The 144,179-nt window shown below is 38.6% G+C and overlaps 3 protein-coding genes across 4 annotated transcripts in view; 1 reads left to right on the forward strand and 2 right to left on the reverse strand.

Moving 5' to 3' along the window:
- Positions 1–292: 292 nt before the first annotated feature.
- On the reverse strand, positions 293–88,680 carry RPS6KA5 (ribosomal protein S6 kinase A5). 2 transcript variants are annotated; one of them, XM_075711945.1, is made up of 17 exons: positions 88,599–88,680; positions 75,010–75,081; positions 63,149–63,367; positions 58,638–58,753; positions 57,786–57,893; positions 34,275–34,358; positions 30,961–31,064; positions 17,444–17,594; positions 15,890–16,051; positions 14,584–14,709; positions 13,720–13,853; positions 10,444–10,537; positions 7,906–8,076; positions 4,240–4,431; positions 3,474–3,633; positions 2,331–2,494; positions 293–1,375 (listed from the first exon to the last, which is right to left on the reverse strand). In XM_075711945.1, the coding sequence occupies exons 1-17, from the start codon at positions 88,669–88,671 to the stop codon at positions 1,136–1,138; spliced, it is 2,370 nt and encodes a 789-aa protein (XP_075568060.1). In that variant the 5' UTR covers positions 88,672–88,680; the 3' UTR covers positions 293–1,135. The 2 variants fall into 2 exon arrangements, with proteins under 2 accessions (XP_075568060.1, XP_075568061.1); XM_075711946.1 differs by lacking the exons at positions 30,961–31,064; positions 57,786–57,893; positions 58,638–58,753; ... (1 more) ...; positions 75,010–75,081; positions 88,599–88,680 and having other exon boundaries at positions 34,275–34,312.
- Positions 88,681–111,513: 22,833 nt separating this feature from the next.
- On the forward strand, positions 111,514–139,278 carry DGLUCY (D-glutamate cyclase). Its single transcript, XM_009479778.2, has 13 exons — positions 111,514–111,558; positions 112,465–112,576; positions 116,254–116,407; positions 117,085–117,283; positions 118,970–119,120; positions 120,630–120,752; positions 123,026–123,223; positions 125,336–125,596; positions 126,063–126,162; positions 127,921–128,069; positions 132,909–133,028; positions 134,697–134,848; positions 139,135–139,278. The coding sequence occupies exons 1-13, from the start codon at positions 111,514–111,516 to the stop codon at positions 139,276–139,278; spliced, it is 1,908 nt and encodes a 635-aa protein (XP_009478053.2).
- Positions 139,279–143,642: 4,364 nt separating this feature from the next.
- GPR68 (G protein-coupled receptor 68) overlaps positions 143,643–144,179 on the reverse strand; it is a 1,101-nt gene continuing 564 nt past the window's right edge. Inside the window, 1 exon segment of the mRNA XM_009479779.2 lies at positions 143,643–144,179. This exon segment is cut by the window's right edge and continues 564 nt beyond it. Within this exon segment, the coding sequence (XP_009478054.2) occupies positions 143,643–144,179 (537 nt within the window).

A 144,179-nucleotide genomic window follows, 5' to 3' on the forward strand; every position in this document is an offset into this window, starting at 1 on the left:
AGGGAGATCTGAGTGCACTTTATTATAAAACATCTCCTTTTGATGTTATAAAGTGCAAAAAAAGAAAAACATATATTCTAGTATTTTACAGTCACTATTAAACTGCCATATTTGCACAATGCAAAATTCAAATAACTTGGTATACATTTTGTATGGACCCTATAATAACAAATGTTGAAATGGAGTTTTTGCATCTTTAAAAAAATCTTAGGATTTTAAAGTTATTGTGTAAATAAAAAAAGAAAATATAAATTATAATTAATTCTTGAAATATATTTTAACATGTGACCATCTTCCAAAGCATTCCATATGAAATTTCACTTTCTCTTATAGCATTGCATTTTAGAACCTGTAAAACATTTTTAAAGTTAGTAACTTCAAAAAGTAGAAACAAAAATTACTGTATCACAGTACTAGACACCTCACCTTATCAGACATCTTTTATTCTAGATGTTTTTTTTAAAAATTAAATATATTTAAAAAAAAAAACCAACGCAACCTAAGACTTATATTGCCAGTTGTTTAGAACAAGATATATGGAGCTACTTTCAAAAAGTGTTCCATAACACTTCATTTTGCTCTTAAAATTCAAATAAATGGGATAGAATGTAACCACAAATTTAAAAGGCCTTAAAGTACTAAACTGCTTTGGTGCCTTGTACCAATAATTCCTTACATGCATGAAGAATCAAATTCTATGGCATTCTTCACAGATCTGGGTAAAAGCAGAAGATCCAAGAGTTCAATACGTCTTACAGAGCTTTCCTTTCTTTGAACAGTGGGGAAGAAACTGGGAGGAAGATTCTGACACTGAGAAATAGTCTTCCTCCAAGCTGTACCATGAGCAGCACAGCTCCTTACCTTGAGCTTGACTGCACAATAGTAATTTAGCCCTAAGAGAATACAATGTTGGTTGTATAATAGTATTATACCATATCCAGTGATACCAAACTTAATGCTAAAAAGAAATGTATTGAAATACAAAGCTAAAAAGGTATGACTGAAATACATTTTTAAAGCGACAGACATATTCCTGTAGCCTGTAAGCCACAGGGAGGAAGGGTGGGAGAAGACAGTATAGGTATTACCAAGTTTATAACCACTTAAATCTTCAAGACAGGATATTCTCTGCTTTTCAGTCAGAGAACTGGAAGATGGTTTCTGGGTTATTGCTGTCTGTAGGGTTTGTTGGCTGCAGTGTCTTTGTCGGTGTCGTTTTACCATGAGAATGAGAGGAAGAAGAATGTGAACTTTCACTGGAGCTGCTACGTGTCTCTGTGCTTGTACTTGTTTTTTTCATTTTCCTTCTCTTTGCAAGAGGTGCCTTGTCAACATTCTGGAGACAAAAACCTTCCCTTTTGTACTTGTTAAAGGCCTGTTTAAAAAGAAAAGGTAATTCTAAGCTTTTCAAGAGGTTTAAGACATTTTATGGCTTGTGGCTTATTATGAATGTTCTATGGTAAGTCGTAAGATAAACTGTAATCTCTTGACAGATCCCTACTGATTCTTATTGTAGCTGTAATAATAACTTTACTAGCCCTTACATTTATTTAAGAGCCAATACATAACATTATTAATTGGCATCTTCCCCTCCTTGTTCTTTTTAATTTAGAAGTATTTTTATTAAGCCTGAAACCTATTTAAGACTATATTTTCAGAAACTACAGTTAGTCAAATTACAGTTTTTCTTTCAGCCCAAATTATGTTGCGTCATCAGGGCCTCTCCAAGTAATAACTCCTTTCTTTTTCTCTTCTTGGTAATAAGCATCTCAATTTCCATTTATTCTCTGTAGAAGGCATCATGAGAATCAACACTATGTTTGTATAATACAGTTGCAGTTCAAATATTTTTATTAAATATGCAATGGTAGACAAGCAAGTCCATTAAAAAAAGTATCCATGATATTAAAAACATGAACTAGATATGTTCCAGGAATTTCACCTCAATTTTATAACCATAAGAACAAAAAGTCAAACAGTTACTTAAGTTAAATAGAAAGTTTCTCCAGTTTTTTTAATAAAAGTTTTAAGATCTTTTAATAGATTTCGCTAAGAAACAGAATATATATAATAGCTATTCATGAACAGCTGTCTCTCAGTCCCCAAAATGCCATTAGTATAAATGTCATCAGTGAAAATATGAATGATGAGGCAAGAATAAATTTCTTGCACTCAATCATACATGCTAGGTATGGAGGAAGAAATTGCAGCTATAAGCAATCGCTGAATTATAAGGACAAAAACATACTTTTAATAAGAGAAAACATACAAATATCTAGATTAACACATTACAAAATTTAGCACATGGCATAAGATTTCTCAGAACTTACATGAAAAGTGGCTTTGACATATGTATGCACCGCCGCTCCTGAAGAGCCTAAGTTATCAGGAGTCATTAGAGGGTTGGACGACAGCTGGCTGCCATCCTGAAGCCATTCGTTGTACCTTAGGCTGGACATTTTAATTCTTTTGTTTGGATCCACTGTTAGAAGTCCTAATAGAAATATATTACATTCTCTTAAGTTGTGAGCTATTTATCCTCTTTTAATAGAAAATGCAATTATTTTTTAAAAATCCTCATGCATTGCTTTCATAAGTAACACCAATATTTATCCTAGGTATACCAGTATTTATCCTAGATAAATACTCATCTCCAGAAGAATCATCAAATGCAAGACACTGCTAGTTAACTGTTTGATAACTCACATCTCTCTTCACATGAACTCAGAACTACCAAATTATTTCTTCACTTAAAACCTGTCTAGGATGAACTTCAAGAGAGTAAGCCTCAGATTCTCTGCATGATCCACTGAAGTCTGAATCTGGACATGCCTACGTTTTTGGCAGAAAAATTCCTTACAAGCCTGCTTCTACAGAAATTCAGAACTCCATCTTAGTAGAATTAAGATTGGTGTCTATCTCATGCTGCAAACATCATTAGATGCTCAAAAGCTTAAGGGGAATCTAAGCATGGCAAATGTGAACAAAGCAGCTCACACATACTCAGTAGTCTTGGTACATGCATACAAAAACAGCCCAAGGGAAAAATTATGGTAATACATTCATTTTCTGCAAAAGCTCACCTTTTAAAACATTTATCTCATAACCTGGTGTTTTTACAAAAGCAAACATAACATAAAAGAAAAACTCTGCTTTTAAATATGTTTTAAAAGAATGACTTCATTTTTTCTGAAGGTCTTCAGTTACTTCTAACCCCGCTAACCTTCTATCAGCATCTCACTACATTAGAAAGCTCTCTGCTAGGTGTACAAGCAATTTGTAATGCCAGTCTGATGTGTCCACCTTTACCCGTAACTTGTATTAGGCATCAATAAGTAGCTCAACCTGTGGATACTACTCTGTCAGGTTAGGCACTCTGATGCTGATCACAGCATCCAGATATTGTATAGTTCTCTAAATTTTATCTTTCAAGATAAAAATATAAGGTACATGAAATATTCATGAATACATACCTTGAATTAACTCTTTAGCCTCTGCAGAAACATTTTTCCAAGCTTCTCCTTCAAAGGAAAATTCTCCCTTTTTAATTTTCTTCATAATTTCCAATGCACTGGTACATGTTAAACTTTTGTCTTGAGACTGAAATGGTACCTGTCCTGACAGCATTGTATACTGTCATGAGAACAAAAGTAGTATTAACACACACAGTACATTTACTGACAACCTTATTACTAAATATGGAGTGCTGTTGTTTGCATCACCACTATACAATAAAGCTGACTAGCATAACTTCAGGGCTATAGAAAATTTAAAATATGCACGACCTTCTTTAGAGTCCTTGTTAGAAAAAACATTCAGATGTTTCAGGAAACTATAAACAAAACACAATGATATTTCTACCCAGTTTCTATCTATTGAAATTAATTTTCTGTAAATCAGAATGCAGGCCAATTAATTCTCTGAACTGAAACTGTAGGAAGATTACATGGATGCCTGTAAAATCTCCCTAACAAGAATATCTCTCTAAGAACCAGACTGTATCAAGTATTTTTTCAATTCCCAGAAATGTTGAATTTAATTTACTGCTTAGGAAAAAAAAAATCTCCACCCCTGGAAAACACCTGTCTTTGGAACCTATTATTTGTGCAGCAGTATTTTCACCTCACTTTGAATTCAGCATCTCCCCAATTCAAGTCTGAAATTGTGTCAAATCCTTTGCATTTTAACAAAACATAAATACATGCAATAAAGTTACAATTAAAAACCTGTATCACTCACCAAAATGACCCCCAAACTCCACAGATCACAAGATTCGTCATAACCATTGTGATTCAAGAGCTCTGGGGCAGCATAATGAAGAGTAAAGCATGGAGTCTTAAGAGGCTGATTATCAGGTGGTTTTAAACGAGCAAAGCCAAAATCAATTATTTTTATTTCTGAATTATCAGTTTCATCTGTAAACAATAAATTCTGAAAAGCAAAGACAAAATCAATACCAGCACTGGTTAGAAAATTGGTTAGAATACTTAGGGGTGGGTTGGTTTTTTTTTTTTTTCCCTACATTTATTACTACAGAAAACTCCCCATTACCTAGAGAAAAGGGGAACTGGGAGACACTGGGGAAAAAAATGGAAAGGTAGAAATAACAGTACTCTGGGATGTAAGAAGATGTGATGTGTTTATATGCCTCCTGTATATCTGCAAGTCAGGATAGTTCTGTCTGAGATTATTAATGAAAATGGGTATTTAGCAGAGAACAGTGGGGGAAATAACTTGGGGAACGCTGACAAGAAAAAAAGCAGAGACATCAACATAAATGAAGAATTGTCTTCTTCCTCAAACAAAAGTAAATTTTCTTAAGCTTCTAGTTCCTTCTGGCATGTTGCAAATGACAGCTTTGTTGCGTGGAACTCCTGTTGCATGCAAACACTGAACAGTCTTTGGTCCTCAAGTGGTAACATGTTGAAGCCACATTGCCATGAGCAGCGTAATGCAAAAGAATAATTTGAAAGTGAAGGATGGCAGACTAGAAAGTGCACCAATAGCTCAGTAGTTGTTCTGACTGCTGTCTGGCATGGATCTCAAAGTCAGCATAGACATGCTTTCTGGAAGAGACCTGGGACCAACCACATTCAAGCACTGAAGGTCACACAGCAGTCCAACCTCGAACCAATGGCCTACTCTAACACCAAGGTAAAGAAACTTTGATACAGTAGTCCCTGAGAATTCCAGCTTTGCAGACTGGAATGTGGCATCTCAGACTTGAAGACAGACAAGTTGTTACCAGTTCCAAAGATTTCAGATAATCTGTTCTTCTTTTCCCTCAGTATTGACATTTGTCAAGAAAGATACAAGAGTGAAGCTAAGTCTTAGGAGAATTGGTTAAGGTCAAGATGAATTATAAATTATTTCTACTCCCCCCCTTGAACTTCTGAGAGAAGAGAGGAGATCAAAATTTTGCTGTTGCCTTTGCTGTTTAATCTATGCAATGCTAGAAAAAGTCTCAATATTAGAAATCCTATAGCCCTATGTAATTTTGTAATACAAAAGGTGAATGACCCACACAAAGTAATTAATTGCAAACTCATTAAGAAGGGGAAAAATGATTGCTAGACTGCAAGCAGATCAATAAGGAGAATCTGAGAGCATTCATTATGGATAAAAGAGAATAGCTGCTACAAAACAGTATTTTTTGCATTCTGTACTGCTGTTACAGCTTAATGCACAATCAGAAAAGTCAGTTTTCCATATTAAAATGTTGTGCAGAATGAATCTGAAGGAAGTCCAATTTCAGCAAAAATATTAATACAATGAAGATAGGTGATTAATACAATCATCTTTTTGCCATGGTGATGTTATACAGCCAACAAGTAAATAAAAAACTGCAGCAACATTGGTTTAAAAAGACCTCCTTTCCTAAGGCAGAAATGAAATTGCTTATGTACAGAAAGGTACAGTCCAAATGTCCTAAGTTGGGTTCAGACTACTTTGTTGATTAGGTAAACAAAGCGTATGTCACAAAACCCCACACTTAAAGCTATATTCCACATAGATTTGAAGGCTATATAAACAGCATTATCTTTGCCTTGGTATGTTTTTTCTATGATCTTTAGAACTCACTTTACAGATTAATGATCACTTCACAGAAACAGTCTTCAAATCCTTTACTGAGAGGCTCCAAATTTTCACATATGCTACACGAATTCTTTATTTCTGTGAATTCTCTATTTCCTATCCAGTACTGTTCCTCTATTTTGCAGAGCAATATATGTGATCTAATTACCATTGCTTAAACAGAAGAGTCTTTGTGTCCATGCAATTAAAAAAAGCCTCATCCTTAGTGACATGTAACCAGCCATATTCTTTAAAATAGACTTATCAGTATCACATTAGATGTCAAAGTTGAACAACAAACAAATCTGACTGGAATTGTCAGAAAAGCAACAGAATCTCCTATATGTCTTTTTACAGAAAGGTACACTAACTGTATCTATATTGGGAAGCCTGCATATCCCATACTAAGTTCATGTCTGAACCTAAAATAGTAACTTTCAAAACAACAAGCAGGAAGGAGACAGGCTGGTTAAGTCCAACTTTGTGGAGGCAATGCATTCTGCAAGCTGTTTGCTAACCCTTCATTACTTGGACTTCCCAGACTTCTGTTCTTGAACATCATGTAGAATTGAAGACTGCCTAATTTACCATGCAGCTGAAGCTCTGCTTTACAGATTCTGGCCTTTATATTCAAGATGGCAGTAAGCCTAAAATGATGAGAATAGGAAGAGAGAAAGGATTTCTGGGTTTTGTCCTTTTAATAATGACTTGTTTCAAAAGCTTTTTTCTTTCCTTGATGACGTCAACAGAGAAATTTTTTCCAAGAGTCACATTTTCAACTGACATTAGAATTTCACAATAGCCCCTCTTTATTTCACTGTTTATTTAGTACAGAGACTCCAGTACAGAGACGTTTTCAAACACATATATTTTGGACTGATTTTCAAAAACAGTTTAATACCAACACCTAGCAGACTTCTTTACCTGTTGAATTGGAATTACTATAAACAAAGTAAGTTTGTAATGTACAGAAGGTATGTTACAAAAGGATGAAACATCAGTAGGAATGGTGGATCATTTTAAACTCCAGATACAAAAGAAGTAGCTATTTCCTGAGGTATGATGACTGTAATCACCAATACAATATAACATCCTTATCTGATGAATTAACATCATATTCTTGGGCTAGTTTTCTTTAAAACTAAAACATATCCAAGCCCACTGTTGGCAAAGTAAAAGGAGCAAAATATTCAGTCCAGGAAGCAGAACAAAGCCATTGGTCATCCTTACCATAGTAAACTGAATTGTCCAGAAGGCAAGATGTTGCCACACAATAAAAATACCAGAACAAGTAATTCTTGAAAAATATATATTAAATAATTGTTTCTTTTGGGAAACTACTAAACTCACTGAACTCAAATCACACATCTTTATTAGTTGGCTGTGTTAGTTTGTGGTTCATTTTGTGTTTAACTGGGACAGAAGACAGTGCAAGGGTGTCACAGCTACCTCCAAAAGAAGCCCTACCGAGGGAATTAAGATCTAACAAAAGGTGGAAACGTACAGGCATAATACCCAACTCTGCTTGTGAACTGTTTCCATATGATAAATATATACTTACCACTAGTAAAAACTGTCCCCAAATAGGCAAAGAATGTTTTTGAACAAGTTAGAGTGTAAATTGCTTACAAAATTAAAAATGTTTCCTAACAGTTACTTTGACCTATGAACAGAAAAACATCTACAGGATTTGCTAAGTAAAAGTGGTAACATTTTATCAAAAATAAGTAAAAGTAGAATAAAGTAGAAAAAGCTGGAGGAACAGAAACATGTCACATTCCAGATATTTAATTACTTAATGTCTAAACATATATAAGCAAGTCACTATACCTCAGGTTTCAGATCTCTATGGACTACTCCTACGTCATGCATATGGCTCACCGCTGAAACAAGTCTGCGCATAATATGACTGGCTTCAGTCTCACTGAAATGTTTCTTTTTCTGAATACGTTCAAGCAACTCTCCTCCCTTCAGCAATTCCATTACTAGAAATGTGTGAAGCTGAAACAATAAAGAAAAATATGGGATGTTAGAAATTTAACTTTACAAACCAACATTCATTCAGGAGCTAGGTGCTATTCCGATAGGTTCTCAAAATTTGAAGAAAAAAACCTGCTGCTCAGAGCAATTCAGAAGGCCAACAAGCACCACCAAATTGCATCTCAAGATGACATTTTTCCTCATCAATCTCACTGAGATTGAAGAATGTTGATGTCTTCCCCATGTCCACCCATATTTATTTACCAAAATGCAACGCCGCCATGTAAACAGATAAATTTGTAGGGAGATGAAATGCCTTTCTTTAGGCTAACAAATAAAGTTGGAAAAAACTAGACTTTTGCTGTTTAAGCTTGTTCTGATGTACAGATACATTTCTATTAATATGCATAAGGAGTTACCCATTTAATGTTACCAAATCCTTTACAAAGCACCCTGAAACTTTACTGTGAAGTCAAAGATTATCTAGAACTTCCTCTGATTCCATTCCCTACAGAGTAGTAGCCAAAGCTACTCTATCATTAGAATCACAATAGACATCTTCCCAAACATTAGAGAGTATTTTTAAAATTAAAATTAATGGTTCTTTAGATGGTGGATTTCAAGACAATCAGTAAGCAGTGACTCCTTGATTATAAGACAACATTAACACACAATCAACTGCAATTGAAATGTCTTGCCATTAAACAAGCAGCAGACTTCTCAGGACAGGAAAGTGAAGTTAGCACTCTCAAAAGGCAATGGATGTAGGTATGCGATGGCTTCTAGCATTTCCTTCCCCTGAATGACAGCAACAAAAGTAATATTCACAAGCAAAGAAAAAGAAACGTTCTGGGAAGAGGTCAAAAGATGAAATTCAAAGAAACAGTCAGGAACAGAAGGTGCACAGTATTTAGATATCAAGGAACAGAAGCAGAGCTATGCAGACAGAAAGCAGTATCACTTCTTAGAACAAACAAGGTGTCTACTAGTCACATTGCTAGTAGTGCTTCTAAGATACCCTCTCCGCAAATTTTCTTTATGTCTTGGGAATAGCTGACAGGAAAGTCAGAAAGGATAAAGAGACTTTTCTCTGGTAGAAAACTTCTTGGGGCTCACCAAAAGAAACTGCAACCCAATGCTCTACAGTTGGATTACTAACGTAGAATTTGATCAGACTAATACTCGAGTAAGTTAAAAATTGGAACTTTTTTTTTTTAAGACAAGCCACAGAAATATCAAAACTACAAAATTTTTATCAGGTCTGGTCTTCAGGATGTTACGCCTAAGTAATCTGGAAGATAATGCCTGGGAGCTACCATGAGCAACTGAGAATACAATGGTTTGGCCGGTTGAGAGGAGCCTATTCAGTTGTAGAGCAATCTGAAGAACTTTTTTTTTAGATATTCCTGAGCATAGGAAGGTGAAAAAAGTGTCCTGTTCTACACACATGTACTTATACTGTACATAAATGCAAGAAAAAGGCTTCCTTATCATTAAAGATTACAGTACAGATTTTTCATCCTCTCAGCTCATTTTAGAAGTGCTCCACATGAGCACTCTGCTGGTCCTCGTATAAACAGCATGCTGGGGATAGACTAAGATATGTGGGGAGGCAGAAAGTCCATGTTCTGTAACAAAGTATAAACAGCATGCTGGGGATAGACTAAGATATGTGGGGAGGCAGAAAGTCCATGTTCTGTAACAAAATCATAGACTGAAATCACAGAGTAGTTTAGGTTGGAAGGGATCTCTGCAGGACATCTGGTCCAAACCCATAGCTCAAACCAGGGCCAACCTCCAAGTTAGATCAAATTATGGCTTATTACATGCTGTGGAGCTTGCATTACACTAAGGAAAATGACAACTAAGGTCTCTAAATAAACCCTAAACTAATCTCAATATATTTTCAAATAGAGGCTGTACTTTCACATTTAGTAATTTGGCAAGCTATTTGGTTATCTCTATTAAGTTACTAATATGTAAGAAAAAAATGCTAGATATGTCATCTTCATATGCAAGACTTCCAAATTATTTCACAAATATTATTTTAAGATTCATGACAACCCAAGAGAAGGTGATTAGGCACCTCAGTATCATAGATATGGAAACTGGGCCATGAATATATTGTATGATGATTAACAAAGTAGAGCAAGGACAGAACCAGAAACAGAATCCAGGACTAATTCTTCCAAATACTTTCTTGATTTGCTAGAGTAACTGCAAGTTCCCTTGAATGCAGAACTTCTGCTTCATCTTCTATACTGACTAGACAAAAGCCCTAGGAAAAAAGTTACCTCCACAATAACAGTACACTTAACTCCTAAAAGGTCTTGGGAAAACACATGGCAATGTGTTTGGCAAGTGCTGATTATAGTTTCTTCAAAATACCTGGTCATGATAAACTTCATGTAACTTCACTACATTCGGGTGTCCTTCGCAGAGTTTCAGAGCTGTTATTTCTCTCTGGGTGTTGGCTTCCATTCTGCAAAAATTGAGCAGTCATTTTGTACCAATTTTACGGAGCAAACTGCAAATTCTAAGTGTTACACCTATTTTTTTAATCACTTGCAATCCTGATTTTTTAATATTACAACCGCTTGAACACAATTAAAAGCATATTCAGAGTAAGAGCAAAACTGTCCACATAACCTTGCAAGTTAGGACATTAAAAAAACTACACCCAAATCAAACAATATTTTTGATGCAACTGCACCTTGCTACAGCGAAAGCTGAAATGATACTATTAGAATAGTTTTTATCTAAAACAAACCTTTCCCTCAGTCCAGGGCAATTTGACTTCACCTCTGTTCCTACAAATATTTGTTAGTTCAGCTTTATCTCGAAGACTCAAATTATTGGCCCAATCCTTTTCCATTCTTATAGGAGGTAAGTACTTCCAAAGCTGTATGGAAACTATGAGATCCTACTAGAAAAAAGAGTAACATCATCTATACATGAACTGTTTTATACAAATGAACCCCTAAACAGGCCATTGTGAAAATCTGAAATGGAAAAGAAGAGACTAGCTCCAGAGCAAAAATAATCGCACAAATTCTCTTTCAAGTACTGAAATATATAGCCAAAAAAAGTGAACGTGGTGAACATTATAAAAACTACATGAATGGGGACAGAGCAGAACATTTTGTTTTCCACTAAATACATACATTGATTTATTTTGGGCAAATAATGCCTGAAAATTTTTGCCAAAACTCTCTCCAAGAAAGGCTAATCCTGTACTGACCAAATGGCCTTATGGATAACACAGATAGAATCTCTTCTCACAACAGGTGTCCTTAATTTTTGGCTGCATTTTTTTTTTTTCCTAATTAGGACCAGAACCATGGTAAGAATTCTGTGCAAGAGAATTCTGGTTTTCTGCAGGCTTCATACAATCAACAAGTTAACTAAGCTGTTCCACCTGCATCTCTGCTGCTGCTGCTGTTTAAACTGAAAGTGATACAGGTCCTTAAGAAATTAAAAAAACTGACTCAGATAGTCTTTCCCCCCTAAACTTCTATCAGGAGAAGGCAGACCTAGGAAACAGATGAAAAACATTCAGTATGATGAACACAAACCTTTGGAACGTGTGCGTGGACTTTTCTGAGTATTTCCCCTCTATAAATAGTTACCACCTCAGATTTTAAAGAGACGATATCATGAAAAACAAATGGGAAGCTCTACAACAGTAACTCAAGCAGGTTTACAGGACTCCACTGTTTCATTGGCCTTCAGACACACAGATAAACCTCAAATTGTTGGATTGAGGCAGGTCCAGCACTACTAACAAAGCAACACCACAGAGGAACTCTTGGTCTGAGCTTTCACCTCACATATCATGAAAAGGTTTGCCTAGGTGTAGGATTCACTTTTTTGGCACCTTTGATGGGTAGGAGTGAAAGACTGTCTGATTTCGAGGCAAAGAAGTTACTAGAAACCTATTATACTTTTCCTTTCAGCAAGAGTTATTAGTGTGGTCCTCAGAGCAATATTATTTACAGTTTAACAATTTCTTACTCAGGGCTGGTTTGTGTCCAGCCATTCAGAGTGTGGGTTTACTGCTACCTCTAAATACTACACAAACATGGTCTGAGGCTGCTCACAGCCTGCAATCCTAAAAAAATCTCTGTATACAGAGCACTTCTTACCTTCATTTAGCCTGGTCCACCAAGATGAAGGAGAAAGAGCAAAAGAACCTGTGAGTAATATTATTTAAGGACATAATTCCTGTAAGTCTAGTTCTACTGGAAAAGTCAATACTAGTTTGCTCACCATTATCCAGAAACAAAAAATCCATTAGCTTAAGATGAGATGGGAGTACTGATCTGCAGCTCTGCATGCACCACAGAAAAAAAAATTTTTTGAATGTAGACACAAGTCAGAGATTTCCAAATTAAAATACCCAGTGTAGGTGTTTACTGCATACTACTTGTCTAAGGTCTCACTACAACAAGTGAAATTCCAGTTAATGGATCTTACAGGGTGAACTAGTTCACCGTAAAATACATACCTAGAGTAGGATTCAGTGGCCTAAGCATAGGAGAGCCTGGAAGACATCAGCCATGAAGACATCTACATAAAGGTAGGAGTCACAAGATTGATGGGAACTGGAGGACAGAGAGGACACCAACAGATGCTAAAATGGCACTACATAGATGCCTATGTTTAAGTTACTGAATCCGACTGCTAGTGCCTGGTCATTCGAGTCCCTCTGTAGACTTCACTAATAGTTTTGAGTAGGCCTCAATTAATCGTAGCAGACCTTAGAAAACTGACTCAGACACCTATATTTAGGTGTCTTATTCTTGAACTTATCCTATCCAAAAAGGATGTGATGAAACACTTAAGTCTGGTTGACAGTTACTTCTGGAGTCTGGAAAAACAGAGGTACAGCCAAATGTCTTGGAGAAGAGATCGCTGTGAGCTAGCATTCTGATAGCAGAACATTTACACTTTCCCTTTCCTGCCAACATTCTACAACACAGCAGGGACACATTCACTAATGTACACTGCAAAATGAAGCTAAAAATCCACCTCCCCCTTAAAGAATCCCTTTTCTTAATTTCTTTCTGGGCAGAAACTGCCAGAGGTATCTGTTCTGGAAGAGGACCAGATGGTCCCCACAAACAAAGCAAGTCAACTGCCTCCATTGTGGTGTTCTTTCCAGAACATCCAGGAAACAAGTGCAACTTACAACTCCATAGTCTAATTGCATTTTACACGCACACAAATAATTAGATCTGAGGCAACCCGCACTACAATTCCTTCTTAAAAGCAATGTCCTAGGAAACCAATTGGGCTGCTTAGGAAAGGGAGCTAGCATAAGCCTACATTCAGTTCACTTAAGTGTAAAGATAGGAGGGCCTTATACCTTACTCTAGTTAGGAGGAAAATCAGGGGAAATTAGGGTAGAATACAACTAGGAACCAGAAAAGTACTCTTTACATTTCTTCTTGTGTCCTCCCCAACAAGAATAACATTTTGTTTCAAAAGACTCTCAGAATCTTTTAAAGGTCATAAAGTTACTATAAGTTTCTGTAGATTCTTCAAATAGGAAATTATTTTAAAGTTATCTTTCCACTTCCAAAAATGTAGCCAACATTATTCTAATCCATGGGTCACAGTAAGCAAAGAAAATATTTTTATTGTCTTATAGAATATTTATACCTTTTGCTAATTATTTTTACTGCATACTCTTGGCTAGTTTTCTTGTGTAAGCACTTTCGACAAATGGAAAAACTTCCTTCTCCCAATGGTTTCTCTTTCAGATCCAGTTCATAATGATGATAAAATGGAGAGTCCTGTTAGGAAACTGTCTGTATTTAGTTCTGCAGAATACTTTTAGTATACACAGTCAAAGACAAAGAGTAAAGTTTCGTGAGAATTTTTCATCTACATTTAAAATTGTAAAAGAGTTCTCTTTTTGATAAAACATAATCTTAACTTCTATTTAATAATATGCATAAACTTTATTCTAACAATCAAAAGTAAATGTTATGTTACGTTAAACAAACATAATCACTAAATAAATCATTACTACTACAATAGCTTAAGATACAAAATATTCAGACAAACAGGATCAAAGATGGCTGTACATACATTTATCCACAAAACTATGCACTCGTTTGAAGACATCACAATAGCATGTGTTCTTATAAGGCTTCACACAACTATACATACTTTTGGGCAAATACATCATAGAATGACTTCTGTTATAACTAAAGTAGCTTCAAAAATATCAACAATGGTTGGCTGAATACAAACCATCAGGAGTCAAATTACTATTACTACTATACTTCAGTGTTCTGAAAAACTAGACAATCATCTCATTTTTCTGATTAAACTTCAATCACTTCTTAACTGTACCACATGCAAATTATATGCTTGGATCATCTGAGGAGCCATTACAGAGAACAGATAAATGAATACAGATCACAAAATAGTCATTAGCCTAGCTTGTGATTGCTGCTTTGAAAGTTATATGCAGTTCCAAGTTAACCGAATTAATTCAGCTCTTTATATTATTATTACCTTCATCATAGCACTTCTGGCAATAGTTGTAGTTCCAGGCCGCTCATCCCCCATATAAAACTGAAGAGGATCTACTGTAGCTGCATTGCGTTTAAACAAAATAGAAGGTGCAACGAAAGAATATCCCTATGAAATTAAGACATCAGAGAAGGGCATGGCTTGAATTGTTGCATGCAAACTATCATACTACATACAAAACATTAGAAGTTTCAGAAGAATTTTTCAAAGAAATCAGAATTTTCGTAACATAATACAGAAACTGTAACTGGCTCATTGGTAGGTAGCTATTACTCTGTTCAATGTGAACAGGTAACTTCCTGGAATTAGTTACACGATTCTCCACAGTTATAGATAAAACAATAATACAAAAGTGCTGGTAAATAATGCTAAAAATCTGGCTCAGCTTCAATTGTTTTGCAATAGTGATAAAGGCTTATACTTCAAACTAGCTAGCTTCCCAGAACATCTTTAAGTTAAGGCATGAAATAGTTTTTCTGTTGTGATATAAGCATCAAACCATTTTATATGGCAAAACAAAATAAGCTTCACATTAATGATGTGCCCAGTTTGGGTATCGTAACAAGAACAGCTGTGACTACCACTGCAGGATGAATCAGATTGTATTATGACACACATAAATTGCTTGCTACAGTCACTACAAATCTAAAATTCCAAAATATGATGCTATATTCCTGTACACTAAGCTGCTCAAAAACAGCCAATAAAAAATGACAAGGCACAAGGAGGTGGAGGAGAGGAAGCAATCTGAACTGCTGTTCACCTCTGCAGCTTTGGTACCAAGTTCAAGGCTGCTCATGAGCTGTTTCTGCCCATTTGACAACCAGACTGGGCAGTCCAAGAAGGGATCATTCTTTAATAGCATGGAGGAGATGGTAAGGAAAGCTTTGTTACTGATCTGTATATAGTAGTCTAGTAATTAGAGCACTCCTAAAGGACATGGAAGACCTACTTCAACCCTGCAGTTAGCTCCCACTTCCCAAAGGAATACCTCAACTAGAGCATAGTGTGGACATGGGCAAACTACTTTGCTGTTGTCGAAGCTGGTAGCCCAGGCTGATGGAGTCAAGATGACAAGACTCGTAAGGTATGAAGAATCAATAAAGGACAGACTGACTTTAGTCCAGCACGTAGGATATTCAGCTGGGAATGGAGAGACATGGAATTTTATGTTTGCAGTAGGACTATTTCCACCTTTCTCATTTTGCACTTGCTGAACAAACTAGCTATACATGTGGAATTCTTCAATAAATGATTTTTTTAAAATTAATGTGAATTCTTAAAATACCTGAAATATTCTTTCTGAAGTCTGAGGAGTTGCTGCAGGAGAATATGTCGGATCCATTTCTGTAAACTCTTCTGCAAAATTACTGACATCCAATTCATCTCTGATTACCGGTTTAAATGGAGCTGATACTTTTTTGGCAGCTAAATCATCCCAATTCATATTCTAAACCAAACCAGGAAAATAAGTTTGAATCAAACGAAAATTTAACAGAAACAGGTATTGGAAAGAGAGACTTGTTCAGAAACAAACAGTCCTAACTCCATTTGCTATTTTCCACAGGCAGATGAAAAGCATTCAAATTATGCCCTACTAATTTGCTTAGGCAAAGGCAAGAAGTATCATACTTCTTTGTAAGTAGACAGAATCCAGTTTAACAAAAAAAAAAATCAACACAAAGAAATTTAACAGTGGAGATAAGCCAAACAATTAGCATGACAGCCCTTAAATTTCTTCCTCTATTTTAGAAGAAACAACATTTATATTTTGTAAGCCATAGTGCATGCACGCAGTATCAACTTTTCATTGCTGGTTTCTGTGCTTAATTATTAATCTCAGCTTCCAGAGAGCTGAGAGCATAATGCCTCTGGATTCTTACTTAAATGCATGGATGCATGGCTAGAAGTAGAAAGTATGGATATGGTAGTTATGAGAAAATGGCCCTATTACTATAAAGGAGTGAAACTGAAGTCAAGATTAGAAAGTGTTGTATGAGGAAAAAAAACATATCTTCCAAATCAAACAGTGAATAAAGGAAGTTTAACTCTACTTTGTCACACTCTCTTATAAGATCAAGGAAATACAGAAGGGACGAACAGAAATTCAGAAGTTAAAATGACAAGATATTGCCCATGCTGAATGTTATGATAATTACATTGAAAGTATTTATTTGAAAGGTTTAATTTATACTACCAACTTTAAATACTCCAAAATTTATACTAATGAAAAATATATTTAACTTCAGAAGCACCAGAAATACATACTCAGTTTTTTCAAAGAAAGCACATAAACAATTTTAACCACAATGGATGGAACAGTACAAATGTTGTATGCAAATCCAATCTTCGTCATTGTTTGAAACCAAATGTTAACATGCTGAAATCTGAACAGAATTAAAATCTACTAAACAAAACCAAAGATTTAATTAGGCAAAGGAAAATACAGAAGAGGCATTTATCACTAATGGTGAATTTTCTCAATATTCAAAATTTACTAATTATGTTAGTGGCAAACTTTCTTTTAAAAAACAACACACAACATACAATTTAAGTGTCTTCCATTAAACCTTCTGGTTTGAGTAGTCTGTCTTTTGGCTGCTTCAAGTAACTTAGGAACACACAGAATGTATTAAAAATCTATCATGCCCGTCTTGTAGCATGCACAAAATCCATATACATAAGCCCATGGATATTCTTATTAAATTCAATGCAATTATTCATGCAATTAACACACCTCTAAGCTGTTCTGTTAACAACCAACAGAATTTCTTTAGACTTGGATTTCAAAGGCACTAATGTAGAGTAAGTGCTATCTGGGGAGTTCTGTTGTTTCTTTTACCTGGAAAAAGGGATGCTGTTTGATTTCATCAGCATCAGTGGGACCACAACCTAGCCTCTTCTTGGGGTCTTTCATCAAAAGACGCTGAATTATATCTTTAGACAGTGCACTCATTTCTTGTGGATAAGGTGGCTCACTTTTTAATATTCTCCTGTAAAACAAACAAAATAACAATTATTTGGTAATTACTTAACATGCTGAGTGTTAAAGAGTTACCGTATTAATGGTAGAATTTAACATTTCACTTAAACTTTGACTGGACCCAAAGACAGGAGGATGACAAATGTGAAACTAACTTTTTTTTTTTTTTTAAATTAGGAAAGGTTTGAGGAAATGTAGACATGAAGCACGACATCTGTAGGAGATAAATTATGTAACTTAATCCACAAAAGAAAAACAATTCTTGTTTCATACACAGTGAACTTACTATAACTATTCAAAAGAAATCTCATACCTACAACAGATAGCCCCCCACAAACATCAACTTGGTGCCCAACAGCAGTCAAAAAACCAAAAACAATTCCAATGTTAAAAATTATTAGAAAACAAAGAGAAAAAACCCACACTTGGGCCATTTGAGGTTTGCCTGCACCTTGTATATTGTGTGCAGTGCTCATGCCCTACTCTCAAAAGGAGGCACTATAACTGGAAAAGTTTTAGGGAAGAGTAACAAGATTAATCAGAAATACAGGACGTGTTTCATCTGAACATCTACAAAAGAGGCTAAGGCTATCCACCTTAGTGAAAAGGGGACTTGAGGGGACTGGGCATAGTGTTCCGTCAAAACAACGAACAGTAGAGAGAAAGTGGATAGGGACCTCACTGTGTCTTTCAGTACAAGAACTAGGAGACATCAAATAAAGCTAGTGGAAGTTCAAAATCTTGGAAGCCTAAGTAGAATCACATTTCAATACCCGTCTTTTATATGTATAGCTCCCACGGTTTTCTATAAAAAGGAAGGCAAGTTTTCCTTCAGTTACTCCAAATGTAGATATTGAAGATAAGGAGTCTGAAGGAAAATTGAGAATGTACACACAGACAACATATACCAAACAGGTTTAAAAAGATACACACACAAACCCCTTTAGAATACAGAATCACAGAATGGTTGAGGTTGAAAGGGACCCCTGGAGGTCATTTTGTCCAACCCCCCTGCTCAAACATAGTCACCGAGAGCCAGTTACACACAACCCTTCTGAATGTCTCCAAGGAGGGAAACTCCACCACCTCAGGTGGGCAGCCTGTGCCAGTGCTCAGTCACCCTCACAGTAAAAAAGTGTTTCCTGATGTTCAGAGGGAACCTCCTGTGTTTCCATCTGTGCCTGCTGCCTCTGGTCCTGTCACTGGGCACCACTGAAAAGAGCCTGGCTCCCCCTGCTTTGCACCCTCCCTTCAGGTATTTGCACACCTTGATAAGGTTCCCCTGAGCCTTCCCTTCCCTAGGTGGAACAGTCCCAGCTCTCTTAGTCTTTCCTCATCTGTTCCAGTCCCTTAATCATCTTTGTGGCCCTTTGCTGGGCTCTCTCCAGTATGTCCATGTCTCTCTTGTACTGGGGAGCCCAGAACTGGACACAGTGTTTCAGGTGTGGCCTCACCATTGTCAAGTATAGAGGAAGGATCACCTCCCTCAACCTGCTGATACTTTGTCTAACACAGCCCAGAATACCATTTGCTGCCTTTGCCACAAGGGCACATTGCTGGCTCGTGTTCAACCTGGTATCTATATATCTATATGGATACTCTCACTGTGGTGGACTTCAGGAAGCATGATACATAGAAGGAGGACTGAGAGTGCCTCCACTAAACACAGACTGAAAGATTTTGAAGCTATGAGAGACTGTAAGGCTGAAATTATATGAGGTTGTGGCAGCACTAAAATCTCAATTGTTATATATCTGATATGTCTGATAGAGCTTAAGTTGATCACTGCAGAACATTACTAAATTTTGTTTAAAGTCACTGCATGACATATCCTTAGAGTCAGCTATCCCATGGGAAATTTTTTATTTTGAGATAGTTAACTTCTTGGATTACTCCAAAAATAGATGCCAACAGATTGTTTCCTAAATAATCTTGTCCTGCCAGTGCGGAATGACAAAAACAAGTTCAATACGCACATATCCCAGGGATTGTTTCTACTGACGTAGTATCCAATTTCAAGCAAACAAAACCACAAAGCAAGCTAACCTCTTGGTTTAAGTAACACTGAAATGAGGTAGGAAAATACAGTCTGAGTTTTAAGATGGATTGTATCTTTAAATGATGTAAGGATGATCTGCCAATAAGGGTCTAAATCACAGCCACTCTGCTAGCAAAAGTAACAGCAACCATAAGCCTCGTCTTCAACTTCTGGACTTTACAAAAAAGGAGAAGAAAGCACAATACTGCCAAATATTTCTTAATTAGGGATGTTAATACCAAATTTAAACATCACTAAACAAGAAGATTCTTACACTGTAGGACTGGTGGAGAAGTAAAGAGTCAGCTTCTTCAGAAATCATCCAGTTTCAGAAAGGGGAAGTAGGTAAGGAAGTAAGACAGGAGACAGGACACCTTGATAACAAAATTACTTGATTTACAGGAGGGCCAACAAAATCTACAATGTCTTCTTAGCTTGAAAATCACTTCAGTTCGAGGAGTCCCAAGAAATGTATTTATTAACCCTTCAGATGAGAGAACCAGAAAGGCATATAACAAAGATCCTGGAAAGAGGCAAGTTCTCTTTGGGGTCTGAGAAGGGGGAAAAACAACTCCCTAAGTCAGTATCTTTTTAAATTCAGTTCTAAAGCAATGGGATCGAGACTCTGGGATGTCCTTCGAATCCAAAAGAGAAATTCTAGAGTATTCTCCTGTCTGAAGTGTTAGAGATTACAGATGGCCAAGTCAGATAAAAATCTGAAAATATCTCTGAAAAAAGATGCTGAATTGGGATGACTGGTAACATGGGTAACAAAGAGAACAAATGAGTACAATTTCTTTGTGCAGCCTCAGAAGACCAGTCACTGTAGTAGTGATGCTGATAAGCGCTAGCAATAAGATTCTTGCCCATGTCTCAGGATTCTGATGCAAATGCAAACATTCACATAAGAGAGTGAAACAAACATAAGCAGTGGAAAGTCTTTTATAGAACCCTGCACTGCAAAGTTACCAGAAAATTCTTAGCCAAAAGAAGTACTTCCGCAGTAACACCACTAGTAAGTCTCATCCTTCTAACTGCAAATTTCCAGTGACATATTGCATGTCTTTGGTCAGCCTGAGAATTGCAATCGGTTGTACCATTGATGTGGCAACTGAGCAGAGAGTCCCAGCTGAAGCTGAGACAGGTTTATAAAGTAACTTTTCGTATTACTTGACATTCTGCTCTTTGGCTAGAAACCACTCCTGAAATTCTTGGGGGAAGGAATCCCCTATACCTGTCAAAACAATTAACATACATATTTTGCCAATAATCGTGTTGTATAACATTGTATTTTACCTATGGAAAAATTTTGTGACAACAGCATCAGTAATTCCTGCCTTTTGCCAAGATTACTGTTTTAAATTATTTCTTTTTATAGGCAGAACTAACAATGAAGCAGTATTTAGCTATGTGAAAAGCAAGCTGATTCTATTGAGTGATATCATCCATCTGTTGACCCTCTTAGAGCCCACTGCAAAGAAAGCATTGAGGCAAGCAGCTCCAGGGGCAGCATGATAGGCAACAGAGCGGCTCTAGCACAGAGCGGCACTAGCACGGTGCACAGGGAGGTTTCCCAAACCAGGGGGGCCTCAGGGGGAGCAGAGAGAACCAGGAGCCAGCAGCTCCTGCCACAGCAGCTGACAAGACCTGGGCAGGGCCAGGATCAACAGTGGCCAAGGGCCACCCCCCTGTCCTGTGTCCCGTGCCGTGTCCCCTGTCCCCGTCCCCGCAAAGAACCCTTGGGGAGTGCTAGCGACCAGGAGTGCCACCAACAGGGCAGGCAAACAGAGTGTGGCGCAGCAGCTGGCACTGCAGTTTGTGCAGAAGGGCGTCCAGGAAGGGCGCTGAAGCTCTGCCAGTTTGACCAGGGAGCAATGGTATCCACCCGGCAGAAAGCCATGGCCTCTCTAAGCTCTGCACCCACCATGACAGACACACCTTCCCAGACAGAGCTCCAGCAGGATCATGCTGCCAGCCAAGCGTCAGGCTGCGGGGCGTGCCCTGCTCTTACGCCAGTACCGGACGCCAGCCGTGAGCACACCTGTGGGAGCTGCGCCCAGGGAGAGGAACTGCTCCGCTTAGTGACAGAGCTCCCGGAGGAGGTGAGTAGGTTGAGGAGCATCAGGGAGAGCGAGAGAGAGAGAGACCACTGGAGCTGCACCCTACCTTCCCTGAGACAGGCCCGAGAGGACGCACGATACAGAGGACTCCCTATCCTCTCTCCACCTGGCTGAACACAGTGACTTAAGGGATAGGGGGAAATGGCAACAAGTTCCTGCCCGGGGCAGCAGGCACGTCTCCTCTGGGACTGCCCCACCTTCCCAGGTGCCCTTGCCTAAGGTATGAGGCTCTGCAAGTGGAACCAAACAATAACAAGGACAATGGTTCATCTAGCTTGGAGGTGTCGCCGAGGTTAAGTCGGCCTACGCCCTGCGTCAAAACTGCTTCCATAAAGAAGGCTCTGAGCCTGGTGTCACTGGCAGAATTTTGGGTTTTTTGATCATGGGTCAGTCTCCACAATACCAGGCCTGCTGGTGACAGACGAGGTACACCTGTCTCGAAGGGGGAAAAGGACCTTTGCACAGGAGGTAGCAGGGCTCATTGAAAGAGCTTTACACTAGATTTGAAGGGGGAAAGCGATGAAACCAGGCTCGCTAGAGATAAGCCTGGGGGCAGCACACCAATGTTTGAGGGATGGTGTGCTAGCGAGGTCCTTTGATCTGCCATCTCAGTGGAGGTAGGACGTAGAGATCCATGCGGCAGCAGACACACAAGGGTTATGGATGTGTTAGAAACCATGGAAGTGCCCGAGAGTGGTCACGTAGGAGTTAGGGCTTCTCCACACCCCAAAAAGGTGGTGGCATCAGTAGCCCAACTGAAGTGCATCTACATCAATGCACGCAGCATGGGCAACAAACAGGAGGAGCTGGAAGCCACTGTGCAGCAGGAAAACTATGATATAGTTGCCATCACAGAAACATGGTGGGATGACTCGCACAACTGGAGTGCTGCAATGGATGGCTATAAACTCTCCAGAAGGGATAGGCAAGGAAGGAGAGGTGGTGGGGTAGCCTTGTGTGTGAGGGAGTGTTTTGATTGTCTAGAGCTTAATGATAGTGATGGTAGGGTTGAGTGGTTATAGGTAATAATCAGGGGGAAGGCCAACAAGGCAGGTATCATGGTGGGAGCCTGTTACAGACCACCCAACCAGGATGAAGAGACAGGTGAAATATTCTGTAAGCAGCTGGGAGAAGCCTCACAATCGCTAGCCCTTGTTCTCATGGGGGACTTCAACTTACCAGATGTCTGCTGGAAATAGAACACAGCAGAGAGGAACCAGTCTAGGAGGTTCCTGGAGTGTGTGGAAGATAACTTCCTGACACAGCTGGTGAGGGAGCCAACTAGGGAAGGTGCCCGAAGGACCTGTTGTTTGTGAACAGAGAAGGACTTGCAGGTGATGTGATGGTTGGAGGCTACCTTGGGCATAGCGATCACAAAATGATGGAGTTTTCAATTCTTGGAGAAGTAAGGAGGGGGGTCAGCAGAACTGCTACCTTGGACTTCTGGAGGGCAGACTTTGGCCTGTTTAGGAGCCTGGTTGACAGAGTCCCTTGGGAGGCAGTCCTAAAGGGCAAAGGAGTCCATGAAGGCTGGACATTCTTCAAGAAGGAAATCTTAAAGGCACAGGAGCAGGCCATCCCCATGTGCCGAAAGATGAGCTGGCAGGGAAGAAGACTGGCCTCGCTAAACAGAGAGCTTTGGCTGGAACTCAGGAAAAAAACAAAAGGGAGAGTTTATGACCTTTGGAAGAAAGGACAGGCAACTCAGAGGGACTACAAGGATGTCATGAGGTTATGCAGGGAGAAAATTAGAAGGGCCAAAGCCCAACTAGAACTTAATCTGGCTACTGCCACAAAAGACAATAAAAAAATGTTTCTGTAAATACATTAGCAACAAAAGGAGGGCTAAGGACAATCTCCATCCTTTATTAGATGCAGTGGAAAACAGTGACAAAGGATGAGGAAAAGGCTGAAGTACTTAATCCCTTCTTTGCCTCAGTCTTTAATAGTCAGACCAGTTGTCCTCTGGGTACTCAGCCCCCTGAGCTCAAGACAGGGATGGGGAATGGAATGAAGCCCCCATAATCCAAGGAGAAATGGTTAGCAACCTGCTACAGCACTTAGACACACACAAGTCTATGGGGCCAGATGGGATCCACCCAAGGGTACTGAGGGAGCTGGTGAAAATGCTCACCAAGCCACTTTCAATCCTTTATCAGCAGTCCTGGCTAAGTGGGGAGGTCCCAGTTGACTGGAGGTTAGCAAACGTGACCCCCATCTACAAGAAGGGGCGGAAAGAAGATCCAGGGAACTACAGGCCTGTCAGTCTGACCTCAGTGCAGGGGAAGGTTATGGACCAGACCACCTTGATTGCCATCACGCACCACGTACAGGACAACCAGGCGATCAGGGCCAGGCAGCATGGGTTTATGAAAGGCAGGTCCTGCTTGACCAACCTGATCTCCTTCTATGACAAGGTGACGCACTTACTGGATGAGAGAAAGGCTGTGGATATTGTTTACCTGGACTTCAGTAAAGCCTTTGACACCGTTTCCCACAGCATTCTCCTGGAGAAACTGGCTGCTCATGGCTTGGACAGGTGTACTCTTCGCTGGGTAAAAAACTGGCTGGATGGCTGGGCCCAAAGAGTGGTGGTGAACAGAGTTTAATCCAACTGGCAGCTGGTCACAAGTGGTGTTCCCCAGGGCTCAGTATTGGGGCCAGGTCTGTTTAATACCTTTTACCAATGACCTGGACAAGGGGATGGAGTGCACCCTCAGTAAGTTTGCAGATGACACCAAGCTAGGTGGGAGTGTTGATCTGCTTGAGGGTAGGAAGGCCCTGCCAGAGGGATCTGCCCAGGCTGGATTGATGGGCCAAAGCCAATTGTATGAGGTTCAACAAGGCCAAGTGCTGGGTCCTGCACTTGCATCACAACAACCCCATGCAACGCTACAGGCTTGGGAGAGGAGTCACTGGAAAGTTGCCTGGCAGAAAAGGCATGCAGATGTGGCGCTTAGGGACATGGTTTAGTGGTGGACTTGGCAGTGCTAGGTTAATGGTTGGACTTGATGATCTTAAAGGTCTTTTCCAACCTAAACGATTCTATGATTTTGCCATGCTGTACAAGCAGACTCCATGTAAGCTGCATTTATACATGCCAGTTACATTCATTCAGAAATACTTTTGAGGTTGACTGATACTATAAAATATTCACGATTCTCTAGACTGGTTCACAGAACCACACTACAGAAGTACTGAAGAACGAAGATAATTTCTTTAGATGTTCCAGGAACTACTTACAATTATCATGGAACTGAAGTATGTGAAGCTGTATACACATTAATTAGGATGGAAAGCAAGCTGCCAGAAAAGAAAGACCATATGGGATCAACATGTGAGAGAGCAGAAATCGGTGAAGACTAATCAAGTAGCTTGATCAAGTAAAGAGAGTCTGGTTTCACTAGCACAACACTAGTGAAGTGTTGTGCTGAAGGGTAAGTCACTCAAGGCTGTGACAGTAGCCCATAAAGTATTCAGATGAAGGAAGCTGAATGTGTCAAAGTCCTTCCCAGGATGTCTGTGCTTCTGAAAAGAAGCTGTGGCCTTTAACATCAACCTTCCTTTCCTTTTCTGAATCACCTCCATCCTCTTGTACATTTCATGTTGATGTGGTCCAATAATAGTGACAGAAGTAAGCAGGAAGAATTAAGTATCCCAAGTGGCAACTGTGGTCAAAGCTGCTGAAGGACTACTCTGCTGTATTTTCTGCTTCTCCTAGCCTAGTACAATGCCTCTGAGCTGGGATGAGCTGAGATTACCCCTGCTGATGAGCAGTCTGGCTGTACTGAAAACACTTTGAGAGAAACCATCCCTTGCATAGGTGATGGAGGTTATCACTTTGAAGTCCTGAATCATTTCCATCTTATCCTTCTCCATGGCAGTCTAGGCAGAGCTAGGAGCTAACCCCATTGGTATTGTTTTTCAGGAACTTGAGCTTTGATGAGTTTCTCCCATAGGTACTACAGACCAAGAGCACACATGATAATGCAAAGGACATGCTAATGAATGATAAGGAGGAGAAGGAGATGCTTAATCTTTAGTGAGTGGAGGATACAGTAGGGAAATGACACCTTGACCTTTAGCTGCTCTTCCTCTTTATCAATATCTTCAGAGCCACTCCTGTGTAACAGGTGCGGGCTGCTGAGCCTGACAAATTAGCCAAGGAACTCACCGACTTTGATATAAAAAATTCATAGAGTTGCCACCACTGATCTATGCTAGCTTGTAGTTTAAAAATTACATAGACTGACCACAGGTTTCTTGTCTGTTCTTCACCAAAGCAGTAGAGATGGGATAGGTGTTCGCTAGCTGAATAAAACATCCTTCTACAGAATGCGTAGTATTTAAAACCAACTAGAAATGCAAAACCCATGTGCCAAAGGCTTATACTACGATGTCAGCCTAAAGAGAATTTGAAGAGGATTCTGACCTTGTTCATTCCAGGGTGATAATCTTAAGGGCTTAAGCAGGAATGCCCTTGCAATGCTCAATAAAGGCCTTATAAAGACAAAAAGCGTCATTGGGAGTTTTCCAATACTGACAGCAGATTGCTCCCAGTGGTTAAGATAAAATGAAAGGAGAAAATATGCTGTTAGCCAGAAGCTGGAAGATATTTTCTTAATTTTTCATTTTAATTAACTCTGTAAACAGATAAATTAGTCAAAATTCTGATACACTGCATAGCTGAGAAAATCCAATTTATGTCAAAGAATATGAAAACACCTATTGACAACAGCACCAATTTGGCAATTTGACTTATTGACCAATTTATCTTTTAGCATGAGACTGACCAATCTATAAACTATATTGTAAAAATTACTATTAAATATATCCACTGAGTGATCATTTTGAGAAGTAAAGCATAAGCTATGGAAAACTAACTGAAGATGGGGTGCTTGAACAAACTAATGCCAATTCATTATTGGAAACCATAACCGTGCAACTTGTTTAAAATAGTAACAGTAAGGAACAAAACTAATCAGCAGGAAGGAGGACAAAAAAATTTAGGAAGTGGTAATCATTAGGTGCCAACCAAAGAAAGATTTTATAGATGGAGAAATAAACAAAACCCAACTATTTCGGTCAAGATACAGATACAAAATATGTGATACTGAGATGGAAGCCACTCTTCACCCTCCACTGTGATTAGCCTGAAAGCAGATGCCTGAACCTGAACTATGGAAGAGATGATAACAAAACATCAACAGTGCAGAACCTGAAGCTTTTTTTGCTTCCACCAGGTAAAAGACACGAGATAATGAAAAACTGAAAGGATCAGCATAGCTGACCAACAGAAACATTAGGTTTATGCTAGAACTGTCGCTATAGTCTATCACCAGCGCCCTCAGAAATGTATTACAAGCATCACCAAAAAAAATACATATCCATCCTGATGTTCAGAGAATAATAGAAAGCAATCCCAAGCTATAACCCTGTTAAAGGGCAGAGGGACAAGCTTCCAAAGCAGAGTTTTCACCTTCACATTTGAGAACGACTCTACTGAATACCCTGTCATCTCAGAATTACTAATGCCAGGTTCTTTTGTTCCTGCTTTGAGCAGTCAGATCTATGTGTGCATCCCCAGTTCTAGGCAAGTTGAAGATTTTGATGCAATACTTACGACTTTCTTAAAACCATCTGCTTTACTGAAAGGTTGAAATGATCTGTAGGCAGAGTCACTGATGTGACTCACACTAAGTCTACCATCAAATGGTTTCCTTCACGTGGCAGAGATTTCCTAACTCATTGCTATCTGTTAGAAAACTATCATTACATTATTGTTTATCAGTTCTTGGACTCTGGACTCCCACCTAGGCATATAAATGCTGTACATTCTAGGTAGACAGCTATGAGCTCTAGGACAAAATTCCAGAAGACACCATGCAAATTACGAGTTGGATTTAATGACTGCTCTGTCCTTTAGAAGATCTAGCAATCACTGGAGTCTTCACAGGCAAAGAATAAAGAAGGGAATCCCAGTATACACCTGCTATGCACCTTCCCAACAGTTTTATCAAGAACAGGTTTCCTGCAGAATCATGGTCAAAATATCTTGATAGCATCTAACGGATGGTCAAATTTTTCCTTACACTCAGAAAAATCAAAGGCCATGGAAACTATTTTTTCAGGGCTTGTGACCAAGTAAGAGAAAACTGAACTCTAAGTCTGCTGCAATTGGCAAGTTAAAGCATATTTAGGTTAGGGGATAGAATTTCTGTGTAGAAGAACTTTGCCATCAAGAAAGAAGTTTCTACCAACTCATATCTCTGTGCCAGTGCTAGTAATTTCATTACCACTGGCAACTGTAAATATCTGATGAAGTTATCTGCAACTCAGTTCTTCATCAGTTTAGAGAGGAAATGAAACTAGAAAGATCAAAGACGGTCACAGAGAATTTGGAACCTATTTATACATGTAAAATTATCTAGAGTCTGCATCCCAATTCAACAGAAGACTTTATAGAAAAGGCTCCAGACCTAACTGAAAGAATTAACAATAAAAAAAGGACATTAATTGTAAATTGTGAATGTAATCCTCAGTGACAAAATTATCAAAGAAAAAAGGAAAAGATCATCGCTTCTAGGCCAGACAGGCTTAGGATAAAGACAGGTACTGAAAATTCAGCTGTTATTTCTTGAAAGAGCTCAGTGTACTCATGCTAGAGATAAATACAAGGAGGGTATTTCTGAAAAGCCATGAATATGGTAACAAGAATTCCTAAATTTAACAGGCTAGCATGTCGGGAAGGGCAGATCATTTCTTTCAGGCCTGCTCTCAAGCAAGTAGCTCAACAGCTTCCCAAGTTGCAGCAAAACTCTACACAGTCCCCTTCAATCCTTAGGAAAAGGTTTTCTTTCCATCTTCTCCAAGATGTACTTCTGCTCCCTACTCTTCTCACCCTCTGCCTGTGCTGCAGGAGCACCACAGCCTGCTGGTATCTCACATCCATTCCACCTGCTCTACACTACCCTCAGGGAAAGCCCCAAACACACTCCCCAAGGCACGCAGCAACCACCATTCCCCAGAAGGTTCCACATGACTCAGTGCAGCAGCCAGGACAGAGAAAACAGCAATATTCTCATATGCTCAGCCACACTCTTAAAAGGAACATAACATTCATTACATAATAAACTGCAAACACACAAAACAGATGTCATCCAGCACCGAAATTGCTATTAATGGAAAGGATTCTGAAACCGTGAGTCTTACAAGTACTGAAGTAACAGAAGACAGATGAAATCAAGTCTGAAATGCAGTCACTTTGTTGGGACTATTGAGATTTCAGCTATAAACCAGGGGCTTATTAGTTGGAAGTGATAAAAAAGAAGGAGGAATTAGACCTATCAGTCCACTATTGGCATCAACAAGACGAACGCAAGAAAAAAGGAAGAAGTATCTTTTTGTTCAGATGGTGAATTATTACTTCCCTTAAACAAGATCCTCTTGAAACATCAACAGGAATAATTTTTCCTTATGTAAGAAAGAGTAACACAAGCTGAGTTAAGAAAAAGCTTTTTCAGGAAACAGGAAGACTGGGGAACAACTTTAAATAAAGAAAACTGTAAGAATTTACCTTCTAAATTTATCAAAATAAAAGCTGAAAGACTACAGGATTGCTGTCTATAAATGTGTAGCATAAACACCAACCAGAACAAAAGCATACTGAGCAACAACTCAGTAAACTTACCACAACTAAATTTAGATCAGAAATTAGGTTATTAGCCATCAGAGGATGATGTTAGCAACCTTGCAGTTTCTCAGCTTTGAATTTAATCTTAAAGTATCAGAAAGATTATGATATTAAAGAGCACATAAGGACCTACCAGAAGACAGCCATATCCTGTAGAATACATATCTAAAAAGTTTTTGGGAAAATCTGTATCTGTAAAATTCAGGTCAAGGTCCCCTCTAAAAAAATTTGTGACTCCTTCAGAGTTCCATTTAGTAAATCTTGGGAGTCAAAATTACCAATTCGGACATGACATAAGCAAGTAATCAACAAAATTTCTAACCTTAAAACTTAACTCTTTCTGACCTATTTAATTCCATCATAGTGACCAAGAGGGTGAAGTCTGGAATTTTGTTTTGTTAATGGATTTCACGCACATCCCCCCCCCCCCTTTTTTTTTTTCTAGTGGCCCTCTAAGTTTCCTGTTCTGGTAGAGACCTAGAAACCAATAAATAGGTTTCAAGCTTCCAAGAAATTGCCTGAATTTGTAACAGAAGTACAATAAATTGTCTAAATAATTGATGCATGTTCTGTTGCCCAATATAACCTTAAATATCAAGTGACTTCAGGTGAGGGTCAGAACGATAGTAATACATACCAATAGGAGCAAGACTATTCTTAGTTCGGAGACTCGACTTACAAACTGATCTTGACAGCAATCACTAATTTGTGCAATTTAAGTCCTCAGCTCCCCGCTCCAAGAGAAATCCAGTAATAGGAAATGCTAATTTTGGGGGGAGATTTCAGTAATGTGGTTTGGGCAAGCTTATCGCTTTGCCTTTTTAAAATGCTCCAATGCTTTTACATGGGTACTGAAAACAAACCTTTAAAGTGTTGAGATTACTCAACGTAACACAGCTGATAGTCAGGAAAAGTTTACATGTAAAATATAAGAATGGTATAGGTTATTTCACTTCCGTAAGTATCATATTAATTTCTTCTCAGATATGCAAGTATGGCTAGAAAAGACCACATTCTTTGTTTCACTTTATACACTAATAAAATAAGTATTACCTGTGGCAAAAAGCTAGGAGTAGGGTACATCCCGACACTTTAAACCTGTAGTCTGATGGAGTGATCTAGCAAGAGCTGACAAAAATCTCTCTAGCTAAATACATGTTTCACTACGTATCAAGATTTTGAATGTGATAATTCTATTTACATATAATTTCACATTTCATTTGACTTCCTTTTCAACAGTAAACATGCAACAGGGCTGAATATCTACAAAGCTGTGGTTCCACTGCAGTTTAAACAAAACAGGTCTTTTGTAAAGGTCAGTTCTATTATTTCAATAACCTGCTGAGGTTAATAAAACCTATCTGCATCCAGATGTCATTCTGTTAAACAGAACTGGAGCACCTAAAATGTTACCCTGGTAGCACTTGCTTCCTAAATTTTAGATTAGAACTCTCATGAAACATATATTATGGCATAAGCATCATTTTGTGAACAAGCTTGTATACTTCACTGTTTTGAATCTCACCTAGAAATCTCTGCTTGGGAATTCTTCTCTCCATCAACTGTAAATGGTGATGCTCCAGTTAATAATTCATACATAAGAACACCAACACTCCACCAATCAACAGCCTATAGAACAACAATAATTATATATGTTACGATACACTGAAGTAAAACAGTTAACAAAAGAAGGAACAAAACAATGCACCCAAAAAGCAACTAGCAAAGGAAAAGCCCACCTATCAATACAAAGGCAAACTGGGATACAATAAAGCATAAACAACTGCAGTACTGATAGGAGGTATTTCCTGTGATAAATTAATTTTATTTTGAAATCTCTCCACTTACCTTCTTCAACTAATTTCTCAAGCTGAACTCTTTCCATTAAAGTTCCTTCTCCCCCTCCGTCCCAAATTGATTTTTACTTTTACTATTGTGAAGTGATAAGAATTCTAAAACGTACTCGAAATAACAGAGAAACCTAAGCCTTGCTAAGAAGTAGTGGAACCTTGAACTTTCAGGAGCTTGAGAATGAAACTAAGGAACTTTTAAAAAGCACAATTTAAGAGTACAGGTCACCTGAAAATGCTATCGAACTTTATCTTATATTCGCTAGTAACGCATGTGATCTTTGGCTTCCCATACACTAATCATATTATTCATATGCCTGATGCCTCATAACTTACAAAATATTTCTCTCTTTCAAAAGAAAAGATGCTACTATGAATAATAAAATGGAACAGTCTAGTCATTTCAGCAAAATTTATTTAGCTATAGGTGTTTGAACTTCTCAGTTTTACTTCCATGAATTTTGCAAATCAATGAAAATGAAGTCCTGCTTTAGTTATGTTGACAACATTAATACAATACAGGAAGACAATTAGTGAAATGATGACAATTTGGCCTAATATTTTAGGTTTTTTGCTTCAAGATATACAAAATCTGATGTTTCATATATTCAGCCAAAAGTGCCTAGAAGAACTAGCTAGAGAAGTCTCTGTACTGTTAGTAATTAACTTTGCAAATACACAAGGAACAGAGAAAATCCCAGAAGAACTTTTCCTTGGCATGTGTCTTTCCAAAAGAAAAGGAGGATCTGCAGAATCAGAAATCAAACTTTAAAAAAATAAATACTGAAATACTAGAGCAAATCTTTTAGACAAACAATACAGCCATCTAGAAGATATTACAAATCAAAAACACTGATTAATGAGACCATAGCATACCAAAGCAATCTCATTTCCTTTTGTTTAAAATAAGATCTTTGAGTTGCTAGATATATAGTAAACATGAAATACACTAAAAACCTTCTAACACTGCATCACATGAGATTGCCAATGGTGAGGCAAAGAGTGTGTGGTATAAATAATTACCATCATATAGGTAACTGAGAAAACACCCTTATTTATCAGCTAACATTTGGCATCAAACTGTGAAGCTATTTCTTAGAGAATACTGTATGGCTCTGCACTACATTTAATGAAAGTATCAGAACCAAAGGTAACAGAGATTCCTCTTTAAATCAGCAACGATATTGAATTTGCAAGCACTTGAGAAGACAGAATCACAATTCAAAGTGACTGACACATTGCAGAGATGCTCTGGAACTGGCAAGACTAAACTAAGAAACAGACTGCAGGGAAGAGCTTCAATTCATAAGTTTGCAAAATTCCATTTTTAATAATGACTAGGCAAGCAGTACGGTAAAAAAAGATGCAGAGGTTATAGTGGAATACAAAGTAGGTGTGAGACAATGACTAAGTGAAAAGACAAAGCACATTCTATTTTATGTTTAATAGAAGAATCAGGGAGGTAGTCATTCTGCTGTACTTCAAACTGCTAACTCTTAGCTGAAACACTGCGCCCACTACAGTGCTTCCTGCCTGAAGAAATATACAGGCAAACTCAGACCAAAAGAGAAGCAGAATGCATAGAGAAGGAGAAGAAAGAACCTTCTCAGGCAAAGTCAGATTGAGTCCAGAAAAAGGAGATGGAGGGTGACATAACATTTTCCAGTACTTAAAAAGGCTGCTATAGGAGGAACTGTGATAACTACATTGTGACCCCCAACAGAAAGACAAGTCAACTCAGTCTACAGCAAAAAAACTCAGAGATTAAATATTCTCCAAAACTTCTCAGTATAGTGAGCAACTGGAAAAATTTATCTAGGAATATTGTAGAATTCTTTTGGGGATGTCGTGGTTTAGCCCCAGCCAGCAACTAAGCACCATGCAGCTGCTCGCTCACTCCCCCTACCCCGGTGGGATGGGGGAGAGAATCGGAAGAGTAAGAGTGAGAAACACTCCTGGGTTGAGACAAGAACAGTTTAATAATTGAAATAAAGTAAAATAGTAATGATAATAATAATAATAATGATAATAGCAATAATAATATACAAAGCAAGTGATGCACAATGCAATTGCTCACCACCCGACGACCGATACCCAGACAGTTCCCAAGCAAAGATCGCTGCTCCCCAGCCAACCCTCCACAGTTTATATACTGAGCGTGACGTCATATGGTATGGAATAGCCCTTTGGTCAGTTTGGATCAACTATTCTGGCTGTGCCCCCTCCCAGTTTCTTGTGTACCTGGCAGAGCATGGGAAGCTGAAAAGCCCTTGACTGGCATAAGCAGCACTTAGCAACAATTAAAAACATCAGTGTGTTATCAACATTCTTCTCATCCTAAATCCAAAACACAGCACTATGCCTGCTACTAGGAAGAAAATTAACTCTATCCCAGCTGAAACCAGGACAGGGAGTGTGTGTGTGGGGTGGTTTGTTTCAAATATCATCTGTGAATTACAGTTATCTTGATCTTTCCCATCAATTACTGACACTTTAATTCATAATAAAACTCAAGCCTCAAGCTAAACAGAATTTTTAAAATCTGAGAACATTTATAACTTTAACAACATTAATAACCTACTCCATACTTCAAGAAAGGTAACAGATTTCCCTGATGTACAATTTAAAAAAATGTATCAGAATTAGCCACAAAACAGTCATTTTTCCACTCTGAGCTAAACAGGTTTTTCTGTTTAAAAGGAAGTGTCAGCTAAGTTTTTTTGTCCCACTGCATGTTTAGAACAAATTTTGTATAGAACACAAATAAGCCTCAACACCTTTATAAATGTGCCTTTTACTTAAGATTAAAAACTGAAAATACATCATATTGGTGGTTTTTAAATATAGGTAATAATCTATTTTAGGACAACCTGAAATAAGGCATGTTTAAATAAGACACTATCACATTTTAGAAAAACCTCTCAAGCTGAACAACAGGGTTGCCTAAAGAATGAATTCCTTTTCAGTAATAAACTTAAACAGAACGTACCTTATCATGTCCTGTATCTCCTCCTCTTACAATATCTGGAGCCATGTATTCTATTGTTCCACAAAAGGAATATGCTCTCTCATTCTAGCAAAAAAAGAAAATAAAATTCATGTCAAACAACTGTATTATACACATCATATGGGACAGATATGGCTAACAGTTCCAAGATGCTGGCAGCAATTCTTCTCCAAATAGCTCAGAACTGCTAGCTAAATCATATTCCATTATACGTAGAGATGCATCACATAACGCCACAGAATATTTAGTCTTCTATGAAAAAATAAAATGTCATAGGTTTGTGTGGCAAAGATAAGCACACAAAAATTAACATATTGATACTTAAAAAACTTTCCCATAAGTCTAAATGATCTATACCTTTCAGAACTACACAAGATTCCCCAAGGTAATACAGATACGCATTCTGAAGGCTGCAATATCAATACTCTAATCAGCAAATGAAACCTTTCCATTAAAAAGACTATTTCATTCTAAGATGTACAATTTGACTATATTGGATACAAGATCCTTTGGGTTCCCCATATTTAGGAATTTATTATGACCTCTAGAAAAGTAATTTTCTTTCAAAACACACACATAGATAAAAAACACAACATTCTCTCAAGAAGAGACTTGGAGAGAGACAAGAGAGAGAAAGAGAAAGGCAGACAGACAGACAGAGTTGTAAATTTAATTTTATTCTACACACTGAAGTTACTGTCTTGATTATGTTCAAAACTAAGCTGCTTTCACAGGCATTTATAATTGTTCCCTGTTAGCGATTTACCTTTGAGGTCAACATGAGGTCATGCTGTACCTTGCTAATGACGAAAGCACATGTGTTTGGGCCATGCAACATTGTTCCTCCCTTATCCTTCAAGCTTCTAGCATTTGGGGGACAGATCCTGATAGGTCCTTTAAAGAAGAGTGTTCAAAAAAGCAAATATTTCAAAAGTCAGGTTTTACATTTGTAGATTCAGATTTGGAGTTTAAAACAGGTGCTATATAAGAGAATGTACTACACTAATGAGAGGAAGCTTCTAAAAGTAGAAATAGTGCTCAGTGGTACCCTGAGGCATAAAAATGAAACAGTCCAACAGCATATTATTAAACTGTACTTATTAAAATACATATACTGTGACTGTTTTGGGGAGGTAAAATTCTGAGTTCAAAATAGTTATAGGCCTCATTTTGTTCAAATATTAACTTGAAATATTAACTTGTGAGACGAAACCATAAAATAATAAACTTTTCATGATTCCACTTTCTTTTGACACAACTCTTGTTTCTCTTTGAGTATCTTTTCCAGTACCTGTTATCTAGAAGAAGAATAGTGTGATAAAAAGCAAAAAAAAAAAGTTTCAGAAATTCCTAGCCCTCCATCCTGTCATCAGCCAATCTGAAGCTATTATATATCTCTCTGTTCATTTTTCCTTCAGCTGGGAGGGAGGGAAGGGGGAAGAAGGGGAAGAAGGAAAAGGAAGGGGAGTGAAAAATACAAAATGAAACTGTTCTTCGCTTGCTACCTCTCCAAAGAGTAAAGATAATGCAGCCAAGCTGAGATTTATGAGAACAATTTATAATGCTAATGTATCAAAATAAATGGATTAAAATTATAATTATGTCTTTTTTGTCTCCATGTTGTGTAATAAAGCTAGGCTACAAGATACTGCAGTGACAAGAAACAGACTGGGGAGTTGTACATGAACATATACAGTGGTACAGCAGAACCCTTATGATCTCAGGTGCCTTTTGCTGCTGAGAAGGCTCACTGAAGATGTTTCAAAACACACAGAATTATTAGTAGTAGCTTTTTTGAGGAACAATTACAATCCTTACTATACATAATTGGTGGTTCTGATTTTCAATTATATTTATTTTTTACCTTTTACAATCATTTCAGCTTTTAATATGAAAGAGAATTTCTGAAACAATATTTGAAAATTAGTTTTCTTTCTTAAATTCATGTTTAAGGTTTTTTTTTTTTTTTGTCCCTTGCAAAATTCAATGTTTAAAACCCCCAAACTAATTTTGGAGGTTTAAAGAATTGGTATTGTATCATTTAAAATAATTTCTTGTAATTTAATTTCGATATGAAAAACTCATACTGGAAGTCACAAACAGACATTTATAAATTGAAAACACTCTGGGATATGTTTGTAATGAGGTTTATAAAAACCCCAACTTCTAATCCACATAGGTTAAGTACTTATATCCTTTAGCTCTTGCTTCCTTTTCAGTTTAGAAGTGGTCTACTGCTCAAATTCAAGGCTGAACAGAGCCAAGAAGAAGAAATCGGATGATTATAACAAGTGGAGTTCTTAGCAAGAAATTAAGTAGTAAATTGGAACTCAACATTAGGTAGGAGAGAAAAAAAAAATGGACCGACTAAGCATCTTCTTCATAATCAACACTGATTTTCCTTACATATACTAGCGTCGTATTCCAGAAGCCCTGTTAGAACCAGCTTATGACTGTTTCAGGGTGACCATTAAGAAAAAACACTCTGATACAATCTATTTATAGTTTCTTATTTAACCACACAAAAAAGCTCAGAGAAGTACAGCACTCCCTGGAACATTAATAAAGCCAACTGTCGGAAAGTAAAGCATTCTGACTCACTACAAATTGACACAGATTTGCCTTCACAAGATACTGTATAAAGTCCTGACTTCAGACAGTTGAAGTCACAAAATCTGTATACTTCTTTGTTAGAGACCTCCATTTATGCTCTGTTTTATTAAATTACAAGCCCCACCAACTACATCTAGCTGTTACTTACAGAACACAGTTTTTATAGTATGAAGTTTCACTAGGAGCACTTATGTAACTTAGTCATTGTTAAATATGCCTTTTATAGGGAGTCACTAATAGTCTTTACTATTATGCATTACATCTGGGTTTAAAACCATTTTCAAAGAATGTTACGTCCAATAACAGTTTCCTTTATTGGCCCGTCCTGGGCTCCCCAGTACAAGAGAGACATGGACATACTGGAGAGAGCCCAGCAAAGGGCCACAAAGATGATTAAGGGACTGGAACAGATGAGGAAAGACTAAGAGAGCTGGGACTGTTCCACCTAGGGAAGGGAAGGCTCAGGGGAACCTTATCAAGGTGTGCAAATACCTGAAGGGAGGGTGCAAAGCAGGGGGAGCCAGGCTCTTTTCAGTGGTGCCCAGTGACAGGACCAGAGGCAGCAGGCACAGATGGAAACACAGGAGGTTCCCTCTGAACATCAGGAAACACTTTTTTACTGTGAGGGTGACTGAGCACTGGCACAGGCTGCCCACCTGAGGTGGTGGAGTTTCCCTCCTTGGAGACATTCAGAAGGGTTGTGTGTAACTGGCTCTCGGTGACTATGTTTGAGCAGGGGGGTTGGACAAAATGACCTCCAGGGGTCCCTTTCAACCTCAACCATTCTGTGATTCTGTGACAAAAAGTCACTGTAAGTTGCATTTCACCATTTGTTTGTGAAATCACATTTCACTCACAAATCAAGTATGCAGCCCCCCCCAAAAAATTTCAAAAACCCCATTTTGTATTTTGCCCCCCTCAATTTACATTTCATTCAACTTTATAACATGAAGTTAACTTCCAGAATCTACATTATTAATACTTTCATGTTCTGATATGTAAGAGAAGAAAGGAAGTTATTAAAAGACTACTGAACTTGGGTTATGTACAGGTGAATTCGCACTGAACACGCATATCTTGCAAATACTCAAGCTTCAGAATTTTTTGCATAACACAGAATGCTCACTTTCTTCCCTCACACAGCATGCATGCCTTAAACATTGCAGTTCCCTCTTCTGAGTGGCAGAACGGCAAGCAATCAGACACTAACGGAAGGCAAGAGTAGTGTGGCTAACCTATCTCTAGTAACTCAGTATGATGATATTGACCTTGTCTTTCACGGAGTGTCATTATGTTTGTTCCCAATCAGCAGTGCTTCCATATTTACAGATAATCTGGAGATAGTCTTCAGGTCTTCAGTCTTTTAGCACACAACAGCTGGTTTTGATTTCTGTTTTTTCTTTATCAAGTTCAGCATCATTCCTGAATGTTTATGCAATAGCGTAGTTTTTAGTACAGGTATACAAAGTGGCTACTTCAACCTGGTTAGCTGCTTAAGAGTACAACTTTTCATGAAGCCACTGATACAAAGAGAATTTTGTTAGAATTGTTGATCAGTGAACATAGATAGGTTTACCTGGACAGCCAGGCAGTCCACTTTGTTAAATCATCCCTCTGTTAAATTAGAAAAACAAGTTATATTCCCTTAACACTTACTCTTTGAGGTGAGCTACACACTGACACCGTGGATGTGCCTATATGTATTACCAGACTGTTTCTAACAAATACTCTAGTACTATACATGGGGTAGACCTCTAACTTTCCCCACTCCACTTATGGCAATATAAAAAGAGAGAGTGCACTGCCCTCTTTCCAAGTTCCTTGCAATCGTTCTGACTGATCTGAGCATCCTAGTGAAGTATATCTGCTTTAACATGCTAGGGCGCTTTCAATACCATGTCTATATGACCCCTGCAGCCTTTTCTCCAGATTATCTATTTTAGTATCCCATTTTCCTTTTCCTTCATCAAAAAAGAAAGGGCATAATTTCTCTTCAAACCAGGAAATGTTGACAGCACATAGCCACCGAGCAGCTTTAGGACAGAGAATTAGAATTCTGTGAGTGTCCAAGATGGAAAGGCGTAATGTGGCTTAGCATTTGTCCTAGAAGACAGTCACTTCACTGAAGAAAAAGCAACTCAGGGGAGTGTCTTCTTTGCTAAGACTATGTACGCTGACCTTGGCAGGTTGACCACAATTACACTATTTACAGAAATCAAAAAACCTAGCTCCAGAATTCAATCAAAAGTGCTGACAGAAGGATGGAGGTCTTGCACCATCATGCTCTTGATGATCTTGCGGTATCATCATTTGGCCCTGCTTTATAACCAAGGAATGCTAGGCAGGCATTTGAAACTACCTTTAGTTGTAGAAAGCATATGTGTAAACTTCCCTCCTCAAAGACAGAGAGGACTTCAGAGTTCTCTAATGAGCTCCCTCATCAAGTAAAAAAAGCATGGTAACAGTGGCAAAAAAAGCAAGAGGAAGAAACTCCATTTCTCTGCAGAGACTAATCAAACTCACCACACCTATAGGAAAAGCCTGACTGACAGAGAAACAGTCACTACTATAATACAAGGATGTGTCCTTGAGAGTACACATCCTAGTCTACAGCAATTCAAATTCAGTTTAGCAACATTATGCAATGGTAGCTCAGAGGGTTATTAAGTCTTGTAACTGTTCAACAGGTCATAACAGGGTATGTGGGACAAGAACTGTAATTCCGAAGTGAGCAACAGGAATTAGATGAGACTTCAGGAGACCAAGGAATCACACATGCACAACATACTCCTAAAAGGCTCATCTCTACTGGGCCAAACTGCCTTTTGGCAGCCAACTATTTGGACAAAGGGCTACTCCATTATGTCTGATTTAAGAATTTACTGTGCTGGAAGGGTGGTGTTAGTTCCCAGTGCCACAAAAAACTCACACAGCCCAGATGCACTGAAAATGTCTGATCCAATGTCCTAACACATCCAAAAGGGCATGGGAATTGGGCCAAGAAATAGAGACAAAAGATTCAGGATGGGTGTTTCCCAACACCTAGGGAGTAAAGGCCTGCATTATTTTATCACATGCACCCCAAGGATCTGCATCTGAGAAACAAACTGTGTTTTAATACTTGGCTGAAGACATCTTCAGCTAGAAGGACACAGGTAGAAACTGTCTGAATGTCAGGGCCAAACTAGTATTCGTAAAGGCAAAAGAAGTCTTCTTAGAGCAGAGGACAAGATCCCAGTGGACTGTTACATGGTATGTTAACTCCTTCAGTAAGTAGAGAACTTCACTAGTTCAGGGACTCAAAAAAAAAAAAAAAAACCCACATCAAGTTAACCATACCCTCTAGAAACAGTGTCTGCATAATTAGGAAGTGCATCTTGTGATTGTCATGTTTACTCATAGCATGGCAAACAGGGCATCCAAGTCAGCTTGAAGGAAAGTAAAGAGAACAGCTTTTGGAGCTCCAAAGCAGCCCCAGAGCAAAAGATGACGACCCACATTGAAAGGTTCAAGACTCAAGCAGGCAAGGGCTGATGTGTTGGGTACCTCCTGAGTCAATGGTGTCATCACTATGTCGGTGCTGAGTACCAGAGAAAATAGATTTCTGTTTAGACTTCTGCAGGTAACTATAAGTTACATCAAGAGAAACATGCAATCTATACAAACATTAAGCACAAAATGAATCCATCTGTTGCCAAATTTGCTGTTTGTACAAGAGACAGATTGAGCAAACTGGAGCACGCCATTTGACCATTGGAAAAATGGGAGCAAAAACAAAGAAAAAGATCAAAAGAAGTCTTAACCCACAAAATTTTGTTTCAGACGCCTCAGGAACAAAACAAGCACACAAAGCAAAACACCCAAACAAAAACATGAAAGAAAACTACGGAGGTGTGAGTGCTGGAAAGGGTGAGTTGAGATAAAGCTAGCTAACAGAATACTAACATAGGTAAAACAAAACAATAAAGTCACACCTGCAAAGAATAACCAGATGCTCTATGTAGAGTATCTGGCTCAGAATACTGATGCATATTCCAAATACACTGTTCTGTATGTGTGCACCAAGCCTAAGGAGAGCATCTATTTGCCATACAAATACTGCTTTGGGAAAATGCTTCAGAGCTTGAGCATTTGTGATTTTATCTCCAAAGCGTGAATGCAGATGTGGAAAGCGCTCAAGCATCTTAAGACAGTCATTCTGCCATTTAAGACATATTATTTAACATTTAAATATAGGGCCTTTAAAGTACTTCTTCAACTTGACAAATTGCATTGAAACAACACGTGCCACTGCTCCAACAGACTCTTGGGTCCTGCAATCCTACGGCTTATTTTATTCACAACAGTCTTTGTGCAAACATATTTTAGCCAGAGGATTAGCCAAGTATTCACTGAAGCCATTCTTTTCAGCATTCACAATTAGGACCCACTTCTCCAACTACATGAAAGGTCACCTTTGAAACAGAACAGACTGCTTCTGTTCTCCAACTACTTAATGCACAAATACTTTGTTCTTAACTGAGCCAGACTGCTACCCTGAACATCAGATATGACACATTCTGAAATGATACTACTATCATGTTCCTTTGAACCATGAAACTTGACTCCTTAAATGAATTTCGCAACTTAAAAATAAATAAATAAATAAATAAATAAATAAAGCAAGCTACTCTAAGTGTTCTTTAACAGTGTTATGTGTTCTCTAATAGGAATTCCTTGCTAATACAAGCGATGGTAGGATATGGTCAAAAGGCTTGGCTAAACCCTAGGGTACATAATTTCTAGTGTAAGAATTTCAAGAAATGGAAACTACACAATATTAGGGGAAGGGTACTTCTCAGCTATTAAATTGGCTTAGATTTTAATTTCCTTGCATTCTGTATCCATATAAAATATTCTAGGAACCTAATAAAATAGTTTAAGAACTACTCCTTTAGTGTATTCAATATTAAAAAATGACAACAAAACCAAAACCTAGAAACATTAAGTGCCATTGGGCCAAAGAACACAAAGACAACCTCTAGAGTTGGAAAGTCAGAGTTGCAGTCTCTGATGGCATGTATTTCATCTGTCAGCAACAACTCTGCGACTGAGTAGCACCTAGCCACACAGAGCAAGAGGGTGCAATGGAACACAAAGGAACCAGGTAGTCAGACAAGCTCACTGAAGGCATTCAGGACTGCTCTCAGGACTAACTCTCCACAAGTCCACTGAAAAATTCTCCAGTCCAGACAAGAATTACTTACTGGTTCTTGTCACATTTTTGTTATGGAGAAATAATAGAATTACTATGCATGTTTTGGCTGGGTTCCTCCACAGACTTCAGCAACATTCTTATGAGATTCCTATGCTTGTCCATACTTGTTAGGTGGCAAATTAAATTGCTTCATTCACTTACTCTGACCTCATCATTATGAAGGTTTCAAAATGTTGTTACGACCTAGCAAGACAAGAGGAATGCTTAACTGTTGTTGGAGGTACTCTGAAATCACATAGCAAGTTTAAACAAGGTTTTTAATCTAATACAGATATGGTCTTTCTGCTTAAAGTCAAGGACAATTCCTCCTTATTGCATCGGTAGTAAAATTCTCCACACCAACTTTCAGATCAGGTATATAGATTGGGGGGGGGGGGGGGAGGGGGGGAATCAAACTGATGAAAATCGTAGTTTAGTTAACACTCTGCATATCTTGGGTCTTCTCTTTAAGCAATCATGTGACAAGTTATACTTCATGGGAATGTGTACACCACGTAAATCACATGAGCTACGATGTTTCCAACTTCTATAAAATACTCAGGGCTGCAAGTAAAATCCACCACTCTTCTGTGAAAATACCTCTCACCTACAATAAATTAGAAGCAGTCTGCATGTAATATACATGACAAAAAGTCAGCCAGTCTCCAGAAGATTTAAATTTTCGAACCAAACTTTTGGAACTGTTAAAGTTATGATCAACATGAAGACCTTGCTCTGAATTCTATTCAGTGAATAAAAATTCTAGCACATGAAAATCTGTAATCTTGTTTGTTATTCGCAAATATTTACAACCCAAGTTTCCTTCTCTGATAGAGGGTAAGTCTTCTTATATTACCGGGTGCATGGCATGTGGTAATTTCTTGGGCAATAAAGATGCCAAATAAAGATGTCTTTGCACAGGGATAAGACTCACAGTTGGGGAAGGGATTACATGGAATACAAAATAAATAGCAGGTGTTAAAACTTCTTTAACACCACAGTATTGTAATTCTTGCACAAGATGGTGCATTTCCAACTAGAACTATGTTCTAGAGTAAATAAAATCTGCAGGGATGCTGTGCTTTTGGCTCTCAGGAAGTTCAGCCGACATGACTGCTTGCTGGATACCACAAACTACAAGGAGGAGAAACACACAGAGAGAACCTTCATCCTTGAAGTCATTAATGTTTCCTAGGCACATCAACCAATCTCTAATGAAAGAAACCAGAGACACTTGATGTCTCCCTGCAATGAGGGGTCAATGTAGAGATTGGGGGACAAGAGGCTGGAGTACAGCCCTACAGAAAGAGATCTGGGGGTTTCGGTTGATGGTAAAATGGTTGGGGAAGAGTGGCTAGAAAGCTGCCTGGCTGAAAAGGACCTGGGGGTGTTGGTAGACAGCCGGCTGAACATGAGCCAGCAGTGTGCCCAGGTGGCCCAGAAGGCCAACAGCATCCTGGCTTGGATCAGGAATAGTGTGGCCAGCAGGAGCAGGGAGATGACTGTCCCCCTGTACTCGGCGCTGGTGAGGCCGCACCTGGAATACTGTGTCCAGTTTTGGGCCCCTCACTACAAGAAAGACATTGAGGTGCTGGAGCGTGTTCAGAGAAGGGCAACGAAGCTGGTGAAGGCTCTGGAGCACAGGCCTTATGAGGAGCGGCTGAGGGAACTGGGACTGTTCAGTCTGGAGAAGAGGAGGCTGAGGGGAGACCTTATCGCTCTCTACAACTACCTGAAAGGAGGGTGTAGTGAGGTGGGCGTTGGTCTCTTCTCCCAAGTAGTTAGCGATAGGACGAGAGGAAATGGGCTTAAGCTGCACCAGGGGAGGTTTAGGTTGGAAATTAGGAAAAATTTCTTCACAGAAAGGGTAGTCAAGCATTGGAACAGGCTGCCCAGAGAGGCGGTAGAGTCACCATCCCTGGAAGTGTTCAAAAAACAGGTAGATGTGGCACTTCAGGACATGGTTTAGTCTAGTCTACCCTTGATCGGTTTAGTGTGGATTTGGTAGTGTAGGTTAATGGTTGGACTGGATGATCTTAAAGGTCTTTTCCAACCTAAACGATTCTATGATTCTAAGCTTGGTATGAGTCAGTGTGCTGAGGCGGAAAAAAGGGACCAACCATATCCTGGGTGCATTATAGTTAACAAGCCCAAAAAAAAAAAAAAACCCAAACCAAACCAGATTGTCCCACTATACACATCATTGGTGCAGCCTCAGCTTGAGTACTGTCTGCAGTTTTAGGCTCCACTATATAAGAAGGATATAAAAATATCTGAATGTGTCCAAAGCAAGGCAACAAAAATGGTGAAAGGGGTAGAGGGCATGACTTTTGAGGAGTGGATGAGGATACTAGTTTTTTTCAGCTAAGAGCAGAGGAGATGGAGGGGTAACCTTATTGCTGTCTACATGATAGGGAATGGAGAGGGAGGTGCTGATCTCTCCACTGTCCAGTGACAGGAAGCAAGAGAATGGCTTAAAGCTGCATGAGGTGAAGTTCAAATTGGATAATAGGAAAAAAATTCTTCACTGAGAGGGTGGTCAAGCACTGGAACAAGCTCCTCAGGGAAGCTGTCATGGCCCCAGGCCTGTCAGTGTTCAAGAAAGTGTTTGGAAAATGGTCTTAGATATCTGGTTTAACTTCCAGGTGGCCCTGTGTGGAATCAGGAGTTGGACTCTATGATCCTTGTGGGCCCCTTCCAACAATATTCTAAATTCTAGCATAGCATAGCATGTTTCAACTGTGCCAGGAAGCACTTCCCTGATGTACAAAAATCTTTAGGTATACAGAATGCTTCACAAGTCTTTACAAAACTAAGAAAGGGGACTTAATACAGTGGATTATTCAAGAATCTTCAAGATTCTTCAAGATCTGGTCTTGCCAGCTATTTCTGGTCTCTGCAAAAAGACTGCTGTGAATTGTGCTGGATGCTGTCACAGACTGCAAGGTTATATTGGATAAATCTAGAACTGCTTGTAAAGTTCCCCAAATGACTGTTTCCTTTTGTGATATGATTATCAATACACTAACTGTACCCAAGAAAAGTTTTATTTCTTAAGTAGCCCTTCATACAAATTCTGAACAGGAAACCCACAGAACAATTTCTATGACTTCTCATATGGTTCTTCTCACATGGTTTTAACTCTGTGTGGTGAAGCCTGCTCTTTCTTTTGCATCAGCTACAAGAGTCTAGCAGAAGAAAAGTCAGTCTGCTCAAACAAAAGACATACAATAGATTGTATCATTCTGTTTTGAAGGTTCAGTGATAGCAACTAACATCCCTAATATGTTCTCATGAAGGCTTTACCAAAAAAATTGCTTGGGAGAGCAACGCTGTCCTAAAAGATACTGAATATCTAGCTTTGTATTAAGAGTATTTAACAGCTCCTGGCACTAATTCAAATTGAACCTTCAGAAGTCCCAATACTCTTTGCAGAAATACTTGTGACTGATACCTGGCTAGGACTGTGACACTTCACCCAGTGATGAACAAGTCATCCCAAATGAAACCTACATGTTACACTTACACTGAAGGTCTCACTCAAGAGGGTAAGGCAGAAAAACAGACTCCAATTCAGAACTAGAAATGGCAGCAAGAGGTAATAGTACTGGAAACCTGCTAAACAGGCAGGTGAATTCTCTTGAAGAGTAATGCTAATGTGTTTTTGTGAGGTTCCTGAAGTCTCTTAGTGTGCATATTTATCAGTATCAATATAATAGGAATAGCTTCAGCCACAATAGTATGGCAAATGACCCTTCTATTTTGTGGTTTTACCAATTTCTTAGTTAAAAAAGAAGAATATTTTAAATAATACACATTAAACTGTCCCTTCTAATCATTCTAATTTATTCAGTGCATGTTTGGAAATTGACAGAAGCATCATTCATTCTACTATTGTTATGGGATTGTTGAAGAAAAAAGTAATTAGTTAAGAAATAAGCAAATTCAGACAGTAAAGGCTAGAAAGGATATATTATGCTACTGCATTCAGGAGTAGGACTCAGACTTAACTAGGGGTATGGGCTGACCCTAAAGAGTTTCACAGGTTATCAAATGAAATAATTTTCTTGTCCTTTCAACAGCAATGTATTATCCATTTCTTAATCTCAAATGCCTAAAGCAGTAGATCATTTCTAGGTACGAACAGATGTCAGTATTTGTACTGTGCTGGAAGTCTCACTGTTGCTTTTCATTTGACTAACCCAGGGAAATATGCTGGACTAAAACTACTTTCCTTAACTGCTTATACCGCTAAACAAATCTTTCAAGTCCAAAGTTGTCTTTCTTCCTTTTTTAAAGGAACTTTAAAGTCAAAGTTAACTTCCAGGTTGCATTAATCAGACCATCTCTGGCCCCTATCAGTATCTGTAGTATCAGCAGTGTAGCAAATAATATTGATCAGAAATAAAAAAAAGCATAACAGACTTTCTAGAACATAAGGGACAGTATTGTTATTGTTGCTATTTTATACATCTGTGAGCAGATGCAATTAGAGTTCTGAAAGCCATACCTTGGGTTTTGGCTACAAGCATAAATAGTGAAAACGTTCCTAGGATAACCATGTCAGGGCTCTGAGCTTACCAACAGGCTCTGCAACCCCTTTCCCCAATCCTAGGGGTTAAGGCATCTGTGCTCAAGACGAACTCTTACACAATGCGGCTGAGTAACCTGTGTGGAAGCTTTTCAGGGGCTACCCCCACCTTCAGCTGGCAGCTAAAGTTCAAGCTCCCATTCTTGATCCTTGTGTCAGCTGTGTTGCAGGTATGCCTGTAATTGGCTGTGTACCTCACTGATACTGATCCATCAACTTTAAATCCTGGCTTGACCTCAAGCCTCCCTCTTCACGACAAGCTTGTCTAATAACCACTGGACTGTTGTCTGGGCCCATCTTAGTGCCACTAGACTTGCTGTGATCATCTTGTTTAGCAACTGTGGGATTGCACCACCGGTCAGTGAGCATACTGATCCATGCCTGCCTTGCTGTCACCCTTAGCTCCCCTAGCTCCCACTAATGTGTCGAGCAGTCTCCCTGTCCTGCTGCTCCCTGACAAACTAGTCAAGAACCACAGTTCCTCTAGAAACAGATTATAAGACTGAAGAACTTAAGCAGTTGAAGAGTTCAGCAGTAGCACAGAGAGTACCTCATACATCAGCTATCAGCAAACTGTCTATAAGCTACTGATTAAGTGAGCCATTAGAGTTCCCTTGGCAAGTATGAGAAAACCAGGACCATAGGATAAATCAAAAGAATACCGTCAAATGGAAATTTACTTGCAGTGCTGCAGAGGCCACACAGCAGAGGTGCTACTAACAAGCTGACTTGCTTTTTGTGATTTCATAAAAATCACAAGTAAAGAATGAAAAGCCTAAATGCCTAAATTCCATGCAGAAACAGGCCTTGTACCTTCCTTAAACCTTAGAGGTCATCCTACTGAAAGTGATTTTATTGATATTTACCTCAAAAATAAGAATGCACCAAGAAAAAAAACCTGTTTCCATAGAAATCAGATCTGTTACATTCTTCACCATCATTTTAGTTGTCCAGAATAACAATAATTACAGTCTCAATCTAGGAAGGCACATGAAACTTGACAGAAAAGCCCTCTCATAGTTCAAAGACGTGATGTAGATTTAAAATGAAAACCAAAAATCATGTTCCAACAAAGTGCAGGCCATGACCAGTTTCTTCTTTTTTCTCACTTTTTTTTTTTTTAAGTTTTAATTCTTTTGGGAGCCTTTTTGGTCATAATACCCAGACATAGCACTGTGTAATTAAGCTGTCCGTATCAGAAAGAGTACAGCTTCACCCAAAAGATCTATCAGCTGTAGACTGTTGCTTCTGTAGCTGTAACTTCTATTCAGGACCAAAACTATGATCTCTGTAGGAGACAGAGGAAGAAGAACAAAGACAGGAAAAATGTTTAGTGGCACACTATTTAGACTGTTCTGCTGCATTTGACAAAATCATAATGAAGACTGTAGTACGAAAGTAAAGGTTTAGACTAGAAAAGATGGTTGCAATATGGCAGACCAAAGGTCCACTAGTATTAAATGTCATCTCAAGAATAATTAATAAAAAAATAAATTTATAAGGTCATCTGAAATTAATTAAAAATCCTATCCTGGTGGCTGCCCCTACTTGAAGAAGCCAGTTAAGTCAAAATACCATGTTGGTTACTATACCTCACGCCAGAGCTAGACACACTAATGTTTTGCTTCCAGAACAGACATGCAATCAGGCTACTGAATTTTTCAGGCAAGAATGAGATTTGCCTGCCAGCAGCTGCCATCAGAACAGACACTTAAAAGGGAGAGCAAGAACAGCTAAACCTGGTACTGCATGCCAGCCAAGAAACATGCAACCTCTACAGCTGTGGCCCCAAAATATAACTCAATGCAAGCCTAAGCCCTCATCTAATGTTGAGTAGAGGTTCAAGAAACCCCTTTCACAGATTTATACAACAGCTATATTTGCTTTCACAGTGCAATGCAATTGCAATTCTACAAGGAATTCTTTAAACCGGTTCCTGATAATGGATTTGTAAAGCAAATAACTAAGAGAAAAGAAAACAGAAGTCTCAGTTCTGCAGGCAAAAAAATTCAGAAACAGCACATTATTGTGTGGGAGGAATGCAAGTATGTACCACTGTCATCCCAGATGAACGTTTTGTTCTTCTCAAAATTCCAATTTTTGGAAGACTTGTTTTCTAAAACATCGTCTTTTGAGAAGAGAGAGGTAACAGTACCAAAAGAGAAGAATGGTATACAAAGCAAACCTGGAAAAATCCTCTTTCTTCAAATAGAGGCAAAATTACAAGGTATAAAAGGGTACTGATTCTGGGAAGAATTCTACTAGCTGCCACTGCAAGCTTTCAAAAATTTATTTTTAAAAAAGAGAATGTAAAGAAAAAATGCATAGGAGATGCCAAATAAAGATTTATAGTATCAGAGCACACCAGATGTAATAGGTAGAGGAGTAGGAGCAGACAATTTTGCTCAAATGCAATCCATCTGGTTCTAAATTCATTTTCATATGGACATGAATCTCTGGTCATGTAAGTTTTTCACACGTGGTTGCCCAAGTTTCATTGAAGTTAGGTATCTGCAGTAATTCAAGACGTAAAAAAATCTATGAGAAAAAAAAGATTAATGAGGATGGCAGCATTTGCCCTCAAAAAGTTACTTTTTTTCCCTTGGAAAACAGAAACAGAGTTTTCCCGAGCTGACTAGCAACAATATTTTTCGAAGATCCGATAGAAGATACCAGGCTATTTAACACACAGATCAGTATTTCTCCCGAAAATGTGATTTTTTTTTTTTTTTAAAGTGGTATATTACAATAAGAAAACAGTATCCTTAGAGCAGTCACTGTAAGAAACCATGATCTGTCTTGCAAAAATTCTTAATGGCACTTTGAGATTTTGGCATCACAATGTGAACAGAATGTTTTTTGTGCTCCCTTCTTCTGCATTACTGCTCCATGCTGGGAAAGCACAATCATCTTTGTGATAAGCACTGAAAAAGGGTACCTCTCGGGCTAAGGCACGAAGAGTCATCTGATCAATGATGATCTGGTTTTGCAATTAACTGAGTCCAGTTTGGTTATGTGCCTTTAGAGTGTTTGGTATGTTCTCAATGTTCAATTTCAGGACACTTAAAACACCAACAGAAGTACACCAGTTAAAGCAAACAGTTTTTGCCATTGTTTCATTTCCTTTTCCAAAATAATGGAAATAATGACCAATTGTCCAGACAGATCTATAACCAATGTTAACTTCTGTGGACTAACTTCACTACTCAGTTTATTCTTTCTTACTTTTTCCTCTTTGCAGAAAAGTAAATCTACTTAGAACTGTGCTATGTCTACATCACTGAACCACTGTTTAACTAAAACACAAGCAGATATAGTAACTGTCATCCACAGTATGGATTATTCTAACTCATCTTTGCAAGAGAATGCTTAATGCTCAGAGGATGCACTATCAAATATCAATGATCAGACATTATCATTTTAATTGGATAATTATAAAGGGTCTTTTAAAGTTAAATGCACAGCTAATCTACCAGGTCACTCAAGTGAGATGACAGTTCATAGAGCACTAAACAAGAGTCAAGTTCTAGTCACTTCGCTCTGTTCTGGACTACCTTGAAACTGCACTAAGGATGCATATGAACTCTTCCCACTTCATCTTCCAAAATCCATAGGCTTCTAACCACCTTTTAATCATTTTTCCTTTAATGACAATTCCTTTAAAATCTTTTAAAATTACATATTAATTTTCTTTTCAGAACAAAATGTTCATTCAACCAGCTAATAAACGAAAACAAACAACAATTCAACAGTTATAACTGTCAGATGGTTTTCACTAAGTTTGCAACTCTGATCAAGAGATTTTCAGATGGGAAAACAATAATGTATCTGAACTATTCATTCTACACATCAGACAGAAGTACACAGATATCCATCCAGCTGACTTAGATTACAATTCAATCGTCCCTCTTACAGAATATCTACTCTTATTTATTAGTAAGGCATTTGTATGCTCTCAGATATATCATTTTAAGATTGACAATGTTCACTATTTACTACATAATTTTTTAAAACTTCTTTAAGCAAACACAAAAACTTCAAAACAAAGTTTAGCTAATGCAGAAGGTGTGTACCAATACAGAAGAATTAAGCATTTCACTATACTCTGGAAGAAAGTGTACTTTATAAGATTTAATTAACAAGAAAAATGTTAATTGTCATGCATGGTCCAGTAGAATAGATTAGAATCATAGAATGCTTCGGGTTGGAAGGGACCTTTAGAGGTCATCTCGCCCAACCCCCCTGCAGGGAGCAGGGACAGCTTTAACCAGATCAGGTTGCTCAGAGCCCCATCCAACCTGACCTTGAATGTTGCCAGGGATGGGGCCTCCACTACCTCTCTGGGCAACCTGTTCCAGTGCTCGACCACCCTCATTGTAAAAAACTTCTTTCTAATGTCTAGTCTAAATCTATTCTTCTTTAGTTTAAATCCATTATTCCTTGTCCTGTCACAACAGACCTTGCTAAAAAGATTCTCCCCATCTTTCCTGTAGGCCCCCTTTAAGTACTGAAAGGTCACAATAAGGTCTCCTTGCAGCCTTCTCTTCTCCAGGCTGAACAATCCCAACTCTCTCAGCCTGGCCTCGTAGGAGAGGTGTTCCAGCCCTCGGATCATTTTGGTGGCCCTCTTCTGGACCCGCTCCAGCAGGTCCATGTCCTTCTTGTGCTGAGGGCCCCAGAGCTGGACACAGTACTCCAGGTGAGGTCTTACCAGAGCAGAGTAGAGGGGCAGAAGCACCTCCCTTGACCTGCTGGCCACGCTTCTTTTGATGCGGCCCAGGATACAGTTGGCTTTCTGGGCTGCATGCGCACATTGCCAGCTCATGTCCAGCTTTTCATCTACCAGTACCCCCAAGTCCTTCTCCGCAGGGCTGCTCTCAATGTCTTCATCCCCCAACCTGTACTGATACTGGGGGTTGCCCCATCCCAGGTGCAGGACCTTGCATTTGGCCTTGTTGAACCTCATGAGGTTCACACAGGCCCACCTCTCCAGCTTGTCTAGGTCCCTCTGGATAACTTCTCATCCTCCTGGTGTGTCAACGGCACCACTCAGCTTGGTGTCATCTGCAAACTTGCTGAGGGTGCACTTGATTCCACTGTCTATGTCATTGATGAAGATGTTAAATAGCACCGGTCCCAGTACGGACCCCTGAGGGACCCCACATGTCACCGGTCTCCATGTGAACATCGAGCCATTGACCACGACCCTCTGGATGCGACCATCCAGCCAATTCCTTATCCATCGAACAGTCCACCCATCAAACCCATATCTCTCCAATTTAGAGAGAAGGATGTTGTGGGGACTGTGTCGAACGCTTTACAGAAATCCAAGTAGATGACATCCATTGCTTTTCCCTTGTCCACTGATGCAGTTAATCCTTCATAGAAAGCCACTAGGTTGGTCAGGCAGGACTTGCCCTTGGTGAATCTGTGGTGGCTGTCTCGAATCACCTCTGTCCTCCATGTGCTTGAGCATATCTTCTAGGAGGATCTGCTCCATGATCTTCCCAGGCACAGAGGTGAGGCTGACAGGTCAATAGTTCCCAGGGTCCTCCTTTCTTCCCTTTTTAAAAATGGGCACAACATTCCCCTTTTTCCAGTCAGCAGGGACTTCACCTGACTGCCATGACTTTTCAAATATCATGGAGTGGCTTGGCAACTACATCAGCCAATTCCCTCAGGACTCTGGGATGCATCTCATCTGGTCCCATAGACTTGTGTACATTGACGTTCTTCAGGTGGTCTCAAACCTGATCTTCCCTTGCAGTGGGAGGGGCTTTACCCCCCTGCTCCCCATCTTTTGGTCCATCAATTCGGGAGGGGTGAGGAGAGAGGTTGCCGGTGAAGACCGAGGCAACAAAGTTGTTGAGTACCTCAGCCTTCTCCCCATCCGTTGATACAAGTTCGCCTTTCTTGTTCATCGGGGGGGTACGCTTTCTTTAACCTTCCTTTTCTGGTTGATATACCTGTAGAAGCCCTTCTGTTATTCTTTACATCCCTTGCCAAATTCAGCTCCATCCTCACCTTGGCATTCCTGACCTCCTCCCTACACAACCAGGCCATTTCCCTGTATTCCCCCCAGGACAGCTGTCCCTGCTTCCACTGCAAGTGCAGTTCCCTCTTACTCTTTAGTTTGACCAGCAGGTCTTGACTCAGCCATGCTGGTCTCTTCCCTTCCTTGCCTGATTTTTTACACTTGGGGACTGATAGCTCTTGTGCTCTATGGAAGGTGTCCTTAAAGATCTGCCAACTCTGTTCCATTCCCCTGTCCCTGAGGACCGTCTCCCAGGGGGTCCTTCTGACTAACTCCTTGAAGAGCTGGAAGTTTGCTTTCCTAAAATGTAGGGTCCTGACTGCACTCCTTGCTTTTCCCATGTCCCTCAGGAGTGTGAACTCCACCAATGCGTGATCACTGCAGCCCAAGCTGCCTCCAGTCTTGACACCACCAATGAGCTCACTTGCATTGGTGACCATCAGATCCAATATCACGTCCCCTCAGGTAGGGGTGTCTATTACCTGGCTTAGGAAGTTGTCATCTATGCATTCCAGGAATCTCCTGCATTGCCTACAGCTCGCCGTGTTGCTTTTCCAGCAAATGTCAGGGTGGTTGAAGTCCCGCAGCAGGACAAGAGTCTGCAAGCACGAAGCCTCCCGGAGCTGGAGGAAAAAAGCTTCATCAGCAGGCTCCCCTTGATCAGGCAGCCTGTAGTAGACACCAACCACAAGGTTCCCTTTGGTGCCTCTGTCTCTGACTCTTACCCATAAGCTTTCGACCTGCTCATGGCTATTCTTCAGGGACAGCTCTTCACACTGTATTGATTTCTTTACGTAGAGGGCAACGCCTCCGCCCTCCTTCCTCGCCTGTCCCTTCTGAAAAGCCTGTAGCCATCAATAGCCACATTCCAGTCGTGGGATTCGTCCCACCAGGTTTCGGTTATGGCAATCAGGTCATAGCTGTCTAGTAGCACAGCAGCTTCCAGCTCCTCCTGTTTGTTCCCCATGCTGCGTGTGTTCGTGCAGAGGCATTTCATCTGGGCTGTTGGCCGTGTCGCTTTTTCAGTGGAACATCCCTTGTTTCCCTCAGGGTGTTTCACAAAGGTTTCCTTGTGAGCTCTATCTCAGGAGCCCCCGGCTCATCTCTGAAAGACTTCAACTGTGCTGCAGCATCCTCATCATGCCTCTAGGCAACAGGTGGAGGGCTCACAGTAGCACCCCGTCCCTCTAACCATTGCGTACCATCCCACAGCTTGTCACAGGCAAGCCTGATGTGTTCCCCCTCCCCCTTCACATCTAGTTTAAAGCCCTGTCAATGAGCCCCGCAAGCTCCTGTGCAAAGACCCTCTTTCCCCTTTGAGAAAGGTGGCTCCCATTTGTTGCCAGCAAGCCTGGTGCCATGTAGGCCATCCCATTGTTGAAGAACCCAATTACTACTAGAATTATTCAATTAATATGTTCAGATTGTTTTTTTCTAAGACAAAGATCTCCATATATACTAAAGTACAATTTTTAATGTAGTTACAGAACTAAAGGAAATGAGAGGGGGGAAAAAAGATCAAAAAAACCCCCGAAGTAGCACTTTAACAATTAATATTAAAATGAAAACCAGACCTGATGACTAGGTTACATCAAAACAGTTCCAGCATACAAGTAGAGCTATTAATGAGACAAAAAGATGAAAACATGACTAAGCCACAAATCCAGAAGATAAAGATACTACACAAGAAATAAGATGGGGAAAAAACCCCACAAACTCAGGGGTTTTGTTTGTTTTTAGAAAGGTAAATGAAATGCAAGAATCTTGAAAAAAAAAAAAAAACACTGAAGTGATTGCACTTATGCAATGAACAAAACAGTATTGTAGAAGTTTCAACACAAAGTCTGTCAGTCCCACCAATTCCCTGCGCCCCCAATAATAATTTCTATTAATGTCATGTGCAAATATATTCTACATCCCAGTTAGACAGGAACTCAACTGAGATGCATGAAAGCATAAGGCTAAAAAGTGTCTTTTTTACCCTGATTTTCTTTGCAATTCAGTTGAGAATTAAAAGTCAGAAAGACTAGCCTTAAATTCATCATGGAGCTAAGAATGCAAATGCCATAAAACTTAATACTAAAAAGGTACTATTAATTTCAATCTCAGTCTCTTATCTAATCCCATTCTATGGTTAGGCTAGTCAAACTGTAGGTCTTCATGAGATACTAAATAAAATTTGAATATCAGAAGTTATTTCATACCTAAATACCTTGTGATACTGACCTATCCTACATGAAAATTCATTTTTATTCAACTACTTTATTCCAGTCAGGTTATTTCTTCTTTCTGCATGCATATACAAGCATACAGACTTGATTTTAAAGATAAAACAAACCCAGATTGCCACTTCACTTGTACAAGACAAATTTCAGGTTTTAACGAAACACTACTACAGAACACTCTAGAGCTCTTAAAACCACACTGCTTTCGGCTTGGATTTGTAATTCTTGCATGTTATACGCACTTTCACATAATAATTGTAAAACAAAGAGGATTCTTGACAATGCACTCTTCACACTCATGCTTCAGTAGCTGCATGTCAGAAATCAATAGGTTTCTTGTTTTCTTAGAAGTCACATGCATTTGCTTCCTTTCACTCAAACAGTGCTTAGGAAAAGCAGCTTCCTTTCTCTTCATTGTTGAATAGTCAATTAATCTGCTATAGTTATTATAGTCAAGAAACAGTATACTCTTATTATAAAACAAATTCTGTTAGATTCTATACTTGCTCAGGTACCTGGAAATATTTAACAACCATCAGATTAAAGCAGGGATAATAAAAACATTGAACTATGATGTTTCCTAGCAAGTATCCCTAACTAGAAAACCATCCAAAATTCATAAATATGTGGTAAAGAATTCTCTCTGATAAAATTCTAAACATAGTACATGCTTGTAATTCCTGATAATTTTTACACATTCTTAATAACCTAAATATATCTTGTTTCTGAAAAATACAATCCAATGAGGGGGGTTACTAGAATAAATTCCACTTGCATAAGTATACTTTTTTTTAATGGCAAGAAGCAGGGTGGGCCAGGGAAGAAGTGTGAAGAAAGGGGGAGAAAGGAAAGCATACTGCTCTGATTAAATTGCAAATGCTGCACTCTGACATGCAGTTGTGTAATTGCATTTAAAAGTGCTACCCAATGAACGTGAAAATGGATATAAAGCTATATACAGACAAATTTTACCTCTTGTAGGTACATTGGTTCAGAAGTGTAAGTTAAAATTCATGTTACAAAAGATACTTAAGTGTACTAGTAGTAGCTGAATTGTCTACAGGGAATACAATGTGAAATGTCCATTTCTATGTGTAAATGAGTCATTCTAATCATGTTTAGGTTCAGTAGCTAAATTACAGTAGCACACATGAAAACTGTAGTCAAGTGCAGACAATTTTGTAGATTTTGAAAGAAAACAATACAATCGCAAATACTTTTAACCTTGAAAGAAACACTAGAAATGTTGAGCTTTTCTGACAGGGAAGACAAATATGAAATGTGGAGGAGAATGAGACAAAAATATGGTTAAATGAAGAGATTTCTGAGGTGTATACTGAAAACAGAATGGATTTTAGTCAGATGAACCAACATTAAATGACCAAGGAGCAAGACTGCTTTATTTAATGACTGGAGAAGAGGAATCCAATTCAGAGTATAGGAAAAGCAGACAGGCATCTCTAATGCTTATCCAAGTCCTCCCCTTCCCTTGCACTGCTTCTAAATGACATCCCAAAGGTGAGCACAGATGAGAAATAAGCATATTTCCTAAAACCATCTGTTTTGAGACTTAAAGAAGGTCCTGATTCATTATGACATTCTTATCACAGGGAAGATTTCGGCTTCATTCAACTTTGGCTCAAAGGCTGGAGGACTGCTCCTTTTCTCTCCCATTGGCGCAGTAATACCATTCCATGCACTTTACTTTGTCTCTTGTGCCCAGCACAGCTTCTCTCACAACTCTAAGCAGGTCCTACTCTCCCTAGCCACACCTTTTATTGTTATTCTTTCCTGCTGAAAACTGCATCTCTCTATACTTCCTCTTGCACTGGTCTGGCAGTCTGCTGCTAATCCCTCGTCATGCCAAATGAACCTCCTCTTGGTTTCACATTATAGTTTAAAAGGAATATACTGACATTATCTGTACTATTTCCCCGCTTCAGAAAGTAACATTTCATATCTCTTAAAATGGTACCTCCCAAATCCTACCAGACTCCATTTGAAATGCAAATATTCTAGAGGAAACTACCAGTTATCTATTTTTAGAAAACCCCTCTGCTGCTTCTAACAAAGACTTTTAGATCTGCAGTCCTAGATTTCAATAACTCTGATACCCAAAGTGAAAGCCCCCAAAAATAGCCATTTTTAAATTCTCTCAGAAGTAAAATCCTGCACAATTTTGACTCTGATATCTAAAAAGCATATTTGGAGATAAAACTGTACCTCACAAATAATTAACAACTAATGTCAACAGTCAGGGATCACTATGTTAGGTACTACGCACATATTTAATAAGAGATAAGCTTTTATCCTAAAAGCTTGCAATTAAGCATATCAAAAGTGACACAAAGACATGAGAAAGAGACAAGGTAATAATACATTAATTATTATTAGCATAAAGAAGAGTCATAGCATACCATTTGCCTAGTCACTGCAAAGTATTAGCACAGTCAAGCATTTTTAAAAAGGCATCTGAAAACGATAATGTAAGTGGCTTGTCAGACTTATGTAGATCTCTCCTTTTTCATATAAAGGGCAGCAGCAGGGAGCATGAAGGCATTTCAGGGAAAACTAGAACAGACAAAAATGTCTGACAACACTGGCAGGCCAAAGACAACGAACTGAAAGCTCAAAACCCAGTAAAACAGACTACTAGATTTTGTTCTAGGAAGTAAGAGTCTAGAAGGCATTTTTTTCTTCCCTGTCAAATGTGTTTATGATTTCAATGAGACAGAATCTGGTTTTGTGATCTTGCTGGATTCTGCCCACACTTACTGGCGATTCAAATACTCACCTCATCGGTAAGAAACTCCTTACTCAAACCGAAGTCTGTCAGCACCACATGGCCATCAGAATCGAGGAGAATATTCTCGAGTTTTATATCCCGATATATAATCCCCAACTGCAAACAGAATATAAGAAAAAGTATTTCCAAATCAGCGTAACCACATCAAGGAGACATTGTTGAATGCATTTAAATACAAAGCTAGCAAAATTCCCATTATTAGGGTAATCCGACACCTGAAAGTTGCAACTCAAAAAAGAAAATTTTAAAATGCCTTTGAAAAAATAACTTTGAGTGACTTAAATTCTCAGAAATTACACTGTGCATTAATGCCTTAAAATTTAAAGGGCATACTATATCCTCTGCATCTAAAAGCGACTTAATAAATGCTGTTGAGTGCAAAACTCAGTTCAGCTTTCATTAAGAATGAAAACAGATGTTTCTGTAATACATTCTAGACCATGCATGCATGCTTTGTAATAGTCTACAAATCTACTTACTACCTGTGAAAGCTATAACTCTTATTGTCTACAGTTGTGCCAAAATTTCAGAACTCTGCTGTTTAATTGTATCAAAATGACAACTGAACAACAGTGCAACCCAAACACTGTTTGTGTTGCTACAAATTAGTTTTACTGACAAACACCATTTCATAAGGATTACAAAAAATAAACAATCATTTGTCATTAACAACACTCTTCATGCTGCAGAATTATGCAACTAATGTCCCATTGCCAGATAAAGTTACCTTGAATTTAAAACAATCTAAGAAAAAAATACTTCTCCTTACTAACTTTATATGATGTGAAAAGAATACAGCTGTAGTTCCACAAAATCAGCACTAGGATAAAGTCACTTTACCTTGTGGAGATGTTCAAGTGCCAAAACAATTTCCCCAATGTAAATTTGCACCTCATTTTCTGAGAATCTCTCTCTGTGTGAAAGGTGAGTAAACAACTCTCCTCCATTTATGTAGTCTAAAAAGCAAAACAAAGAACCTTGTAATTTCACTTTCTGACAATTTAATTTTCTTATTGGAATATTAATAGGTACTTTGTAAGCTATTTAATAAGATGTTCTGGGATCAGATGCTTTTACTTTATTGTAATTCAGTAATATTTCATCGCGTTGTACAACAGTCAATTTTGGTCTTAGAGGACAGACAGAAGAACACGATCAGCTTTTAAATAAGAAGCAAAACCATAAAATAAGCCTCAAATATCCATAAATTATAAAGATTAATACTTTTTTGAAAAAAAAAATCAGTCTTTTAGTTACTTAGGAATATGAAAAGAAAGGAATACAAATGGTATCTACAAACAGAATGCTTGTACACTTATGAAATACTTAAGAGCAACAAGGCAGACTGACATAAAGAAAGGCAATTCAGAAAAGAGGTATTAGGTAAAATAATCAGCTATGGGCAATTACAAGTTTTACCCTTTGGAAGGGGAACTTTGATAGCAAAACTCACTGGAGGAGATTATTTCCACATACATTCCCTCATGGAAACCACACTTTCATTCTTTGCAGGCTATGACACAAGGGGTTTTCCACAGTCAGGGAGGGTGAGGAAAAAGTAATTATTACAAGAGAGCTCCACTGCAACACAAACATTTTAGAGGTAGAGCTGTTTATGCTAGCAGTGTACATTGAAGCCATTAATGTGCAGTCCCACAGCCCCCATATTGTATTTGGGGTTTATATATACAGAGCAGGGAACATGCCTCAACATCTTTCTCAAGATTTTCTTGAATATGGTTTCTACAGATTCATTGGTATAATGCATAAATCCATGAAAAAGGTCCAATTCTATTATAACTAAGTTAATACTTTGAAGGAAAAAGCATATATACAAGTTAGAGACATTCTGATCTCTCTCCTCTTGTTCAGTTCTCCAGTTCTCTGGTTGGGAAGGAATATTAGTGGAGTCAAACAATGTGAGGAAGATTATTTAGCTAGATCAGGAAGCATATGAAAAAGTTATAATAAAGTATAAGTAACCTACATTTTAAAATTGCTTCCTTCTTCCAAAAAACCAAACCTTCAGCATTTTAATCATGGAGAAAATAAAGATAACAGTAACAAATTTTTAAAATACTTCTAATCAGAACTGCTAACTTAGTACAAGTTAAGAACTGAATTCTCAAACCAAAGCTGCCACAGGAGTGGCAAAACAAGCCTAATTCTATTCAGGTTATAACACTAACCACAGCCCAATGAAAAAACCAGCCTTCAAATTCTTGGTGCTAGATCAAATGTGCCACTGACACAACGGGAAAAAAAAATATCAATACTTCAACAGACACTCCATCTGACAGTTCAGATTTTTTTAAATTATTAGTAGTTAACCTCATGTGACAGGCTTTGTATAGAGCTGGTACTCACATGGATACAATACTTTGTTCTTTCAATCATAGCTTAAAGTCAACTTAAAAATTGTAATCAACTCCAAACTCTTTATTCTGGAAATTTGGCAGAAATGCAGCTGCATGTCTGCACTTGATCCAGACTAAATTTATATGGGTACGTAATCTGATGGCATGAAGAACTGTATTAAATATTGCATTGAGGCTCCAATTCTAAAAACTCTTGAAAACGGAAAAAAAGGACCTTTCTGGACCCACCTGATATTCTGAGAATGGAATCCTGTAGACTTTGTGGGAAAGCAAAAAAAAAAAAAAGAAAACCACCACCAAAAATCCTTAATTATACATCAGTTTTTTATTTCTTGCTTTAAGCATGACCTTAACATCATGTTATGGTGGGCACGTGCCCAGTCTGCACTATCTGCTATGTTATGTTCTTCAGAACTACGGGACTCCCTCCTCTTTGACTCTTAGGAGAATATAATGTCAAGCTTTTAATTTTCTCTTCATATAAGAGGTTTTTCTGGCCTTCTAATTATCCTTGTCACCTAAATTTCTCCATTACTATGCATTTATTTTTCGGTAACTACATCCATCTCGGATGTGCGGGTTTTTTTCATTTTGGTTTGCCTTTTTTAAAAAAAAAATATTTCTATTGGGATCTAAACAGCATTCTAGCCAAAAATATCTGGATTTAAAGAATGGTACTATAATATTTCTAATGCATGTTCACATTTTGTCTCATTTAATCTTTCAAATTTTTCTCAAATTATTAATCAATAACTTAAATACCGAAAAAATAACATGAAACATTAAAGGTTAACATCAAGAAATCACAAACCTATCGATGTATTTCTAACTTTGTCTCTTTAGCATTTTCCAACCTGCGACAATATTTTACATACTTCTTTAATGTCCTAGTCAGAGGAATTTGTAGGAATCCTTATTACAATTTTCAACTCTCATTTTCAAAAGGAATCTAGCAAATACTCCATTTAAGCTTGAGCTCCTCATATACCCGTATTATCTCACTGTAGTATATGAAACTAAGGTATGCACATAGAATACATTCCTAAGAATTGACAGCCAGTGGTATAGATTCATATAACATTAATAAAATTTTATTAATTTAATGTCTAAATCAGCCTGTTAATAAAGGTTCAATAAATGGAAGTTATGAGCTAAAAGGAATTGCAAAGCTTGTACTTCAATTAAAGGACTATTTACTACTTCAAATAATTCACTACAAAAATGTATTCTGCATCCAAGCATTAACTTGATCATTCATTTTCCAGTTCTTTTAAAATACTGTAAGCAAGCAGTCTTTAAGAATTGCTTGTAATTTTCTTACAAATACATCTTGCATACCAAACACAAAATTTGCTGCTGATCTGAAAGGTAGAAATATTTCTAATTTTAGAGTGGTACCAAGCCTTACAAACAAGCTCTTCTTTCAGCACAGAAATACATGATCTTGGATTGCCTCTTAACACCCAAAAATTGAAATATGCAAGTATCTCAATACTCAAAGATCAAGTGGCTTCATAACAAAAAGTTTTGGCAGCAAATACTTCTGAAGGACTAAGGTTTAGAGTTGATTTTAATACTCTTTTCCAGCTCCTGAAGTAAGTGTTCCTTATTATCAGGAAAAATCCTTCATCTTCCTGAGAAAGACAGGACTCTTCAAAGGCAATGAAATTGGGAAATAAAGCAAAAGGAATATAACTCCTTAATCTCAGCATCTTTCATCAAAACATTACTGTCCTGAAAAAGGACAGGGGTAGAGAGTAGAGACAGGCACATCTGGAAATATCTGAGTTGAAAACCCTAAGAAAGTTCCTGATCAGTCTTCTGCCAACCTTGCAAATTCTATAGAGATAGATGTGGTTCTTCACATCAAAATAGAAAGCAAAATGGCAAGGACAGAAGTGGAATGAAGAATGTTCTCATAAAGCTTGCTATACAATAGTTCATTTTCAAGCATCTCTCAAAAATGGCAATTTACAAAAGTTACTGGTAGAACTTACCAAAATGACGTATCACAATGCGTAAACCAAGAAACTGATACACAATACAAGTATTTTCACCAGCATTTTACAGCAGGAAACTGTACCGACAGCTTGCAGATTCCAGTGTTGTAAGGAATTCGACCAGAAATAAATGAAAGCAAAATCATCTTTAACTGGCATCGCTCACATTATGAGCTCATTTGTTCAGAAAAAGAGACCTGCCTGATATGATCTTTCAGGTCGCAGCATTTCAGTGCTAAAACAGCATACTAACTGGTCAGCATAGTGACAGGCAGCCCTGTCCTCTCAGACAGGTGACAACATTTCAAAAACACTGATCACACTGAAGACAATATACAACATGTTCTTAAGAGTGAGATGTGCAGTATGTTTGAACTAGAAGGCTTTCTGCTACTTAAATATTTCCTTACTTTTTTCTTCTTTCCTTCCAACTAATCCCAGTAACAAAGTCATGTTTGATCAACCCACCTTACCAACAACCTCTGTGCCACATAAGCAAAGGCAGCATGCAGAGAAAATAAACTGAATCCTTTAATGTCCATATTCATACAGATCACGAACCTTTTCATTCATGGTAGCAGTGTGTTTGAAATTCTGTAGAAAACTAATGCACTACACAATAATGGTTAAAAAAGTGCAAATCAAAATGTCATCTTCTAGGTAAGTTCAAGAAAATATTTCTCTGGTTTAGGTACTTATGGTCATATACTTTTTTTGCTGCATGTAAGTCACTGACAATACTTCTCCCCGCCCCAATTCAGAGTAGCACACTGAAGTTCAAACAGGAAAACCACAAACACAGACTGTTGAAGATGAACAGTATTTTACTTCCTATGGTCTCTCATGCAATCTCCAAACACACAGTACTTTAAGACCACATTAAAAAAAACCTACAAAACATTAAGGAGATAAAAGGGCAGATTTTTTTTTTTTTTTTCATTAACATAAGACTTGAATCCTGAAAACTACTCACCTAAAATGAGATGAAGCTTTGTATCTGTCTGGAAGGCATAATGTAACGTGACCAAAAATGGTGATTGCCTAATGTGCTCCAACACTTGTCGTTCTGTCCTGGTGTGCTCAGTTGTTTTGGCTTTTTGAACTATTGTTGCTTTCTTCAGTACTTTCATGGCATACAGCTTTCCAGCATCATGGCCGCTTACTTTCCTTACTAGGAACACTTTTCCATAGGCTTAAAAAAGAAAAAGTGGGGAGGAAAAAAAAAAAAACAACCAAGTCACCTACTCATACTACAGGTCTGGCTGATATCATTACAATTTTCAATTACTCATTGTTATGGCAAACAGTAACCATTCAGGCTAAAATCTTCCAGAACATTTTTGTTTGTTTGTTTCAGACTGACCTTTTCTGAGCAAAATTTTGACCAAATGAGCTTAGTGACTGAACACAGCAAGAGTGGGAAAAACAATCAGTGTTTCAGTATTTTAAAACAATTTTAAAAGCTGATGATTTCTTCCTTTGTAATAACCTAAAACTCCCATACCTAGAATTTAGCAAGAGTTTGGAGTAAGAGATGCTATTTTTTTTGTGCCCAAAATAGTCTGCCCATATTTGCACAACTGAAATGCTTTCATTATTGGCTTTCTAGCACTGAAGTTCCAAAAACCCATAGAAAAGCTAATGAATTCTTCCCATCGGTATTTAGTACACAGGAACTTTCTGAGGCTCCCATACTGGACTTAAATGAGAGTAAGGTAGAGGAATTATCTCAAAAAGAAATTTTCTGAACACAAACACTAAAAGAAATAATCGCCAGGACCAAAAGATAGTCTTCCCGGAGTTTTAAATCATTGAATCTAGGTGTTCTGTTTACATATTTGGTAAAAAAGACACTCCATACTGGAGTAATAAGTGTCAAATGTGGAGTTGTTTGGGGTTGTTTTTTTTTTTAATAAAAAGGGCTCCTGAGAACTGTACACAAGTAAATTTGATACCTCTACTAGGCAAACCTGTAGAAACAGTAAAGGTTACAATTAGTAGATACACAAACAGGATACTAAGTGAAAGAATGAGTGTTACTTTTGTAGATGGTAATAATTATTTCTATTAATAATCACTCAAAGGAATCAGGATGAAGGAACAATGATACGGTTGACTTATTTAGATTTCCAAAGTACTTAACAAGTTCCCTTGCAAAAGGGTCTTAAAAACACTAAACAATCATGGGTGCAAAGAGGGGGGATCCTCTTATGAATGAAGAGCTGTATTAGCAGACAAAAAACCAAAAGGTTAAAAATAATATTCAGCTTTTTCAGTGAAAGGAGGTCACCACAAGAATTCATCCTGCCTGATTCAGTCATATATGAACAGTGAGAAAGCTGGTTTTCTTGGTTCAGTAAATTATCCACTGCAATGGAAATTGAAGCTGACTGCTGAAAACTGTACCACAGTATCAAAATATTAAGCAGCTGAAAAATGAAATGGCAGATAAAATTCCAAATAGGTAAATGAGTAATCCATGTGAAGTATGATAAAAGTTGTGTACAGTGTTATAACTGAGAAAAAAAAAAATACCTGGCGTTACCACAGACAACCCTATGAGAAAACACCAGTGGTTATCCAAAAAGCAAATAGAATGTTAGAACTTCAAAGAAAGTACTGAAGGGGAAAAAATGACACAAATGTACCGTCCCCTAAACCTTCAATACAAAACCAGAAATCCCTTATGCTGTGGTATGAAATCTTTGTATGCTTGTATCTTGACTGATGCACACTATTGCAGTCTCTCCTCCCTTCTGTCCCCAGCTCCCATCCCCCCATCAGAAAAAAAAAAGTATAGGAGAACATTAAAAAAAAACCCAAAAAACCAGAAAAGTATAAAAGAATTCTTGTAATTATGAAGGGAAATAAGCACACTTACAGCTTTTTATTTAGCCTGAAAAAGTAAAGTACTTAAGATACTAGAGAGTTAAAAATAAAAAATTGCATGAAGGTAAGTAAAGAACAATTTTTCATTATTTTTAGAAATAAAATAACTAAGGTAACAAGTGAAATCATTAGGTATCAAGATTAAGAACTGCCCAAAACACACAAACAAATACGTGGTTAAGCTGTGGAACTACTGTTACATTATGCTGTAGATCTCAAAAATGTAGATGAGTTGAAAAAGATTATATAAATCCTTGAGGGAGAGGAAAGTATACCAAGTATTGCTAAACACAGAAGATCATCTCTGGATCAGGCAGACCCCGAACTGCAGGCTGCTACAAGTTCACTAAGGAAACCATCACTGTATGCCTCTCCATGTTCTTGTAGGATCTCCTTTAGCCATCACGAGAAACAGAAAACTGAACCAGCTGCGTGTTTTGTCCAACCCCTGTAATTATCTTTCTCAAAAAAAATGCTTAAGTGTTTCAAAACTGCAAATACACTAGACAAGGTATACTGTCCTCATGTGAGACACTAAGATGTAGTTGGTCTTTAAAAATGCTATAGCATACACTGCTCCCACTAAGAAATTACGTGTAGCTCCAGATTTTTCCTGTTTTTTTCCAGTCAGGTAGTAGAGAGTTTTAAATTATCAAATGGCATGTGGGTTTTTTTCCTACAATCAAGTTCTGCTTCATTCAGTATACAAAAGTGATACTGCTCATATAATGAACAATTCTTTTAAGAAGTTCTTTACCTCACTCATCACACCCTAAGGAATCACGCTTGCCTCCTTTACAGAATCCATTACTCTCAAGAAGAGCTTTCATAATATAAGTTTCCACAACGTATCTGTCAAGAATGGCAAATAGAGTCAGAATAGGTTAGCGTAAACATATCTTTTTATGTTGGGAGACGAATGTGAGATACCTAGGACAACCTTTTCCAAGTATTGTATCGCATTCCCCGACTTCAGTTATGAGTTCTGAGATCTCAAGTATATCTAAGTCAGACTCAATAGTCACCAGATGCTCATCAAGAAATGGATAACCATAGATGTAAAGAGATTACTTTAGTAAAACAGGCAGGGGCCATAAATCCTGTCACAATATAGACATGAGTGATCTGAATCAAGGTTGTACAGACCGTAGCATTGTGACCGCAGTAATACTGTTCTGCCTATGCAAAATTTTATCCACCCATTTTTCCAATATTGGATGTTAAATTATTTTTAGCATCTGAAAAAACAGACCCTTACTACCGAGAGCATTGGTTTAAAAAAACTGCTTCCAAAAGTAGTATTTACATCTTTTTAAGGAGTTACTTCTCAAAAAATGTAGATAACACTTCTGCATTCTACCAACATGCAACAAAAACAGTGCAGAGAATGGCCTTAGCTTGCATTTCTCAACTGCTTAAGGGAGCAGCCCTAGTTTTCACCAATTTCAGCTAGAGCTTGACACTGAACTTCCTCATGGCTCTCTGAAAAGCCCAGTCAAAAGCATTAAACAGAAGTTTCCTTAGGTTCCCAGGAAACAGTAGTTTCATCAGAAATGTTGGAGAACATTAAGTTAAGCTAAATTAAAATAAAGAAAAGCCCCTATATTTTAACACTTGGCTACCTGTATCTTTAATCACACTTTATAAAAACATACAATAATGCATCTTAAGTGGCAGAATGCTAGCAGTATATTAACAGCACCTACTACAGCTTTACATACAGCATAAGAGAATTATCTAGTAAGTGTAATAGCGGCAAGGAAATCTCTAGAAACTATACTAGTGTTATCATAAAAGAATTTGCAACATAGAGCTCTACCATGGTACAAATTGTTTCTTCAGAAATCTGAAAAGGACTGACAGAATGATGAGGATTCGCAGCAGTTTTGATGAGAATAAGTCTTAAGTGACACTATTTTAATCAAATGACTCATGATATATTCAACACCAGAATCTCCAGTATCACCACGAGAATCTACTTAAAAGACAACACTGCAAAAGCAATTCATTTGAGTGGCAGCAAGGAGAAGGCACATAAGCTAATTGCAAGAATACCCTTACCTGATAATCTCATTTCAGAAAAGCTTTTTTGATTTCTCAGAGCTACACGTTCATTCTCATAAAATCTGATACGCATCTCAACTACTTCCAAGGCAGAAATATTTAGCCCACAATATATCCCCCATAAACACAGAGTCACTAAATATTCACCCTCAAAATTAATTAAAAATATTTTAAATGACAGAAGAACTAAAAGACTATACAGTACATACTATATACACACACACAAAATATGTTAGACTGACCTTGCAGTTTACAAAGAGAAATAAAATAAAAATTTCAAGTTAAAGAAAGTAATTATTAGTTGCACATTTGATGTGGATATCAGGCCTGTAAGATAAAGAGATTTCATACCAGCAATTTACACCAAATTTAGCTTAGTTTGTGAGGCAGAAAAATATAATTGGGGGTTAAAACTTTCCTTTCACTACTGCCTTTTTCATGAATACACATTCATAGTAATACACATCACCATAAGTAACAATTCAGCAAGTCATTAGAATATTCTAAAGTACACACTTGCTGAAAGACAACAAATTAAAAATATAAAGTATAAAGTATTCTTTGCTTCTTTATTCTTTCTGCACAATTAAGCCATTGCATCATGCCAGCTAATTCTTACAGAGAAAAAGGCGAACAATTCTTATTGTTTATAGCACACAGGATAGTTTATATGCAGACTTCTAAATCCATCAAAACTTGACATCTGTATACAGTTTTAAAGCAATGTTTTCAAGTGTTAACATAAGCTACACCTCTTTCTTAAATTACTTTTTTACTATCAGTGTTAAGAATAATCATAAGACAACAATAGGAAAAGGCTCAGAGGTACAAAATACTTAATGATTTGAATAAACTTCACTGTATTCTTGCATGATATATGCCTAATGACCTCTTTCTTCTGCACTTTTTTTGTTAATAGTCTTTAGATTTAATCTTCCTAAAGAATTTGGAGGTAGAACTCTCACTGTGCAGGTACCTGTCCATATAAATTATGATTTGGGATGTGGCAGAGTCAGAAAGGCATATAGCTCTAGCAGCTAAAAACAGATGAAAAAAAAAAAAGCCAAGCAAAAACCTTAACGAAGATCAAACAATAGCATTCTGAACAACCATTTCCAATCTTTATTGTCCACCACCAAACTGTCAAAGATGAGGCATTCTGACATCCTTCCTTAAATATTAGAGAGGCAAGAACCTTTACTGGACTTTTTTCAACATTATTATTTCCCCAGGACAAATTCCCTGTCCCATTAAACAAGTGAGTGAGAGACAACAAATAAGAAAGGCAGAAAGTGACAGGAGAGGGTAAGTTGCATCTTAAAATGTACTTTCTACCAGCATTTTGCTTTTGTGCCTTATTTTTTTTTTGCTTTTTCACCTTTCACTTTTTTAAAAAAGTAAATGTTATTACAGTAAATAGGTATGGCAGGCAATACATGCCTAACTTTTTTATCTTTTTTCAAAGAAAGTAAGTTTTTAGAAGGTAGTTCTCATATGTAAGACAATCTACCACTGGATAAGCATGTCATTTTTAATTATTACAAAAATTAAGGTAAACTATTTTCTTCAAAATTGCTTTGAATGTACTGCATACTGCTGAAGTTAGATGAAGTCAGAATAATTAACCAGTAGCTGCCTGGATCATCATCTTACTTCCTTCTTTACTGTAGGATCGCATTTGCTATTCTCTCCAGTTACACTGAACCACCTCTGACATTACTTCCAGTAAGAAACTACTACTGATGTCCAACTTCATGTCAAGATTCTTTCAGAATTCTCCAATGGATGAATGGGACAAATTTGTTCAAGTTCTTAGATTGAACACAGTCCCTTGATCATACAGAAAAATAATTTCCTATTTCCAAACTCTGTCTCCAATTAGCCATCCCACCTTCCATTCAGTATTCATCACAGCTGTCCTCAGCAGAAACTGAAGTAAAATATTAATTGGAGTTTGGAATTATTTTTAGACACTCCCTAATTCTGGCTCACTCTCCTGAGCACAGTAACCCCACTTCTTTCTTCTTCTTCCTTTTATGAGACACGAATATTTTACATTTTCTTAAATATGCTTTCAAAGCTCTAACTTAATTTCACAGTCTTAACTTTATCAGAATACTTTCGGACCTCTTAGATGGAACTTCATTATACCTTCTTGTATAACACGATTTTTGAGCTGATTATTTAAATCTGGCATTCATCCTACCAATTTTCTTCCCTTCATATGAATATATCCTTCAAAGTATCTTCCACATATAAGGAGAATATCCTTCCCGTATAAGCACTTAATTCCAAAAGATCATGTATAAAATATTCTCTTTTATCTACAGCAGTGATATTCTTGTTTCTAATTATTTTTTGTCTTCATTAGTGCACTGTAGTTCAAGCAGTAGACCAGATTATTAGGGCACATGCTCAGGAACCATTTGTATTGTCTCTTCTTAAGCACAGTTGAAAGACCAAATGAAAGTGACATTTATTAAAATCAGAACAAGCAACAGTTTAGTAGAAAAAAAGGAATAATCTATGTGTAGAAAAATGTATGACCCAGAACACGCTCTACATTAACAATTTTTTAATTTTAAAAACACATTTACAAAGAATGAAGCAAATAAGCCAAGTGGACACGCATAAACCAACACAGCCACCTCCTCTTGTTTTCTTCGTGGCTTTGGGAAGCAGTTAGATCACTTTGCTGTAAAGTAACCCTGTTCTACAGAAGAGACACTAGTTTTCTATGCCACAGGAAAAAAGCTTTAACTAGATAGGAGGGACAGCTGTAAATTTGAATTCAGTGGACAGGAAATCTGAAAATTCCAAATTAGCTAGGCTATACAGTAACAGCAGGAGAAAAGGACTTACACGAAAACAAAAAGTGACTGGAATTTCAGAAAGTATATACTGAGTAGAACATGGGCAAGTCAGAGAAGTCAAGTAAGCAATAATTTGCTCCCAGAGCAACAAGTTCATTATTAATAGCTTTACTAACAGTGGCATGCTGTCACGTATTTTGTTTTACAGATGTAAAGTGTTACTGATTTCTTCTGTGGGGAAGTTTATTCTATTAATAGCTCCTTAATGCAACATAAAATGATCCAACTCAGATTAAAAGGCTAGTAACTCAGATTTTTGTTTCCTTTTCTTTGACCTGAGTCTCACAGGAAAAAAGCAGGAACATGTATACTATGATATTCTTTTAACACCTAAAAGCAAAATAAAACAAGCATGCTTCCAATTGAGAGAGTGTGTACAAGAACAAACCAGACATAAAGGAATGCAAGAAAGAAAGAAATGCAAATTAAAGAAAATAATAAGTATGAAATTATGCTAAGCCATAGCATGAAGAAAGTGTTATCACAAAAAAAATCGCTTTCACAGGAGAAACATCATATACAAGGATACCATTTCTACTAATCTTAACTTTTTTGTCTTTTTAAAAAATAAAACTTAAAAATGAAGACTTACACAAAACTCCCACAATTACATATACTTAAGCAGGTATCATTCAATTTAACATATTTTGAGTATCTCCTTTAGTTATTCCAGTTGCTTCATAGCAGACTGTATTTAAAATATTGTAATTAATTCAAATAGCATCTACAGTCATCACTTAATGTGACTGTGAGGTTTCAATATATTCTGCTTTGCATTACTGTAGATCATTTAAGTATCAGATAGTTTGAAAACACTTTGCATGCTGCATAACTCCACAGTGAAGAATTTTAAAACAGCATCACAGCTTTTATTTAGCATTAGCTATATTACAGTAATTTCAGTAATACCTAAAAGTTCACACCAGCATAAGGTTTTCACTGCCAGAGTAAAGACAGCTCTTGCCTAAAAATACACAGCAACATGTAAACAGAAGCCATCAGATGCCCTCTTCCTCATTTTTCTTTAAATTGCTCCCAAAAAAAGCAATAGTGTCCCTTTTGTCTCTGTGAATCAATTTGTCTAAGATGACCTCAACCCCCAGCTCCACCTTCTAGTTCATAGAATTTACTAGTGTAAAAGAACAGAGACATTCTCAGAATTGTCAAAAAAGTGCAACACCCCAAAACCAAAAAAAAAACCAAACCACCCCACAGTTCTCTCATCATCCTGCCCATAATTTGGGGGCAAGTCACTAATGGAGATACAACTGCTGTCTGCAGAGGTCCCTAGGTTCCAGGAATCACCCTGCCTTCCCCGTAGACTCCAAATAAAAATGAAGGGGGTGGGAGAGAAAAAAACCCCACAACAAAACACACACACACACACACTACTTGAAAATACTTGAAATATTTCCAATTTCTGAAATAATGAAATTATCACTTTTTTTCCCCCCTGGCTGAAAGGTAAAAAGCATCTAATAAGCACCTGCAACTTGCAACCTGGCCAACATGCAGTTAGGATGGCAGTTAGCTTCACCACAGATTGCCAACTATACATAGATAAAAATTAGATACACACTGAAGAAAATATCCTTTCTTATTCTAATAGAAAAAAACCTACAGAACAAGATAATTCAGACTTAGTTATCAATACAGAAGGCACACAAATATCTTCTGAACTTTTTCCTCATTTTTTGTGAGAGCAAGCCTAAGGATGACAACTAAAATGCAGACAAGTAGTTTTGTACAAGACAGTACAAGTTCTAAATGAAGCCTTACTCTTGTACAGTATGATTTAAGACAAGTCTGCAATAAGAGCCTGCTATTCCAAATATTTCTCACTTATATTACTGTGATTATAGACACTTTTCTTTATACTTCTTCTCATTCCCCCAAGTAAACATATATTCTGGTACAAAGAACTGAGAAGTCGGAGTAGTCATATTCACTCCTCCAACCTCAATTCAAGTATGAGAACAAGGAGTTGCAGGCCTAAACAGGACCCACAACTCATGACACAACACACTTAAGATCTTGTAGCAAAGTTTGCATGCAAACAAGTAGTTAGAGTTTTACGAAGTTTTTGAAAAATAATCTCTCTGCTATGGAAGTTGTGGGGAAAAAAAGCAAGGAAACAGGAAAAACATACAGTCAGTAAGATCGCTAAATAACTGAATGAATAGCCCCAGACTTTTCACATGCAGCAAGGTCTACGGCACTTAAGGTGGTTTTCCATACTAAGATGAAGTGCTTGCACAGTAATTCTTGCTATTGACAAGGTAGTTCTAGAACTTCCCAAAAACTAAGTTTTTACAAAGGGGTTTGTATGTTAAACTAACAGCACCAGAGTGAATTTGTACAAGTTCTCTGTGATTCTGCAACAGTAGGCCCAATACTCACAAAAATTTATTTCACAGGAGAACATTTCGGGATCATCTTAGCCAAACGGCCAATATCTTGCTTCAGTTTCTGTTCTGCTCTGGCAAGTCAATGAAAAGGACAAACTCTTCTGCCCATAACAATTAGAAATACACTAAAAGTGAAGATGGTGTTCAGAGCTGCATCAAAATTTTGTTGGATATTATTTGCAGAGGAAATGCCTTAATACAGGTATATCCTATTGTGAAATAATGGTTCTTTCAGAAACCTCTTGCAAGAGAGGGGATTTTTGCTTATTGCAATCCCCAGAATGCTTCTCAAGCTGGAAAATTAAACATCCTCAGCAAGAACATCCAGGAAGGTTGCAGAATCTCTACTACTGGAGGCTTTTAAGAACGAATTGTTGTCAGGGATGATGCAGGTATAACTAACTGTGTCATGGGCCAAGGAATTGGAGGATCTCTTCAAGTCCATTCCAATCCCATTTTCAGCAATTCCATGTTACTGCAAACACTGACAATTCACAGATGGTCACTTCCCCAAAAGCAAACAGAACCAACTCCATTCTGATCGGGTCATTTGCATTTAACAGGGTCCAGTAATTGGCAAACAACCACCTCTGACACACCTAGTGCGCTAGTCTTAGCTGTGATAAGAGGCTTCTTGACTGCCCTGATGGTCTAGGTTTCTGAAGCAAGAACCTCAGGCTATGATTGAAATCACATATTAAAAAAGCAGAACTATCATTTCTTTGACAAAGAAAAATACTGCTCTTCCTACAAATGCCATTCCAGGATACCCAAGGTGTCCTTGGATTCCTAAAGTTTGCAGGAATTTTTTAGTCAGTTCTTGAAATAGTTTGAAGTCTACAAAGACAGAAGATGTTTCTGGAGCAACATGACTACCAGAGCAGGATAAAGACAGACAGGCATGCTTCCTCAGCCTTCCCCGCCCCCCCCCAACCCCTTTGACACATACACTCACTGTCAATCCCATTGTCAACCCAGTGAAGCAGCCTTTTCTGAAAGGGGTCACTCATAAAAATTACCCCGTTAACCTAAGTGAATAGGATAGCTTTGCACTATGAGCCAGCCTAAGGACTCCCTGCTATGATTAAGAGTATCCCTAGCCAAGAGAAGTTTGGCTAATCTGTTCATGAAGAAGAGAGGGCATGGAAAGTAGCAAGCAATGACAGACAACAGCTTAACAGCAGCAAAAGGGGTTTTTCAGAGGTACTGCCTAAAGACGGCAGGAGGAGGTCAGGCTACTACTAGTCTGAACTTGAAGACTGACACTTATGAAACCACCAAAACTTACTTTGTATTCCAAATGCAATAGTTGTAATATTAAGGTGATCTCAGACTAACTGCAGTGGTAAGGGAAAAAGGAAAAAATTCAGGTATAGGACTGGTTTTCATATACACACACACACAATTAAAAATCCAACCAATGTTTCCATCAGCAGGAGAGAAAGTCATCCTCACGTAAGTGCATAATAAGTAATTTCATTTTTGTCAACCCCCCTCAGACCAATACTGACTACTTCAGAACAGCATAGCTGCTTCTGCCTATGAATATGCAACATGTATCTATGAATATTAAAGCTTGCTTGCCTTTACCACTAACTAGTGAAATTTAACAGCAAGGGTTGAATTGTTAAGGCTGTTAAATTTAAATTTTAAAAAAATTACTTCAGAAACAAAAAAAATATACTCTCTAGTGATTTAATGGCTTAATGAATTTATGAAAGAATCTGTATGACAGCTAAATGTGAAAATCAAAATTCTTTGCTCTTTTCAGTGATGAAGCAGCTTGTGCAATTATGGCCTCACTGCTAGCTAATAATGGCTGATAACACACATAATTTAATATCATAACTAACTTCTACAGACCTTGATGATAGCCTACCTTCATGATTATCCCAATCTACTCAACACTGCATCTGATGTTAATACTGACCAAAAAAAAAAATGTATAAACACACTAAGAAAAATAAAGCCATTACTTTTGGTCTGTGTACAGGCCTCTGTGTGTGTCCCTTTAAAAAAGGAGAAACAAAGCTTTTTTGCTTGTTACAGTCAGCAATCCTACAACATCCTACAAATCTCCAACACTGTGCTGAAATCCACAATACAACAGTGAACATTTTCCATCTTAAAACTTACTGCAATTTGAATAGGACAGAAAGACTTGTAGAGCCAATGCCAACTCTAAAACATATCGTTGAAGAGTGCAGTGCAGCATCCTATTCAAAAATGTACTAACATTACTAGGCTTTTTTCGAGAAATTGATGAAAACATAGTCTGAAAATTTAATGGAATTATCAAGATCATGCCTTAACTTAGAGCAGATTTTTCACAAACTGTACGAAATTGTCACAATCTCAAACCATTTATTTTCCATTTTTTTGGAAATATGAATCTTCAAAAGTGCTGTAAGCTAGAACATGTGACCTCCAATTTTGCACAATATGTGTGAGAAAAAAGTGAAGAAAATTGTGCTATGCAATACAAAAGTGATATATCTTCCTAAAGAGCATTCCAATTACCAAAACCTCAGCTAGAAAGCAAAACCATACTTAAGAGTAATGCTTCCAACATTCAACTTAAAAAAAATAGTGCATCTTACCCCCTGTTCCAAGAACTTTCAGGAGTTCAAAGTTTTCAATGCCAACTTTCTCTGCATGGCCTGTCAAATTTGCTGAAGGAAAAAAAAAAATCATGTCAGATATGTAGTACACTGAAATATCATTCTGACATACTACTACAGCTTCAGTAAAAACAAGTTAGCAGATGAACAAAATAAGCAGCACTAAAAGGACATTCCAGTTGCATACTGTATTCTTTTAACTTGAAAAGGAAGGAGAACAATTTTCTTGCTGCCATCAGCATTCCCGGAAGTATAAAAATCACAGAATAATAATTGAAGCCCATCTAGCTTCTATACACCATCTTTCATCCCAACACTGGGCACCTCCAAAAGGAGTCTAGTTCCACCTTGTCTGTAATCTCCAATGGCATAGTTATAGACAGCAATCAGTCCATCCCTTAGCCCTAGCGCCCTGAATACTCTCGTGTTCCTGGATTATATGATGCTTGGGATGACATAAGCAGAGCTGCAATGACTATTCATGCATTTAACATAGGATTACTAAACCTATAAAGACTCTCCACTACTATCGAATAGGAAAGACTTTGAGTCTACATAACCAGGAAGTCTGGAAAAATCTAAGCTTCTACAAAGTTGTTTCATTTTTGGGTGAGTTTGGGAAGAAGAGGTTCTGCATTTATACAACTCTATACCACTTTGAGTGTTTTTTTGTCTAACAGACATTTTTCTAAGCAGGGAAGTGAAGAGCCCTATTTAAAAGAGGAATTGTGGTAGGCTGGGTTGGCTTTTTTCTTTTCTTTCATAAGCTGCTAAAAGACAGCCTCAAGCAGTTCCCTTTTTTTCCATCTTTCATTCCTATCATAATATTATCCACTCATTTGCATCAATATGCCTGCAGGCCATTCAGCAAAGCTGCTCATTGAAATGATCCAGGTTAAAAGCAGTAAGGCAAAAAAGTAACTAAGTTTGATTATTATTAACCAAGTTCAGTTCCCTGATCCACTTCAATGAGCAGCTGCACAAGTAGTTTTACTAGCACAATTAAGGATGTAGCATCAATCTGCAGAAGCTGGTATGGCTGCTAAAAGAATGCCCCTCAAAGAGCAACTTCAAGCCAAACCGTATGTCTGAAGGCTAGGTTTTTTTTTAAAAAAAAAAAAAGAAAAAAAGAGCGGCAGGCTTAGGAAAGATGTGCAGGAAGCTTTCGTTAGCAGCACCAGATTTCAAGGGTTTTTTTGGGCCCCTCAACACAAGAAGGACATTGAGGTGCTGGAGCATGTTCAGAGAAGGGCAACGAAGCTAGTGAAGGGTCTAGAGCACAGGCCTTATGAGGAGCAGCCGAGGGAACTGGGATTGTTTAGCCTAGAGAAGAGGAGGCTGAGGGGAGACTTTATCACTCTACATCCTCTCTTGAGGAAATGGTCTCAAGTTGCACCAGGGGAGGTTTAGATTGGATATTAGGAAAAATTCCTTCATGGAAAGGGTAGTCAAGCATTGGAATAGGCTGCCCAGAGAGGTGGCGGAGTCACCATCCCTGGAAGAGTTCAAAAAACGGGTAGACGTGGCACTTTGGGACATGGCTTAGTGGGCATGGTGGTGTTGGGTTGATGGCTGGACTGATGATCTTGGAGATCCTTTCCAATCTTAATGATTCCTAGTTTTTACTTTCATTAAAAATAACCCAGCCACGAAGCCAGGAAACATGAAATTGCTGCTCTACCCTTAACTGGTTTAGTGGTTTGATAGTTCTAAGAAACTTTATCAAGACAGTGCGCTTTCTGAATTAATTATCAAAATGTATAGTTCATCTCCGTTCACAGAACTGCAGTAACTCAACAACTCAAAACAAACAGAAAACTTAAAGCTTCAGAAAGACATCTCTCTGCAAAGGAAGAACAAGTATAAAAAAATCCAAACACTGAATAAATGAAAAAGCAAATTTGTGACTTATTCCAACAATCCTAGGAACCTGTACACATACATAAAATGCAACTAGTTAGGATAGGGTAACATTAGTGCTCTCATGCAAGGCACTGATGAAATCTCATCTAAAATATTATTTTCAGTTCTTATCAGTCATCTTTATGGGGGATTAATCGAACTTGGAATAAGTGCAGAGAGACCATTAGAAATTACTCAGAGATTAGGAAGTCTACAAAAGCTTTCAGGATTTTTTTCTTGTACAAACCGAAGTACACATGACAATGAGTTTTGCAAATCTGAGGGAATCTACAAGCTATCCTAACACTACCTATAAAAAACCCACACAGCACAGTGAAATTATTATTAGAGAAATACTACTTCTGTGATCAGTTCCACTTTAATCAACATGTACTAGGCAAGATAGTACCAGAATCATTAACAAATCAATGAGGCAATATGCACCACATGAGTTGAACTGAAGCTTGCCATACTATTTTCACTGCAGATAGAACAAATACTGTTGTTAGTGCTACGTCACAGTCATTGCTGAAGTCAGCAGTAAGGAAGATGCACTCTGTGCCAAGAAAGGAATAGTAGCAGGTAAGGCAAATCTAGACTGACTTAGTGTCTATATAATGACAGTACATCATGTCACAGTCAGAAAGCAGCCTGTCTTGAAGCAACTTAATATTACATATTACTCTTCTTAACAACTACTGAGAATGGTACCCAATGTATACAGTTTCAAAACAGTGTCTTTCCTGCCAGGGACAGGAGTCATCAGGGGCTATCCTAAAGAGACCAGGGCTAGAGTGTCCACAGCTTTAATGAAGCAGTAGATGTCACTGAAGAGATTCAGGACATAGAAATCCTCTAGATACTAAGTAAGTGCTGAACTCAGAGTGGGAAGAAATTTTTCACTGAGAAATCCACTGATCTGGATCTTCCATTATGGAGTACTCCAGAAAGGTTTTACTATCTCACATCCTTTAAGAGCTGTCAGCACAAGGCTTTTCAATTAAACACCCTACTAGAAAGCAAGACAGTCATTTAATCCTGCCACATTCTTGGAACTGAGTAAGATGACGGAGAAAGTGGAACACAGAGAAGTGCTGTATCTCCAGTAACAAGCTGAATATTTGTAGTGCTGGCTACAGTCCTAAAAAGAGATCAAGTCCTAAACTCAATCCATTAATCTAAACTGTACCATACACTCCATTTAACATGTATTCCACATTCAGTAACATTAGTAAAACCTTTCCCATGTTCATGAGGTTACACAGTAAAAAGCTGAGTGACACCTAGTTTTAATTATTAGGCACTTGCTTCAATGTGAGCCGCAATTTTGTGCTATCCACTTAATCCCTTTTTACTTCCATTTAGGATGTTTAATCGCCTTATCCTAAAGAAAACAAAAAGTCTTGAAGGTTATTTCAATATTATTTTCATAGCAAAAGGGGAAAACTACATCACAACTAGGCATATGATCACTATAAAATAAGTCCCACCTCATTCTTTTTGCATTACACTGAGGAAAAAAGCCATCCCACAAGATGAGATAGCTAAAAGGTGCTGCATAACACACAGAGGTATGATAGGACACTTGAGACATGCAAACTGTCTCAGAATTACTCCCTATAAAGCAAGAAGTAGAATTATCCTTAATTAAAAAAAAAAATTTCAAAGCTACAAGGGAATATTAACAATTCCCAGAAAGTGCTTCTCCCAGTGTTGCCACAGCTGGCAACGGCTTGCTCCAACAGCCTCAGTTGCTGCACTCAGTCCATCTCTTAAGTAATACCCCGAGAAAAGAAAACTGAAGAGCTTGTGTCTGTGCCACATTCTTTCCAATGACACTGCTAAAGCAGTTCTTTGTCTTCATCTGCTGAAACCAGGCACAGCACTTTTTAACATTCTAGCTGAGATGAGGTGCAGTTTCTCCAGAACGGAAGTCATCATACCGACATCTCCTTCAACTTGCTCTCAGGAGCATAAATCCCCAGAGATCAGTTATTCTAATTACCAGTCACTGCCAGGAACTCAAATGAGCACTGCTGGAGGACCTTTCACAAGGAATGCTTTCAACAATTACACGACAACTGTTCCAAGTTTGAGAGGCTTTAAAGGATTGCAACAAGAAGGCCACTACTGCTACCACTGACAGAGCAGTGAAAGGCTTCTCCCACCTCACAGACATCACCATGCTAGGATTGGTATCAGAACCTGACCCAACAACTGCCTGTGCAACCTGCATGAAGACAACGTATCTATCAAGAGTGCAACAGGACGTACACTCTAGCATCTAGCTAGCACTATTTCTAGCAAATAGGACCATAATATTTCAGTGTATGCAAAGAAGCCATTCAGAAACAGCAGCTTTGGGAAAGCTCTTAATTTAAGAATTGAGTGCAAGGAAAGCAGTTTTGGAAACAGAAAATTTACTTCTCCATGCCCTTTTCTTCAAGTCTGTTGATGCATCAGCTGAAGAGTACCAAGGAAGGGAACTAAGCTTGGACAGGAAGAAAGTACTGCCCAAGTCAACAGGACGAGAGTTTCTCCACAAATGATCTGAAGCTACACATGACAGAAGTATAAAGGATGGTGGTACATCATGGAGGAAAAAAGCAGTAAATTGACAGCACCTTCTAGGAGACAAGCTAATGGCACAGGTGCACAGTTAGGAAAAGCTTCCATTTACTTTTTTGCTACTGTAGTCCACAGTAATGAGCACTAGACCAACACAGTAAGAAGCGAGAGGATGCAGCTGAGGGCAACAGCAAGATACAACAGATCAACCCAGAAACAAAGACTAAAGGGAAAGGCCAAGACATCATGGCATCCATAAAAACAAAGAGGACATAGTGGTACTAGTCGCAATCACCTCTGAAGGCAAAAAGAAAGCAAATATCTACAAATATTCTGACTCCAAAGACAAACCTCCACATGCAGGGACACCAATGCATGGAGACAAGTATCATCATTCTCAGCCCTTAGAAGTAGGACAGTCTGTTTAACTTCTGGGAACCAGAACAAAGTATTTCTGCTTGATGGAGGATCTCCAGATGATGTAAGAGACATGACTGTCACCTGCACTATACCTGAACTCTGAGACGGCCAAGTGTGAACTAAGCACTGTCCAAGCTGGTACTGTGTAATGACTATTTGCTTTTAATTGTACTTTTATGATGTTAAGAAATAATATTTCAACAGTGGTTATTTTCAAGTTAAAGTGTGCTGTGTCCTCCGTTTCTAGACTCCCATTGCATACAGGTTTTAAAGCAGACAAAACAAAACTAGATCAAGCAACCTTCAAAGCGAAGCTCTGCCTGAAAGCTGCAACTTGTCTCTGCTATTCTCTGCAACATGAGATGAGCTCTGCTGTTTTATTGATCAGAACAATGAACCTCAGACAATTTAAAGCAGAATAGAGAAAGCAAGAATTAAAACAGGACAGAAGACACTCTGTAATATTTCAAACTATTAGGTATCAAGTGCCTGGTACCAAGATCAACTTGATTCTAACCTGCTACTTCAGAGAGTAGCCCATCTCCACTCACCTAACAGATCTACTTTTTTAAGTCACAGCAACAAAGAACAGATGCTGTTTCCAAAGTTATATGAACACAAACTTGAGATTATCCCTTGCTCATAATGAAGAGTGGGTGCTTTTCCTTGAAATTAAGCAAAACTAGCACATTCCTTTCTAGGAAAAAAAAAACCCAAACCACCCAAAACCACGTAACAGAAACCACACAACTATTGCTTGTTAGACACTGAAGAACATGCATCTAGGATGTTATACTGTTTTTCTGCTATATATAAAATTATGCTTTGATTGTATCTGGTTACAGCAACTGAGAACCATTTGTGAAGGGAAGTGAAAAATATTCCAAGTCCTTGAAATCTAACAGACCATCACCAACTAGTAATTGTCATATCACTGAAGAAGAGTACCATTTAATCAGGACAGGCAACTACCTTACAGACTTAGAATGGAATTTAAAAAGCATACCATCTCAAGGACTACCTGCATTTTTCTTAGGCCAAGAAAGAATTTAGAGTGAGAATAAAATGTGCACAGTTGTGAACTCAAATCAAAGAAGAGAAAATGCAATTCCTGTTACTCTGAACTCCAGGATCACAACTAAGATAACAGGGGTAGAAACTGTTCATTCTCTATATTATTAGATGCTTAAAGAGAAGACCATGTGAACTGGAAAAAAAAAAAAAAAAGGCAAGATCTCACAAAGCTGCTGATCCCATTCTAGAAGGCCTGGAAGCCAAAACTTTACATAGCCAAAGATGACAAAGACCTCTGAAGTACTAGCTAACAAGAACACAGTATGTGGAAATTCAGAAGCATGAAATGCTGTGAGGAACATGACAGGAAACTATCATTACTATTATGAAAACAGACTGAAGCTGCCGAAGACTATCCCACCAAAATTATCATTTGCACATCAGAAGCTGAACTAAAGATAAAAATGCAGACACCCGAGATTAACGATCCAGACTCACAATAGTCTGAATTGGAAAATGCTCCATGTTAAGGTCCATTTGCATTCATCAGCAGTAGCCCTTTTGCTATTACAGAGGTGATTTTGCTATGAGGTTTGTCATTACTGAGAGATGAATCACTATGAGGTCACCAAGATTCAACCTAGAAGCACCTCCATGTTTAGCTAGAAGCTTAATGTGCAGTAACACTATACATCACATAATAGCCAAAAAAAAAGCCAAAATGTAATTAGGTAAGATGCTAATGAATAAAGTTGCTGTAGATAATCTAATGCTGAACAGAGCTGAAACAGATAAAAATAACAGATAGTTAAAGATTGTGCACGTCTTTTCAAACAAGAAAGTATATCTAAGTACAAGTATATCTTGTACTGTGGTCTTCTCTATTGTCAAAAATCAGTATACTATTTCAAAAAAATATACTTTATTCATTCACAGGCACTTTGGGCAGTGTTAAAAGTAACAATGTAGATTAATCTAGCAACAAAGAAGGGCAACTAAATTTAAATGTTGATGGAAGGTGTTTACATATTAGTTTATGCAGACATTAACCAGGAAACTTAAGAATTATCTTCAGAATTACTGTCTCTCAGGTAAAGCTTTTATAACAGTCTGTCCAAGCCAGCATAAAATATTTACAGACATCAACAAAAAATGGGAAGAGGAAACAGTCACAATAGATCCCAAAACACAACACAAAAATAAATAAAGTGATGGCATGTAACACAAGTCCTTCATAAACCAGGTCATCTGCCTATCTACAGAATGAGTCAGAAGCAAAGAAATCTTAGCAGAGCTTGCACCTCATCATTAGGATTGTATAATGGTTGGGAGAGGGAGAAAGTTTACCATAAGATATCAAGTGATGCCAAGCAATGAAGGGGTTCCAACAGAAATATTTACATGAAGCATACAGCTGCAAATCACACCCTCAGATACCCAGGCTTTCTCATATGTTTAAGCAACTCTGGCAAGTGTTTTCTGAATTGCCTCCTGAATAAAATCCTAAAGTGCATTAGTGGCATGTACATTTCCTAACCCTTTGTGGAATCCAGCATGAGCTTTTAAACCGTCACATTTAGAATACACTGGAACAAAGCTATGCGACAGGCTGACAGTGAAGACTGCGACTACTAGCCCTCATTTATATTAGACGTTTTATAGAATATCACTGAAGCAATGAGAGCAAAATGAGCAATGGTACCAGACCCTTTTATAGATCATTTTAGCCAGGTTTGTTAGATTCCAAAGGGGCAGGAAGAAGATGAATAATCATTCTCCACCTTCAAAATCAAAAATTATCATAATCAAAGTGATCAGAAGAGACATAACAATAAATTCCTAGACTACAAAACATTTTTTACAAATATTGATTCTGTAAAGAGTAAAATCCAGATATTTAAGTTGTATTAAGGATGATTCATAAACTTACTCTCTTAAACCACTCTTTATACTTCCCACAGCAATATGAGAACACATATTTTAGTGCTCAAAAGAGAAAAGTAGAAGTAAAAGCAACCCAAGCTTTGAAATCGTCAACTATTAATACCTCCTGATCTCTAAACAATATACAGAATTAGTAGGTAGAGTCAAATAAAAAAACCCAACCCCTGTGTCTTACAGAAAATATAATTTCAAAAGAATCTTTAAACTTTCATGAGAATGTTTCCTTTTAGAAATAAAAAATAGAATACTGTAGAGGTGCCAGGTGTAGCTCCATAGCAAAGGTTGAATACTCTATTTAATGCATGATTCATCATGTTTTTTAGCCATAGGAATTTTCACAATGCCTTACAATGTAACATGAACCTTACAGTTTACAAATAAATCCATTCTAGTTTAAGTTCTCATTCAAGAAGGGTAACTAAGAATTTGCAATATTAAACCCTTTAAATAGTCCATGGATTTGTTGTCCGAAGCCTTTTACAGTTTCATACTGAATTACAGTTAGACTATTTGACTCAAGTGGAAGTTCCAAATTCTGCCTCTGGAGCCCTGCAGCCCATTGTTACGTCGACTTCTGCGCTATACATACCTTTTCACGTCACATGTTACAGTCAGACAAATTGCAAACTAAAGCAAGTCCTTTAGCCCAAAGTTTGTGATAGCATGTATTGGGTTTGCATGGCAAGGCAGGGTGGGGGGAAGACAGGACTCCAGGGGTGGCTTCTCTGAGAAGCTGCTAGAAGCTTCCCCCATGTTCGACAGAGCCAGTGCCAGCTGGCTCCAAGACAGACCTGCCACTGGCCAAGGCCGAGACCATTAGCAATGGTGGTAGCACCTCTGTGATAACGTATTTAAGAAGGGGAGGAAAAAAAAACCTGTGCAACTGTAGCCAAAGAGAGGAGTGAGAATATGTGAGAGGAACGACCCTGCAGACACCAAGGGCAGTGGAGAAGGAGGAGAGGAGGTGCTCCAGGCACCACAGCAGAGATTCCCCTGCAGCCCATGGTGAAGACCATGGTGAGGCAGGCTGTGCCCCTGCAGCCCATGGAGGTCCACGGTGGAGCAGATATCCACCTGTAGCCCGGGGAGGACCCCACACCACAGCAGGTGGATGTGCTCAAAGGAGGCTGTGACCCCGTGGGAAGCCTGTGCTGGAGCAGGCTCCTGGCAGGACCTGCGGACCCGTGGAGAGACGAACCCATGCTGGAGTAGGTTTGGTAGCAGGACTTACAACCCCGCCTGTTCCTGAAGGACCGCGCCCCATGGGAGGGACCCCACACTGGAGCAGGGGAGGAGTCCTCCCCCTGAAGAGGAAGGAGTGGCAGAAACAACATGTGATGAACTGACTGCAACCCCCATTCCCTGTCCCCCTGCACTGCTGGGCGGGGAGGAGGTAGAGAAAAATCAGGAGTAAAGTTAAAGCCAGGAAGAAGGGAGTGGTGGGGGGAAGGTGTTTTACGATTTGGTTTTATATCTCATTACCCTACTCTGATTTGATTGGTAATAAATTAAACTAATTTCCCCAAGTTAAGTCTGTTTTGCCTGTGATGGCAATTGGTGAATGATCTCCCTGTCCTTATCTCGACCCACAAGCCTTTCATTATATTTTCTCTCTCCTGTCCAGCTGAGGATGGGAGTGACAGAGCGGCTTTGGTGGGCACCTGGCATCCAGCCAGGGTCAACCCACCACATAGCATTACAATGAATCCAGGATCCTCTTCAAAATGGACTTGCCAAAAGGAAAAGAACAATGTCCTAAGGCAAAACAAACAATATTTATACAGTCTATTGGCCATATATTCATAGAATGTCTCAGAAGTTCCCTTAAAGATCCCAGTTTTGCTAATATCTGCCTTTCACTGGGCAAAGCAGGGAGTACACATGCATGCTGCAAGATGGGCAACCTCCTACCTAGTCAAATACACTGAAAGTTCAGGATCCTTTAATCCTTATTTTATTTTTTCCCAAAAGGAAGAGCTACAAGAGAAGCCAACAGGAGGTGTTGGGGGGAATCTCACTGTTAACAGTTCTATTTCCTTCTTACCTTCCTACCTCACAAGTATTTCCCTCTGTGCCCATATCCTTCCCTATCACACAATAATTTTTCTCTTTTTTCCTCTTTACATTTGCCATTGTTCAGTTCCACAGCATTACCAGGAAACAGAAAATGTGAAGAGGCAACAATATTCTTTTTTCACTGTAAATAATACGTAACTTCACAGGTCTCCAAAAAGATTAGAAGTTGTACTAACTCTGAGGTTAGCCTTCAAAAAATAAAACCTTTTCCTTTACAAGATTCCAGAAACAGATGCTACAGAAAATTTCATTTTCTTACTACTTTCACTGGACAGCTTCATCGAGAATCAGAGACAGTCACCACTTCCTACCATTTGATCTTTGGCATATTTTTTCTTCTACTTCCTGAGAAGAGAAGGCGATTCCACTTTCCCCAAAAACTCATTTCCTTCCCAAACTGAGGAAAAAAAAGATGGTGACTATTCTGAAGTGGCTGAATTGCGAGGTTTCTATCGAGGAAGAAATTGTTTGTGTGACAGGAAAAAGAAAGAAAAAAAGTTGCTAAATATATTAGGAGAAAAACCATTATTAACTGAAATGTGTCCTAAAAGTCACTGCTGTGTCTAATCTGCAAAAAAACCAACTGAAGGAACAATCATTGAAACACATGCATGCTTACAGTTTCCCCAGCAGTAACGGGACATTCTGATTCTCTGCATCATTAAAATAAAATATATATACACAAAGCAGTGCCCAGTATTTGTAATACAGCAAATCACATGGCATCTCACAGAGGCACTCAAGTATTATGCATCACAGTTCCTTCCCTATCACAGATGCAATCTACATGCCTATGAAGTGATGTTTTTTCAGCAATTGCTTTTTGGTCATGCCACAGAGGAGTTTCAGGGTCCTAAGAATATGGGATAGAGAGCTAAAATTAAGGTTGACTCTACATATCAAAGCCAGCACTGCAATTTCAAAGTCAAAGTTTAAAAGAAGACAAACCATGGTACAATAGGGTTAACAATCAGCTGGGAGCTGTGTAGAAATAGCACTGCATATGCTCTAGCTGTGCATTTTCATATGCCACAATACTTGCTAAGGTAATAACAATCTGTTTCATTCTTGAAGATATTAATTTCGTCTCATATTCAAGTTTTATAGTATGTTCACTTACTCACTGGATCATAATCAATGCCCATCTCTAACTCATTTAGTGTTTTTAGAGCAATTCCAAGACCCAAGTAATTGTAAATGCAAAGTGTAACTGTAGGTTCACCTGCATTCAGTTGATTTGAATATTTAATTCTTTGTACTTTGAGTTTGTTATCAAGAGGTTCAAGCAACAACTTCCACGATATGAAAATGAGACACTCCCTTCTCAAAGAAGTCACTATTTCTACCACAATAGTACATTCTTTCAAAGCACTGTGGAGACTGACCTCTTTTTTCATCTGCCAACTGACAGCTACTTTCGATACGTAATTCTAAATCATTCAATTAGTCACAGAGCTAGCAACATCAAAGAAAGAACACAGAGAGGAGGGGAACACTAGAATCTAAACAAATTGCACATTAAAAAGATATTCATGGTATACAACCTCAGTATTTAAGAACAACGAAGATCCTCTGGCTCCAGTTCTAGTTCATGCATGTCCCCTCACCCTCTTTCCCAAAACGAAGCTAAAGTAAATAATCATGCTGCACACTTTAGAACTACGGTGGGTCAACCCCAGCCAGCAGCTAGGCACCCACACAGCCAGAACCAGTACAAAAACTAAGAAAAATACCCAAAGTATCCTATAGATTATTTATATATTTCTATATCAACAGAAGCTGACTGCCATTTTTCTCCTCAAATTATCATATCTCTGTGCATTGTGTAGAGACAATTCTAAAACAGTATCTTGATACGTCTTGCATAGTGATGACACTATTGACACCTTCAGGAGTAGGAGTCTCCCAGGAGTACATGACAGAGCAGCTCCCTCCTCCACCCTAATGCTCCAGAAATAGACAAGCCATTGCTAGAAAGCATTTTTTGGAAAACAGAGTTTTCTAAATACTTAATAAGGAGAAGAGAATGAGGAGGGGAGAAGCAACCGATTCCTATTAAGCTGAATTTCAGAAGCTGAAAAAAGACACAAACAAGGTTAATAATTTTAAATTAAGAGCAAGTATCAGTACTTCCTGAATCTATCTTTAAGACCAGGATCAAAATGAAAATTGCTTATTATGCTATATTAGACAGCTCTTTGTCTAGTTTATATGAACGTGTTTATTCCTCAAACTATCTTTAAATCCACACCACAGGGATATGTGCTGTCTCAACTTCTATAAAAGAAATCTAGACATAGCTAGGTAAATATATAGAATAAATGTGTTCCGCTTCCTTTCCCCTTACTCCTTTTTCTCCTGCGCACTGAAATCTAGCAACACCCAGCGAGACAAGTACGTTTTCCACCAGCTCCTTTGCTTCTTCTCGAAAGAAGGAAACTAGTCCCTTTGGTTTCTGCGTAGCTATCAGGAAGAGCGCCTTCCCCCCCGCCCCCCCCCCCCCCAAGCTGCAGTGATAGCTACGTTCCGCTGGGGCACCTCCACTGAGCCCCCAGACCCGAGTGACAGGGGGACAGAAGGCTGAATGCGACCGAAGAGACCCAGCACCACCACTTGCCTTCCCCATCGGCCCATTAGAGAACGTCAACTACGTTAACCCGGGGAGGGGCGGGGGGGGGAAGGAGGCAGTCCTCTCAAACTTTTGCGATGAACAGCATCATACACTTACTTTTACTTCATGATAGAGAAAAAAGATGCGAGAAAAGGAATGAAGGACGTGGGTTAATAGCACCTCCATTGTTAATAAATACAGAGAATATACATGTTGATTATGTTTTACAAGCACTTGTAAATTAACAGTAAAATCTAGATTTACTGCAGTATTCAAGTTGCCTGGAAACTTCTGAGAAGCACAGAGTCCCTCTTAAAAAATATATAAAGATCTTCCCCAACACAACAACCTACGACAGAGCATTTCTGTTGTATCTTGCAAGGTCGTATATATTTCACGTGTTGAACTACTTCTCCAGAGGGTCTTCAAGCAACTACTGAGCTACAAGATTCACAGACTGAAAAGCCAGATAACTCTGCGGTTACATGTTGGCACATTCCCCTCCCTACAATTCCGGCATTTCACCGAGGTCAGAGAAAAGCTGTCACATAAACCGACAGAATTCAGGAGTGTAACAAACAGCCCCCCCCCCCCCCCAATACTGACATAGCCATAAAAGTCAAACAGACAATTTAAAAAAAAAAAAAAGCTACCCCTTATCTCCTTCAAAAGCGTCAAATACCCCTGGGGAAGTGGGACAGGGAAGCCAAATACGCAGCAGAAGTCCAACTAAAATACTTTATTCAGAAATAAAAGCAGGGACACCCCCCCCGCCCCCATCTCCCAGGCTCTTGCCCATATCTTTCAGCTCATCCTCTTTCTTTTTTCCTCACCGAGACTTCCCTCCCGGTCCCGATCAACTCCCTTGAGCCTCCTTCCTCAGCACTTCTTCCCCAAGTCCCGGCAGCCCGGGCCCCCTCCGCCACCCCCGGCGCTTCCCGCCGCCCTCCCCTCAGACAGGAGCGCTCCCCTCAGCGCCCCCGCCGCCACGACCTCCCCCGGCCGCCCCGGCCGCCGGGCCCGCCCCGCTCACCGTTCCTCAGCTCGTGCTTGACGGTGAGGAGCGGCAGCTCCCCTTCCTCCGCCGGGCCCGAGGGTCCCTCCATGTTCTCACAGGCGGGCGCTCCCCCGCCTCTGCCGCTCCCCGTGTGTGTGAGCGCGGAGGCGGGGGACGTCACCTGGCCTGAGGCGGATTTTATTTTCCAGGGGCGCTCCGGGGGAGAGGAGCCATGCAGGCGCGCTGGGGGCGGGGGGCGGCTGTTCTCCCCTCCGCCTCGGGGAAAGCGGAAAAAAAAATGCCCACACCACTCAACAACAAACAGTTATTAAAATACAGGGAGGCACACGCACGTCGGCTTCCCTCCCCCGGCCCTCAGAGCCAGCCCATGCCCTTGCGGCTCCCCTCCCCCTTGCTCCGGCCGCCCTCCCCGCCCAGCAGCAGGGAGCGGAGCGGAGCGGAGCGGAGCCGAGCCGAGCGGGGCCGAGCCGAGCCCAGCGCGGCCCAGCCGGGATAGGCTGAGCGAGACGGGAGGAGGGGGCGCCCTCAGGAGCGGCTCCTACTCAGGCGCTCGCGCCCCCTCCCTCCCCCCGCCGAGCGCTCATTGGGCGCGCGCGCCCGCGAACCCCAGCGGCCGTTGGGCAGAGAACGTTCGACGTGCCTCCCCCCGCCCTTCCGCCGAGCGGCGCCTTCCCTCATTGGATCAGCGGCTGCGCCAATCGCTGGCTCCGCCCCCCCGGTTTCCCCCCAATCCCTGTACTCCCTAATCTTGTTTGTAAACATTCCCTCCCGCCTCTCCTGCTCCCCCCCCCTTGAGGGCGGGCGCTGGGTTGCCTAGAGAGGAGGGAAAGCGCTGATTGACCGCTGGGGCTGGCAATCATCTGAGGGAGCGGCGGTGGCGCCGGTCCCTCGCGTTACGGGCCGGTTCCATCGTACTTGGGGGGGGGGGAGGGGGGAGGGGGGAGCAGCCGTGGGCTTCCCCACTCGCAGTGGCGGCAGGGGGGAGCCGAGCCGAGCGGAGCTGCAGGCTCGCGCGGGGGGAGGCGGCAGCGGGACGGGGAGCGGGGTATCCCCTCGCTGAGGGACGCGGCAGGGCAGGGAGGAGCGAGGGACGGCCGGAGGGGGGGTCCGCGCAGGGCCCTGGCCGCCCGCGGAACCTCCGCCTCCCCGCAGGCCGCGGGCGGTGTGTGCGGACCCGCGGCGGTGGCCCGTCCGTGCGGCGCGGCGGGGCTCGGCCGCCTCCGGGGGCTGGGACGGCTGGAGAGCGGCCGCCGTCAGTGCGGCTCGCCGGTATGTCCGCCTGCAGGCCAGCGCTCAGCGCCGGGCGGGAGGCGCGCAGGCCACGCAGGGCCCCGCGCAGTGGGGGCGCGGGTGGCGGCGCCCCGGGCGGCGGGGGGAGCGCGGGCCCGGCGCCGGGCTGCGCGGAGGGGGCGGCGGGCAGAGAGGCGGCCCGGGGGGGCCCGACGCCGCCGTCGCCCTTGGCCGGGGCCGGGGGGCCCGACGGCCCGGGCGGGGGGAGCGGGCGGCGCCCGCGGCCCGGGCGGTTGCAGAGGCCGAGTTTACTGGAAGATAAAACAACCTTTGTGATCGCTGAAATGTCACAAAGCAAAGAGGGGCTTGCTGCGTTATGGCGGCTCAGGACGTGCTGGTTAGGGATTGCCTGCCTTGGTGCCTTGTGATGCGGGCGTGGGAGGAGGTGCGGGGTACACCCATGCACCCAGTTCGCGTTGCGCTGCTCGGGGCTTTTTCATTAGCTCTTAGCCTGTATAGTGGCCGATTAGCTGCGTGGGACACGGTATCCTGACAACGGGGTTTGATTTTGTTTTTAAGGAAGGTGTGTTTCGAATCGTATTAGACCTGTTCATCTCACTTAAGCCTCTCAGCCCGTTACGGATCGGAAGCGATCTGATATGTCTAAAGCAGTCCACATTTCCTTGAGACAGATCGCACAAATCACTTTTCTCTCCATTTCTTATTTACAGTGATTTCTGACTTGTTGCTTTTGAATGCTGTTGCTTCCTATCCTTTGGTTCTGTATAACAAGTTGCTAGTTTGCAATGCCATGTCGCATACAACGGCTGTGTTCATGCAGAGTCTGATTCTGGTACATCAAACATCAATGAAATAAAATGTCTTCTGCTACTCCTTTATTCACATTCCAGTATTATATATTTTTGTGTGTGTGTGTTTGTACACATGTATATAAAAATGCATGTACACATATACATACACACAGTTATACAGTTTCCTGTAGAGAGATTGAGTTGAGCTATTTGAAGTTGGTAAGAGCTTTCTACTATAGAATTGCTTAAATACCAAACCTCTTTTTTAGGGCGCTTTTGGGATTGGTTTTCTTCCCAGAAATTAAAAATAAAATCTAAGGGTTTCATAGTAGCGCTGGTAAAACTTTTGAAGGTGTTTTCCACCAAGCTCTGCAGATGTTCTGTTGAGGTACCTCGCTGTAGCATATGGTACACACATAACTTCACTGAAATGTCCATCCAGTTACCACCTTTCCGACAGTATTACATCAAGACTGTAAATACAGAAAATCTTGATTGCAGAATTTGTTTTCAAACTGAAAAATAATTGATTCACTAACTTTTGTCACTTGATTTTAGAAGGCTCTCTATTGCAGAGACAGTAAATATTACATCAGCGTAATATTGAACTACGAAAGGGAAAATAATGAAAACACAAAATAAACTGATAAAGTTCATTGTTAAATTAAATTTTTGTATCTTTGTAACTAATGGCTCCTTTGTACGGCTAGTGGGGAGTGTCAGTTTTACTTCTTCTTTACAAGGAGTAACAACCACTTCTGATTGTTCTGTGTCCCAGATGTTACATTTTAAAGAGACTAGTACTATATTTCATCCAAGTGGCTCTACTAGCCTACAGTTTGGACTAACTGTCCCTGGCAGCCTCAGAAGAGAGAAACTGAAATCTGACTCCACTCTCTTCCTTACTAGCACTCACACTGAGTGGAGCTGGCAATGAATCCAGTAGTTGCTAATAGTCTTGGTTTCAGATGTTCATAGCGTGACAAACTTTATCTGCTTATTTGCCTCAGGCTGAAACCTCCTCCTTTCTCCTTTTAAATTTCAGCTAAAACAGCTTTAAAGAATGAGGCGATAACTGTAAAACATCGAACCAAGGTTAGTGATCCATTGTGGTAGCTGCTGACTATGCATAGAGCAAGACACAGTGATTACCCTGTATATTTATGTTTAAGTTGTGACTGGGCTTGGAAAGTACTATTGCATGAACTGAAAGTTCATTGTTATCATGGAGGGACCCGCTGATTTGCTTGCACCTTGGAAAAAGTAACTGAGCAACATGGTCATTGCATTAAAAAAATCTCAGATTTTTTACGTAACAACCTCTCCAGTGTTAAAATATTTTTGCAGTGGGATTCTCATGTCATATCCAGAAACAGCAAAGCAGCCCTACTGAACACTTGGAAAGAATCCCACCTTTTGACAGACAAAAGAGCTGTACTTGCACTGAAATCCTAAACCTCCTTTCAGTAGTCCATGAGTACAAGCCTGTGCTCAAGTTTTCATTTCAGCTGAACTTTTGGGAGCAGTGGAGGACTAAACTTGCTGATGTGCTTGATTTAAGAGTGGACCTACCTTCAGTGGAATGGTCCAGGCATAGTGGGCTAGTTTCATTACTTCCATCACCTTTGTCTCTGAAGCAGTATCACATGGCTTTGTGGTTATTTGTAAAAGGACACAGTTTTGTCAGCCTTAAGGGTAGATAGGATTTACAGGTAGGTAGAAACATAGAGGCTACATCTGTACCAGAAAATAAAGCAGATTAGGACTTGTTCTTTAGGTGTCAGGGCAAGTGGCATGACATAGCATGGCATAGCTTGCATGCACACAGCTAAATTCTTTCCCCTTCAAAACAGGGTGGCCTTTTCCTTACAACCTGCTGGATTTATACAGATTACAAACCATTACTGAGCTGTGTTAGTCCCCAACTTGTGCGAGGACATTGCCTGGGAGAGTACTAGTCAGGGGCCCAACCATTCTCGAAAGCATGCCAGCAGTCAGAAGTGTGGACAGTCATGTGCCAGTGCTCAGATTCTGCCTTTGTCCCTTTGTCCCATTTAAATCACTAACACACACCATCACAGATGAGGGAGGAAATTTGGCCTGAGCCTGCAGCCAAAGCAGGCATGTGAAAGTACAGAAACAATGATGGGCTATAGACCCACGAGGAGTACAGAACGCTCTGTAAGAGATTCCTTTATAGTTTGGAGTAGTAAAACCACCCTTGCTATGTAAACTGTGCTTTTAGAAGTGCAGCTCTGAGTGAATTTAACTGACTGAAAATGTTACTTGCATTTTAAATACTCATTTATGTGTGTACTATGACACTGAACAAAAAAATACTATTTGTATGATGTGCATTCAATAAATTGCTTCTCCAGTGTTAAAAGGAAAAATATGTGATGTAAAACCAGTTAAAAACTATGGGGTGATGCAAGGGCACTCTCCCTCCATAGTGTGAATGTATTTTTTTAAGTAGCATTTTCATATTCATGTGTATGATAAGAGCATCCTGACAGGTCAATCAAACAACGTTTCAATGTTTGTGCTGAGCGTGTGCTGCAAGTTTGGGAACATGGAGTAACAGAGTTCTAAAGATAGATGTCCCTTCTCTACCCCACAACACAACTGTTCAAAAATATGTGTATTTACTTGCCATTCCTAATTGTGAAGAGAGGGAGGAAAAAATGTTGTGGGAAATACCCACATGGAAAGATATTATTGAACTTCATTTAAGAAGAAGTGTCACAACATTTCCTTTTTGGTTCTACAAGAGGTGGTGTGCCAAGCTGGTTTGAGGGCTGAGGTGAAATTGAAATGCTCAGGTGTACAGACTTCTGAGAGGAAATGAGAGGGAGAGAAAGAAAGAAGAAAATGAGTGCTGTAGCTGCATACTTCCAGGGTGTCACTGCTTTACAGTTTTGAGGTACTTGATTTGCTTGCTTTCTGAGGGGAGCTGCATATGAAAAATGTAGTTTCTATGGAGCTAAAGTTGGAGGCGTCTGGCGCTTTCTTATGGTCATTGAATTGTTACAGAAATAGGTGTTATTTTCAAAGTACAAATGTGGGAAAGCCAGATGATACAAAATGTTCCCCTTAATCACTCCACGGAGAACATTCGCACAGCAAGGGAAAAAGAGGATCAAACTTTGGAAACCAAGAAATAAATTTAGGGAAAGACTCCCCGTGAAAGACAGTCATGACATGAAACAGCTTTTGTGTGAGGTTTTAGTACAGTATTAGTTCTAGTTTCTAGTTTACATATATTCTCTCTGATTATTTTTTAAGTCTGCAATTGAACATTTTGTACTTGGTAACTGTCAGAAAAGTAGATTGGGTAGGTAAATTTGCTGTTTAAAGCATTTTTGTATAAAACTCCTCTGGCCAATAGTTTTATCTCTCTAAAACCACTTAATGTCTTACCATGAAAGGAGAAGTTATGCTAAGCATCCAAGCCTAATAATTCTCTTAACGGAAGTGGTACAACTCTGTCAGGAAATGGATCGTTTCTTGAAAGAGTGCATGTAAGTGAAGATGTGTTACTGATTCTAGGGTTACATCTTTGATGAATCTTAAGTCCTGTTTCACTTAGTATTCATTTCTTCACTGAAAATTAATTTGTTTATTTTTTCTTCAGTTACAGTACAGTTACAACTACTATTCCAGGCAACACTTTCAAAAGTTTAATTGTTAAAAATCTACATGGCTGTAAAAGAGAAACAATACAAATACTTGTTATATTACTCGGTTTCTGATGAGGAAAAGGAAAATGAAGGAACACTATCCAAAGGGGAAAGGAAGCAGCACTATCTATTAAAACAGAAATAGGGGTTTATTTCAATTTCTGATCTGCTTAAATGCTTAAGCTAGGCAGAGATGGAATTTCTAGTTAATACAAAGAATTGACTTTTGGATCCTAATCCTCACTCGCTCACAATAATTTGAGTTTCTTTTCAAATTTGTTGCAAGAAACACAGAGGGCTGTTCTACGTAATGGTATCATCAAACCTCTGAGTAATACTGACTGCAGTGTAACTAAACTCAAAATCCTCTTCAGAAGACTCACATGTGAATGGTCACTGTTTTGAACTGTAAACTTTGGAGAAGAGGACTTTGGAATGGAGAAGCTAATCAAGATGATCTGAAAGCTAGAGATGAGGAAATCAAAACTTTTAACTCAGCATGGAGACCATGAGTACATCCTGATAGCTGCAGAAGCCATGCATCTGCTTTCCACCCCCAAAGAAGGAAGCAAAAACATGAGAAAAGAAGTGATTAAATGGCAGAGTTTAAAGGTATGCATTGTAGCTCTTAAAGAGAGCCTACCGAAAAGGAAGAAAGTGAAAATAAGTGCCAGATAAAATGAAGGGGGAAAGACAGTTTTTGAAAAGCATAGATGAAAACTGTTAAGTTCATTTCCACAATTTTTTTCTACTGACGTATTTAAAGACATTGCATCTGTTAAATCACCATAGAGCAAAAAAGAGATTTAATGAAGTGAACAATATTGCAGAGATTCCTTTTTTCCTTTTCCCTTTACCTTGACAAAAGTTGTATGGTTATTGATTTTGAACCTACTCTTTTCATTTTAAAAAGATAAGATGCTTCCATGAATTGAAATAACAGAAGAGAAAATCCTGAAACAGATGGATAAATTAAATTATATTCCAGACTCAGGTGGAATATCTCCTGGAGTTTGGAAAGAACTTGGAGTTCCTCAGAAAAAATACAAAAACTCCCATTAGTTTCAAGGACTATATCAGGTGACTGGAAGGCACCTCTTAACAGAGTGTAACACAATGTTATATAGTATAATACAATATGATCTCATATAAGCACCATTACAACTAAAAACTTCTTTAAAAGGACCAGGAAAATGTTTTGACAGAACATTGGAAAGATTACCCTTAGTTTTAAAGAATAAAAAAACCTAAAATGGATTATAAAAACAGTAGATAAACACGATTCCATGACCACACACCAGATATAAAATACTACTGTGAAAAATCAGGTAGTAAACCCAGTACCTATAATAATAAATTACAAATCTTCAATACATCCAAAAAAATGGGGATTTTTAACTGAAGTTGCATAATTGACACTGGCACTGTAAACTGTATGACTTGGGACTAGAGCTAACCGGTAGCTGGTACTCAGCAATTCTACCATTTTATTACTGTTTTTCTTAAAGTTTTAATCCCATACTGCCTTACTGAGTTATAGGATACAAACTAGGGTATGTCTGGCTCAGCATTCCATCTCCAGCACTGGCCAATAGCAGTTGTGTCGTGTCACGACGATCTATGTTAAGAAACTTCTAAGGTTTAACTATGCAGTCTATGAATAAAGACCTCCATTTGTTTGCTTTGACTTTGCCATTTGCTAATTTCATCCCATGACCCACAATGATTTAGTTAAAAAAGAGAGTGAAGAATCGTTACCTTTTTATCTCCTCCATGCTTTTGTGGGATCTGCCCCTATTTCATAGGCCAACCCAGAACGTGAAGCACTAGTCCCCCTGCCTTAAAATGTCCAGAAAAATATTTGCTGTAGGTACAGGTTATGCACCAGGCACTAGCAGTTTTTTGAGCTTTCAGTAATCCATGCACAGCCTCATTTCTTTCATTTTTCTTAGGTAAAGGGCTTATGGGGGAAACCTAGGTTATTTAGATGTTAGAACACTCAGTTTCAATATACCTCGTTTCTAATGTAAAGTGTTTGCCGTGACTGTCTTTCAAGAGGGTATCGAAACCCCAGTTGGTTAGAAGGCATTTTACACTCCTTTTGTAAATTCCTCAGGATTTGCGTTTTCTCTGAAGTGTTAGATTTCTATGCAAAGAAACGTCCCATTAAGCAATTTTCCTTTGGCTGTCTTTTATTAAATCTGGCTAAGAGTGAGGTTTGGCATCCTCCTCCTTACAACATGTCACATTCAAAGTTACTTTTCTGTTGTGACTGCTTGTTAACATATTGATAGGGAACATTATGGCAGTGCAGATTATTGCCATTGTAAATAACTCCATTAACTCTGAGTTACTCCAACCCCCTCACCCCCCAGCATCTTCTAGGATTCAATGAAGATTTACACTAATACCACATCTCTCTCCAGCTTCAAAAGAACATATTCCTATTCAACCAGATTTTATTATACCAAATCCACCATGTCATTACAGAAACTCTGTAGCAAGTGATTTGCTTCCCATTGGACTCTGTTGCCTTCCTGCAACTCTAGTGAGATGCATCTTCAAAATGGGAAGTCAAATGAGGCGAGCCCCAGCAATTCTTAGAATTACTTGTAATATGCAGAGGAGTTAGGGTGTGACTTCAACTTAATCACTCGTTTTCTGAGTAACATATATCTGCAACGTGGCCTTACGATGTCTTCCCACCAAAGCGTTTGGTTTTGGGTGGGAGTGAGTTGTTGTGAGATGCTTTCCTTAGATAGTAAATTGGTTAAACTGTTCCACTATGTGACAATATTTTTCTTTAGAAAGCTATGTGATTGAAGGCAGTGGACAAGTGTGGGGTACTGGTTTGGTTTATACGTAAGACAAAAAAAATGCTTTTGGACAGCAAGTACCAAAGCAACAGAATTATAAATCGTTTGGTGTTGGCCATGAACCCACTCCAATCGTGGAGCACTATGCTTTAATGGATATATAGGGAGGAGGTGAAGAGGAGTTCTGCAAAAATCATGAGTCTCTCCCTGCTTCTGACAAACACAGAGCAAGTGTTAATCCCTTATTTAATCTTGTGTTTCAAGCCAGACCAGGACCATGCTTTCTGCAGCCTTTCATGTACCCTTTCTGACTTCAGATATCCTATGAAAAAATAATCATTCCTCCTCTAAGGCAACAGTTGCCTAATCTTCCCAGTGCCTCTGTTTCTCTGCAGAAATAAATGCCTTCTCACCCCACCCACATGCCCCAGGAGAGCAGCCTTCCCCCCACTCCCTGCCTCTGCTACAGTAGCAGCAACATTCGTTTGTCTTCAGTTACAGAGTCAAGGATGTTAATTGTCATAGCTGCAGGTGATGCTGCACATCTGCACATCATCACTCGTCTCTTCCTTTTAATGCTTTTACCTCTCTGGGTTGAAGCTTCACAGTGCATCCGCTTGTATAGTTGAAGCTTTGGGCTACAATTCAATCTATTTTGGCCCTATTGATTTGGTTGTTCTGTTTGGCTTTGGAAACTTTATTCCTGTTGAGATTCTTAAAAGTGACAAATATAGAAATCATATAGTCTTATTAAAACAGAGCCTTGTCTAGAATAAGAATAAAACCAAAACATTTAAAGGAAGTCTGCCTGTCCATCGTATTAATAATCTTACTACCCCCTGTTCATAGAATGTTCATTGCTAATCTTTAGCTGTTTACTTCGGAGAGGCTTATCTCTTGTCTTTCCTGGTTATTTGCTTGTTTTGCATCTACCTATTAAGTCAACATATTCATGCAGTAAATATCCCAGCAGTCAAGTTACCTACAATATTCATAAGCTGTTTCAAAGAAGCCACAAATGTATTCTAATTTATTACAAAAAGATCTAATTAATTAATTCTAAATGTTATTTTATAGGTGGCGTTGAGGTTATTTGCAGCAGAAGTTTCAATCTGTAATTGCAAACATATGCTTATGGCTTTAGTCATAGGACAAGTGTTCGGTGCAGGTAAGAGATTACATCACACTGCAGTAATGCTGAAGAGCCCTTGCTATAGATTGGCACTCCTTTGTGCTGAGCAATATACACCCAGAACAAAAAGGTGCCCCCCCAAATTTCTCATTAATGTGCTATGATGAAAGTCCTTGGAGCACAACTGAAAACTGGGAAAATTTTGACTTTTTCACTGAAGCTGATAGTTACTATAAAGGTCAGAAATTGGTTGTCCTTCAAAAATACATGTCTACTGGGAACAAAATGGGCCATCTATAAGCATGGTATGCTCTCTATTTCTGTTTATTTTTAAGACAGACATTTGAGATGTGTGACTTCTGCAGAGCTCATGAACCCAAGGTCACTGAAGTTAGATGCATGTCTGCATATATTTTTAGCTATTTTTAATATACATAGATTATATCTTAAACAATGCCCGCTTAATACACTTTGTTTTGCATATTTTCTTTTGTATACTTGGTAACCATGGAAAAGTCACATAGAGATCATTCTATTCTTTGAACTATAAGATACTCATTTTGGACTGTCTTTTATTCTGTTAAATTTATGCAGTCTTGAAATAACTCTCTTTAATTGAGAACAGTTTGCTTTATGTGATCAACCATGGAATGAATGCATATATACTACATATATATGCACACACTTTTTTTTTGTCTACAGTTTGAAACCAAATAGTGATTGCAATAGTTTCCTTTTTCAAAAAGAGTGGAAAATGTGGTGTAATATTTTCCAAACTGAAGATGGATCTACTCAGAATGCTTATTTTTTAAACTTTCCAGTAAATGGAAGAAAAAAAAAAAGCATGTTTATTGTTTGATCAAGAGGACACAGATTTGGTAATTTTTATATATGTTTCATATTCTTTTGTATGCCTTCTGGTAAACTATATTTTCGATGTTAAGCAAGAAAGTTTCACTTCTTTCCAGTCTTGTATTTTCACGCTCCAGTGAACTTGCATTATTTCTGACAATTTTCCCATGGACACAATGATTGTATATCTCATATATCTGCAGTTTGAAGTCCTTAATAGATTCAAAATTAGCCTTGTATACCGAACTTTCTATGTCAAAGTTGGTTAATTTACAAAGACAAGTATTATGAGAATAGAGAAGAGATTTCCATTAGGGAAATCTATCAGTAGAGAATGGAGTTTGAAAGTCATTAGCTACCATCATCTTTTCAAATGTTTTAGTAGTAGTAACTTTTTTTTTTTAACAGCAGTCTTCTACTGCTCCATCAGTCTGACTGGGAATCATAGCAGGTTCTAGCAACTGATGTCTGTTCATCTTCCTTTCAGCTGATTAAAATCCTCTTTCTTCTTTCTGTAGTGAGAAACACCTTCAGCCTATATTCAAATGATAATGTTTGTCCATCTTTGCATATTATTAAAAATACTCCCTGATAGGTATGAAATAGCAATGTATCATACAATATACCCTGCTCTATATGTTTGTTATTTGTTTTTATTTTGAAGTAGCTGAGCAATTATCCGTTTTGTAGATTTATCTTTTTCTGCCCAGAAATGCTGATCCTAAATACTCCATTTCCAAAATTCTAGGTGGTCCCAAAAATGTGTCTTCATACTAATTAGACAAAAAGAGAAGCTAGCTAAATAGGCCTAGGTTTGAACCAAACTCATTACTCCCTTTCCCCCCCAGTCAAAACCCCACACATTTGACTAATCTTTTGGAGACATACCCCATAGATTTTCACAGTTCAGTTTTTGCAAATGTGAATGCTCCATTTTAATTGTACATTTCGACTTGGAGCCCATTAATGCAAACTGCTGAGTGCTTTTAATTTGTCTTGGCTTTTTTCACTGCATATACTGTATAGTCTAACCCTTCTTTGGGAGAAGATATTGCCGGTAACAGCTAATTAATTGTATTTGGAACACTCTTCTAAGATGCTTGTCTCAAGAGGGTATATATTTATGGAATTAGGAATAAAGGAATGTCTGCGTTTGTAGATTGCATTCTAATGTAAAGATAGTTTAGTTACTTTTAAATATATTAGCTTTGGAACTGGAACCCTAATAAAACAATCCATGCAAAATTCTTGGCTTTTGCATCTAGACAGTTCCCCAAGTAAATTAATATAGGAGGTAGCTACTGGAATCTGTATGATATGCTGCAAACTGCAGTTATATGGGATAAAGTCCACTTGGCTATCAGTTTTTATGTTAACCTCTACAAACAAAGAAATCACCCTTAGCTCTGACGTTCCTGAACCACAAGTCATGGAATGCTGGAAGGATATACCAGCTAAGTTTTGTCAATATTTGCTCTGATTTTAAACTCTTCCTTAGGTATGCATTATTGGCCACTATCAAAGTCAGGACACTGGGCATGATGTAGCTTTAATCCTATCTTCTGAAGAATCCTGTTGTAATAATATTTTGAATTATTTGGACTTTATTTATGCATCAGTCCACACCATGAAACTCTTAAGGCGCTGTGTTGTAATGGGAAGTGAAAATCTGTTTCAGAGAAGGAGGAAGATTCAGCCAGATCAATACCTAATGCTCGAACAAGCCAAGAGTCTTTTCCCATTTGAAAACAAAATAAAACAAAACTTAGCATGCTCTCCATACTTAGGATATATAATCAGTTATGTGAAAAAAATCCAAGAACAAAATGGTTATTCAAAACTTAATATCTTAAAAGCACCTCCTAAATAGAAGCTATGGAATTTTAAGGTATATTATTGCAATTGCCTATTTGGCATGTATACAGAAAACAGAAAAAAGGATCAATAGTTGCTAAGTAGACAAAAAAAGAGCTAAACTTCGTTTCTGAACTGTATGGTTCATCAATGCTAATTATAACTTATTTTATATCAAAGGTGTTAGCTTGTTCCATACAGGTGTGTTTAAAAAGCATGTGCATTGCTAATGTCTTTTTCTGTCTTTACTTTAAACTAACTTTTCTCTTGTCACATCTTTCTTTACTCAGATCTATGTATAGTATATGGCTTGTATGCAAACACTTATGCAGATGAAGTACAATACAGCAAATGTTTAAGTGCTTCATCTGTCCTTGAACTCAATAGGACTACTTATTTACTTATCTCTGTTAGTTATATTCATGTAAGTACTATAGGTTTGTGTCCTTAATCTGTAAGCTCTGAGGCAAGGTTTTATGCATATTACCTCAACCATATCTCGGAACAAAACCCTAAGTAAATAAATAAACAAAAAATAGTAATAGCTTAAATTTTGTTCTGTATTGCTTCTATATAAAATATGGGCGCAAATCTGTATTAAAATGGAATTTTGGAAGTAGAGCACACCAAGATATACCAACCTCTGTAGCTTATTTATATTTTAGAAATACGAAATGAGGCATTAGATGCATAAGATATTTTCAGCCCTTACCTTCTTATTGTTTGGTAATGAAAATCAAAATGATGACATTAACATCTCTTTCAAGTCAGCTAACTGATGCTGCAGCATTATGAGTCATCTCTTTAACACCGAGCCACTTTTTAAAAACATATTTTAATGCTGATAAAAGATATGAGGGTGATAGGCCTGCAGATCTTATTCTACCCACGGAACATAGGGAAAAGCAGTAAAAGTTCAGGATTAATTCTATGAGCTAGAAAGGTGAACTGTGTATTTTTTCAAATTCTTGAGTTCTCTGCTGAAGCCCGCACATGAAGGCAGCGGTTTGAGATATCACTCTGTCTGCTGTAACTGCATTGAGCACAGTAGTGTATTGTGTAAGCCGCTGAATAGCTAACAGAGCAACAGCGTTTAGTCATCCGATGCCTGATCTAGTCTGTAACCAGAAACTTATATCAGAAGTTCTTTGCATGACCTGTGTTAGGACCCAAGCCTAACAGAGCTCCTAAACTTCTCCCTTGCACTTGCTGCATGGCCGTGGTGCTGCTGCCATCAACGGTGATGCTCTGAGGATACCATGATAGACCGACTGCATCAGAACCATCTGCATGCTGTGGGGTCAGGCTGTCCAGGACAGTTTGATAAAGGCCTGTATCTTTTTCCCTCAATTTAAAAGTGTAAGGTAATTGGGGATTTCCTTTTCAGAACACAACGGTTCAGTTCAATCCCATCTTTCTTCTAGACAGTAGGCAATATTGCAGCCTATGGCTATAGGGTAACTCATTCTCTGCTTCATCAGCAATTACTCTGGTGGATGAACACAGTTGCCCAGTGGGATTACATCACATGCTGGTCTTGAATGACTGTCATGAGTTCAGAAATGGAGAGGGCAACCTCTCAATGGAGGCCGCAATGGAGCAATGGAAGCCGCACCAACTCTGCAGCACCAACACACCACTTGCAGAACCTCTCTTCCCATGGTCAGTGGGACTGCCATTTGTCTATAAAACTAGTTCATTCCTGATTCCTACAGATGATTGGACAGTCAGGTCAGTGCAGCAACATTCTTATTTGCCTGGCTGAACTGCCACATCATCCAGGTCTTCCATCCCCCATGTTAATGCCAAGCTGAGGTCCTCAAAGGTTCACATGGAATAGAGTCTCATATTGTCTCTGTATAGGCAGGGGAAGAAGAGCTATGAATGACGTACAGATCTTCATCTGGGTCCCGCCACAAGGGGCTTCGACTGTTCAGGGTTATAACTCACTAATTCTGCAAGTTCTTGTTCACAAGTTCAAGGATGGTGAACATTGTTATTGATGATTTATGGGCTCTGTGATGCAGTCTACCAAATAAATATGTAACAGCTCTGGTTTCTAGAGCCTGAGCATCTTCACTAGGGACAAAGCAGCACTCTCTTCTCCTTAGAGTATATGTCCGATTGTGGATATTACTGCTTATCACTATTCCTTTTCTTCATGCTGCTCTACTCAGTGTTGGTCACTCAGGCCCTGAGCTCTTGCGGGTAGAGTGCAAATGTGTCTGCAGGTGCCTGGCTGCACCAAACAGACCATCAAGGGCAGTTTCGAGATCATGACAACTATAGTTGCCACATAGTACCATAGTTGTCAGGTATGCAGTAATGAAAACATAGTAATGCAGCCATAACTTGTTTGAAACTTCATGGAGCCTTTCCAATTGGAATGGATGCTGGAGAACAAAGCTGTCCAGGTATCCTTCATGCAGATCAACATTTAATATGTGGGTAGCGTGGATGCTCCAAGATAAAATAGCAGTCCAAGTGCACACCATTTGCCATCACATAGCACAGTTGCTAACAGCACTTTATCTACACTTACTCCTGGAAGTTGCAGTGATGTATTCTAGCACAGCCTGCCACTGATGCACCTGGTTATCCAAATAGCACTGCTTAAGCCAGGAGTTCCATCAGGGAAATGATGCTCAGTCCTTTTGAGCTGTTCACAGTACTGCTTGGTCTAACAGCTGAAGGAAGCAGTGGAACAATGAAAGTCAATATCTCACCATCAGAGGTATTTGTGGAGGCAAAGATGTTTGTGCTTAGTAGTGTCTGGAGAGGTAGAATTCACTGGAGGTTCCCCAGACACAGCCTACTGAGACACCCACATTGCAAGGACACTATCTTTGCGTAAATACATAGGCTGCAGTCATTCCTTTAGTGACCATATCTGAGGAGAATTCCTTGATGAGGAGCAATGGATGCAGTGACTTAGCACCTGCTGGCAGACATGTGAACCCAAACAAAATGGCATAATCCTGGGGGTAGCCTGAATGACCTGACAGCAGGAGCATGGCACTTTTGGGGGGATCATGGTAGTATTTTTATGGTGTGTAGGGAGCAGAACATCACTCATCTCCTTACCTCCAGATGGAATTCCTTGGAAGGAATGGGCACCCCGTCAGCCCTGTGACCATGCATGACGTGATTGGGTGTAACCTAGGCGGTTACATACTTTCTTATCAAAATAAGCACCTGTGGCTGCTGCCTTGCAAACAAAGCAGTACAAGTCACTGTACTTTGTCCTATGGACTTACACTTTCATTCTGCATGAGTGAGACTGGGAAGAAAAATTTTCCTCACTTAGGAATTTTTATCCAGCTGACACTCATCACCTTGTGGCCTGCAGGCAAGGTCCTCCTGCATCCTTGGGCTGTCTCAGTGCCAGAAGAGGCCAAGATAGAGAACTGGTGGCTGGACCCAGGCCAGAGAATTGTGGAGCAATTCTAAAGATCTTCCATAGCTCAGTGTAGATTGGGAAACTATATTTAAATGCCACCCTCACATTTTTTTCAATTTCTTGAAGTGTAATAAGCACTTCTTGTCATCTTATATGAAAACAACCTCTGGTAGATCATTTGCTGTCTCTTCTTACTGCAGCTGGTGCGTATTCCCTGTCAGCAAAGTCAAAGGCATGAAAGTAGCATTTTTAAATCTCAATAAAGGTCCTTGTCTCCTCTTATGTGTGTACCGTATCTTGCCAAAGGTGCACGTAAATGAGGTGGCTGTTCTAAAGCTTGTTGGTCATGTGTTTTTGTAAGATGATGGGGCAGGGTATGCATGCATTAGGACGTAACCCAGGGGGTTGGAAGAGTGCATAAAGTCATGAGGCCTCATCCTTTGCAGGATAAAAAAGCCTAAACAACTGAGATCTTGCATAGATTGTGCCCATGCAAGGGCAGGGCCCTGGTGTGAACTATTCTCTAGTCTCTGCCCATGTTTGTCCACCTGAGAAACAATTTTTTTTGTCCCAGAGCAGAAGCTGAGTGTAAAATAATACAAATGCAGCAGTGGAAGTGCAGGGAGCCTGTGCAAGGCATGTCACACTAACACGGAGCGCTGTCTGAAATGGGTGTTTGGAACTGGCAATTGCTTTCTGTTATTTGTTCTTAATCTACCAGGAGAAACTAAATGTTGTGTGTCTTTTTGGCACATAAACAAGATTGCATCAAAGATACATTGATTCTATCATCAGTTTCTCATCCTGACACAATCTGCAGGATCTTGAGTATAGGCTAGCTGCTTTAAGTGTCAGAGAGAACGCTAATGGAAACTAATTTAAATTTCTGTTTGCAGCCCTCATCTAAAGGTGTGTAATCTTCAAAGGCAAATACCCTGTATTTCAAATGTAAAGTTCAATCTTAATTTGCTGGATGAGCTGCTGTCTGAAAATACACAAAGCACTTCCTTTTTGGAATGATACACAAAGCACCTCTGTGCTTTGAAATGATTCATAGCAGATGGGGAGAAAAAGGATCATTAATTGATTCTTCAAATAAAACATCACAAGTATAACTGAGAGACCCAGTTGGAAAATCAAATGGAGTAAATTTTCAGATAAATTTGTACTTTTCACCGAAGTCTCTTGGCAGAATTTCAAATCAGCCTGATGATTAAGCAGCAGGTCATTTTAAACCATGTTTACATTAACAAACCTCTGTAACCATATTCATACCAGGGCAAGGCATAGTACACAAAGGGTTTGTTAGATTATAATTAGTTTAGATTACTTTCCATTATGTATCAGTAAAGGCAGCCCGTGGGCTGGCTCATGTTTCAAGTTACCCTGCTGTTCCTGTTAGTGCAGCAGTGGCTTTGGGTAAGCTATCTGCGTGACAATATCTTGAAAAACCTGCCCAGCAGTGTTAAGTAGTGACCCCTACACTTTTTTGGCCAATGGACCTCTACATGCCACCACCCATTCTTATTATCAAACTTTAAACTGAAAATAGGACAAAAGTGATATAAACAATGCAAGATTGTATTTCATAAGTGTCTTTGGGGTCCTTGCAGGCAAGTCGCTAGATTACACTTTGAAAAGTCACTGCATTAAACCATATTCTTATTAGTGTATCAGTACCACTGGAGAAACTGACCTGTAATCTGTGACATCAGAAACTGGTATTAACTACCAGTCTGCAGTCTTCAAACCACCCTGTTTGTTACTCTTATCAGCAGTACTTTTTATAGGCTGTTTATTCTCAAGTGATCCATTTTTAGGACCGCAGAAATACTGTATGGTTTTAGTTTTATTTCATGAATTTACTTGACACGTGTAAAGGCAAAACAGTCACACTGACACTTCTGCAGGATGTTTTAATCCTTTTGTGTTATTATATAATTTTTTGATTCATTTTTATCTGGTGTGGTTTAGCACAGCAGTATGGACACACCCACCGCATCTCAAAGTGTAATCTTTCTGACACTTAAATGACACTTTTCCATTTTCTTGGGTAATGAATAATTTACAATGTGGGCCTGGAAAGAATCTATGCTCATATTTCAGTATCTGCAAAACTTACAGATTCACTTTTTCATTTTGAAAGCTCTAAGGCAGTACAAAACCATTCACTTACTGCACTTCCTTCTTTTTGTCTAAAGAGATTATGCTCTGCAGATTGTAAAAATGCTTTATAAACTGTAGCTCAATAAGCAATTTAATGTACAGATACATAACTTTGCAAGGCTAGTTGGTGGTTCTGCTGTCAAAAAGTATGGAGGAAATAATTAGAAAAACAATGCTTAATCCAAGCCTATCTGTAATATTAAAAGGGTGTGTGTGTATATATATACACACACACATGTAGGTGTAGATATTGAGGTTGAGGAGTCTGCATCTTACAAGTCTAGGAAACCATTTGTGCATTTATTGTATTTTATGATATCTGAAGTTAGATTATTTTGTCTCAGACTGAGAACAGGAAAACCTCATTTAAGGTTGCAAATTCAGAGAGAGTTTGAGGTACAGTTGAGAGATACAGCAAGTATATAAATTAAAAAGAGCTAGTGAGAGGAAAGAAGGCATCCAGACTCCTATATTGCTGGAGGATGCAGTCAGACAAACCAAGGAAGGAAGCCCTACAAAGGTCAGTCCAGCTTGGAGTTGTGGAGCTAGAGGTCTGAACTCAGGGAGAAAAAAAGGCAGAGACAGAGGCACACTGTAGACAAAAGAAAGAGGGAGGAAACAAGAAATAGCCCAGGACATGCAAACAATAGGGTGGTGCAAAGAGGCTACTCTGTCCATCATACAAGTCATCTGAAAGACAAGGCAACCTCTTCATTAAACCTTGTCTGGAACTGCATTTTTCTTGCTTCATGTTGGCTTGCAGATTATTTGGCAAAGGTGGATGGTATTGGTCACTTTTTCCAAGCATTACTGTTGAATATTTAACTTTTACCTTGATATACAGTAACTAACTTTGTTACCAGACAAGGCTTAAAGATAGAAACTAGTGAATCTCTAAGTGGCAAGGGTACACCTTTTGAGAGCAGCAGGGTTTTTTAACAGGATAAAGTAACATTCCTCTCAACATGCCTTTTTCCTAGCATGAGTTGTGGGATTCAGGGGAAGTAGAGCATATTCTTTACAATCAGTTATAAAGACAAGGCTTAGAACCAGTCCCATTCCAATCACCTCAGCAAAGATCAGCACTTCATTGCACACGGTCCCCCATACTCAACTAGTGCACTGAGGACAGCGTGTAGCAATGGTTAATGACTTAGAGCTTCACATGGCAACAATTGATCACAATTTCTGAATAAAAAAATATTCACCCTCCAAATCTGCCTTCCTGAAAATTGTTGTTGTGTAGGTACTAGGATATTTTGCAAATCAGCTGGGCCAAATTAATCAGGTAGTATCTGCTTAACTCTACTGGAGTGGTGCTACAGAGATGAAGTGCTACACTAAATGAAGATGTCACCTAACAATTTTATGTTACTTATTAAAACCAGACCCAAGATCTGTTTAGAACTTTTAGCAAAGCTGGTACATATCTGTACTTCCTGATTGCCACTTTGATGCAAAGAAAAGTTTTTTTCTTGAATATGTATATCTTTTTAATATCATGTCATTTCAATACAATATTGTTTCTGACAAGTTGATTCATTATTCTGAACTACTGATATGGCATATGCCATACCGCCTTCATTGTCTGATCACACAGCTCCTTACATCATTCTTATAGATCATTCTTGTACATTGTCATCTCTTTCCAGCTTTGAAGTTCCATCATCCTTGTCAAGATCTGGAAGTGCAGCTCTGGGTATGGCAGTGCCCACAAATCAATAGTGGGCAAGTGCCATTTTAATGTGTCAGACAACAATGTATTTTAATATTTATTCATTTAAGTTCAGTATGTAAAACTCAAAATACACGTAGAATCATAGAATAGAATCATAGAATCATTTAGGTTGGAAAAGACCTTTAAGATCATCCAGTCCAACCATTAACCTACACTACGAAGTCTACTCTAAGCCAATCAAGGGTAGACTAGACTAAACCATGTCCCCAAGTGCCACATCTACCCATTTTTTGAACACTCTACCCGTTTTTTGAACACATGAAATAAGTTGAATCTTCATGTAAACCTCTAAAAAGAAAACTGTTTATTGTGCTTCTAATGTGGAACCAAATGTTTAAGAAAAGGTTCTTTTAAGAGTGATCTCGACACTTCAGTGCTATGAAGCTTTACAATATTCATTGTTGGTATTGTAAGTCAAGGAGTCTGATGTGAGCAACATGACTTGGAACAAGTTTTTTTTCAGACTGGGTGCTTTAAGTATAAGTTGGTCATTATGCAGCCAGTAAATGACCTGATTTTCAAATGCTGGTTACGCAGGGCTATATCTAGTCTGCTTGAGAGGTTCATTCCACTAAAGGCAACCCAGACTGGAAAGCCAGATCTTAGTGAGGGGACACCATATATATGATGCCCTCAGGCACAACAGCCATCTCATAAGCTCTGTCAGCATCTTCTCTTAAAAGCTTTTTAACACTTATGCTGCACCCTGTCTCATCTGTATAATGATCAAACATAACCCCATGAGATAACTGATACTTACTATTATCTGAAACTGTCTCGGAACTAAATGAAAGGAATTGAAAAAACTCTGTCAGGGGACATATCCTGATAACTGATTAACAGCTGTACCAGACCATTTAGTTGGAGTGCTGCTTGAGGGCCCCACGAAGCCAGTCGATACACTTCATCAGGCATCCTGCAGCCCAGAAAGCCAACCATATCCTGGGCTGCATCAAAAGAAGCGTGGCCAGCAGGTCGAGGGAGGTGATTCTGCCCCTCTACTCTGCTCTGGTGAGACCCCACCTGGAGCACTGCGTCCAGCTCTAGGGCCCTCAGCACAAGAAGGACATGGACCTGCTGGAGCGGGTCCAGAAGAGGGCCACCAAAATGATCCGAGGGCTGGAACACCTCCCCTACAAGTCCAGGCTGAGAGAGTTGGGGTTGTTCAGCCTGGAGAAGAGAAGGCCGCGAGGAGACCTTATTGTGGCCTTTCAGTACTTAAAGGGGGTCTACAGGAAAGATGGGGAGAATCTTTTTAGCAAGGCCTGTTGTGACAGGACAAGGAATAACGGATTTAAACTAAAGAAGAATAGATTTAGACTAGACATTAGAAAGAAGTTTTTTTACAATGAGGGTGGTCAAGCACTGGAACAGGTTGCCCAGAGAGGTGGTGGAGGCCCCATCCCTGGCAACATTCAAGGTCAGGTTGGACGGGGCTCTGAGCAACCTGATCTGGTTAAAGCTGTCCCTGCTCCCTGCAGGGGGTTGGGCGAGATGACCTCTAAAGGCCCCTTCCAACCCAAAGCATTCTATGATTCTATGATTCTATGATCCTGATGGGACAAAGTGGAGAAGATGCTGTAACACCTGATTTATCTTGGTGCTTCTCCCCTGTCGTTCCAAACAGGCTGTGGTCATGATGGCTCCAACAGTTTTCCAGGAGGACCTAGAGATGGTTGAAGAACCTAAACCTGACGATGCCCCCTAGCATAGGGAAATAACATACTGTGTAAAAACTAGCCATTCCTGAGGAAGTCAGATAGCAAAAGCTAGGTTTTACTATGAGCATCTAACAGTTTTTATCATCTATCCAAATTTAGTGACTAATAAAGAAAAACAGCAGCATAATCTATTATTGATATTGTATAGCAAAGACAGTGGTCTAAAGTTATAACTCAGAATGTTAATCCTATTGGATTTTTCCCTATAGTTTTATAAAACCACCACGGGAACCTTAGGGATAGCAAACGGTCATAAGGTAAGTTTTATCTCTCATCTGAAAAAGATGAATCAGTCCACTTTTATACAAAGTTCATGTTTAAATTATTCACTTCCTAATGAGTCATCAACAATATATGTTGCTTTGCAGCTAGGGGCTAGGTTCACAACTAGGAACTACAAGCCCAAGTATTTCTGTAAGGTACTTACAGCCAACATTTTGGCACTACTGATATTCACAGTCCTGTAACTTGTTAGCCATTTGCTGTCATATGAACCTAAAACTTTTAGGGGTCTAAATGCTGATAAAATCCCACAGGTACTTCCATTTCTGCTACTGGCCACATACTTTGTGAGGGGACAATCAGGTTTGCCCAACATCAGACAAGGGCATTTGTGATAAAATACCTACCTGAAGAGAGCTTTTGTCCCAAACTAGTTTCCTGAACTTCAGACTGTCCTTCCAATCCAAGTAAGCTAATAGTTCTTGAGGCCATCAATCCTATAGATGATTTAGATGTTTTCAAAGGTGCTCAGAAATAAAGAAAAACAATCTGAAAGAATCTAACAAACACACCTGGAATTTTTTATTTGGATCACTGTATTTAATTTTAAACCTCTTGAATGAATAATTCTAGACTGGTGTTAGAAATTCTCTTTGCAGTAAGAATAACGTCTCTTAAATTGACACTTACAGGCCTGGATTAGAGCTCAGCTATGTTTCTAAATCCAATTTCTTGTTATCTTTAAGGTGTGGTTTTGGAATTGTTCATGTTTTGTAATGGACACTATTTTTTGTGCAGCATACGGAGTGATAATGTAAAAGCAGAAAAGATGAGAAGAGTTAGAAAGTAGTAAGTTAGAGTTCAGAAAAAAAAATCCAGACTAATTTCTTTTCGCTGACAATGTTATATAAATATTTCAGAATTAAGAATAGAGACAAAGTTTACTCTAAATTCCAGTGCACCCAACTTAACCTCTCAGAATTATTCAAGCTTTGGGAAATGTTTTGGACAGACAACCTATGATGAGAGTATAATTTCAGTCAAAACATATCACTACTCTTACTTCAAGTTAATTAAGGAATGAGTTTATCAGAGGTATAAATTTTCACAACAAAGTGTTTCACTTATATTCCACTCCACTGTGAGAGTGAAACTTTGTACTATCATAGTTATAGTACAAAAAGTGTGGACCTTGAACAGAAAAGTTAACTTTTCCTAGAAGGTTGTAACATCTCATTATACATTAATTTACTGGCATCTTTTAAAAAAAGCAGCACAGCTTCTATCATATTTATTACTCCTTATGAATGACATCAAGAATGGCTTCTTCTGAATTAAAGAAAAACTTGGAGGTTGGTAATTTCATTACTTGGAGGGTAGTTCAGTTTCTTTACTTAAAAGTGACCAAGGTTAAAATCCTAAGCAGCCAAGTTATTGTTTGACCTTGAGCTATCTTTTACTTTTTCCTAATAGTGATATAATAAACCCTTTTTAGTTATTGGGTAGTTTAGGTTGAGGGAAAAACTTTGTGTGAACTTTGACTAGATTGCAGGAAAAAGATATCTTACATCCCCAAAAGATATAAAAAGAGTCAGATATTGATTGTAATTAGGGTACTTATCTCTGTTCCTACTCCGGATTGTATGACAAGTGACTTAAACATCTATATGTCTGCTTTCCCAGTGGAAGAATAGCCATGGGAGTATTCACTTCTGCATAATTAATATTTGAAAAGTGTAATACGTGTGGAATGTATTAAAATTACATTTTCTGAATATAGTTCTCTCTTTACCACAAGGTTGCATTGCTAATTGTCTAAAAGCAGTTTGAACAGAGAAGTAATATTACAGATTATGGCTTGGTAGGTTAATCTATTTGTGCTTTTGCAATTTTAAAGTTACAGTGAATTTTGGAAAAGTGTATACTCTAGAAAATGAATATTTATCAGGGAGGAAAGAAATCTCTTTCTTACATTACAGGCCAGAAAAACTTTGCATTTTATCCCGAATGTTAAAGTGCATGTCTCTGGCTAATTTATTGAAAGATTCAGTTTGCATTTAGTCATAAAGTGTCAGTGAAATAACCTTTTGACTTTGATCTGCCTTTTGGGTTGTAACTTAGAATTTCCCAGTGATAGCAACTTTGGTGGAGCACAAGGAGGACACTTAAGCTAAGTTCTCCAGAAAATCAGAACTTAAAATGTCAAAAAAAAAAAAAAAGTGCTTTGTGTTTAAATTTGTAATCATCTTTCTGTTAAGGCTGAAGAGATGATTTTGACAGGAGGCTTGAAATCTCTCCTTCCCAATGTACTAAGAAGAATAATTCGATGTGACAGACTCAGTATTAGTAATACTTCTGGAATGGCCGAGGGTAAGTAAACCTAACAACTCTAAGTGCAAAAGTGACTCCAATTTAGGTTCATAGCTATATGTTCTTTTTTGTTTGTTTGTGAAGGAATGTAGGAATATCAAAAGCACTGGAGTACCAGAAGAAAATGTTAAGTTGACTTATATTCTTATGTCACTTGGGTGTTTTTGAAATCGTATTGTAAGTATCTGACACTGTGTTCTTAAATCACAAAGCTATATCAGAGAAAATACATCATCCTACCTGTGTAAAGTACATGGACTTTGTTTTCAAAGTTTGCAGTGCGTCCCTCAGCTCCCAGTTATGTCAGTGAGAAATTACGAATGCAGAAAATATTTGAAAAATCTTTAACCAAACCTGGCTTTTCTTGCATACGTTATTATCACATTTGTAGGATGACATACTATGTTCTTCACAGAGACCTTGCTTTACTTAGTGCATCGGATAGACATTGGGGAAGAGTGCGAGACATGTAGTTACAGAAGTGGTTTTCTGCTTCATTTGTTGCAGAAGTTGGAAATTACTGACTCAGCAAGACTGGGAATTATAAGAGGGAGGGAAAAAATAGTTTTATACTCAGATAACTGAATGCGTTCTGGAAAATTGATTTCTGTCTTGCTTCTCATAGCTGGACTTTTACAGAAGTGGAGAAGTCTGTGTCATTGTTCTGATCAACTTTAAAATGCAACTTAACTAAAAGTACTGTGGCAAGTAGCTGATCAACAAAGCTATGTGTAGTAGCATTACTAGCATTACTATAACATAAGAATGTTAAGAGTCATTTTATAGAATCATAGTGAGTCTTGAAATTATGGTTTTCTTTTCCATCAGTAGCTGTGTGTAGTAGTATTATTATAACATAAGAACGTTAAGGGTCATTTTATAGAATCATGGTGAGTCTTGAAATTATGGTTTTCTTTTCCATCAGTACAGAAGTTGAAAAATACTAATGGAAAACATGTTACAATGTTAATAATCTGCAGGTTTTTAAGTGTATGTATTGCAGCAATAGTTTTAAATGTGTTAGTTTTAACATTCGAAAAAAGTATTGTTTACATACAAAACAAGTTCAAACTTCTATCCATAAGCATACAGCTCCATTATGCAAAGACTAAAACTAGGGTAATTGGAATTTCTCACAGCCCTTAACGTTGTCTTACATTGTTGGGTGATATACTACTAAAATAATTATTTCTTACTGCCCTCATTGTCATTCACCAGAGAAAGTAAAAACTCTTTCTAAACTTCTCTGAACTGGAACGTGTGTTGAATTAATGCATGGGTCGATCAGCATGTCCAGCTTCACTAACATTGCTTGTGAATATAATCATAATGATAGATACATAATGCAAGTATATACATAAGCTGATATGGGAAGGAACAAATATCTTTTCATCTATAAAGAAAGTAAGAACAGTAGTCAGGAGGAGCAATAAAGTTGTCAAAGAGTTATAACAAAGCTTCCTGAGTTTATAAATACCTCAAAGTTACCTACAGATTCAGTCTGTCAGCTGTGACTAGTATTTTAAATCCAGTGTTGTCTGAGTTGAATGCATTAAAACCATAATTTTAAGAATTTCTGAATGTCACCAGCAAAGTAGAAAGTGCCTGTGGATTTCACATGGATGGCAGGCAATGAAGTTGAACGGTAACTGAATGTAGTATTTTATTCAGTGGTAAATTTAGTATGTTTATTTAACAAAAATATATTTCTGTATTTAGCAAGAAACCGTTTCTGTATTTAGTAACTTTTGCTAGTAATAAAATGCATTTTTGTGCTGAGTACTCCCAAGAGAGCAGTTTGTGGGCACATTCAGTATGCAAATACGTGCTTACCTCAGCCTTCGCTTTGCATTTTTCCATCAGGAATAGAATTTTATCTTTTGATTTCATTGTTAGCTTTGGTCAAGAGTAAGATGTCACTGATTTTCTACAGCCTTTTAAGGCAGGTCATTGATTTCAACTAAATGATTGCCTCTTGGATGACAGACTACCACAGTATTTAAGAAAGTGAGACCTTCTATGCAGCCCCTCATTCGCCTTTCTGATATCAGACATGGTAATAACTTTTCAAGACAGTATCAATACAGGAGTTAGGGACTGTTATTTGGCAGTTTTATACACCACAGACTAGTTGTACTCCAAATTTCCTCTCCGTATTTGAACAGCTGGTATTGACATGCAAGAAAATTAAAATGACATTGGTACTTACTACTACTGTTTAGAAAATAAATTTTTGCTAAATAAATGAATGTGAGCTTTTTTCATTAATACTCATTGCAAAAATGTTAATGTCTTTAGAAGCTATTGCATGGTAGTTTTCAACAACCGTTTAAATCAAAGTTGATTCCAAGTGAAGAAAGTGTAGCAGTTCTGTTCATTTTAGTTTTTTAAATTAGAAATAGTAGAAATGACTGAGATTCAGTGTGACAGGCAAGAGTTTATTCCTGAGCTGTAATTAGGTCTGTTAAATTGCAGCCCACAGTAAAATTCCATAGCCAACAAACTCTAAAGAATGGACTACATAACATCAAGATACTAGGAGTTTACTGTTGGACTGGCCATGATTTATAGCTTGGTATTAAATGAAAAAAAATGGTGAAAGTGTAGTATGCAATAGCTTTTCTTTGGATCTGTGCTAACATTTGCAAAGTAAAGCATTTTCCTATAGAATACTAATTTCCCAGGTTAGGTAATAAATTATTGTTGTGGTTTAACCCCAGCCAGCAACTAAGCACCACAGAGCTGCTCACTCACTCCCCCCACAATGGGATGGGGGAGAGAATCGGAAAAGTGAGAAAACTTGCGGGTTGAGATAAAGACAGTTCAATAAGTAAAGCAAAAGCCGTGTACGCAAGCGAAGCAAAACAAGGAATTCATTCACTGTTTCCCATCGGTAGGGAGCTGTTCAGCCATCTCCAGGAAAGCAGGGCTCCATCACGTGTAATGGTTACTTGGGAAGACAAAACACCATCCCTCTGAATGTCCTCTGCCCCTTTCTTCTTCCCCCAGCTTTATATGCCGAGCGTGACATCATATGGCATGGAATATCCCTGTGGTTAGTTGGGGTCAGCTGTCCTGGCTGTGTCCCCTCCCAACTCCTTGTGCCCCCCCAGCCTACTCGCTGGTGGGGTGAGGAGCAGAAAAGGCCTTGACCTTGTGTAAGCACTGCTCAGCAATAACGAAAACATCTCTGTGTTATCAACACTATTTCCAGCAGAAATCCAGAACATAGCCCCATACTAGCTACCATGAAGAAAATTAACTCTGTCCCAGCCAAAACCATCACAATTATGTTTATATATAAATTCGTAGAAGCGTTTATTAAAGTAATTATGCTGTCTTCATGTTCTAGTACTACCTGTGTCTGCCAACTATTTTAGCTGTGAACAACTTCACATACAGAGTACATGTAGCTATGATTTTAGTGGTGGACTTGGTAGTGTTAGGTTAATGGTTGGACTGGATGATCTTAAAGGTCTTTTCCAACCTAAACAATTCTATGATTCTATGATTTTAAAAATATTTCAAAAAGTTGTTTAATTATGGACTTCTGAATCAAAAATTTCCTTGAGGTAATTTTTTGTAGACCATCTAAAGAAATCTGTGCATTAAACTTACTGTTTCACAAACAAAAAGCTGAATTAAAAACCAGTCATTCCTACCTTCCACAATTTCAGGCTATAAACAGGCCAATGTCGTGATTTTGCACAAGTCCTTGGCTGATGACTTTGAGAAGTTTTGCCATGCAAATGATGGACCCCTGCCGCTGCTGTACAGAAGTAAACCAGGTGATTGGAAATGTCCTTCCTTGAGTAGTGATTCTGATATCAGGTAACTACGGACCAACTCTGCTTCTCAGAGTTCTGCAGTGAATGCTGGTGGTGATTAGGAGGGTTCAGGGAACAGCCTGCTCACACTGTTGTACATTTTGAACAAGTTTCTTTTCTTGGAGTTATACCTTTGAATGAAAACTATGCATGAGTATAACAGCCTGATCGTCTTGTTCTTGAGAAACATGTTATGATAGTTGTTAGTATTACAAGTATTTCTCTAATGCCAAAGTGATATTTTGTGTAATTTCTAAATACTTTGCAGTCTGAGCCAGTGGAGTTAAATAATACGGTTTTACCTCTGTTTTATTTAGTAGTGATGCAGGCATGGTGACCGCATGATATTTGTAGGGTCTCTGAAATTTGAAAGATGTACTCCTTGTAGTAAACACTAAAAGCATGACTCCCTAATTTTTGAAGCCCTGAGAAAAGATACATATAAGGGACATTATACCTAAAAAATACCGAACTCTAACATGTTCTGTTTACTGGTTTGTTTTTGTGCAGAATGGGGTGTTCTGGGGTTTTTGCATGCGTGTTTCATTGTTACTCAGAAAGAAAGGAAATGGATAGAGTAGACTGTATCTCGTGGTTTGATATGGGTTAATGTCAATTCAAACAATTCACCTTGTTTTCAAAAAAATGTGATAAAGCTGTGATAACTTCTTATTTCACTAGAACTGACTGCCTACAGTACAGAATATATGAGCATGGAGCTTGTACTGGATCCCTGAAAAGCCTAAAGGAGTATTCTGAACAACTTAAGGACATGGTGACTTTTTATTTAGGCTGCAGCTTCTCTTTTGAAAAAGCAGTCCGAAATGCTGGCATCCCCATAAGAAATGTTGAGCAAAAATGTAATGTAAGCATGTATAAGGTGAGTATATGCACACACAGTCTTTGTCATAACTTCGCCTTTGAGCATTTGTCCATATTCACTATGGGCGTATACATATTGCTCAAAATCAAATCTTTTTTTCCTACTTGCATAGTAACTTTAGGCACGTGCTAGTGCTGAATACATAAAAATACAGGGTAAAATATACCCACCCTCAGTTCAGTGCTTTTCTCAACTTCCTGCAAGGCCAATCTGCTTTTTTATTCATTTATGGTGACGAACTTTTTCCGTGTGTGCTGCGGCAGCCATTTCGTTTGGATTCTCTTCTGATTTGCTGTCTCTGTTTCAACCGACGACTCATGCGCTATTCTGACCATGCCTTTATACATGTCCTGTTCTCCGTACCAGCTCTGGCTTGCAGTAGGAATATTCCTTTTATGAACCATGGCAGTAGCAGTTTCTTCTGCACGTATGACACCCACATTCATATTTTGGACTTTTCCTGTGACAGTAGAGCCTTTAAACTGAATATTTGCTATGAACCCAGACCTCTGGGACAGAAGATGTTCCCAAAAACTTGAGGTATCTACCATAGCACTGAAAATTATAACTGTGCTCAGAAAGTTTATAGTGCAGATTTTAATGTTGGCAAAAGTCCTAGAATAATTCTGGCTCCAGTAGGTAGACCCTTTAGTATTAAGAACACTTAAGTACACATCTGCATGCCTTTTTCATATAGTTCATATGCTGTTCTACTAGACATGGGTTATTGTTGTTTTCAGTGTTATCATTTCACAATCTTTTTGCTATAGTCCTGGTCAAAATGAAGGCACAAATATATCTCATACGTGAGTCCTTCTACCAAGTTTAAAGAAAAAAATACAACTATGTATCTGCTCATAACATTTCAGAATTAGGGAAATTTCATAGTTTATAGCACATCAATACTGTGAAGAACTGTACAGTGTGTTTCTTCAGTGACAGGTATAATGATTTTTATTATAAAAATTGTTAAAAAAACATTTTCTATACAGCTCTAACTGTCTACGTATCTTGTTTATGTTCATATGCAACTTAGATATCAGACATTTTGTTCTAAAAAGCCAGACTGCTTTATTTCTGCATAGAAAAGGTGCTTCAGCATCCCAGTCAGTGAGGATGATGAATTCTATAGAGCCTTTCTAGAGGCACAAAAGATTTTGTATGTGTGGAACTGGCATGCTGCTTCTGTAGAAGTGGGTACTGCCAGCAGCAGGAGTTCCTCACTCTTGCATGTTGCAGAACACTGTGGCTCTCCTGAATTCAAATACAGAGGATAGACTCAGACCAAATAGATTTGTTGCCATGTGATACTTTTTATTAGCTTTTCCCCTTTCTGTATAGGGAGCACACGGTTGTTTTCTGGCAATATTCAAAATATACTGAGCTCACCACATTATGCTGTATGTACCAAAGGAAGAAATGCATAATGTTGAAAATTTTAGTGATCAATATGAAGAAGCTCAAGGATGGAATGTTTCACTTCTGCACTTCTGGATCTTACAAAAAAAAAAAAAGAATTATGGGATCCTAAGAATTTTTTTTTTTAAAGTATTTAAAATGAATGTTAGTATGCAGCCTTTCTAAACTCAAGTACAGCACAAAGTTTTAGACTTATTTCTTCTAATACTTCAGAGGTATTGTTCAACATTCCTGCTAACACCTTGGATTCTTTTAAACCACCAGACATCTGTGCCATGCTACAGTGTTTCTACTTTTTGCTGTGACTTAGTAGTCACAATGAGACCTATTCCTGAAAGCAAGCTGGAAGCAGCTGTGGTAGCAACATCGGAATTAAAAGAAGCTCACGGAGCACCAATTCATATGGGTGACCCTGGTCAGTGCTTTTCATATTTCACTCTGCATGCACTTCACTGTGTTTAAAAGCAGAGGGGGAACCATGGGAAGCAGTAGGACTGAAATACCCACACCAGTAAATTTACTGCATTTTAGTCCTTTCTAATGGTCACAAACCTGAAGGCAGGGGGAAGAAAAAAGTAGGTTTTGAATGAGCTGAACACAGAGATTTCTTGGATAAGAGATAGCTGTCTGATGTAGATAAATTAAGTTACACAGCAGGGGTGGTTTTGATAAAAAGTGTAATCACATTTTTCTAAAATGTATGCAGTTTCATTTATATGTGAATACTTTCTTGCTGTCAGAGATTCCAGTGACAGGATAGCAATGATTGACAGTATGGGGAGAAGTATGTGTGGATGCATTTTGTGTCTTAGCGGATGACTGTGAAAGTAAATACTGCATTATCTTTAAAGATACTGAAATAGGATACATTGAGCACAACACTTAAGACAGAATAAATAAAAATACAACAATAATATATTTTTTTAAAAATCCAGCTCAAACAAGTATAGGCCTATTCTTTGCAAGGGAAAACTGAAAAAGAAGTGATCAAACAGGAGGCTGGAAAAAACCAAAACCAAACCAAACACCTGTAAGATGAAGACAGATCACAAAAAAAAAAAAAAAAAATCCCCTCTGCTGACAGAAATTTCTCAATCAGTAGACTCACGGGCTGCATGCACAGAAGGACCACATTGCAGAGCATGAAAGGAGATGTCATTGATAACACTACACCCCAGTAATATATTTGGTCTGAGTGCTTAAATCTGAGGAACTAGTAATAAGTCATGACTTTGAGTAGAGCAACAAGATGATTGGGCAAGTGAGGATCTCCACTATTTATTTAACAGAGTAAATTATTATATATACAGATTATATAAATTAATTCCAGAAAAGGCAGTAGTATATTAAAGCGTCTGAAGAATTTAAAACCAAGGGAAGAGAGCAAGTGCTTAGAATGACCCAGAATATTACAAGTAGGTGTTAGAATAAAGCAAAAGACAATTTAGTGAAAGCTGGGTAAGAGTGAGATGTAGTTATCTAACCCAGAGAGGTAAAAGAGTAGTTGCTCGTTTATCTAGCTAAAGAACGTAGGAAGCCAAAGCAGTAGAAAACATGTTCTAGATAGAACCCATTTTGCATTGCAGTCATTTATTCTTGTTTGCCAGTGTTATGAATATAATTTTTCTGTTGATAGAGGAGATTTGTAATATCTTGGAAACTCAGTATACATGTCTAGCTTGTGTTTTGTTGCAGAAATAAAGTGAATACATTTTTACTGATGTCATGAAGTACAAAAACAAGTCAGCTCAGGTTCTGGGTACCTGCACTCAAAGGCAAACTAAATATGCCACTTCAGTGGGACTTGCCACTGTTGCAATTCTAGCTTAGTGTCATTGAATGATGTTTGGGGTCCGCCCCCCCGGCTTTGCAGTAGTACTGCTTAATTAGAATCTCTCATTATTTCATTTTTGATCAATTCCAGGTCTGCTGGGAATACAAGATCTTTCCAAACCAGACTATGGAGATCCAGTTCACCTTCACCCTGGTGATATTCCAGTGTTCTGGGCCTGTGGAGTAACAGGAGTAGAAGCAGTCATCAGTTGCAGTATGTACTATACTTGGAGACTCTTTTTAAATTATCCTTCAATCTCTTTCTCTCTCTCTCTCTTTTTTTTTTAAACATGGACCAAATGAGTTGGCTGATTAGCAGGCTTGATTTTAGCGTGAGCTAAAGAACACCCCAACCAAACAGCAAAAAACCTTTGGCAGGACTATTTTCCATTGTGAAATACAGGTCTACCTTCAAGGAAGTTCTTACTGAAATTCCATCACTTTTGTTTGAGTATTTTAATGGCAGAAATCTAAAGCTCTGGCAGCATCAAAACGTCTTTTGTAAGCATTATTAAAAACCAGTGGTGTAAAGGCATTCTTTTTTAAGCTTCTTCCTTTTAAAACATTATTTTCTATTACACTGCAGTAAAACAATAATAAAGGGGAAAAAGCAGAACAAAAAAAAGCAGCCAGAAATCTTTCCAAAATGTTGTCAAGAGCTAGCAAATTGATTGACCTGGAAAAGAATTTTGTGCTTTTAGGTTTTGTTCTAAAATGAAGTAAATGTGACACACTTTACATAAACGAAGCTTTGTCCTCCGCACACAGCTGTCCTGCACTTTATCCAGTCATTTATAACAGGCATGAGCACAAAGGGCAAGAAAATGCAACTAACCCATAGTGACAGTATTATATACTGCTCTAAATCACTAGTGTGTAATGATATCTCATATTTTAGTTCTTACTGAAAAAGAGGCTTAATAATCATAGGCAGTGTAACTGGCAGAGCCTTGGGAGGTCATCTGCCTCATTCTTCTCTCCTTGCAGGATCTGCTACATCCTTGTGGTTCCTTACAGATGTTTATCTAAACTGCTCTCAACACCTGTAAATATGTTCAGCACTAGGAGCAGACACTTCTTTTTCTTTCTTACACACAACCCCTTCTCTCCAGTCCCAAATCCAAACTGAAAATCCCGCTCTTTCCTGTGTTCTCCAGCAGTTTTATTCATCTTCCTTATGCATCCTTGTTGCAGGGAAAGGAGAGAAAAAGTTTGCCAACCTCTCTCTACAATATGTTGCCCAAAGCAGCTGTCTATCCTGCCTTTGCCTGGAACAGGCTTTTACTTTTGTTTATTTCTCCATTTTCTGTATTAAAACCAGTTGTCATTAATGCATTCCAGGAATTTTTTGGCAGTTTGTATCTTTCTGTGCTCCTTTCTCATCTAGGTGGTTAAAATTCTGCCATACCACCAGTAACCCATACTTTAGATGAACCTGCTAACTAAATACTGTCTACTCACATGGTTTGGTGAGGTGTATTAAACCTCAACAACCATGTTCCCCAGCTGCTTTTAAATTAACTAGCCGTGGATTCCCAACAGATCTAGCATGGATCAAACACATATGTACTTGTTAAAGAAATATCTCCTTCCTTTTCACCATCCTAACACAGTAAGATTTTGCTTGTTCCAGTTGTGATTTATCCAACAACATACCAATTTTGCCAAATCAAGTATAATCTAGATCAAGACTTCTGGAATGAGTATAAAGGCGGCAAATATTTCCAGCTTAGGGAGCTACTATGCTGTAAGGTCTAAATGAGCTTATTGTTCACCAGGGTTTTAGATGCTACTCAGATTCGCTTTGCTAAGGCTTACTGGTCACCTTTTGTCATTTTTCCTTGCCAGTTTATAGGTCTCCTAGCTAGGTCGGCCAGACACTGTGCAGAGATGCTATTCCCCATTTTTTTAACCTGGTAAAGGACTACTCTTTGCCAGCAGGCAGTAGTTGACATAGTCTTGTCATATCACTATTACAAGTATGTTCAAAGCTACAAGAGAGACTCTACAGCTTCCAGCAGGACTCTAGAACCTAGAAAATTGATTTGTTCTTACGGAAAGAGTATCACCAACACACTGTGCAAACTTAAGCATTAACTTGCTCTTATGTCAATGCACTAGTTTCTTCATGCATGTCAAACCCAGTTTCCAGGTTTGCCAATTCCTGACAGACTTCCTTGGAGGGTACCAGTGTTCAGTTCCTAAGTTGCCTCAAGTTTATATCAAAGAGGATATTGTAGAAAAACCTGATCTCATGAGCTTTTTAAAAGTGAAAACATTTTCATATATATATATGTATGCATTTCTTTCTCAAAGTGTATTAATTGCTGCAGTGTAACTTAAAATATCACCTAGTTTTATGATATGTGTCATCAGGCAGGGACTCTGTGTTGTTAAATTAAATAGCTTTTTTCAATTTTATCATTCTGATATTTCAATATATTGCAATAACAACATGTTTAATTGAAGTTTTTTCACCCATTTTAGGAGCTCCATTAGCTTTTACTCATTCTCCTGGCTGCATGTTCATTACCGACCTAAAGAATGACAATGTCCCAGTCAGATCCTCAAGAGAAGTCCCACAAGTCCAGTGCATTTCTCAGGATCCTCTGCATTATAGTATTGTGTCAGCAGAAGCAGCCCAAAAGATAAAGACCCTAGAGACCCTAATTGGAATAGATCCAGGTAAAAACAAAAACTCTCTTCCTTTAGTGGATTTGTTATGAGGTAGATATGACCTATCCTCCTTTTTTAGATATTCATAAAGTTCAAGAACACAGTAAGAATCTAAAGGCAATTTTAAGATTTTAAAAATTCTTTGTGGAATACAGTGAGTTAATATAACCAGGTCTTACATTTTCTGTTACCATACTTAATATCGGAGTCTGGCCAAAAGCATTCAACCTTATGGGTAGTGGAATATCTGATCCTGATGACTGTATGCTCTCAAAGTACACAGAGGCATCGATGTTTACAGCAGACTGGAGAGTCCACAGGGAATAAGAACTGTTACTGAATAAAACTGAAATTGGTATGTAAAGTACAGGGCACCTCAGCATGCTGGTAGCAGCTACACGGGTACTCACTGGTGAGTAAATAGCACGTTTCTTTACATATATTTATGACTACTGTGCTCCTACCAGAAAATTCTGGTAGTTGCATGTGCTTTTCAAACACCCTTCTCTGATGGGTGGAATTACATCAAGCTCTGCTGACATATTCATCGCTGAGGTGTTGTGTGATGGACCAAAGTGACCTGATCACCACAGCAGGTTGAGAGGTAGGGCTGCATGTGTGCACAAGGAAGATGAGAGGGAAATAAAGGCAAACTGAGCAGCGCAACCATTCCTAAAATACACACTGAATTAGTCCCCTCTGTCTGCTGTAAATTCTGATCTCAGTTTCCCATAAATTTTCTGAAATCCTCTGTAGGCAGTAGTGGAAAACAGCTTACGCCCAGCTCTCCCAAGCTCCGGGTTTGGGCTGTATGCATATGTTTGGGTCTGTTTATTTTTACTCACAAGGCCTCTCCTTTTCCCACTCTCTGGAGTTCAGCTTGGCACACTGCCATGCTCTGCAGAAATATGGGCCTAACTTAAGAGCTGGCTCATTTTTTTGCTAGAGGAGAGTACAGTACTTTATCTCAGTTAATAGACCCCACTTCTCAGAGACTAATATTCCCTGCTTCTGTTACTTAGGTTTTGTTCAGAACTTTTTTCTGTGTCCACTATCTGTATATTGCCTGTATGTTATGTAGGAGGAACAGAGGGACAAATGGCAAATGGGAAATTGAGGACAAAAAGAGGACAGTGTGGGGCCGGGGCAGGCGGGAAGGGGAGAAAGATGAAGATGTGAGGGGGCTAGAAAACAGTAGCGAAGACTTACCTCTCTCTATCAGCCCATGACTATCAGCACATACTGCTGGTATTCGTGGTTTTCAGGAGTGCTAGCAAATTGAAAGGACTGCGCTGTGAACTTGTGTTTCCGAGTGCCAGGGAAGGGAGAGGGGATAGGAAGTGTTTGAACAATGAAATACATACACAGATAACACAGTGTTGCCTCTTTAGGGACTGACCCATGAGAAGAGTCATCCGTTAATATTCACCTGTTTCTCAAGGTCAGATAACATGGTTGTCTACTACATGAAGTGTTACAAGATCTTTTAGGAGTCACCTGGATACCACTGTATTAATTGAGTTGAAAAGTCCCCTGGTAACTTACAATGTCTCTGAAACCTCATTTCTGTGGTTAATCATTTTATTAAGTGGAATTTATTTGGGAATTAGCTCTTCCCTAAGGGGATAGAGTTAAACAGAGAAAAGGACCAGCTTATTCATCTGAAGTCTGCATCAAAACTTCTGTAAGATCTGGGGTGCTTGAGTTGCAATGTAGCTTCAGTAGCTAGCCATGGTCTAACATGACTGTCATGACAGGTCAGAGGAAAGCAGAGAGCCACAGGAAAGGAAACAATATGCAATAAGCCCTCAGAAAAAGAAAAAACTATTTACACTAATACCTAGAAATGCTAGGTATAGTAATTCTCAAAATCCAGTTAACTGAAATTCTTAACCTGGAAGCACAGACCATTATCTTCATTACTCATATCCTACACCTTCGTAGGTTTCCTGAGGAAATTACCCCAATTCCTGCTTTGACCAGAGGTTTTTCTTTCTTTTGTTTTTTTTTGTTTTTAACCCATTTTATGTCATTAAAGTACATAGGTTCACTCACACAGAAACTTCAAAAGGAGAATGATATATTGAAGTCTACTGCTCTCTTTAAAAACTACTTTTACAGGAGACCGGGGTATAATTCATCTACACCGCCAGGACGAGCTGCTGAAGGCTTGCCTGTCCATCTCCCATGCTCGGTCGGTGCTGATCACAACTGGATTTCCTACCCACTTCACTTACGAGCCGCCGGAAGAGAATGATGGGCCCCCGGGAGCCCTCGCTATTGCAGCTATATTGCAGGCCTTGGAGAAAGAGGTTGCCATAGTAACAGATCAGAGAGCCATGAATCTGAATAAAAAGATTATTGAAGAGGCTGTTCAAATAGGTAAGATGCATGTTTTATCTTGCCAATTTTAGCCAAGGTTTGCTTCAGTTAATCTCACTGTCACTTAGTACAGGGCTTGGAGGTTTTTTTTCCCAGAGAATGAACCAGAGTTCATCCTCTAAGCTCTGATCAATGTTGCTGCGATGACATTTTGTTAAATCTAGCTGGCATCAAGTTAATGCTTGCATAGCTGGGTAGTGATTCTGGATTAGCTGTTTGTGATGAATTCTGGATGTCTGTTCTTATTCTTGTAGACCTGTTTTCTATCTCAAGGTCCCATTTACTAGCACTAGCATCCAAATGAGTTTAATTTAAAGTAAGGATGCAGGGAGTTTATCAGGAACTGTGTAAAGATATTAAGTCCTTACTATTCTAACTGTTCCGCTTTTTTTTTTTTTAAAGTTACTCAAACACAGATTAAAAAAAAAGGTACATAGGGTCTGAATTGTATTTTGGTTTCCTGTAGGAATCCTGAAGAGACCTGTCCCTCTATTGAGTTATCGAAGCGAAAGCGCTAATTCAGCTTTAATGTTTTTGTGTGAGAATGGGAATCCTGGAAGACCTAGGTATGTGGATTCAGTTTTTGAGAATGGGTGACACCTCTACTCTGTAAAGTTATGAAAAAAATAATGACCATGGTCTAAGAAGGCGTAATGGTTACAGTAAATCCGTAAGACTTGGAACGAACAGAACAAACTTTGAAGCCAAACATTGGTGTTGGAGTACACACAGAATACAGAATTCCATGTTTTTCTGCAATTATGCATTTCTGGAGTACAAAAAAAGAAATGATACTTCATATATCAATAGCTCCTTTCCTTTGAAAAATTTCTAAAAGCTTTTCAGCTGTTATTCCAGAGAGAGACAGAAATACACATAATATATTATTTTACCAGTTTTCAAATCAGTGAGAAAATCAAAAAGGGGAAATATTATGTCAGAGACAGTGAAAGAGCTAGGAAAGCGTTGTGGAGCATGTTCACTTTCTAGAGCTTTGGCTCAAGCTTGACAACTGGGGAATCTGATCTGATTTAATGAAGTATCCTGTGTTTCTAATAGTGTGAAAGTGACCATCATGTTGTCTTTAGGCAGCCAAACCCAAGATTATAGATGTATGCATGCGCTTCTCAATATTGATTTGAACTGTTTGCATATGCATTGTTAAGTATACAATGTTGGGCAAAAATTCAGATTTATACAAAGTGTGTGATTGGGGTTAATGCACTGGAGAATTTGCTAAATAGCTGTGCACACATTTCACTACTTAGCAGACAACTTACATTTCCTTTAACAGTCATACATTGCTAATTTTTATTGATCTTCCCATGTGCAGCATTTTAATGTAGTTGCCTTCAGTTTGTTCTCTTTAATAAAAAGACCTTTCACCCTGGCATTTGCTTCATCAACTTACTGAATTCCCATTTCTTTCCACAGGTTAGCATATGCATGATACTGTCTTCCTTTTTTGTGTGTTGTTTTAAAAGTGTGTTTTATAGCTATGCATAATATAATTACAGCCAATTTCTAATTCAATTGATCCCACAGTCCCAAAAAGCTAAAGTAAGTGTTTCTTGAAAGTAGACAACTAAGCTGCTTGAGGTCTCTGGAGTCACCGTAGATACCCACCCACAAAAACATTAAGTAATTCAGCAGAATTAGTAACCTCTTGACAGTAAAACTGGAGAAACAGAAGCAAAATAACTTAATTCTAACATACAGTGGCAGAAGTGAGTACTAAAATTCTGTTTAAAACATAGGACATCTGCAGTACATCTGCCTACTTTCATAACTAGCAAAATAATGATAGACCTAAAGAAAAATCCCCCAAATCTAAAGACCCAAAGCAAAAAACTCCTTAACTAGAAACAAATGAACATTTGCCAAGCAACATACTTTAGGCAAAGACTATACTTACACTAACAAGTATTTAGATGATCATTAATTTGCCACTTTTTTGTTTTCTTTAAAACCAGTTATAGACACTAATGTCTTACAAGCTATTATGTATTTTAACATGAAACAGGGCCAGGCCAGATGGCTGACCCAAAGGATTGCTGGTTAGGAGTATTTCAGGAACTTCTCCATTTCTTGGTGGCAAATATGACTTGAGGGAGCTGCACTCAAGCTGTAGACTAACCTTTGAAAAGAAACCGTGGAGAGCTACATTCAGAAATAACAAAATAGTATCCAAGTTTCACCTTGAATCCCAAGTAGTCAAAAAGTAGAACCAAGTGCAACAGGAGAAGCAGCCAACAGAAGAGTTTGCTATGTGAGAATCACAGCTTTGACTCCTCTCCTCTGTTTTTTCACTTGTCTCTAACCAGATTTGATCACCTGATAGCAATAGAGCGTGCTGGGATGGCTGCTGATGGCAAGTATTACAATGCCAGGAAAGTTAACATTAAACATCTAGTGGATCCCATAGATGAACTATTTTTAGCTGCACAAACCATTCCAGGAGTCACAACAACAGGTATGTGTGAGTTTGTGTTATATTCTCAGAAGCACAGAACAGGAGCTCTTACTGGAAGTGAAAGGCAGCAGAAGGCAGGTGCTGAGTAACTGCTTGTGGGCTACAGCTGGCTGTTGTGGTTGAATTTAGAGACCGTTGCTGGGGAAAAATTAAAGGTTTGTATTGAAGGGTTCTCACAACCAAAAAAAATGAAGGAGTTGATTTCAAAGTTATTCAAGGACAAAAAAGCAAGCCCAGATGTGTGTATTATCTATACATCAGTGTGCATACGTACACTTCTCTAAATGTAGTTTTTGATGCTGACTTTATTTTGTATTTCATGTGTGAAGGGCAGCATAGAAAGCAAATGACTACTGAATGGAAATATTACATATGAAAATATTATAGTTATTTTTATGATTGTACCACCTGTGTTAAAACAGAAGTCTGGATAGAATCTTAGTTTATATTGCCTTTTAGCAGTACATTCTCTTGAGCAGGGATTGCATATTTGCATCTACTATAATAGTGCCTTCTCTATCAAAATATACATATACAATAATAATCTTTAAAGGAATGTTGTCGGTCCTGCCAAAACTACATTATCATTGGCTAATATGTCTAGTAAGAGTGCTGTTGTCAACACAGTGCTTCTCTCTTTTGTTGATAGTCTTTGTTTTCCTGAAAACCGACTTCTATCTGGTTTTGAAAGAATATGCCATAGACCAATGTCCTTATACAATCAAATGCTTCGTGCTACAATGTGTGGCCCAAAACAGAGTTAGGAAATATATAATCTACATAAATATCAGAAACAAAATTAGAAATAAGTGTCCATGCCAGGCTGATTTCAGTCACATCAGAACATGTCTGCTGATCTGACTTTTTCAATTCTTGTAGTGCTGTGGACTCATTCCTAAGTAAGTTCCAAAAGCAGTGGAACTTTGGCTTCTCAGTAGTGATGTTTTTCAAATGTTTCCACAGAATTTAGAGAGCTCCTGCAGAGATAATGCGTAGTCTGATTTCACTGTATTGGAATAGTTTGAAAGCTGTATAGCAGAACGGTTCACTGATATTTTTTGTGTTCTTAAAACTTGTAATACATTTTACTTAGATTTAATTCAAATTTTTGTTCTATTCATAAGGAGTAACTTTCAACATTCAAAAAGCAGCACTCTAGATGGCACTCTATTGGCAATATCAGCAGAGAAGCTGAAGATTGACTGAATAAGGATAGAAAAAGCTCTTTCATAAAGATGTTTAGCAAAATGCCTCAGAGCTTTATCTGCTGCAGTTAATTTCAATTATTTTGTCTCTGATTTCATACTGTTGGTACAAGGACTTAGTCTCTCCAGCTACTTACGTAACATCACATCCTGATTCCTTTAATAGAAATACCCTAATCTCTTAAAATATCTCCCAGAGCAGCTCAAAGTATATTGTTGATTTGGCAGAGTTTGGAGTGTTCTGCACAGTGGGAATTTGAATATGTTCAGCAGAATTTAGTTTGTTTTAAACATTCTCTGAGTATTCAAATATACTATGAAATGTCATTAATTAAAAATACCACGAGCTTGTGAATAAGAAGAAAAGAAGCAGTTACCCAGGTTCACTGTGCCCCATTGCCCTGAATTTTCTCTAGAGACATGTCTGCATAGAAAATTATTTCACAAGTCATAGGCTTCAAAAAAACAGTGAAGGTATCTGCTCTGATCTTCCATGGAATTTGAGTACATGGGTGTTCTATACTGGAGAACTGATTGAGTATCTATAGAAAAACAATGTAATTTTTTCTTACATGGTCTGTTACCCAGTTAACATTTCTTATTTTGCTTATCACACTCACTTTTTGTATCTGTTTTTTAATTTGATTACAATTTCTTGGGATGGCTGTTGGCTTTTTTCAATGTATTTCTGGAAAGCCTAGCTTAACAAGGCAAGAATCTGGGCTGTGGCCTTTGCATCTTGTCTCTCATTACTGATGATAATGTATTGCTACTGATTATGATAAATTTTTCTGGTGGGGCTATCTTTGACTTTCTTCATGGTCAGTAGGAATTTGGAGGCAAACAAAATGCAAATATTGTACAGCACCCGTTAGGGCAGAGTACTCAGTAGCTTCATAGACTAGAAAAAGATACTAGAAAGATCAAGTTTTTAGCCTTACAGAAGTATTTATATAGTGTGCTCAGTGGCAAGAAGTACTGTATTAGTAGGTGGAGAGGGGAAATGTTAGAATGTTTGTTACGTGCTGATTAATTGCTGTCAAGTTTTGCATTTAAAACAAGATCTGTGTTTAAAAAAACAGTCTGATCTAGGAGTCTGACCACAGACCAATCATGAACAATGCCTACAATTGTATGGGTACCAATATCATAAAAAGTCATGGAGTAAGCAGCAACCTTCAGGAATATACAAAATAAAAAGACATGAAAGACTGAGGTTGGAAGGACTCATTTTCCACAAAAGACTGAAATACAAGTTCAAGAGTTGTTACCGAAACCTCATGCTATTTTTTCAGCTGCCATACAATTGACAGAGCTATATGCTATTTATATAGGAGCTAATGAAAAGCTTTCCAAAGTACTGCATGAAAAAATGTGGTCACACTTGTTTCCCTTTCATACAAATGATTTTTAGCACAGAAGGCTGACATTTCCTGCATTTTTCATGAATGTAGTTTCAGAAAACAATGTAGTCAGTGAAAACTTGTGTGAAATTTCCAACAGAATTATTTTTCCTCTGCCTGGAAAGCACTGAGGCCTTTAGGAGAAGAGGATTCATCTTGTCTATTTTCAGACATCTATGTTTGAGATGTCTGCCTTGGGGTGAGATGAACTGAATGTTTAAAGGGTCTGTTTCTCTCTGCTGGCTTTAAAAGAAGTCTAGCTGACTAGCTCATGTAGATGGCTGCATTTTGTCGAGTGAATCTCACTCTGGAAGTCAACAGTAAAATGTAGTCCTCTGCTGATGTGTAGACGAAGAAGAAAACAGATGGTACAGGAAAATTTTTGGTGTGGCAGTTCTTTTCCTCCCAGTGCAATGCTAATGGGATCCGTGCACAGCAGTAGATCTACTAACTGCATAACCATCCTGGTGACAGGACTTCCAGAAAGACAAGAAAAAGCAAAGCAAAGCAAATCTGATACAAAAAAAATCTGAACAACAGATTAGTATCTTTCAATTAAAGAAACTGTTGATGATCTTCAAAGGATACAAATTCAGTTTAGCCTTTTTAAAGAACATTAAGACCCACATTTTGGATCTTGAATATAAGAAAAATCAAAACATTGTGTGGATTCTTATGAAACAGTAGTAACTGCCATATTTATATATGATGATAGAGGCACCATGATTATGTCATTCACTGTTTGAAAAGTACTACCAATAACCAGATTTTAGAAAGCACCATTAAATCCAAACACCAAAATAAATGTGAACAGATTATTAAAGCAGATAAGAAAAAAGATTAGCTGTTTCACAGCAAATCCTTTTCTGTAAGTTATGTGTCGCTAGGTTACGCTCCCCTTGACTATTTAGACTTAAGGAGTTAAATAAAAAATTGCTGTTGAGAAATAACCTTCTATTTCATTTCACTTAAAGAAGAAATTTGCTACAGACTTATGTGAGATATTGGTGCAGTTACTAAAAGTGTTAAATTTATCCATTTTCAGGGCTTGAAGTGTAAATTATAAATACTGTAATTTCTTTCCTGTAACACATGCTATGTATGCATTGGAGCACAGTCGCATTTCAAATTCAAATATGATACATTGCAGTGAGGACTTGGAGCTCTTCACTGTTCTGTTTCACAGACATTAAGTAGGCTTTTTCAATAAAATCTTCAAACTTGAGAAGATGCCATTTAGACTTAAGGTGAAAGACAAATGTTAATTTCCATTTAAATAGATGGATTTTTTTTGTGGTTTCTTTGTACATCGGTAGGAGACTAAAGGTACTACCCAGCTTTCATGTAAGCTTCTTGTTTATGCGTTATCCTCATCTCCAGATCTCTGAATGACATCTAACAATTTAATGTCCCAAACATAGGGTTGCCTAGAATTTTCCTGAAATAACATAGGTCCCATTGATTTTACTGAAATAACTGAGACAAATACGTAGTGTTTCTACTTGACCAACAAAAATCAAGGCCCCACACCCTGAATATATGAACACTTAAAAAAACCCCAAACCCTAGCTATTTTTTTCATAAGTTACTAGAAAAAATGAAAACAGTAATAGTACACAGGGTTGGGCTCTTTGTACACTGTGGCACAATGATAGTGATCTGTATAAAACAGATTGCCAGTGCAGTAACTCCTACTTCTGCCAAAGTCCTTACATATATTTTTGCTTATCTTTCTGCAATAATTGCTACTTTTAATCTCCTTTTTTAATTAAAGCTTTTAACAAACCAAAGTTTTCTATGCTTGCTTTATTATAGAACCGTAGGCTAATTTCTCTAGGTTTATTTTGGATTTGTTTTCTGTCATCTTTCTCTATTTGTGCTAACGTACTTATGATAACGCATTATATAGAACATTCATTTAAGGCCTTCCGTAAGCGAAGTTTACTATCTTAATTCTGTCTGCAGTTCATGAGCACTTGATAATTTTGATGCTTTTGCCTGCACCACTACAACATATATACTTACAGGTTAGCACGTGATATGTGATGCTTTCAGCTATTTCATTCACAGTCTTCTGTTTTTAGACACTTTTGATTAAAAAGGATAAAATGTCTCCTGTGGAGCTATGAACTGTCACAGAGACTCTGGGGAAGACACTGGATGCTTTCTAAATGGATTGTTAGTCATATGCTGGGTTCATACTGATTTGGTCTTTTTCTCTTTTAATAAAGGTGTTGGAGATGGAGGAAATGAATTAGGAATGGGCAAAGTAAAAGATGCTGTAAAGAAGCACATAAAAAATGGAGATGTTATAGCTTGTGATGTTGAAGCTGATTTTACTATTGTAGCTGGTAAGGGATTTTTGGGGGAGTGGGAGAGTGAGTTGTTGAAGTTTGAGAACAGAATTGACAAGAAAACATCCGTCTTTCCAACTAATTTTTATTGGCCCTTTTTTTGTATGACCAAGTCATCATTAGCAAACAAATCTGTCTCTGTATTATGTCCATTTTTTGAATAGTTAAGCAACTACGGTTCCAGCAGGAATGACTGAAAATTGAGGATGTTCCATGAAGAAAGCGCATTTAATTGGAAATAGTTGGGCAAATCCTGAAAAATCACACCTTAAATACAATAACAAGGAAGACTGCAGAAATTATCTGTGTGGGAATTAAAATGTCTATGCATATATGAATTTTCAGTCTAATTGATGAGCTTCTGTGGGTGTGACCCTGTCAAGGTCATCAGTTGTATTGCTCTTTCATGAAGAGATGATAAGTCCTTTCAACAGCCACCCAAGGACAGATGTACATTCTTAATGTACAACAAAAGTTGAATGCTATAGTTAAAATTCTCTTCTACGCTAATGTCTTAACCAGCGTGAAACAAAATTCACAGTAAGAGAGATGTGTTCAGCAAGGACCAATTTATGAACTGAACGGTCCATATTGTACTGAGGCTCAGGTTTCTAGGTTTCTAACTTAGGTATCTAACACTCTTGAGACTAAACCAGCAATCTGGGGGGAGAAATGAGAGTGTGGTGGTAATTACATCTACTTCTTACAGTTATATGTATATAGTATCTATGGTGGCTGTTTTGGCAATTCTGATGATTTTTACTTTGAAAGCAACAGTCACACCCAGACCCTGCAAAAGGCAGAGGTTTGGACATGCGTAGTTTTTCCACTTGTGTGGAAAACTACATGCACTAAAACAACTTCCACACTTCTTGAAAATTTTGCTGTTCTGTGTCTCTGGAAAAGGTATCAGGCAGCAGAGATAACGTCTCACAGCGTTTCAAATCTAATGATCTGCCATACAGTCTGGACAAAGAAGCTGTCAAACAAGACTGCATGGACTGATCTGATAACAGCATACAGAAAATTTGTGAATATTAACTATGTTAGAATGTCTTTTTGTGTATGATTGCTACACCAAGGACACATCATCAAGACACAGACAATTAGTTTCACCATGGCTTCATATCTTATAAAATACCTGAGCTCTTTAATCAGTCATCATTTGTGACCAAAAAGGGATTCTCTGCAATGGTACAGCATTCCATTATAAAATCTGACACCAGTGAAAATTTGCCTAGTTTAGGATACTTTATCAAAATCTTCTACCTCTGTGTGGTTAAAAGCAAAAGACACTGGGCTGGAATACAGCTCTTCGCAATTCATGGACTTCACACTAAGCCAAGTGTAATTGTGTTTTAGACCATCCCCATTTGAGTTTTTGCTTTGTTGGAGAGACAAACCACAAACTAAGCTTGATGGAAATTTGCAGAAATTCGATCTGAAATCCTACAGAAAACATTTTAATATGTTAAGCAATTGTGTATTTCCAAAATAAGTGTTCCAAACTTATGTCAATATTTAATTCATATCCATGCTTCATTTCACCATCGGTATGTGAGACTCAGTTGTACATGCCTAATGACTTACGCAGGTTAGGTATCTTTGCACTAACTATTGTTGGTTTTTTTTACAATTTGGTTTCATGGTGACATTCTTTTGCAGGGGTCTCTAACTGGGGAGGCTATGCCATTGCTTGCGCTCTGTATATTCTCAGCACTTGTGAAATACATGACCGCTATCTGAGGAAAGCTGTTGGGTTTCCACAGTTACCGAAGAAGACATTCTGGCTATCGGCACTTCCATCAGTTACCAAGGTAATTTCTGTAGGGCCAAGGAGTTGTGACTTGCCCGTGACATGTAGATGGAATCGGCTGCTAGCTGCTAAATCCTGCCTAGTCCAGTTCAATAGCTTACTTTCACATGGTCTTTTGGTGGCTTTTGGGAATCCCTGGGGAACGAGCAGTCACACTGTACTTAGAATATTCTGCAAAGGATTCAAGACAGATTGAACATAAAAATCCTCAAAAGTGAACGTATTTGTGTGCTGCGACTTCAAGCACAAGACAGTGCTACAGTTTTATGACTGTGATCTGTGCTCATCCTGTTAAGCCCATGAGTCTATTTTTAACTTGGCAGTGTTTAAAAAAAAACCCAAACCCTCAACTATCAAGTCAGGTTTGTTCCACCATATTTGTAATAACTTAGGAGCTTCAAACTTCAGTTTTATTGGCAGAGTACTGCTACAGAGACTTGGACAAAACCAGTAAGTTTGTGACCTCCAAGAATGCTAAGCAAAATGCAATCCGTCTACCATAGATACCGCCCACAACAGTGGAGCATTTCTCCTGAGATGACAGTACATTCTGCATGAAACTCCCAACAAAGTACCTCTTACATATTTTACAGTAGGTCTTACCTTTTTTTAATTCTTGGTATTTTGATTTTTCATCTAAAGGTCATAAAACTGAAACTGATCCCAACATTTAGCATAGCCATGTAGCCACTTATCCTTTGACTCAACAAAGCATATGGCATCTTTCAGTGCAATCTTTTCCAAAAATAGATTAATTACTTTTCATTTCTCAGTGTTTTTTTTCTGGTTACATCTACTGGTTTTGCCCTTTAAATTAACATAGCCTAAAAACTACTATGATCAAAATTGCTGGTAATGAGATACTGTAACTAAATGTGATATTGTGTACAGGAAATCCTTCTTGGTTTTGTTTTATTGAGCTATACAGCTGGGAATATTGATAATGATCCAATAATGGGCTATTGAAAATGCAATACTAAAATGTATTGCAATAAAATTAATGGAAACTGTTTTGTGGAAGAGAGAAAATTACAAAATGTCTGACAAGAGAATATGCTATCTTTAATTATAAATCACACAACAGTAAACCGTGCAGAAGATGGAACACATTAGTGCTCACATAATCCATTAGTATAAAAAAAAATTCAGACCATTTATGTTTATGTGGCTACTTTCTGCCCAATCCGGCTTCTTTTAATGCTGCAATAATTACTCTAGTAAGATAAAGAGCACCACCACACATACCCACCTCAGTGTTTGTATTTGTGTGTTTGTAATTGGAAAGAAGACATTTGAAGGAGTGCCTAAGCACCAAACAGCTTTCTTATCACATGTTCTATTTTACTTCCAAAAATGTCATTCCTTCCATAAAAACTATAGATCATAATTACTAAATGAAGGCTTCCCCTGAAACACAAAGGTTATTCCTCTGCAGCCTTGTGTTCAGGCGGTGTCAGGATTGCACTGCAACAAACCACAGAACTGCGGAGCTCTCCATTCCCACTGAACAGAATGCCAAGATTGTTCTAAGTGCATGGATTAGTCTTTACATATATTTTCATAAGAAATGAAATGCAAAGCATTTGTTCCTTGTTGAGAACTTGATGAGCAAGAAACAATTTAATCTGAACAACCTTTACTTACCTTTCAGTTGTGGAGTTGAATTGTAATTATTTTGGTTAATACAATATTGGTTTGGTTTTTCAGATGTTTGTGGTACTTTTTTACCGCAGTGACTGTAGGGAAATATAGTAGTTCATCCACATCCAAACGTAGCTAATACCGAACATCCTACAGTCAACTCTGCATTTCCTTGCATCTCACAACCAGGTTAATGTGTCAGGCAGTTGTTCTTTTACTGAACTCTTTATTGATGGTAAGAAAGGAACTGTATAGTATTTATTTTGAAATTATGACCTATAAGAATATGAATTACTTCATAAATGAGCAATATATGAAGATGCGACATTTGTTTTAGTATTCTTTATTAGCTTTGTCATTCATAAGGGAGAGGTTTTTTCCTGAATGAAGGGCAAATTAACAAGTTCCTTTTCTATTAATTTGATTATTTTTCTGGTTACCCCACTCCCAACATAATTATTTACTACAGAGAGAACTGTGAGCAAATTGCAGCACTTTACAGCTAAGGAAGCAGACTGTACATTGTGTATGTTCCTTACAAATAGAAACAATAGTATTTGATGATAGAATACAGTTTATCAGGCATAGTTATATAGGATTAAGCAAGCAAGCCTTTTTTCCCCATATAAGCAGATCAGAGAGGTCTAACATGTAAATATGTAGGAGAAACAATTCAAATTAGAGATGACATTTTGCATATCCAATTCAGGTGTCTCTTCTGTGACACGAGAGATCTAATTTGCCACTGCATATAGATACTCAGTGCTAAGAAAAACCTCTCTCATGCAGAAAGACCAGGTGCTTATATTTGTATTCATACATATGATCATTCATATGATATAAGCGGATGTATATTTAAAATTTTATAAATTACAAAGTAGCACTTTTTATGCTACCAGTGTATCCAGATGATTTCCTTACATAGCTGTCGCATTGCTGTATTGGTACATGATGTCAAGACCGACACCATGTAACTAAGCATATTTTTTCTTTAATAGAAAACCAGTGCCTCATTTAACTTTGTTGCAGCTAAGAACTAGGATGCATTACTGGGAAATGTAAGACAAATCTTTATAAAAGTGCAATCAGAAAGCAGGTTACCAAATTACACTAAATTCTCTGCTAATTGACTATGCAAGGTATGCTTTAGTCCTTTCAGAAATGTTTATATTTTGGCCATATAGTGTAAAATACAACCATATTGTGTCTAAATTCAGATCTAAAGTTATTGTAGTCTTAATGGTTTAGAAGTCTTCCTAGAAGAAAACCTAACATTTAATAAGAGAATATTAGGTGTTTTAACTTGATAATTTTTTCATCATTAATTTGGGTCCAGGAGATGAAGGACTTTGCCAGAGGTTATTGCGTGAGAATTTCAAACAAGAAGTATTTAAACCTATAGAACTGTTTGTCAATGACACTGGTAGGGCTGTTTCAGCAGCAATTTCTGTCAAAGCAGGGTCTCGCACAAATGGAAGCAGAACAGTAGACCAAAGACCAGAAGAAAGCATTCCCAGCAAAGAAAGGGAAGAGAAGATAGGTATATGACTATTTCAAGGACTTATGTGAATTACCACGGGGTTGGGGCAGGGGGAAGTTAAGACATAACTGTGCTTTTTGTTTTTCTTAGATTTTTTTATTAACAGAATTAGAGAAATAAATTCTCTTTATAGTAAATGCTAAGACAGTAGAAGGAGTTTTACTGGGTACATTTCACATCAAATGAAAAACAAAGCAGTTTATGCTAGACATACGTCCATTTGAAACCAGGTCTTCTAATTTCACTGTTCATAGAACTAGTGTTTTTTCAGAGCTGATTTTTATCCCATCTTTTCATCTCACAATGCTAACTGGCCCATAGCTCACAACTGAGGATTTTGTTCCCTCTGTGTAGTTCAACAGCTCAACTTGAAACGTGCTTTGTTATCTGGTTACATTACTGCTAAGCAAGAAAATAACTGTTATAAATGTGAAATTGAGTTGCAGTTCTAAACAAAGTATACGCTATTTCAGAGAATCCCAAGGAAGCACAATTTCAGTGTTTTCTTTTTTCCCCATCCCTTTCCTAAGCAACCAGAATTCTCATAAAATCAATAGCAAAAAGAGGACAGAGAGCAAAAGGCATGCAGAGATCACAGAAGATGCAGAAAAGGAAAGGGATTGTGCAGCCCATTCAGGTGCTCTCTGTAACCTTTTTTCCTGATATATCCTCATTCCCTTCTGTTCTTTTTCTTTCAAAATGCATCTGTAGCCAGCTGCTATGCTGGGGAAATGACAGGTAGTTTTCTGAGATACTTTGGATGGAGGTTCCTCTGATTCTGATTTGTGCAATATAGGAACTTGAAACCAGGCAAAAAAGGATTCATGGTTGTGAATTGACACTGATGTGCTCTTTGAGGGAGTGTGGAGAACAGTAGTATCATTCAGTAATTAAACAGCAGTCAAGAATATAAGCCTTTTGACACTCCCTAAGTTCCAGCTGCTACACGTATTCTTTGGGACAATTTAAAAAAGGTGTTAGCAAATTGCTGTCAAAATAAATATGGAGGATGTGGTCAGTGTCCCCTAGAATTAAAATAAATATCTTGATGAATGCTCGTCTGACTCAGGATTTTAATTATATTCTATTTCTTTGGGTTTTTTTAGGAAGAAAAGCTTCTGAAAACACTTGTGCGGCACGGGGTCCGCAGTGGAAAAACTGCCAGTCTAGAAATGGAAGTGGATGGGCTGCCCTTCTACAACACCCATTCGCTTATGATTGAAAAGCTGCTGCAAGAAGCACAACAATGACTGCCCCTAATGATTTCTATATCAAGAGTTGCTCCCATGTTGTTTCCTTATTCCCTAGGCTCTCACAAGGTACAAAAGATCCAAAAAAGATGACTTTTCATCTCTGGTGTCTTGGCTGCGCACAATCTTTCCTTGTTACCCTTACAACATCTCTGTGAAGTGAGAAGGGGACATCATAATGATGATTTGGTCTACCTTTCTTTTCTAATTTTGTAACACATAATAGTTATTAAATGATATTATATGCTAAGAAGTGATCTGGCTTCTGCAAAGAAAGCTTGTCATTAAAATGAAATATTATTGCATTGCTGTTCCTGTTTTACTAACCTCGTAACTGCAACAGGAAGTAACTCTTGTAGCAACTTGGATTTAAAAATACCTTGTGGTGGGGAAGACAGCTGCAGAGGAGAGGGGAGGTTCAAAACAAAAAAAACCAGTATGTGTTACAGTAGTAAAAGTTGTTAAATACAGCTCCCTTGCATGCTTCCTGTAGCCCCTCTAACGCTGCCTTCTTATGGTGGTGGCTAGTTTGTGAAGTGTGAGGAGATAAGGGGAGAGCTTTAACTGAGCTGATGAAAATACGAGCAACGTTGCAGACCTTCCATATAAAGGGTAGTCTATACCATTTGCCTCCTTCGTATTAGTAGCTTGCAATGTATGTATTTTATCCCTTTCTGGGTAATACAGAAAGGTTGTAGATGTTTCAGGGTATCCTGTTGTTAATTACTATTTATGTATCTAAGTCATTTATTCTTAAAAATTAATGTTTAGAAATTAAAGCATGATTAGAAATTAAAAACCATTTGCATTCAGTATGAAATAAAATTATGTATATTAACATTTACGTAAAATCCAGTTATAGAAATTCAGCTCCTGATGAGACTAAGTGAAGCAAAATTAAATTATATCTCCAAGGCCTACTAACACCGAGCCAGTACATGATGAACAGTTGTGAATTGTACCTGACTTTTGTCATTTAAAGCTTTGATCTTACTTTAACTCCAGGTAGGTGTCAGGGCTGAAGTTCTGCTAGTTGTCAGCCCTCGCAGCAGAGAGGACAAGGTATATTTGACACCGCATCTCTCGGGCACTGATGCTTGAGCTGTCATAAAATGATTATAATGGTATAAAAGGCAAGCACCAAACCATTGTGCTTTAATGGTATGAGAATAGCAGTTGTGTTTAGCCGCTGCTTTTTCTGAAGGACAGCGGACTTCCAGCAGGCACCAATACCTTGTATGTACTTTTCTTTCTGTCAGGGGAGTTTTATTTTCCTTCTTTTATGTAAGACAAACACATAACTTTTTGAGAATGACAAAAATCAGTTTGTACCACAAACACTAGCATATTTTGAACATTAATCTTCTGAAGTCCTTGAGGATACATGCCTTTAAAGACTTAAAACAGTTGAACACATCAGAGAAAGAAATCTTAATGCCAGACTTGCTGCTAGACATTCACGTTCACCAAAGCTCCCAACGTTTATTTTATGGATCAGTCATTTTTGTTAGATTTATTTTATTTAAAGCCTTCTTGAAGGATGTCACAGTGAAACTATCTTTGAAGTTTCACAATTAGAAAACAGCTCCTTTAGAAGTCTCCGAACTCTCCAAACTATAACTATTAAGTAAAATATTTCATATGAATGCTTGAGCTTTTTGCCAAAGCCAGTGACCCTGCAGGATGGCATACGCTCACTGCTGCACAGAACCCACAAAATGCAATTGGCATCATTTAAAAATGTCTGTCTGGGAAAAGAGGCAGCTGATTTCCTTCTCTGTGTGCTACGTGCTCAGTAGCTTACTGACATGGTACACTAACAGCTGCAATGTGTATTATTCTTTCCAAACACTAACTTTTGTCAAAAAAACTTCATTTAGTAAGCTTTTGCTCTTTTTTTCCCAAAATACAAGTTTTAATAGTCAGATTTCATTAAGAAATATAAAATGTAATAATTTATTTGTCTTTTTCTCTAATGTGTGTTTTTAAAATCTGTTCTCATGTGCAGTCCCAAATGCTGTATTTAATCCAATAGCAATGTGTAGCATATCTCTAGTAACCATAGTAGAACCCTCGATTGACTATGTTCTGGCTGAGATGGAACCAAACCTTTTCTCTTGTGGGTTAGCAGGTTAAATGTTGAGAACTGTAGCAGAATGCTGGACTGTGTGACACAAGTTTCCATCTGATTTTAAACTGCAACAGCTGACTAAAAGCTGACCACATCGGAGTACCAACTAAAATAAGCCTTAATCCCTCAGATGACAATTCAATGTAATATGGCATGCTCTGCATTTCAGCTGTCTAATTTAAACAACATGGGTAACTGTAAAGAAGTAAAGCATAAACAGGACAAATATTTCATCCTAGAACAAACCACGTGTGTGTCTTACAGCCTGCCAGGTCATGGGAGTCCAAGTAGTTGGCTCAGTGCTTAACAACGTACAAGCATGACATGACGGCAGTCGGGACTCCCTGCCTTATGACCCCATTGACAAGAGACAGAGGAGATTAAAGATTAGGAGAAAGTAAAGCTAAACAGCACTAATAGTCAGAAGAAAAAAATGCATGTATAAGGTAATTAATCCAGCCTGGTGAGTGGTCTAAGTATAAAGAAATGTAAAATTATTAAACAGACCAAATGTTAACCTAAGCAAACCTAATCCCCTCCTGGGAGTGGGGATGTGAATCCTTTCTGCAAGAGGAGGGAGGAGAGGATCTGTAGTCTCACAAATAGAAACTGTGGGCCAAAGCCATAAGATAGTTATTTCAAATGTAAAGTAAACAAATATAGGAAGAAAATAATAAAAACATTCTTTATTAAACACATCGCCTAATTATGTCTAATATTGCACTCTCAAGGTGGTTTCCAGAAAACTATTATATATTGCCTTTTAGAAACTGATGACAAGCAAGCCTGCATTACAATGACATACTTCAGATACCAGGAGTAGACTGTCCGTCTAGAGAATCTTTTGACATTTAAAAAAAAAAAAAAGAAACAAAACTGATTATACTGCTGGAAATTATCAGCTCCAGGTTGCAGAGAGAGAGGTGTTTCAAGAAAGGTTTGAAACCAGAGAAGTGAAAGGACAAGGCAATATTCATGGTGTAACAGTTGCAGATACAAGAAGGTATGATGAGCAGATCACAAAGAAGAATAATACAGGATTCATTAGTAGAATAAAGAAAAAAAGAAAACAACCTAGAGAGGAGATGGTGGTAGAAACAATACTATAGCGCACAACTCCTGCATCTTTAACTGCCATTATCTCCACTTATTCCTGTATTTTCTTTCTGTCTAAATCAGGAAATGTAGATCATTCATACATCATATTTCTGATATTGTATTTACTGAACAATGACCAAAACTTAAGCTATAGTATCTGTGGGAAAAAACCAGAGCTTAAACAGAATCCATTTAACAGTTCCCCTGACAAATGCATTGTTATTTAATTGCCTGCATGGTCTATGCTGTACAAGACACACAAATTATGAAGGATGCAATCCAAACCTTAGCAAGGTTTAGTAGAATTTAGATGTAACTAAATTTGTCTCTGAACACAGTGACTCAGAGAAGCGCATGGGTTCAAAGCACCTCATGTACCAACCCCCTGTTCTTTCCCAAGTCAACAGACCAAATGATTTATCCCCATCGGAGCCAAGAGATCTCATACCTCTGGAAGTCAATAGGAGCCTTATGATGAGGTTCAACAGTCTGAGATTTGACCGTGAATCAAAAGATTGAAGGTCTCAGCAGATGCTGAGTTCCTTGTGCATGTTCTCCTGGAACATCTCATGTTATTGGATTGGTTGTTTTAGGAGGTTGGTTCTGGCACGGTCTCTGCAGGCCTCGAAACTGGCTGAAGGAGAAGTTATTTCAGAGAGTTACAGAAATGTTGCAGAAATGCAATTTTTTTTTTTTTTATTTTATTTTTTTCTGTTTAAAAGTACATATGGGGACATTTAATTTGTTCTGACTCCAACTTTTCAACAGATGATAACAGCTTGTAAAGAATTATTTTCTCTAGATGCTACAGGTGCAAACAGAAAGCAGTTAAAGATGAATTCAACAGAACCACACACCATGAGTACTAGCTTATTCCAGTCAATGCAGTCATCAAGACAACAGGTTTTGAGTGGTACCACAATGACAACAGACACATAACTGTGATTGAACTGACTTGGTGTGTGCTTTCCTCACCATTGCCAAGGTCCAAGAACCTCCAGAAATGACCTCTCTCTACTGCATTGCTAATAAGCCTTTGGGAGGTAACACAGTTGTAATACATGGCTAAATCAGATGGATACACAAACACGGCCATAGCTGCAGATTTTAGATTAATGTCCTTTTTTGATGAATGCTATAGGCTGTGCATGCTAGTTGTGGAGGACTCCTTCATTCCACTACCATCATGTGATTTTTGTAATAATCCTGGCTGTTGCTCATGCTGTGGCTTGTTGGGAGTTTCTGGAGCATTCAGCAGGTAGGATTCCTTCGTCTCAGTCCTCACACACCCTAAACACTTTAAACAAGAGTCTCTCATCTTGGCAAAATTCTGGTAAGTGCTTTCACTGGAAAAACAGTACAATACTGGATCAGCAACACAGTTAAAAGTAGTCAACAGGAGAGAAACATGGTAAATATTAAATATTTTCTCAGCAAATGAGCAGCTGTTCTCTAACAAGCTGCGAACCACAAGTAGAATGTGGTATGGTCCAAAGCAAACTAAAAAAATTAAAACAGTGCTTGAAACCAGTCGTTTAATTTGGATTTTTTTCTTCTTTTGAGTGCCATGACTCTTGTGGACAACTCGCAAAATCCCACAGTAAGAGAAGGCCAGCAGAAAGAAGGGGAAAAGGAAGCCAGCAGAGAAGCGGTAGTAATTGACATTGTGCTC

The sequence above is a fragment of the Pelecanus crispus genome, chromosome 6 (genome assembly GCF_030463565.1).
Source record: "Pelecanus crispus isolate bPelCri1 chromosome 6, bPelCri1.pri, whole genome shotgun sequence".
NCBI lineage: Eukaryota > Metazoa > Chordata > Aves > Pelecaniformes > Pelecanidae > Pelecanus > Pelecanus crispus.

Bases quoted from the DNA above. Each gene is read 5' to 3' on its own strand.
- DGLUCY (XM_009479778.2), top strand. From the start codon at position 111,514: ATGACATCAAGAATGGCTTCTTCTGAATTAAAGAAAAACTTGGAG. The intron at 123,224-125,335 runs GTAAAAACAAAA...CTACTTTTACAG, and splicing joins CCTAATTGGAATAGATCCAG to GAGACCGGGGTATAATTCAT. The intron at 128,070-132,908 runs GTATGTGTGAGT...CTTTTAATAAAG, and splicing joins TCCAGGAGTCACAACAACAG to GTGTTGGAGATGGAGGAAAT.
- RPS6KA5 (XM_075711945.1), bottom strand. From the start codon at position 88,671: ATGGAGGGACCCTCGGGCCCGGCGGAGGAAGGGGAGCTGCCGCTCCTC. The intron at 63,368-75,009 runs GTAAGATGCACT...TTCTTTTTTAAG, and splicing joins GAAAGTTCTTGGAACAGGGG to CCTATGGAAAAGTGTTCCTA. The intron at 13,854-14,583 runs GTAATAATAATA...GTTTCCTAACAG, and splicing joins CCAGAAGTGCTATGATGAAG to GACTCTCCATTTTATCATCA.